Here is a 144,179-nt window from a genome sequence, read left to right as displayed (position 1 = left end):
CTGTGTTCAGTTCTTGCTCAATACCATTAATACCATTATATTTGAATTACGGCAAAATAAGTGTGATTGTTTTCTTTAATTACAGATAAAATCTTTCCATTGCAGTGTGTTGTTCAAGATTTTTATTACTGCAACTGTGTAGAGATCATTATGAATCGCATTGTTCATTTGGTTCAGTGATGCAGCACCAAGGTTACTGGGTTTGTTTAAGCTAATGATGAGACCATAACTCTAGAAAATGTGCATGGAAATCACAGGGTCACAGTGAGCATATTTTCATTGTCACAGATGTTATTCTTCCAAAATCACTTAGGGGCATCCAATATAGATAAACCACAACCATGCAGGTAGAAGACTGTTTAAACAGTTAAATCAAGGCTTGTAAGTAGAAAATCACCACTTATTATTGGCCATTGTTGGCTCTCCTTTCCTGCACAGCATTTCTAGCACTGTTTATCTAGCATCACTGGTGAGAACCTGTACATCACTAATGCTACAGAGATAACAGGAGCTCCTGTGAGCCTTCAGTTAGAAAGCAAGAAAGTGGGAGAAGTCAACAGACCAGCAGTCATTTAGCATTAGAGTTATTTGAGATTATAGCTATTTGGAGTAGCAAACAGTTCTAGAACGTGGCAGTGTAGCCAGGTTGCTACTTACCGCTAATACACCTCTTTGTGTTTCAGGCTGGGAATGCAGCTAGCAGCTCACTCTGCAATTGTCTTTCTAGTAACTTGGCCCTCCAGCCAGGTTACCATGTAGTCCACCCCTTTTGTGATTACAAAGCCCAACAGGACAACTGCCCAAGTGCTGTTGCCAGACAGCATTCAGCCCCTCAGGCTGTGTGTTACTATACCAGTGCCTGGCAGGGGAACCCAGGCCTACCTGCTACACCAGGCATCAGCCCAGGGACCCTACAGCCAGCAATCCAGGTCCTCAGTCCCCATCCCTGTTGCTATTTCCCTGGGCTCCTTCTTTCTATCCCTCCCTAGCTTCTCATTTCTGGCTCTAGGTTGACCATTGGAGCCTATGGTGCTCCCTGTGGCTACTTCACCTCTCCTAGTCTCTTGCCAGACTCCTTACTGCAGGGCAGGATCCCAGTGCTTACACTCCCCTGGGCTTGCTCCTGACAACCTCCCTTCTTCCAGGGACTCAGCATAGACTCCTTCCTCTATAGCCCTCTTCTACTGGAAGTTTCTTGGCTTTACAGTGCTGGCCCAGCTCTTCCCCAGATGGGCAGCACTCTACATTAACTCTAGCCCTTCTCTCAGGCGATGCTGGGTAACCTAATTGGCCTCTCAGGCCCTCATTACCCCTATCAGGGCTGGCCAGAGGGGTGCACAACCCATCACAGCTAAGCAAAGTATTGAACATATATTTAACACAGTATAGTAACTCCTCACTTAAAGTCATCCCAGTTAACATTGTTATGTTGCTGATCAATTAGAAAACATGCTTGTTTAAAGTTGCACAATCCTCCCTTATAACATTGTTTGGCAGCCACCTGCCTTGTCCACTGCTTGCAGAAAGAGCAGCTCCTTGGAGCTGGCTGGTGGGGGCTTGGAACCAAGGTGGACCGGCAGCCCCCCTATCAGTTCCCTGCTCCCCTAAGTTCCCTGAGCGGCAGCTGCCCAGCAGGCTATCAATTGCCTGCAGTTCAGCTGTCCCTCCCCTCACTGCCATGTGCTGCTCCTGCCCTCAGCCTTGGAGCTGCTCCAGGAAGCCTCCTGCTTGCTGTGCAAGGGGGTGGGGAAAGGGGTGCTAATGTCAGGGTGTCCCCCTCCCCCCTGCTCACCCCATATCTATAGAGCAGAGGGGGACACAGGAGGGAGCTTTCTGGCAGCAGCAGCTGTCTCAACTTGCTAATCTACTTAAAAAGGCAATGAACGTAGAGTGGGATCAGCATACTTAAAGGGGCAATGCGCATCTCTCTCTGTCACACAAGCTGTGTGTCTCTATCTGCCATGCTGTCTCCCCTCCCTCCATTTGTGCTGCCTTGTAGAGTGTGAGGCTACATTAACAACAATGTGTTAAGCCTTGAGGGCTCAGCCGAGTGCTAGTTCATCATTTAGCCTGCAAGGCATTCCCTGGGAAATCTCTCTCCCTCTTCCACCCTCTGACTTCACCACCTCAACCAAGCTTCACAATCATTGCCATGTACAGTATTAAATTATTTGTTTAAAACTTACAGGGTGTATATATGTCTTTTGTCTGGTGAAAAAATTTCCCTGGAACCTAACCCTCCCATTTACATTAATTCTTATGGGGAAATTGGATTAGCTTAAAGTTGCATTTTTCAGGAACATAACTACAACGTTAAGCAAGGAGTTATTGTACAGTGGTGATCTGTGCTGGCTGCTTTCTGATGAGCATAAATGCTCTAGTTTTGCAGTTACTTCAATAACAGATTAATATTTTTCATACATACTGCAAAGTTACACAGGCTGCTTGCTTTACAAACTCTATAATGAGAAAACAAATGCAGTTTTCTTGGAAGAGACATGCAAGAGGTCAAATTAGCATGGAGTCAATGTGAAATTTGCAATGTACTTTGCCCTACTAGTTAATGTATGCTGATCCAGGACATTTAACAGGATACTTCATCCTTCGTAACCCTGATGCATGTAAGGTGACTTGAGCGCCTGTATGTCACACACTTATAGGGTGACCAGACAGCAAGTGTGAAAAATCGGGACGGGGGTGGGGGTAATAGGAGCCTATATAAGAAAAAGACTCAAAAATTGGGACTGTCCCTATAAAATCAGGACATCTGGTCACCCTACACACTTATTACAATGACCATGGTACTACCACAGATTCCCACAGACCTGATTTCAGAGCATCATTCTTGCACCAACACTTCCTTTATGTGTGGCACAGCCACGTATGCCTAGCACAACACAATACAGTATGTAGGTCAGAATTGCTTTGAACAAGAGGGCAAAGCGAAGGGTGCCCATGCAAACTTAATTTTGGCATGTTTTGATTTTTGGGTTTTTAACTTTGCAACCTTAACATTTGCTTAATATAGTTTTTTTAACATCTATTCAGGGCTTTTGCTAGAGCCTTAAAACTTTTTTAAAGTGACCTTCGCTAGATAATTTGGCTAGGCAGCCCCGTGAAGTCAAAATTGGAACTGGCTTTACTTGCCATCACATTGAAAATATTATCTGTCTTATGCTTGAAACTGACAGCAGTGCCAGGTTCCCATTACTTCATGTGCAAAACTTTGTGAAGGAAGCAAGGGCTCCTCCTTTAGAGAGCGTGCACCTAACTACACAGTGCAAGAGATAAAGGCCTGGATTTGCAAAGGTACTTATGCACCTAAGTCCCAGTTTTAGGTGTCACTGTGATCTGCCAAACTCCCACTTGGCTGCCTCTTAAGATTGTAGGCACCTAAACTCACTCAGCACCTACATTTTTGCAGTAAAAGTTTCATTATCACCTTAGTTTCTTCCCCTGGGCACGTGCACTCTAGGTATCCAGGCACCTATTTTCTGCCTAAGGCCCAGAGCAATACACAAACCATGGGGAAGAGAGGTGTTCATCTGCATAACTCATGTGTGGGGCCCAACCCAGTAGGGGTTCTCAGAGGCCACCTAATTCCACACAAAATAGCCAGGGGGTGAAGCCCTCCCTTATAAACTTTAGTCAAGTGATTAGCACCCTCCCATAGGAGGTGGGAGACCCCTTAGTCCAATCCCTTATACTCACTAGGAGGGGTCTCCCACCCTTCAGGCAAGTGTCCTAATCACTTGGCTATGGAATGCTCTGATATGGAGTTCCCCCAATCTCTCCTATTGAGGTTGTTCCATTGTAATAAAATAATCAAATAATTAAATCATAATTGGACCAGACAAAGACTGAGAATGACTTTATAGTCCACTGGTTAGGGAGCTCACCTGAGAGGTAGCAGATTCCTGTTATAATCTCTTTTGATCATCAGGCAGAGGGGAGGCTTGAAATTGGGGTCTCCCACATTCTGGGTAAGTGCCCTGACTGATGAGATAAAGATTGTAATTAAATCCTTGTCCTCCTCCAGCTGTTTTGCATGGAGTTAGATGGTCTTTAAGCACACCTACTGGATTAGGCCTCGGGTCCTAGCACATGATATAGGTGACAGAATGCCTATTGTCTCCCAGTTTGTGGGTTGCTAGCTACAGGTGCCTCCCTGTAGCTTGGGCATAGGCACCTATATCTAGTGAGGGGGTGGAGCTTAGGACAAACCCCTCTCCTCCGCATCTCTCATTGGCTAGCGTGCTGGCTTAAGATGATGGTTTAAGACTATACATGGAGCCAAAGTGCCTTACTCAGACTTTGTGGTTTGCAGTGTTGTTCCTGTGGTTTTGCTAAGCACCTAAACATTAGGCACTGTAACACCTAAGCCCCTTTTGTGGATCTGGGCCAATGGCTACTGCAGAGCTCTTGCCTCATTCATAGAGAGTGCACTTATTGTGTATTTAAAAGTCCTGGAAATATGTAATGAGTAGTATGGAGCAATCAGTGATCAACATCTGCACAGTAAGCAAAAGTTGCACTTATCCAGATTTTTTTAATATGCAAAAAAAGATTTGACATGCTCACTGCAACACTCTTCTATTGGTATTGGCAGTTATTAAAAAGTGCTATTGTCTTTAATCTACTGCAGATGTGCCAGCTATGTTTTTCAAACCCTCCTAATTTGGCAAAGTCAAATGGGTTTTCATTACAAAATGAAAGGCATCTCTCTCCTTAAGGGTTATTATCTTCCACCTCATTTCAACCTTTCGTCCCCAACTGGTTCAAAGATAGAAGTATTAAAAAGGTTGCAAAATTAGTTTTTGAGTGAGAAGAGTGTGCTTTTTTTATTCTTGGTATGCTCCAAAAGAGCTGAACAGTTCTTCATCAAACTTGGAAAAAGTAAAATCATGCGACACCAAGGACCTTTTTTTCCACTACCAGTCTGGTAGTATTTTACACTCACTTTTCTCTCATCACTTTACACAGGTGTAATTGACCACACAAAGTTCAAGACAGTGGAGAAGCAGGCCCAAAACCTGGACAATTTCAGCACAATAGGTAAAGTTTCAGAAAATTATAAGCAACTGAAAAAGGAGTCTTAGAATGAAAATGCTTAGGCAACCTTAGCTAAAGCTGTTGCTCCAACTGTTATTTTTATCTATCTATTTATACATTACACACACACCAATAAATAAACAGGTCAATAAGAAAGAAGGGCATGTTCTATTGGAGAAGCATTTAAAACACAGCAGCTTAGGACTTCAATTTAAGAGCTAATTACAGAGACACAGTAAAACCTCTATATTATTTAAAAACTAATTATGCTGCATGAGTTTGCAGAAGTTCAGGGAGAATATGCAGGCAAATTAACATTAACTATACAGTAAAATATTATGGGCCAGATTTTGTGCTGGTATAAGCTGACAGATTCTTTGAAGTCAATGGTGTTTTCCCAATTTACAAAATCAGAGAATTTGACTCTATATATAGAGGCACTAGAAAACAATTCAGGTCACTATCAGCAGAGCTCACTCTCTCTACTGTCAGCAAGTTGTCTGACTTTCATTAGCTTCTTGTTAATAAAACCGTAGTCACTGTGATCCTAAACAGGATGAGACAAACTTCTTCTTTCAGGGGCTTCCATTATTCACCCTCTCAGAGCTGTTCTCTGAATTCTCTTTATACTCCATTCTGTTTTAGAGGAGTCTCTGACTCCTTTAGGGGAAAAGTAAAGCAACATGCACTTTTTGGAGCAGCAGGACACTCCAAAGCATTCTTGGGTAGCATCAGCTGTAACAAACCTTTCAGTTTCTGGCAACAGTATCATTCACTTAATAGTCTGGTTTGAAGCCTCACACTACGTGACAATTTCACCATACCTTCCACAGAATCTTCTGGAACCTTTTCTCCATATCCCTGTAACGTGACTGCCAATTTGCCTCTTGTACACAGTATGTGCCCTGTTGGAACCATTGTTTGAAATGAGAGAATAGAGGCTAAATAACCATGCTTTTTTGTGCATGCAGTTTGTAAATATTCAAGGTTGAATTTTCACATTCATAGTGAGGGTAGCTCAGAAATCAGAAGGTAGACCATAAAAATGATTTTTACTTCTTTTTAGAAGCTAATGCTTTTTAGGCTCATCTAATGATTGCCTGGGTTCTGACTCATGATTATTGAACTATTGGAGTTGGCAACACTCAAAAAAACAGTTCAAAAGTTTTTTGTGTTTATGAGGAGTGGAGAAAACATGAATTAAAAATCACACAGTGATCAATTAGTATTTTATAATTCTCTCTTTAGCAAGTTGAAACTAATGGCCTACCACACTTTTTAATCTTTTATGCAGGGATGTGGGGAAATGAAAAAGCATAGTACAAATAGTCCAGAGGGGGAAAAGTATAGTGCTGTTGGTTTGGTTTTGGGAGAAGCATGTCCAAAACAAAGCAATGTGATGGTGATATCCTGCCATCACACATGCATGTTTTGTAGTGATTTTATTTGAGGCCTGATCATTTTCAACCTATTGTCTCTTTACATTTCCATTCCACTGCTGTTATATATGGGAGAGTAGCACAGTGATGTTATTACTAACTAAAGGCCCTATAGAACACACCTTGGTAAAACTGACCAAAGAACCAAAAAAGATCAGAGAGACTAGAGGAATGCTGGCACCGTGGAATGCTTCTTTCAGGTGGAAAAGATCTGCTGTATCAGGAGTAAATTAAGGGGGTGGTCACCAATTCATGTATTTCCAGTCCTAGCCTGTCTCAAGCTGTAGGAACCACCAAATCCATGGACTAGTGGCAAAGAAGCTTTTGCAGGTTCAGAGGGAAGGGGAGGATTCTAGAGAGTCACTGCCCCTACAACACACATCCACTGGCTTCTGGTCACACTGGTAAAGAGGAATATAGACCTAAATCTGCAAAACTATGAAGCACACTGAGATGCGTAAGAATGACACACTGCGTTATAGGCACACTAACTCCTCTAACAACACACTCTACTTCATGTGCTTAGCCAACAGTGATAACAAACACAAGTACAAGCAAATGCCAAGTTATTCTTTCCTCAGGTTCCCATTGTCATCGTCTGCATGTTTTTCTTTTGGAATTAAGCTCTTTGGGGTATGTTTTGTCTTCATTTTGGCAAGTACGTGTTGGAGCTTAATAAGTAGAATCAAATAACAATAGTTGCATCACTTCATATCACACATTTTCTCTTCTCGTTTGCATTTGTTCTGTCAATGGCCCTTTGATGGCAAAGTTGCAAGGTGTCCATTATTTCCTTAAGTTATACTTGTTGTCTATTAACATAAAAACATAATATGGAGGGCTTGATTCACTGCTGCCCTGTACCTTCTGTAGTCATTTACCCTAATGCGGAGTGAGTGGAAAGTGGGTATAAAATGCTGCCAGATCAGAAGGGAAGCATTTTACACCTGTTTTGCATTGGTGGAAATGGCTATACAATGTGCAGGACAACTGTGAATCAGGCTTTGTTTAATTTTTTTAAATTGAAAACATCTAAAACTCTCACAAAACATAAACGCAACCCTTAATTATTTATTTGAATTGTCTTCTTGTTGCTGTGTTATGGGAAGTAAGTGAAGCTCTGTATGTAGCTTTCCCTCTTGGTGGATGAATACAGCAAATATTTTTCCATAAATAATCAGTGGAGTTTTTAAAAGAATTTGGTCAGTTCATGCTTGTGCCCCTTTTGCGTTTGTTTCCTGACAACACTAGTGTGATCAAGTTGTGCTGAAGTTCAGCGAAATCAAATTTCAAAGTTGCCCTCACAAGTATTCACAGCAATCAGCTATTAAATTTGCAAAGGCAAGTATTTGCGCCATACGTGCTTGTGGGGCTCCTTCAATAAGGAAGTAGAAACACATAACATGTGGCTCATCTGAGCAATCACAACTAACCCGGGCCCCGATCCTGCAAAGACTTACAAAGGTTATTAGTTTTACACACTCTGAATAGTTTCATTGACGTCAGTGGGACTACTCACACAGCACAGAGTTAAACATGTACATAACTCTTTGCAGGATCGGGGCCCTAGTCAGTTCAGATAGTGAATACTGAATACCTACACACAACTATTCACTACCAATCCACAGAGGTAAAGTATTTAGCAGAAAATTCACTGAATAGTTTTGAATAATGAATACACTGGAGAAAATCAATGAATATTCCTCAAAGAGAAAAATGGGTAAAAACATTGATTACAATCTAGTTTATTATTACGTTTATTATTCAGTTCTGCCTTTACAGTGTTGTTTCTCGAGCCTTTTTATGACTACATTCTTCAGTTTCTTTCACTAATACAGGATTCTGCCTCTTAAAATGTTAAGCATACCCAGACATCTTTATTCCCGTCTGATGGCTTAATACTCCCAATAGTACTTTTTGAAATATTTTATGCATTCTGTGCTCCAGCGCTGTTACAAAAATGTTGGGTTGCTGTAATACTAACAACAGTGAATAGATTTTTTTTTTCTGTATACAAAATGGGTGAGATTTGTACTTTGCTTGCACAAATGCAGTTCTGCCTTTCAGAAGACATATTTAGTAGTTACCTTTGCTTTGTGCAGTGTTTTTTCTGCAGTGACAGCAGGCAGCGGTTTAGTGGCAATTTTAGACTCTAGCATTACTGTACATTATGTACAGTACAATGAGGCTTTGCAGAGCCACATTTCTTAAAAAAAACAAAACAGGATGACATTCCTAGTTTGCTTACTTTGTATTGTAACAACTTTGCTCTTGCTGTCCATCTTTGGCAATTCTTCAACATTATAAACAAAGGCCGTTCAACATCTTTAAAAAAAAAAAAAAGGAAAGACTTCTTTTTAATATTCATGTAAAATGCCAAATTGAACATTACTTACATTAAAACAATTACTTTAAACTTTTCACTTGAGTTACTATGCCTATAAAATACTGCATTGTTATTGCCTTTCACTTACCCCTTCTGCAATATATATTATCCCCATCAAAACGCTGCAAGTACACAATATCATTTTTTAAAATTACATTTTAGTTTGCATATTTCCTCCCTAAGATGTCTTATTTTTACTAGTATCTGAGCAAAATGTTTTTAAGGTTTGACACTTTTAGAATGTCATTATTAAAGTTATCGTCCTGTTTTTATTTCTTTATCCATCATCCATTAAGAAAATAAAAGGTAAATCATAATCTATTTTTGTTAATGGAATTTAATATGAATCTAGAAAGACTAAAAGTAAAAACACCCACACAAATAGAATATAATCAGGCTGCTACAAAGTACATTTCAGAAAACAGTCAGAAGTGCAAAAAGTCCATAAAGTAGAGCACAGGGATAAGCCACGAGAAGCTGCTGTCCTTCCATGGCTAACGCGGAGATAAAAATTTTGGAAGCTGACAGACTGCACCATCCAATAATAATCAGAGCTAACAAAGTTCCAAGTATCCCCCTATAAAGCAAAAATAAAACAAAGAGAATCCACTGGTTAATATGTGCAGAATGAAGTCTTATCACAGTCTAGTTCATGTCTTCTAAGATCTTGTTGTTAATGAGGCAGTAGTCACTGGTAAAAACAAGGAATTACTTATGTAATGAAAGTCAAGGCTAAGCAGTGAATTAAAACAATAAAACATCAAGCAAAATTGATTGCTTGATTGCTCCATTTCAGATGGAAACAACAACTCCGTCAATGGTACTACTTGGAAGACTAGCAAGCTTCCAACTACTTTGTCCAGGGCTGTAAGCAAACCTGGGCTCTGAGCTTTTACATTTCAAAGTGAACAGAAGTCCCCTAGCAGCTAAAAACAACATGCACAATATGTTATGATTTAAATGGGGCTATGCAGATTTGCTCTTTTTACCAAGGCAGCCTGATGGTCTAGAGGCCATGTCTGGTAGGGAATATGAGCTTGAGAAAAGACAATGTCTTGTATCACTCACTTGTGATCACTCACACTGGCTCTTACATCATTCCTTCTCTGCCCCATTGGCATAGAGCACACACTAGAGGCATGTCAGGAGAATCATAGAATATCAGGGTTGGAAGGAACCTCAGGAGGTCATCTAGTCCAATCCCCTACTCAAAGCAGGACCAATCCCAACTAACTCATCCCAGCCAGGGCTTTGTCAAGCCTGACCTTAAAAACCTTTAAAGAAGGAGATTCCACCACCTCCCTAGGTAACCCATTCCAGTGCTTCACCACCCTCCAAGTGAAAAAGTTTTTCCTAATATCCAACCTAAACCTCCCCCACTGCAACTTGAGACCATTACTCCTTGTTCTGTCATCTGCTACCACTGAGAACAGTCTATTTGGAACCCTCTTTCAGGTAGTTGAAAGCAGCTATCAAATCCCCCCTCATTCTTCTCTTCTGCAGACTAAATAATCCCAGTTCCCTCAGCCTCTCCTCATAAATCGTGTGCTCCAGCCCCCTAATCATTTTTGTTGCCCTCCGCTGGACTCTTTCCAATTTTTTCACATCCTTCTTGTAGTGTGGGGCCCAAAACTGGACACAGTACTCCAGATGAGGCCTCACCAATGCTGAATAGAGGGGAATGATCACATCCCTTGATTTGCTGGCAATGCCCCTACTTATACAGCCCAAAATGCCGTTAGCCTTCTTGACAACAGGGGCACACTGTTGACTTATATCCAGCTTCTCGTCCACTGTAACCCCTAGGTCCTTTTCTATAGAACTGCTGCCTAGCCACTCAGTCCCTAGTCTGTAGCAATGCATGGGATTCTTCCATCCTAAGTGCAGGACTCTGCACTTGAACCTCATCATATTTCTTTTGGCCCAATCCTCTAATTTGTCTAGGTCCCTCTGAATCCTATCCCTACCCTCTAGTGTATCTACCACTCCTCCCAGTTTAGTGTCATCTGCAAACTTGCTGAGGGTGCAGTCCATGCCATCCTCCAGATCATTAATGAAGATATTGAACAAAACCGGAAAGGATGTAGCAGTGCATGCTGGGCAGAGGCAATTCCCATCTAGCATAATAGCACTTTGGAAGCATTGAGAAATTGGTGCAATTTAGAGTAGAACTGTGGCTGCTCTACTTTGCACTGAGGGCCAAACTGGCCACCCCAGGCTGGCTCCAGGATTGATAGTGATGGAAAGATGGCATAAAGTCACCTTTGCCCCAGTCAGCCAAGAGCTGCTTAGGTGCACTTAGAGATTCAGCTCTCAGTCTAACAGCATATTCCTGCTGGAATAAATAGTTTAGCACCAGTATGGCCCTGGTGCCTGTGGTGTCTATGAAGGCCAAATCCTCAGGCACCTTCCAGGAGCACAAAAGTCTCAAAAGGCAAGAAAAATGCTGTGCTTATGATGCATTGAAGGACTGGACAAGAGAGCCTATTCAGGCAGGCTGCATTTGTGTGCCATGGAGTCAAGCTCCAAGGTACAATTTGCACAGGAACATGGAAGGGGATTTGTGGGACAGCTAGGTTAGTACCAGGTTTTCAGCTTTGGATCTGCACACAGCATGGACCTATTGACCAGAGCACAAAGTTGGGGAATAACTGCTGACCACGTTGTCACATAGCCTGTAGATGTGCCCACATCTTTGCACCAGTTGCTGCAAACTGGGCCCGAGGATTCCATTCTTCAGCCCCATACTCACTTGCCTAAGCACACAGCCCAAGTAAATGGGATATTCACTCTGTTCAAGGATTTTGTCTAAAGAAGGGGTTGGGGGGGGGGGGGGGGGGAGATTAGCAAACTGCTTATTTAAATCTATTCTTATCAGACACTATTACCCCTAGAAAATGTAATCAGCTTGTGATTAGGCACAGTGCCATCTTAGATTGACATGAGTAGCCCTGTGAAAAATTGAATTTTGTTTCACACATTTTTGCTTGAAAATGTTGGCCATTTCTTTGGTGCCATTTTGCACCCTCCTTGTCCCAAATTTTGATTCATTCAACGTTAAAATGAAATTGCTAATTTTGCATTAAAAAATATGAAAAAAAATTCAATTTTCATGTTTATGACCTAACTGCTATCTTTGCTAAGAGAATGAGCTCAGTTTCAATTACAGAATTCTCTCTCTTTGTATCTTATCTGTCCATCATCTTAGGTAAATTTTCTGTGAAAAGAGACCAAACTAAAGCTATTTACAAAATTTAAAATAGGAAATTGACAAAATGCTTCATCAAAATTTCAAACTTTGACCAAAGAACTCTGCTGATTTTGATCAGTTCTATTTAAAAAACAAATAAATGTTTCCTTGAAAACTGCCAGTTGCCTTTAATAGCTTGCAGTTAGATGACCTCAGTATTTGTAGTATTTAAGGCATTTCCTATTGTAGGTAAGGACGCACAAGGGAACATTGCAGATACTGATGTAATCTTAGCTATTTCTGATAAAATTGTCAAGTTTTAAGAGCTACCACTGTAAATATTTTTGGATTTCTAAAGATAGACTTTTAGTAGGTTTACAGCATATTACAAATGTACTGTATGTACTTGGGGATTTTCTGAAGCAGACACCAGCACCCTGATCAACTGTAACAGCTGCTTTGGAGTTAGCCCCATCTGTCCTGTAAATACACATGTGCACCTTTTATAAATCCAGATTACTAAACAGGTTAATCAAGTAAATATGCATATTATTGAGACAACAGAGGGTTCCCTGACTGTCTATGTCAGGGAGAACAGAGAAACTCTTGAATATGTGGATTATGGCCAGGATAGACCATAACAGCTCCATGGAAATGTGAGGCAAGGGCACTGTCAGTGTGCTAAAAATGCTTATGTCAACAAAAGCATTTGCTGAAAAACAATATTTATACTTAATTGCTGCTTTTCTAAATAAAGTAACTGAGGGCAGCTTTACATTTTCTAGCTACAGATTACTAACTATGCAAGACACATTCCATACCTTTTGGTGTTAAAAACAAAATAAAAAACAAAATAGACTGGCTTTAAGTTTAATAAGCGGGGAGATATTATTTATTATATATACTGCTGTGGTGCCCAGAGGCTCCAATTAGGGCCCTGACCTCCTTCTTCTTGGCATTGTACAGAGGCAGACACAAACCCTGTCTCAAAGAGCTTACAGTCTAACAGGAAGACAGTCCGATATATACTATTTTTTTTAAAAAAAGACTTGCAATTACAGTTTAATTACAGTCACCTGCTCTATTGCACCTTAGGCTAGTCATTAAGGGTTGACTGATTTCTCATAGATGTGACAACCTATCCTGAAGGACGATCTCTCACTCTCACAGACCTTGGGAGACAGGCCAGTCTTTGTTTACAGACAGCCCCCCGACCTGAAGCAAACACTCACCAGCAACTACACACCACATAACAAAAACACCAATCCAGGAACCAAACCCTGCAACAAACCCCAGTGCCAACTCTGTCCACATATCTATTCAAGGGAAACCATCATAGGACCCAACTACATCAGCCACACCATCAGGGGCTCGTTCACCTGCATATCTACCAATGTGATACTGTATATGCCATCATGTGCCAGCAATGCCTCTCTGCCATGTACATTGGCCAAACCGGACAATCTCTACGCAAAAGAATAAATGGACAGTGTCTAAGGTGCCACAGGGACTCGTTGTTTTTGCTGATACAGACTAACAAGCTACCACTTTGAAATCTTACCATGGAGTCACAGACAGTCCCCTTGGGCATTCCAATCTATCTTGCCACCCAGGAAAGATGGACTTAGTGATAGATGGTTGCTCTACACCAAAGATCACAAAATATTCAGGTTATTCCCAGTCCCAAATGACCAGTCACTTACCCCAGGTCAGGTTGTACCTTAGATCTCACACCAAAGACAACATTTGTTGCCAATCCTATAGTAAACTATCTAAGGATTTATTAACTAAGAAAAGAAATGAGAAGATTATTACAAGGTTAAAGCAGGCAAGCATAAATACACAAATGAGTTACAGTCTTATGGTTTTAAAAGGTGACAGAGTTATAGTAATCGGTCAGCTCTGAATGACTTTTAGGGCTAAGACTGATGCTAGGGATCTCTGCTTCGGTTTTATAGCTCCATCCCTGTGAGAATCCAAACAGCAAAAAAAGATGAAAAAAATTCTTGTCAGCTATTTTTATTTCCTTCTTCCAGAATTCAAGCTGATGGGATGAGCCCTTTTGCATGTAACCTCTTCATGGGTATAAGGGGGCAATTAACAAAGTCTTTGTATTGTGATGGCCCATTTAGTTTTGATAGACCTCTTTGATGGGCAGGAGACAATCCCTCCTAACTGGGTTCACAGTTTCAGAGCAAACATTTTTTATAGTTACAAAGCAAAAACTTAAATATTACCTTATAGCAGGTGATAAAGAAGTTATAAGCGAGGTTAATGCATGCAGCAACTTAAAAGTATTAATAAAGTCTAAACACTAAACACATTGTTATAAGGCCAATAGCCATCTTAACCATACTAACACATGAATTTGTCAGTGCTTGGCTGAGGCCTATAGCCTTGGCAAGATTTGGCACCTGGTCTGCCAGCATCACAGAGGATAGTAGATTTATGCTACTGAAGGCAGCTGAAATTAGAGATGGGCCAGTACTAAAACCATTTATCCAAACCCACCCAAACACTGAGGGTTGGTACAAAAAAGTTGAAACCTGGATTTGAACTACTACTGCTGTGGTTTTACAAAACAAAAAACAGAGTAAAGCTGTCAAATCAAAGGCGACCTCAGTTTTGAGCACAACTTTATTTTAAATAAAGATACTGTAGTTCCAAACTGGAACTATTTATCCAAATTCACCAAACTTTGGGGCTTATATAGAGTGGGACAGATCTCTGAACCATTCTAGAACTAAAATTACACACAAACCCTCTCTCTCACACACACACGTTGTCCATTTTCACCTGAAAATACTAACATTCTTTTTAGTTCCTTCATGTACTGATATTTTCCTTCCAATTTTTGGCAATATAAAGTGTCCTCTAGTCTTAGCGTTAAAAATTTTGTATAACACTAATTACAGTAATCCTTATGGGTTCTGCCATAATACTCTGATACTTACTGTAGTGAGAAGAAGACTGCACAGCTGGACAGGACCACCATGGGTAGCAGGCAGTAGCCCAGTACACTGGCAACACAGCCATATGAGACACCTGCTATGCTCATCAGGTTCAGTAAAGCATGTATTCCTAGGCACCCAACAGCACTGATGCCATATACATAGCCAAAGTGAACTTTTCCTGCCTGAAATAAATATGAGTAAGTACAAAACAGCATACATGCACCATAAATCATGAAACACTGGGAGGAAACAGAATGAAAGCATGAGGTGTGATCCTCTTTCCGCTTATACAAGTTTTACACTGACTTCATTTATGCCATTTTATGTGTGATCAGAATCAAGGCCAGTATTTGGGGATTTTTTCTCCCCTCAAATAAAAATATCCCAAGATAAATGTTTCATTAATAATTTATATTTTAATTTGCATTGAATGGATAGAAATACAGGACCCAATTCTACATTTCCTTGTACTAATCAGGCTCCAAGGAAGGACAGGAACTGGTTAGGGAGACTCAGGAAGGTGTTTGGAGTCATAAGATAAAAATAAGGAAATTAAACTTTAGGTTAAATATCAGGAAAATCTTTTGGACTAGGAGATGTGAGGCTGTGGGTCTCCCAAGAAAAGTGGTGGGAGCCCCATCACTTGAGACATTTCATACTAGATTGGTTAGTGGGGATGCCATACTATTTTTTTGTAATTATGTATCATTGTTTTCTTAAAAATTACCAAGGCCACAATCTGTTTAGTAGATAGTAACACTTCTGTTTTCCTTTGTGCATTGGGGACATCTTGTACCCTTTCATTACAGCAGTTTGAATCTTTCATAACGAAACACCAAACACCAAACCTGGCAAGACTTGGATGGTTGCTACAAACCCAAAACTCTGACCAGGCTTGATAAAAGTTTGTGAACCTTTGGGGAATGTATGTTGAATTTCAGGGTGAATTTATCCCTTCCTTCCCTTGGCTACCATGGGGAAGTCACAGTTTGTTCCTGAACCCAAACCTAGCATGTATAGCACAAAGTATTATGACTCGCTGCTCCATGGTATATGTTCCCTGCCACATTAATCTTTCTAGTAACTATCAGCAAATCTTTTTTTCTGCTCCACTTAGTGAGTGATTCTCCAGCTCTTTTTCAGATTTTCTTTTTAGTGAATGTAATGCTTGTGAAGACTTGATTTTAACAAATAGGGAGGAACTCGTTGAGAATTTGAAAGTAGAAGGCAGCTTGGGTGAAAGTGATCATGAAATCATAGAGTTTGCAATTCTAAGGAAGGGTAGAAGGGAGAACAGCAAAATAGAGACAATGGATTTCAGGAAGGCAGATTTTGGTAAGCTCAGAGAGCTGATAGGTAAGGTCCCATGGGAATCAAGACTGAGGGGAAAAACAACTGAGGAGAGTTGGTAGTTTTTCAAAGGAACACTATTAAGGGCCCAAAAGCAAGCTATTCCGCTGGGCTTTAAACTAGGAACTTGGGGGAGAAGGTTGGGAGATGTCCAGTTAATCTCCACGCCAGATTCCAACACTGAAAATGAGGGAAAAGAGATAAGCACAGATATAGATAGGGGTAGGGAATTGGACATTAGAAGGAGGGGGCGGATAGACACTAGGGGGTCCGTACCAAAGTGCATAACTAATGGGAGAAAGGATAGACAGCATACGGTAAGATGTTTATACACCAATGCGAGAAGCCTAGGTAACAAAATGGAGGAACTGGAGCTCCTGGTCCAAGAAATGAAACCTGATATCGTAGGAATAACCGAAACATGGTGGAACGGTAGTCATGACTGGAGTACAGGTATGGAAGGGTATGTGCTGTTTAGGAATGACCGGAAAAAAGGTAAAGGTGGGGGTGTGGCACTGTATGTGAATAATGAACTAAAATGTAAAGAAATAATAAGTGATGGAATGGATAAGACAGAGACTGTCTGGGCAATGATTACACTGGGTAAAAGAACTACTAGAGCCTCCCCTGAGATACTGCTTGGGGTGTGTTATAGACCGCCGGGATCTAGCCTGGATGCGGACAGAGAACTATTTAATGTTTTTAAGGAAGTAAAAACTAATAAGAGCTGTGTGATCATGGGGGACTTTAACTTCCCGGACATAGATTGGGGAACAAATGCTAGTAACAATAATAGGGCTCAGATGTTCCTAGACGTGCTAGCAGATGAATTCCTTCAGCAAGTAGTAGCTGAACCGACGAGGGGGGATGCCATTTTAGATTTGGTGCTGGTGAGTAGTGAGGACCTAGTTGAGGAAATGATAGTAGGGGACAACCTTGGCTCGAGTGACCATGAGCTGATTCGGTTTAAACTAAATGGAAGGATTAACAGAAATAAAACTGTGACTAAGGTTTACGATTTCAAAAAGGCCAACTTTAATAAATTAAGGCAACTACTTAGGGAAATGGATTGGGCTAACATACTTAGAGAGCTAAAGGCAGATGAGGCCTGGGATTATTTCAAGCTGAAGTTGCACGAGCTGTCCGAGGCCTGGATCCCGAGAAAGGGGAAACGGTTAGTAGGCAGGAGAATTAGACCTAGCTGGATGAGCGGGCGTCTCAAAGGGGCGATTAAGAAAAAACAGAAAGCGTACAAAGAATGGAAGAGGGGGCAGATCGGCAAGGAAACCTACCTTATTGAGGTCAGAGCATGTAGGGATGCGGTGAGAAAGGCCAAAAGCCGTGTAGAGTTGGACTTCGCGAGGGGAATTAAATCCAATAGTAAGAGGTTTTATAGCCATATAAATAGGAAGAAAACAAAGAAAGAGGAAGTGGGACCGCTGAAGCATGTAAATGGAGTGGAGATTAAGGATAATCTAGGCATGGCACAATATCTAAATGAATATTTTGCGTCGGTGTTTAATAAGGCTAATGAAGGGTTTAGGAATAGAGGGAGCGGGACACAGGGGAATAAAGGAGGGGCGATTGACATTACAGTATCAGAGGTGGAAACCAAACTTGACCAGCTAAATGGGACTAAATCGGGCGGACCGGATGATCTCCATCCTAGAATATTGAAGGAGCTGGCGCGAGAAATTGCAAGCCCCTTGGCAATAATTTTTAATAAATCTGTAAACTCGGGGGTGGTACCGATGGACTGGAAAATAGCTAATGTGGTTCCTATTTTTAAGAAGGGGAAAAAAAGTGACCCGGGTAACTACAGACCTGTTAGTTTAACTTCTGTAGTATGCAAGGTCTTGGAAAAAATTTTGAAGGAAAAAGTAGTTAAGGACCTTGAGGTGAATGGCAATTGGGACAAATTACAACATGGGTTTACGAAAGGCAGATCGTGCCAAACCAACTTGATCTCCTTCTTTGAGAAAGTAACAGACCTTCTAGATAAAGGAAATGCGGTGGATCTAATTTACCTCGATTTTAGTAAAGCGTTTGATACTGTGCCGCACGAGGAATTATTGGTTAAATTGGAAAAGATGGGGATCGATATTAAATTCCAGAGGTGGATAAAAAACTGGTTAAAGGGGAGACTGCAGCGGGTAGTACTGAAAGGTGAACTGTCGGGTTGGACGGAGGTCACCAGTGGGGTTCCTCAAGGTTCGGTTTTGGGTCCGATTTTATTTAATCTATTCGTTACTGACCTCGGAACCGAATGTAGGAGTGGGCTGATAAAGTTTGCGGATGACACAAAGTTGGGAGGTATTGCCAATTCGGAGAAGGATCGGGATATTCTGCAGAGAGACTTGGATGACCTTGTAAATTGGAGTAAAAATAATAGGATGAGATTTAATAGTGAGAAGTGTAAGGTGATGCATTTAGGGATGACTAATAAGAATTTTAGTTATAAGTTAGGGACGCATAGGTTGGAAGTGACGGAGGAGGAGAAGGACCTCGGAGTCCTGGTTGATCGCAGGATGACTATGAGTCGGCAATGTGACGTGGCTGTGAAAAAAGCGAATGCGATTTTGGGATGCGTTAGGCGAGGTATTTCTAGTAGGGACAGGGAGGTGCTGCTTCCGTTATACAAGGCGCTGGTGAGACCTCATTTGGAATACTGTGTGCAGTTCTGGTCTCCTATGTTTAAAAAGGATGAACTCAAACTGGAACGGGTACAGAGAAGGGCCACTAGGATGATCCGAGGAATGGAAAACCTTTCCTATGAAAGGAGACTCGAGGAGCTCGGTTTGTTTAGCCTAACCAAAAGAAGGCTGAGGGGGGATATGATTGCTATCTTTAAATATATCAAAGGGATTAATACCAAGGAGGGAGAGGAATTATTTCAGCTCAGTAGTAATGTGGACACGAGAACGAATGGATATAAACTGGCCGTGGGGAAGTTTAGGCTTGAAATTAGAAGAAGGTTTCTAACCGTCAGAGGGGTGAAATTTTGGAACAGCCTTCCGAGGGAAACGGTGGGGGCGAAAGACCTTTCTGGCTTCAAGATTAGGCTTGATAAGTTTATGGAGGGAATGGTTTGAAGGGATAACATGATTACAGTCAATTAGGCATTAACGTGCAATCGCGGGTAAAATGAGGGTCCGGCTGTAGAATCTTGCCTGTATGCTCGGGGTACTGCTGATCGCCATATTTGGGGTCGGGAAGGAATTTTCCTCCAGGGTAGATTGGCAGAGGCCCTGGAGGTTTTTCGCCTTCCTCCGCAGCATAGGGCAGGGGTCGCAGGCTGGAAGATTCTGTTGTGGGTGGGTCAGCTTTTGTGGCCTGCATCATGCGGGAGGTCAGACTAGATGACCATATTGGTCCCTTCTGACCTTAAAGTCTATGAGTCTATGAGTCTATGAGTTAGGAAAGATAGAAAATGTGGCAAAAGACCACCTTGGCTTAACCACGAGATCTTGCATGATCTAAAAAATAAAAAGGAGTCATATAAAAAATGGAAACTAGGACAGATTACAAAGGATGAATATAGGCAAACAACACAGGAATGCAGGGGCAAGATTAGAAAGGCAAAGGCACAAAATGAGCTCAAACTAGCTACGGGAATAAAGGGAAACAAGAAGACTTTTTATCAATACATTAGAAGCAAGAGGAAGACCAAAGACAGGGTAGGCCCACTGCTTAGTGAAGAGGGAGAAACAGTAACAGGAAACTTGGAAATGGCAGAGATGCTTAATGACTTCTTTGTTTCGGTCTTCACTGAGAAGTCTGATGGAATGCCTAACATAGTGAATGCTAATGGGAAGGAGGTAGGTTTAGCAGATAAAATAAAAAAAGAACAAGTTAAAAATCACTTAGAAAAGTTAGATGCTTGCAAGTCACCAGGGCCTAATGAAATGCATCCTAGAATACTCAAGGAGCTAATAGAGGAGGTATCTGAGCCTCTAGCTATTAACTTTGGATAATCATGGGAGACGGGAGAGATTCCAGAAGACTGGAAAAGGGCAAATATAGTGCCCATCTATAAAAAGGGAAATAAAAACAACCCAGGAAACTACAGACCAGTTAGTTTAACTTCTGTGCCAGGGAAGATAATGGAGCAAGTAATTAAGGAAATCATCTGCAAACACTTGGAAGGTGGTAAGGTGATAGGGAACAGCCAGCATGGATTTGTAAAGAACAAATCATGTCAAACCAATCTGATAGCTTTCTTCGATAGGATAACGAGTCTTGTGGATAAGGGAGAAACTGTGGATGTGGTATACCTAGACTTTAGTAAGGCATTTGATACGGTCTCGCATGATATTCTTATCGATAAACTAGGCAAATACAATTTAGATGGGGCTACTATAAGGTGGGTGCATAACTGGCTGGATAACCATACTCAGAGAGTTGTTATTAATGGTTCCCAATCCTGCTGGAAAGGCATAACGAGTGGGGTTCCGCAGGGGTCTGTTTTGGGACCGGCTCTGTTCAATATCTTCATTAACGACTTAGATATTGGCATAGAAAGTACGCTTATTAAGTTTGCGGATGATACCAAACTGGGAGGGATTGCAACTGCTTTGGAGGACAGGGTCATAATTCAAAATGATCTGGACAAATTGGAGAAATGGTCTGAGTTAAACAGGATGAAGTTTAACAAAGACAAATGCAAAGTGCTCCACTTAGGAAGAAAAAATCAGTTTCACACATACAGAATGGGAAGAGACTGTCTAGGAAGGAGTACGGCAGAAAGGGATCTAGGGGTTATAGTGGACCACAAGCTAAATATGAGTCAACAGTGTGATGCTGTTGCAAAAAAAGCAAACATGATTCTGGGATGTATTAACAGGTGTGTTGTGAGCAAGACACGAGAAGTCATTCTTCCGCTCTACTCTGCTCTGGTTAGGCCTCAGCTGGAGTATTGTGTCCAGTTCTGGGCACCGCATTTCAAAAAAGATGTGGAGAAATTGGAAAGGGTCCAGAGAAGAGCAACAAGAATGATTAAAGGTCTTGAGAACATGACCTATGAAGGAAGGCTGAAAGAATTGGGTTTGTTTAGTTTGGAAAAGAGAAGACTGAGAGGGGACATGATAGCAGTTTTCAGGTATCTAAAAGGGTGTCATAAGGAGGAGGGAGAAAACTTGTTCACCTTAGCCTCTGAGGATAGAACAAGAAGCAATGGGCTTAAACTGCAGCAAGGGAGGTCTAGGTTGGACATTAGGAAAAAGTTCCTAACTGTCAGGGTGGTTAAACACTGGAATAAATTGCCTAGGGAGGTTGTGGAATCTCCATCTCTGGAGATATTTAAGAGTAGGTTAGATAAATGTCTATCAGGGATGGTCTAGACAGTATTTGGTCCTGCCATACGGGCAGGGGACTGGACTCGATGACCTCTCGAGATCCCTTCCAGTCCTAGAATCTATGAATCTATGAAAGGTACCCGGCCTGACAGCTCTGGAGACTTTTAACTTCTAATTTATCCACAAAGCAAGTACAATATAGGCAGCAGCCACAGCACAAATTTACTCACGCCGTTCCAACTCTAATTTAGATGAATCACCTCTAGATGTGAGAGAGTAGCTCAGTACCCATTCCCCATGAAATGTTTGGCCTCTCAGGCTGCTAACAAGTGGACTGAATGCTGACTGTTGGGGTAGTATTGAGATTTTGACAACTGTTTTTTTAGGAAATAATTAGAGTTCTGGGATGTAGCCTGAGGTCATCAACTTTGCGCCTCTGGTGCAATGGAACTTCTTACCATAAGGGTAAAGCTTGTCTATGCAGGAGACAGAACTTTCTCAGAGGCCGGCTCAAGATTGTAGAACTAACTCCTCAAGGAACTAAGGGCCATCACAAACCACACCACCTTCCACTTCAAGTGGAAGGCACATTTCTTTGACCTTGCTTTCTTTAACACAAACATACAGCAACATGAGTATACATTATATATAAAATACATCTGTATAGATAATTAAAAAAATCACAAACAAGACATTCTATTGCACACACAATTCTCTCCCTGGAGAGAGGATGAGAGAACAAACATATAAGAGATGTTAGTCATTTTGCTTAACACATTACTGGAATGTGCTCAGATACTATGGTGATGAGCATGGTATAAGTACCTATATGGATTAGACTAGAATAGAAATTGCACTGACCTCACCACCATCATTTCCAATAGGCCAATCTACAGTCTTTAGATTAGATAGCAACAAGCTGCAGGCACCACTGATCTGTGCCAGATTTGAAACAGTGACCAACAAGTAAAAGCTCTATATCTCATTACAGTTGGAGGTGACAGACAGCAGACTCAAACCCAGGGGCCTTGGGTTTCCACTGCTCTGCACCTTGCGTACTCACATTTGTGAAGAGTGGGTATAAAATGCCACCAAATCAAACTTCTACATTCACTTACACAAGTGGTAGCATTTTCTACCCACTTTACACAGGTCTGAGAACACAGGATGAAAGGCAGTGGAGAATCCAGGCTCAATATTTTAATTTTATTTTAATTTTGTTCCTTCTCCAAGACTGAGTGCAGTAAATTTAACACATCCCAGTTCAAATTCTGCCAAACTAGTAGGTCCTGGTTCTGATCTCATGTACACGGGGAGTATCCCCATTGAACTCAGGGGAGCTACACCAGTGCAAAAATGGTCTGAGAAGAAAATCAGGGCCATCATCTTCAGTTATATCCTCTTTTTTCCCTTCCTTTCTACTGCACCAGACATAAATTCTCTGTAAATCAAACAGTGCTCGAAGTGGAATTTTCACTTAGCTGCTAACCTCCCTTCTTTTGTCTCTGTCACAGTAATTTGTTAATCTTAGATTAAGCTTCTAAGTAGGGCTGTGTCAATTAAATACTCTGAAACAAACGATATAAAATATTAGTTGATTATTGTTGTTGCATCTGTCTGCAATACAGCGTCTATTAGTTGATCTATAGAAACTATTGCCCCAAACGATTGAAAAAGTTAAACCTATTAAAAACCTGCAATGACTCCAGTGGTAGTTGTTAGTAATCTGATGTAGCAATTAGAGTTTTAAAAATATGCATATATTTTAGGTTAATATTAAAAGGCTCTAATAGAGGTTTGAGAAGAGGGAAGGTGCCCTAACCAATATCAGTATGATATCTATTAGGATGGAGAAAGACACAGTATTCTACACTGGAGCCAGAGGTGTAATTTCCAGCTAGTGTAGATGTATGTGTGCTAATTCTGATCGAGCTATCGCACTAAAAATAGCAGTGTAGCCACAGTGGTGAGTTGGGCTAGATCTTGGATAGGCTCGTACTTTGGAAGGCTAGCTGTCTGTGACACTGCAGCTACACTTCTACTTTTAGTACAGTAGCTCGATGCGAGCTAGTATGGGTATGTCTAATTGATTTGGAAATAACAATAGTCACTATTTATATTGAAGTTTGCATGTTCAAGGCACTGCACAAATATTCCTAGGATCTGTAAGATTCTTCGGATTCAGCAGTTTATCATAGAGGAAACAGAGAATTAGAGCCCCCCCCTCCCGAATTAGAGTGCTCCATTGCTAGGGAAGCACTCCATTCCTCAAAATTGCATGTGTTTTCACTCCCTTTCAGATAAACAGTTGCCAACAACCAGTGCAATGCTTTAGTAGCAATGGGGAGCCCCAGTGTCTCTGATCAATAGTTGAACTAGGAGTCTTTGGTAGCTTCTGGTTCAGCTTTCCTGCTATCAAAAAGCTGTTAGTTAGTAGAGAGGGGTGAGGCAGGGGAAAGAAAGAAGGGAAGAAGTTTAAATACAGCCCATTTTTTATGCTTGCAAGGAAATCTGAAAAAAAAGTACTACCAACATTAATTGACAAGTATTGCAAGTTTTGAAAATGAAGATATTTTGAAGATTGTTCACATTTTCCTTTTGTACTGACTAGTTGCACAAGGAGAGATTTTGAATAATTATTTCCTTCCCCACAATAACATTGACAGAGGTCCATTTTTCAATAGCAACAAAACTGAGGGTGTGTGTCATGCTGGAACATCTTCCTATTCCCATTCCAGTTTCAATATTGCCAACCCCTACAGATCAAAAATCATGAGTCAGATTCTCAAAAATCATAAGACTGGCCCAAAAAGCATGCAATTTAAAAATAATAATCATAATCAAATCACATTTTTTCATCTGTCTTTTGACTTTAACTCTCCTCTATTCCTCTGCCAATGTGTGTGTGATAATTGCAGGTTGAAAAGCCAACCTTTAATGCACACAAAATTGCATGCCTCTCTGGCTGCTCAGATATAGACTTCACTTACCCTCTCCTCACCCCTAAGATAAGGGAACTGCCATCCATTTCCTATTGCTGTCTCCTGCTGCCCCATGACTTCTCTACCTGGGACCCAGCAGCACCACTTCTCTGACTTCACCCTTCCCCTGCCCCCTACTGCCTAAGAACTCTTTCTCTGCTATAAGCCCACATAGGAAGGCAGGACTCGGTGGCAGGACAGGTCTGTGTCCTTAGCTCCAAGTCTTTTACACACAACTCTGCCCAGCTCTGAAAATCATGGGATCAGAGGAGCTTCTCACGTCATCCCTCCAAAATCCTGTGACTCACGAACAATTTACAAGAGTTGGCAATGCTGCCTTCCCCTGGCTGCTCAGAGGGGACTTCTCGTACCCACCACTGCCCCGACGCTGAGGGAGCTACCATTCTATCCCCTCAGTCTCCCACTCCATCACTGTCCTCTGCACTCCCCCCAGCTCCCTCTTCCTCCCCAGTCCCTGCTTTACCCTATTCCCTTGCAACTCCTAAACCTGCTTCCTGCATTCCCCAGTGCTCTGCTCCCCCTCACTCTCCCCATCCAACTTTCACAGTGTCTCTGCTGCTCCTCACAGTCCCTGTGTCTTGTTTAGCCCCTTGAACCACAAAGTGGCAGCCATTTTGCTTGTGGGGATGGCCTCAATCTCACTAGAAACAGGGGGAGGTGGCAACCAACCTTGTTAGGAGAAGTCTCACTTCCACATGCAGGTAGACTGTAGGGAAATGGTGGCCATCTTGCTTTTTTGAGCCCCTTTGACAATAATAGGAGATTATGCCATTTTGAATAAGGGGGAAATTGTGACTTGGCACCTTTCATCATGTTTTCATCAGACAGGTAAAAACACCCCAATATGGCTAGAGTCACATTAAAATTGCTAGAGTTGGCAGTACTGTAACGTAGGTCTTGACCCTGCAAACTGCTCCATGCGGTGGACTCCTTGTGAGTGAGTGGAACCCCTTGACACATACATTGTATAAAATCTCTCTCTATATAGGCACATATGCCCAGAAAATATGCCCTGCTCTTATACTTTTATTGAAAGCATTTTACCTGTGTTACATGAAGGTGTAATTTTATATTTAAATACTGTATGTATAAGCTGTACAGCAAAGAGATGTTCTTATATCCACTCTCAATAGATGCTGAAGCAAACATTTCATTTTGTACCTGCTCAGCATCTTCCAAAACTGCACACAGTTGTTATTTACAGTTATGAACTTTACAATCTCATGACTTCTGCCTTACTGTACCAGTAGCAGTGTAGCTCCAAGGGCCAAACAGAAAACCATAGGCCCAGTCAGGTCTGTCTCATTCATAATGCTGCCATCCGCTGGTTTTATTGGGTTTAGAACTGTTAATGTTTTCTGCCATATGTGATCAAAATTAATCCCAAGTTCTGCAAAAGGAAAGTTCCATGATTATCCATGATTTTTAGAAGCCTTTATATACAAATCCACTAGATACCACAAGTCCAAAGTAACAAAATGAGCTGCTTTTTTTTTCCCCACAAGGAAATAAGAATGCAGTAGAATGTACAGTAGCTGCTCATACAGTGTCTTTAGGACTGAATTCTGACTTCAAGCTGGGATGATTAATTTATTAAATTGAATCTTATGTGATGGACCAAAAATACTGACAATACTGTCCACATAATGTTTGGTTTTCCTATTTTTACAATATATATGTTTCTAAAATCTTATTAATTGAGACCTCAAATAATATGCTGATCAGCAGTAACTGCAGAATTCAAGGCTTTTTAGAACATCGAGGACATCAGAGATACATGCTTTAATTGTGAAAATCTGACAAGAGAAGTGTCTGAATGCTGTACTGCTAGAGGCATTTAAAAACATGACACACTTCCCTTCGAGGAAAAGCAAAAATAACTTATGTAGGATTTTATGGGCTTTTTGCACTTGCACAATTATTCCTGTGGATCACTCAATATTGGATGAAATCCTTCTCCATTGAAGTTGATGGGAGTTTTGTCATTGACTTCAGTGGGGCCAGGATTTCATCCTTAATCTCTGCAGAAATATTCAAACTCTCAGGAGTAACTTTTTTCCTGTGATGCTCCAGTACGGGTTAGGGCAATATTGGAATTGGATAGCCAGCATTTGTGGGACCAACACCCAATTCAAAAAGCAGATGTCCATGTTTTGCACTCTGCCAGGCCATTTTTTTGAGAGAGAACATTGAAGCCAGATATTTTGCATGCACTGTCTATACTATAATTTTGTTAGTGTAAATATACATTTTAACTGGAAATTGGCCTGACCCACACCCCAGCTCTGAACATCTCTGGAACTTTGTGGATCAAAACAGCCTTGTTGTAGGGTGAACTGCGTGTGGTGCTTGCTGCTTGCAGGTTTGGGACTTCTACATTCTATTTACAATAGGCACAACAATATGGCTCTTATGGAAGTCAATGGTAAAAATCCCAGTGACCTCAATGGTGCAAGCTGAATGTGCCTACAATTTACTTTGCTTCATTATGTTGAATCAGTGACAAATAAGTCCAATTTTACCCTTATCTATTTGTTGTTTAAAAAGCAGCAATATTTTTGTAAATAGAAAGAAATCTTCACCTGTTTATTAGCTACAAGTATTAAGGCTTGAGCATACCTTGCTTATAATAAACAGTACCTTTTTTACAGTCTAATGGTCAACTAGCTGAAGGTATGCAGGGTGCACAAACTTTCTCCAGTTTTCCACTGAAATAAGCTGCCTTAAATCTTTTTAACTAGTAAATTTATTACTAGGTATGCAAACTTTATTATAATACATGTTTATTAATTATAGGTACCCTCACATGATGTCTTATTGTGCGATATAAATACAGAAGGAAAAATTGCTATGAAGCCTGAATACAAAATTTATTGTTATGCTGTCACCTAGTGGTAGTAAAGTATATGATCTATGTGCCATAAAAATGAATTAATACTTTTATTTTCTATGCAAATTGTGGCACTGCCCTTCCAATCATAAACATGCGCCTATGTTAGAAATACAAGATAACAAATCAACAGTAATTTTTTCTGATTTGACAGTCTAGGATTGATGATTATTTCTTAAAATGCACAAATAAGGATTTTGATTGTGTGTTGTCAACTAACCAAGAGTTACAGTTCTTATACAAAAGCTTACCAAGTGAATTTTTAAAAAGTCTGGTTTTGGGGCCTGGTCCACACTAACCCCCCACTTCGGACTAAGGTACGCAAATTCAGCTACATTAATAACGTAGCTGAATTCGAAGTACCTTAGTCCGAACTTATCGCGGGTCCAGACGCGGCAGGCAGGCTCCCCCGTCGATGCCGCGTACTCCTCTCGCCAAGCTGGAGTACTGGCGTCGACGGCGAGCACTTCTGGGATCGATCCCAGAAGATCAATTGCCTGCCGCCGAACCAGGAAGTAAGTGTAGACGTATGTCAAAGCAAATGTATCTGAGGTGAAGTTTGGTTGTTTGTATTTATTTTGAAGAGGCTAGGGGATTTAATATTACTTCCAGTTTAGGACAATACCTAATACCTGTTAATATGTGACTTGGATCTGGGCACTGGTACAAAGATCTGCCTGCATGTATGCAATGCAGGAACTTGGACACAGTCTCCTTTTTTTCTTCTCTAAACCTGATCCTGAAATCCCCACTAAAGGGTATTTGGAGTGTGCAAGAACTGCAGGATCCAGCTCCTGGCAGATATCCATCCTGGAGGATTCAGGGATCTTGGTTGAAGTGATGGAGAGGTACAGGCCAATATCAAGTCTAACTATTGGGGGCAGTGGCTCTACTGGATATTAATGTTTCTCTAGTGACTTTCATGAGTTAGCAAAAAGAACCATATATACAGCTGGTAACCACACAAAGTTAATATTTTAATTCTTTACCTTCTAGCAAAGGAGGTTCTTCATCAAAACTGTCAGCATAACTAGAGTGAGATAAAAACTCTGGATTGTATGTTGGCTGCAAAATCTGGCCTATGTAACTTTGAGAAGACGAAAGCATTTCTAGAGGAACAAAAGCACCAGGTTGAGGCAACTCCTGTGCCTGGCACCTACAACAATAAGTACAGTTAGACATCTGGGTAAGTAGTCAGTCAAACAGGCAACTTGTGACAATCAACCTCACAATAACCCAAAGCTGTCCACTGGTGTATTTCTTCTGTGATCAGACTACCAGCTCCCTCCCTACCTAAATACACTGCACTCCTTCCTCTTCCATTGTGTTCTTCACCCAGCACACTGAATAAGGAAGGGGTCCCCAGGATAAAATTATCTTTAATTTCATGATTACAAATGATCATAATACAGGCACACACTAGGCATTTAAGGTTGCAAGGTCAACCTGAGTTTTTTTTACTTTGCAGCCTCAATGACACCCTCAATTATTAATCTATTTTAATGGAATATATATAATTATATTTGAATGTATGTTTTTCTTAAACACCTGTAAAAAGTTCTAGCAATGTGTGATTAAAAAATCTGTATTAATAACATGAGGCCCAATTATTTCCTAATTATTATTATATAGTGTATTTGTATTCCTGTAATGCCTAGAGGCCCCAGCCAAGACTAAGCCCTCATTGGACTTAGCACTGCACATATATATATTAAAACAGCCTCAGAGACTTTATACTCTAGATAGTGAAGACAGACAAAAGATGGGGAAAAGCCATGTTGCTGATGTGGCACGAGGTACAGAAAGAATAAAGTGATTAGCTCAAGGTCACCCAAAGTTGGGAGCTGATCACAGATCCCCTGATCCCCGGTCTTAACCCACAAACCATTCTTATTCCCTGTGATTTTCAACATGGAGGGGGCCTGATCCTTGGATCACTTGTGCAGACTGGGAGAATTAATTGTTTCCCTGGCATCATTCCATTTAGCTGCAATGGTGTTGGGGATATGCAGCTGGGGAAATGATTGGCTGAAGGCAGCAGGGAAAGGGATTGTGGGGTGTGTGTCCCATAGGCAGTGGTGGCTAGGGGAATCCAAAGGAGTTGTGCTGTCAGGGAGCCCAAAGGGAATGGGGGAGAGTGATTAATCTGGCTTTTCGTAGATCACCTTGCCTCTACAAACTCTCTGATTAAGGGGGGGGGGCATGGGCAAAATCCCATCTGCTATGACAACATAGCCTCTGTCTTCACGAACAAGGTCAGCTCCCAGACTGCTGCACTGGGCAGCACAGCATGGGGAGGAGGTGACCAGCCCTCTGTGGAGAAAGAAGTGGTTCGGGACTATTTAGAAAAGCTGGATGAGCACAAATCCAAGGGGCCGGATGTGCTGCATCCGAGGGTGCTAAAGGAATTGGTGGATGTGATGTGATTGCAGAGCCATTGGCCATTATCTTTGAAAACTCATGGCGATCGGGGGAGGTCCCGGATGACTGGAAAAAGGCTAATGTAGTGCCCATCTTTAAAAAAGGGAAGAAGGAGGATCTGGGGAACTACAGGCCAGTCAGCCTCACCTCAGTCCCTGGAAAAATCATGGAGCAGGTCCTCAAGGAATCAATTCTGAAGCACTTAGAGGAGAGGAAAGTGATCAGGAACAGTCAGCATGGATTCACCAAGGGCAAGTCATACCTGACTAACCTAATTGCCTTCCATGAGGAGATAACTGGGTCTGTGGATGAGGGGAAAGCAGTGGATGTGTTATTCCTTGACTTTAGTAAAGCTTTTGATACTGTCTCCCACAGTTTTCTTGCTGGAAAGTTAAAGAAGTATGGGCTGGATGAATGGACTATAAGGTGGATAGAAAGCTGGCTAGATCATCGGACTCAATGGGTAGTGATCAATGTCTAGCTGGCAGCCGGTATCAAGCGGAGTGCCCCAAAGGTCGGTCCTGGGGCCGGTTTTGTTCAATATCTTCATTAATGATCTGGAGGATGGTGTGGACTGCACTCTCAGCAAGTTTGCAGATGACACTAAACTGGGAGGAGTGGTAGATACGCTGGAGGGTAGGGATAGGATACCGAGGGACCTAGACAAATTAGAGGATTGGGCCAAAAGAAATCTGATGAGGTTCAACAAGGACAAGTGCAGAGTCCTGCACTTAGGATGGAAGAATCCCATGCACTGCTACAGACTAGGGACCAAATGGCTAGGCAGCAGTTCTCCAGAAAAGGACCTAGGGGTTACAGTGGACGAGAAGCTGGATATGAGTCAACAGTGTGCCCCTGTTGCCAAGAAGGCTAATGGCATTTTGGGCTGTATAATTAGGGGCATTGCCAGCAGATCGAGGGACGTGATGATTTCCCTCTATTCGACATTGGTGAGGCCTCATCTGGAGTACTGTGTCCAGTTTTGGGCCCCACACTACAAGAAGGATGTGGAAAAATTGGAGAGAGTCCAGCAGAGGGCAACAAAAATGATTAGGGGGCTGGAACACATGATTTATGAGGAAAGGCTGAGGGAACTGGGATTCTTTAGTCTGCAGAAGAGAAGAATGAGGGGGGGGATTTGATAGCTGCTTTCAACTACCTGAAAGGGGGTTCCAAAGAGGATGGATCTAGACTGTTCTCAGTGGTAGCAGATGACAGAACAAGGAGTAATGGTCTCAAGTTGCAGTGGGGGAGGTTTAGGTTGGATATTAGCAAAAAACTTTTTCACTAGGAGGGTGGTGAAGCACTGGAATGGCTTACCTAGGGAGGTGGTGGAATCTCCTTCCTTAGCGGTTTTTAAGGTCAGGCTTGACAAAGCCCTGGCTGATATGATTTAGTTGGGAATTGGTCCTGCTTTGAGCAGGGGGTTGGACTAGATGACCTCCTGAGGTCCCTTCCAACCCTGATATTTTATAATTCTATGAACATCATTTTTGGAAAACTCGATAATGGGAACCTCCCGGAGTCTTCCTTCTATCAGAGCCTCTCTCTGTGTTTCTATTGCTACTGCATCCATTTGGCTAGTCACATAAAACCTTAAATGCCATTGAACATTTTGACATCATTTCTGGCAATTAGACATTGTACTTTGTTGCTGAATGAAAACCCCTTTTTTAAAAATAAATCAATATTTTCTTCTTACATGGGGTACTTACTTTTGGCTTCCATAAAGATTTTCATGGGCCCCTGAATCGCTATAACCTTGATCTTGAATATCAGTGGCATAGTTAGACTGGTAAAAGTCTGATTCAGATTGCTCAAAGTTTGACATTCTGGGGAAAAAAAGATTTATAATATTGATGAAATAATGTTCATTAAAGTAAATCTCTATTTTTTTTTAGAAGTACTAAATAGAAATAATGAATGGTAAACTCTAGTGCCTCAAACTTAGAGGTGTAGTTTCTCTGGGTGAACTAACATTAATTTGAAGTGACAGAAATAAATTGAATTTGAGCTCATTTTTGGTATCACCGCAGAAATAATTTCTTACCTGCCAGCTCTCATGTGTGCTAGTGTGTATTACTTTAAAAACATAAGGAGATGAAAAAAATTACTAACTCTGAAGAAATCTCACATGACTGCCTGCCTGGCAGTATTATCAAAAGTAACTCAGTAATTACTCATCTTCATAGGCAACATCTCAGGCAACATTGGTTTAGAAAGATTCATTTTCCTATTTTAAAACAAAATGATGGCCATGTCTGAGACTTAGTGAGATTCATAGATTCATAGATTCTAGGACTGGAAGGGACCTCGAGAGGTCATCGAGTCCAGTCCCCTGCCCGCATGGCAGGACCAAATACTGTCTAGACCATCCCTGACAGACATTTATCTAACCTAATCTTAAATATCTCCAGAGATGGAGATTCCACAACCTCCCTAGGCAATTTATTCCAGTGTTTAACCACCCTGATAGTTAGGAACTTTTTCCTAATGTCCAACCTAGACCTCCCTTGCTGCAGTTTAAGCCCATTGCTTCTTGTTCTATCCTCAGAGGCTAAGGTGAACAAGTTTTCTCCCTCCTCCTTATGACACCCTTTTAGATACCTGAAAACTGCTATCATGTCCCCTCTCAGTCTTCTCTTTTCCAAACTAAACAAACCCAATTCTTTCAGCCTTCCTTCATAGGTCATGTTCTCAAGACCTTTAATCATTCTTGTTGCTCTTCTCTGGACCCTTTCCAATTTCTCCACATCTTTTTTGAAATGCGGTGCCCAGAACTGGACACAATACTCCAGCTGAGGCCTAACCAGAGCAGAGTAGAGCGGAAGAATGACTTCTCGTGTCTTGCTCACAACACACCTGTTAATACATCCCAGAATCATGTTTGCTTTTTTTGCAACAGCATCACACTGTTGACTCATATTTAGCTTGTGGTCCACTATAACCCCTAGATCCCTTTCTGCCGTACTCCTTCCTAGACAGTCTCTTCCCATTCTGTATGTGTGAAACTGATTTTTTCTTCCTAAGTGGAGCACTTTGCATTTGTCTTTGTTAAACTTCATCCTGTTTAACTCAGACCATTTCTCCAATTTGTCCAGATCATTTTGAATTATGACCCTGTCCTCCAAAGCAGTTGCAATCCCTCCCAGTTTGGTATCATCCGCAAACTTAATAAGCGTACTTTCTATGCCAATATCTAAGTCATTAATGAAGATATTGAACAGAGCCGGTCCCAAAACAGACCCCTGCGGAACCCCACTCGTTATGCCTTTCCAGCAGGATTGGGAACCATTAATAACAACTCTCTGAGTACGGTTATCCAGCCAGTTATGCACCCACCTTATAGTAGCCCCATCTAAATTGTATTTGCCTAGTTTGTCGATAAGAATATCATGCGAGACCGTATCAAATGCCTTACTAAAGTCTAGGTATACCACATCCACAGCTTCTCCCTTATCCACAAGACTCGTTATCCTATCAAAGAAAGCTATCAGATTGGTTTGACATGATTTGTTCTTTACAAATCCATGCTGGCTGTTCCCTATCACCTTACCACCTTCCAAGTGTTTGCAGATGATTTCCTTAATTACTTGCTCCATTATCTTCCCTGGCACAGAAGTTAAACTAACTGGTCTGTAGTTTCCTGGGTTGTTTTTATTTCCCTTTTTATAGATGGGCACTATATTTGCCCTTTTCCAGTCTTCTGGAATCTCTCCCGTCTCCCATGATTTTCCAAAGATAATAGCTAGAGGCTCAGATATCTCCTCTATTAGCTCCTTGAGTATTCTGGGATGCATTTCATCAGGCCCTGGTGACTTGCAGGCATCTAACTTTTCTAAGTGATTTTTAACTTGTTCTTTTTTTATTTTATCTGCTAAACCTACCCCCTTCCCATTAGCATTCACTATGTTAGGCATTCCTTCAGACTTCTCGGTGAAGACCGAAACAAAGAAGTCATTAAGCATCTCTGCCATTTCCAAGTTTCCTGTTACTGTTTCTCCCTCTTCACTAAGCAGTGGGCCTACCCTGTCTTTGGTTTTCCTCTTGCTTCTAATGTATTGATAAAAAGTCTTCTTGTTCCCCTTTATTCCCGAAGCTAGTTTGAGCTCATTTTGTGCCTATTATCAGTGGCATAGTTAGACTGGTAAAAGTTTTTTAAAAACAAGTGGTTTGGGAATTGAAGACAATAACTCATTGACTTTAAGGCCAGAAGGGATCATCATGATAATCTAGTCTGACCTCTTGCATATCTCAGGCCATAGAACCTGACCCCCATACGCATTCCTGTAGTAGGCCCAGAACCTGTGGCTGAATTAGTGAAGTCCTCAAATCTTGATTTAAAGACCTCAAGTTACAGAGAATCCACCATTTACTCTAGTTCAAACCAGCAAGTGACCCACACCCCTTGCTGCTGAGGAAGGCGAAAACCCCCAGTGTCTTTTACAATCTGATCTGAGGGAGAATTCCTTCCTGTTCCCAAATATGGTGATCATTTAGACCCTGAGCATGTTTGGCAAGACAGCTGGGAAAGAATTCTCTGTAATAACTCAGAGCCCTCCCCATCTACTGTCACATCTCCAGCCATTGGAGATATTTGCTAATAGTTCATGGATGGGCCATATGCCATTATAGGCAATCTCATCATACCACCCCTTCCATAAACTTATCAAGCTCAGTCTTAAAACAAATTAGTTTTTTACCCCCACTGCTCCCTTTGGAAGGCCTTCGTCTAATTTCTAGCCTTAACTTATTGATGTTCAGTTTGTATAGTTATATATAACTATTTTCTAAGTATTGCTTGTTTTAATATACTGCATGAGTATCATAAAATAATGGTCTGCTTAAAACTAGGAAATGGAAATTTTACAGAACTTGGTTATATGATTTCTATATATCAATACTCCAATTGGAGTATTGAAATTGGAGGACATGTATTTATTTTAAGTGGTGATCTAAAAAGGGATGAAATATTGTATAATTTGGATAATAAACTAGATATACAAAACCAAGTCTCATTTACACTGGTTTTACACTAGTTCCCCTACCAGCCACTGCAGTTGTGGCACAGGCCAAGCAGAGGACAGCAGACTGCCTGGGATAGTTTGTCTGAGAAAGATTTTTTACATCACCCCAGGAAGGGGAATATGTAGGGTGACCCACCCGGAGGACCGAGTCATGGAGGAGGCTGAAGTTCCTGGAGTGAGAGGGGCAGCACAATGAGAGGATGATGAGAGAGACACTGCCAGAGGAGGATGCGTCAGCTGGAAGAGCTAATCCCAAGGATCGTCAGGAGGAGGCACAACTAGCAGTGAGTTGACCCCATGATAGGGGCCATGTTTTGTTTGTTCTGTAAAGTGTCATACATGTTTATGGCACTATAGAAATTAATAAAATATTCTACACACTGTATACATCTTGCATTAGTAAGTCAGTTGCACTCTCAAATTTGACTGAGGTGCCTCTCCCACTCTAATTACAAGTAACTATGGTCCAATATACTGGTTCCAAACCTGCACTCTTACTCACATATGTAATCCCGTTTTCTTTAATGGGCCCACCACAAGATTAAAGACTGAGTCTCTGATGTACAATTAGTACAAATATGCTGATATCCCATGACTGGCAAAGTTGTTGACCCTTGTGCAGCCTCCCAAAATCGTGCAGTTCCTGCTCAGAAGAACTGCATTAGTTCATGTGCATGCAGGAACTTAGGCAATGCAGAGCCAATGGGTGAGCAGAGTTTGCCCCAAATGTGTAAATGAATGTACTCATTTGGCAAGCAGTCTAGAAAATGCCAGCATTTAAAAGGTTAAACTCTTAAAAATATTTATAGAAGTTAAGCAGCCTGACTCATAACCATGACCATGTCCGATTTGTTTGACTTCTTACTGGATTTTAATATTTGATTTAGGATTTGTATTATTTCTGCGTTCCTCACCTTGCCCTGCTTTCTGCTATCATCCCACATTCCTGATTCAAAATATGCTTTTCACCTAGATTACTGTACAATTGCTGCCTAGCCTTTCTATGTATCAAGCACATCCTGCTCACAGAAAAGCTCTTTGCCTAAACAACTTATTAAAGTAAAAGTTAAAAATATCAGTAATTCCTTGGGGTGCATGTGAACTGTGTATTCAAAAATTTCATATTACATCCCATAATCAGACTAATCTGCTAGAACCTGATCCCTTCACTTATCAGAAACATTTAAAGTAACAATCACATCATATATCAGTGTTTTCTTAACAATAAACAAATCATATAGGTTTCCCTAATTTAGGAAAAACTGATTTATGTTTGCTAAATTGAGTAACACATGTTTTTTTATTAGAAATCTCACACTAGTTCTGAGTTATGTACAATAAAAATTAGGAACTCAAGTGTAATAAATCTTAGAACACAATCTAAATCTTTTTAAATTTAATTTCTAGCACATCTTATGCAGAGATGCTTTTCACATTGCTCTAATGTACGAAATAACTTCACAAGTCATTATTTTTCAAAGTATACTAAAATCCATGTATTACAGAAGGTGTAAACTCAATTTCTTAAACAGTTTGGAACTAAATGTAGGTAACATACCTCTCAATATATTAAGTAAAAAATCCTCCTGTACATTGAACTTACATGTTGGAAAAACAACTATGATATCCTGTTGCATTAACAGAGATGATCTTGTGCTATTTATAATGTTCTAAATTTGTCCTTTGAACAGATGCAAATGATTGAAAAGAACCTGTCAGTATCATGGACAACATTTAATACCATATGCAAGAGTTCACTAACAACAATACTAAGCAATCATTGGGGAAAAAAAAAGTTCTAGGATTTTAAAACCCAATTTTAACTTAGATTGTAAAATCTTTAGGGGTGAAGTCTCTGTTTTTTTACTACATGCTTATATAAAACGCAGTAAAATGAAGTCCTCAACTAAGCCTCTAGGTGCTACTATAATAGTAATAATATATAGCATGCATATAACTTTCATAAATGCTGCATAAATTAATATACATATGGATGTGTGTTCTATAATCTGGGTTGTTACAAAACTTCTAGTATGGTAAGGTTTTACAAATAGGGTACTTTAGCAATCCCCAAAGATAACTCTCGATTGGCATGCATTTTAGCACCAGATATTTAGCCAATCATAACAATCTCTGCCTTTCTTGAACCATTTACCTGATTGTGTCTTGATGAGCACTCGGGCTGTTTAAGGAACAGGACATTAAATGGGATGTATTACTGGGTCATTAATCTATGCCTCAGGTGCATTTTAAACTATTCAAGGTTAAAGGCCAGATTACTTCAATTTCACAAGAGGTGTATTAATGGTCCATTAATACATGCCCTACAGTGCTTTAAAACTAGCATAATATAGGTGCCATTTCATTTTTAAAAAAAAAGAAAAGAAAAATACTGACATATTACACTTTCACTGCATATATGCCTCCCGAAAAATAGTTGAGAGGTGAAGGATAGGAGAAAGTAGAAGAAAAATATGTCAGTTTCAGCTAATTAAAAGGGTTTTCAAAAGTAATTTAAACTGTAATATTTATTAGGGCTGCTATTCAGGGCTTGTCTACATTGCCCCACAGTTCTGATCATGGGAGTGTGGATAGCAGTGCGCACCAAAGTCCAGTGCTGTAACTCCATTGTGTGGATGCTGCAGGTGTGATCTAAAAGGTTCCTAGTTTGCATTTTGTAATCTCTTCAAACAGAATTACTGTGAGTGAACTCGGAACCTTTTAGTTTGTGCCTCCACCATCCACGCGGGGGAGTTACAGCACACTGCTATTCAACTCTTTGTTTAAATAAGAGTTTGTGTATCCGAACAGTTTCTTTCTCCTTTTTTTACTGGTATGCCGAGACTTTTTTACCTCTGTACCTTAAAATGATGTTGAGACTTGTACTAGAGAAATCCCAAATTTTACGCTATCTTATGGAATCCCACAATAAGCTTGCCAAAGTTCTACAATTATGTGGTTAAAGTTAATCTCACGATGACAGTATTTTGTCAAACTAGTATGAGGAAATCTTCCATGTTCTGGGAAGCCAAATAGAATTTCACATTGGACATCATCAACAGAAACTTCATTATTACATGACTAAATAGGCACACAAGCACTGTACTAATTCATGGGAATGGTGCTTGCTTGGTTAACTTTGTCAGTTTGAGGTTGAAAAAGATGACAAATTCCAGAATGGCATCAGCAGATTAGAGCAGGGCTCTTATGCACTTACACCAAATCGCCCGATGTTGACACTCTAGAAGTCAGTTTATGCTGAAAAGTTAAAAAAATAATTTGTGTCAATCATAGGGTGACCAGACAGCAAATGTGAAAAACTGGGATGGGGGTGGGGAATAATAGGAGCCTATATAAGAAAAAGACCCAAAATTGGGACTGTCTCTATAAAATCGGGACATCTGGTCACCCTAGTCAATCAAAATGGGACATTCCCCCCTCCCCACCCCCCCACCTCCCCCCCAAAAAACCCCAACTTTCCAGCTAGGAGTAAGGATTGATTTTAATATAGTGCTGAGAGACTTTGCCACATTGAGAAGTAACTTACGACCTAATACTGAGAAGTTCTGAGCACCCATAACTTCCATTAAAATCCATTGGAGAGGCAGGTGCTCGGCACCACTCAGGATCTCTAACTGTGAGAACTGGGCCTCAGCTATGGAGGATTAAAGGGAGTGGTAAATAATGAAGGGGACAGGATGCAATCAAACTATGCATTTTAACACACTCACCTCTGAAATCAAACTTCTAGGAACAAACAATGCAGGCCATATTTACAGAATGAGAAACTCTATCCTGGGAAACAGTGACTCTGAAAAAAAATTAGGGGTCATGCTGGATGATCAGCTGAACATGAGCTCCCAGTGAGACACTGCAGATAAAGAGGCTAAAGCAATCCTTGGATATATAAACAATATCAATTAGGAATAGGGAGGTTATACTTGTTATTTGGCACCAGTGCGCTCACCAATAGAATACTGTATCCAATTCTGGTGCCCGCTCTTTGAGAAGGATGTTGAAAAATTGGAGAGGGTTCAGCGTAGAGCAATGAGGATGATTAAAGGATTAAAACCATGCCTTAAAGTGATAAACTAAATACATTGAGCTCCTTGAGTCTATCAAAGGCTACGTCTACACTATGGAGGGGGGATCGATTTCAGATATGCAAATTCAGCTACAGGAATAGCGTAGCTGAATTTGATGTATCTGATCTAACTTACCCCGCTGTGAGGACGGCGGCAAATCGACCGCCACGGCTCTCCCATCGACGGCGCTTACTCCTACCTGGGCTGGTAGAGTACGTGCATCGATTCGGGGATCGATTATCGCGTCCCGATGAGACACGATAAATCGATCCCCAAGAGATTGATTTCTACCTGCCGATCTGGGAGGGTAGTGAAGGCAAGCCCAAAGAGAAGGTTAAGAGGTGACTTGGTCACAGTCTATACATATGTAGATGGGCAACAGAAATTTGGTAATAGAGGGCTCTTCAGTCTAGCAGAGAAAGGTATGACACGATCTTGACTAGAAATAAAGTGCAAATTTTTAACAGTGAAGGCAATTAATCATGGGAACAATTTACCAAGGCTTATGGTGGATTCTCCATCGCTAGACATTATAAATCAAGATATGCTCTACAACCACGGCTACTGGATATGAAGCAGGAATTAAATCAGGGAAATCCTATGGCCTGTGTTATGCAGGAGGTCAGATTAGATGATCCCAATGGTCCCTTCTGGCTTTAAAATCTAAGAAAAAGAAATTAAAATACTCAAAGAGAGGTTAGAAGATATGGAGAACCATCCTTGAAAGAATAATCTTAGACTAAGACGGGATCAGAGAGAAGTATTAAACAGAAGATGGAAGGGAGTCTGAGGTAAAATGAACACAATATGTTATCTTGTTAAAAATAGCTCCAAGGCAATGAGTCTGAGTGATGGGACTACTGTACCCAGCAGTTATACAAATATTAGTTGAATCACCACTGACTTGCCACAACAAAGGAGGCCATGATACACCTGGATGTATTTTTAAACAGAAGTAATTACCTGTGTAGGCCTCATCACATAATACCTATCTAATCTAGAGACTTCTTCTATGTATGGAAAATGTTAATAACTTGGGAACAGACTGTCATATATAAGGATGAACATTTTATTGTCTGTTCCAAGGGAAGGTGAAAACTGGAGCCACTAGAAAATGATAAGCATGTTTTGTGAGGGGGAAAAAATGAGATTTTTTTCTAAGAGAAAATAAAATGGTATTGGTTTTCAAAATCAAAATTTGTTTGTGTTTTCTACCATCTCTCTTCCCCCCAATCCTTTCTTCAGTGACAAAATTAAAAAGAGAAAGGGGAACAAAGTATTTCAGTTTTCAAAAACAGACATTTTAAATTTTCATTTTTTTCAGTGAGCAAAGGGCAAAACAGGGAAATTTTCAAAATGAAAATGTTTGGTAAAAAAATCTGTTTTTGAAAAATTGTAATTAAACATTTCTATTCGCTCTTGTGAGAACAAGAGAGAGTGATGACTGAAATGGATTGTTTGGGTTATAAAGCTGCTATCTTATACTATATTCAATATTATAAGTTTCTTTGTTAGCACGGAGAATCAGTTATGATTATCAGATCAGTTATTCGATAGGTTTTTCAAACGATTCAATTAATCACATTAAGGAATAATTCAATAGTGAAAAGTAAGGTTAATTACTTACATTTACAGGCAATAAATATATTATATTTATAAATGGAACATTATTAAAATTTGCCACTAAAGAACATAGAGTAATTTAATTATTTAATAGTTATGTAGTTTAATACTGCTATTAAATAATTATTTTCTGAATTATTTATTTACCATTTAAAAGTGCATACTAAATTATTATTATTTATTCCCAGGATATGCCTGCTAACTGAGTATATGCTACGGGTCAAAAAATTATTGCAGAAATACCCAGACTAGTAACTTCACACTTATGAATATCTACAGAGCACAAACAGTTTGATAGACTTTGAATACACAGGTAGAAGATATGGGTTCCTGCTCTAAAGATCTTATAAAGCAAGGCAGACGTATACACAAAGGATACAGGAAATTAGATGATTGACTAGTGATGCTTAGCAAGCCTCTTAAGGTACGTCTACACTGTGATAAAAGGCCCACCGCATGGCTGCAGTTGGCATTTCTCAGCTGTCTCGGGCTGGCGGGGCTTGGGCTGGGGGGCTAAAAATTGCAGAGGAACCACCTGTTGTGAGTGCTGCTGTGTGCCTGTGCATTGCTCCTCTGCTGTTCATGGTGCTCCTGCGTTAGCTGCACCAGCATAGCTTGCAGCTTGTTGATTCAGCAGACCTTGATGTTACTCCTAGAGAAAGACCTCAGGCTCAGTTCGGTGGCAAAGGTGCTCGACCAGGTTTATTGTCAACAAAGCATTGTCCTAGCGCACCATAGAAGCTACAGGTACGCTAACACATATATGCCCATGACAATCAACATAACATGTTGTTGTCCCCTAGGCCAATACAAAAATGACTTTTTATACATTGATACGAACAAGTTACATATTACACTCCAGATGTTGTTACCATCTTGTACCTCATAGTTCGCAAAAAATAGCCTCATCCCTTATCCCATCATCCTGTCCTTATCTTTGCGAGGGGTTGTGTGTTCTTGTACCATCCTCTCCTATCAGGAATGTGCTTACTTGGTTAGCTGATACCTAGATGTTACTATTCTGACAAGGCCTATTTTGGTTCACTCAGGGAATGCAGAGGAATAAAAATTTGGCCACTTTTGGAGGGGCACTTCCTGTGTCCTTGAAGCGGAGAAGCTGGCTTCTCCCCACCCCTTCCCCAGCAGCCAGAGGAGCTGGTTCTCACCTCACGGCCCCATGGTCAGAGGAGCTGTCAGCTCCTGCTTTGGTCTGGGGCCAGAGGAGTCCGCTCTTCCTGCCCCGTCCCCAGAGGAGTTCTGTGCCCCCTCTGATTGGGGGGCCTGTGCCCCTGCTTGCCCCCCCCCCCCAGTGTACACCTCTGGTTCACTACCTTTGGTTCAGAGTGTTAACCATGCCTAGGAGAGGATAGGGGAGGGCTCCAGCAAGGCCTACTCAACCATTAATAACTTCAATTAAATTGGTGATGAAGACTTTTCTGCTGGATCCTTTCCTTTGTGCTGCCCCCTTAGAGTCTATCCCTTTTGGCTCCCTGAGAATGTATTTAGACTCATAGACTCATAGACTTTAAGGTCAGAAGGGACCAATATGGTCATCTAGTCTGACCTCCCGCATGATGCAGGCCACAAAAGCTGACCCTCCCACAACAGAATCTTCCAGCCTGCGACCCCTGCCCTATGCTGCGGAGGAAGGCGAAAAACCTCCAGGGTCTCTGCCAATCTACCCTGGAGGAAAATTCCTTCCCGACCCCAAATATGGCGATCAGCAGTACCCCGAGCATACAGGCAAGATTCTACAGCCGGACCCTCATTTAACCCGCGATGGCCCGTTAATGCCTAATTGACTAGAATCATGTTATCCCTTCAAACCATTCCCTCCATAAACTTATCAAGCCTAATCTTGAAGCCAGAAAGGTCCTTCGCCCCCACCGTTTCCCTCGGAAGGCTGTTCCAAAATTTCACCCCTCTGACGGTTAGAAACCTTCTTCTAATTTCAAGCCTAAACTTCCCCACGGCCAGTTTATATCCATTCGTTCTCGTGTCCACATTCCTACTGAGCTGAAATAATTCCTCTCCCTCCTTGGTATTAATCCCTTTGATATATTTAAAGAGAGCAATCATATCCCCCCTCAGCCTTCTTTTGGTTAGGCTAAACAAACCGAGCTCCTCGAGTCTCCTTTCATAGGAAAGGTTTTCCATTCCTCGGATCATCCTAGTGGCCCTTCTCTGTACCCGTTCCAGTTTGAGTTCATCCTTTTTAAACATAGGAGACCAGAACTGCACACAGTACTCCAAATGAGGTCTCACCAGCGCCTTGTATAACGGAAGCAGCACCTCCCTGTCCCTACTAGAAATACCTCGCCTAACGCATCCCAAAATCGCATTAGCTTTTTTCACAGCCACGTCACATTGCCGACTCATAGTCATCCTGCGATCAACCAGGACTCCGAGGTCCTTCTCCTCCTCCGTCACTTCCAACCTATGCGTCCCTAACTTATAACTAAAATTCTTATTAGTCATCCCTAAATGCATCACCTTACACTTCTCACTATTAAATCTCATCCTATTATTGTTACTCCAATTTACAAGGTCATCCAAGTCTCCCTGCAGAATATCCCGATCCTTCTCTGAATTGGCAATACCTCCCAACTTTGTGTCATCCGCAAACTTTATCAGCCCACTCCTACATTCGGTTCCGAGGTCAGTAACGAATAGATTGAATAAAATCGGACCCAAAACCGAACCCTGAGGAACCCCACTGGTGACCTCCGTCCAACCCGACAGTTCACCTTTCAGTACTACTCGCTGCAGTCTCCCCTTTAACCAGTTTTTTATCCACCTCTGAAATTTCATATTTGTTTCTGTGTTTTGCAGATGTGTGATCTATACCAACCTCTACATTTGAGGAAATTAAATGACAAAATGACCACATACATCAGTTTATAAGCATATAAAGGAGAAAGTGAATATAAACCCCAGAAGAACTTTAATGTTTCAAGACTTCAGCCGGCCACCTGCAGGAGTTGGGAGGAGATTCTCCCCCTCCTACAAAAATTTATTCTGTTTTGGGGTTTTTTTGGTGGGGGGCAGGGAGCTTGGTCTCTTTCCTATGAAGCACCAGGGATGGCCACAGCTGGAGATGGGACACTGGGTGGGGTAGACCAGGTTCTGAGGTGGCACTGAGCATTCTCTGTCTCAGGTGATTACCTGGCTGGCTCCTGCTCACATGTTCAGGGTCTAACTGATCGCCTTATGAGGGGTTGGGAGTGACAGAGACGTTGTGTGTGTGTGGGGGGGGGGCTTGCTCTCTAATGTGTGGGCGCGGGTTGCTGGCCCGTATTATCTGGCTATATCTCACTTTATCATTTCCCTGCCATTGCAGAGGCCTCAAGCATTGGTGCACCTCAGTCCCTCCTATTCTTTGCCTGTGGCACATAATAGTTTCATCTCCTATGTGCTGTAATACTTTGGTCTACTTTTGGTTGTTGGGTTTAGTGTGCAGGTGCTGGGTGCTGTTGGTGGCCTGTAATACACAGGAGATCAGAGTAGATGATCCCTTCTGGCCCTAAGCTCTATGACACTCTATGAATGTAAAACAGAGATTTATATTTAGGGAAGAAAAGAACAGCATGGTTAATATTTGAAGTGTATTTGTTTCCATTGTAATTGTTTTCTCTTTATGTTATATTTACATGTATATTAAAGTAATCAGTAATAAAAGTAATATTTCAAATAGATTCATAATAGAAGTAATAAGTGCTTTTCATCCATAGATCTCAAAGTGCTTTACAAAGGAAGGAAGTATCTTCTTTGTTTTACAGATGGGGGAACTGAGGCACAGCGAGGTGAAATGAATTGCCCAAGGTCACTCACCAAGCTAGTGGAAGAGTGGGAACAGAACCCATGTCTTTTGAGTCCCAGTGCAGTGCTCTATCCACTATTAATAGAGGTATGGTGTTTTACCAAATAATCTGTGACTGTTTCTAGAAGAAACCTTGAACAAACTCCTGGGACTGTTTGCAGGAAAAGCTGTGACATTATTTTGAAAAACCCTATTAAGATACTCACGTTAATGTTTGAAAAATAGGCTGCATAGTATTTTTGCTTTTCACAACATTCTTAGTGGATCCACAACTGCTCGAATAACCCGTCCTACATAATCATAATGATCCCACTGAAGTTGTATTGGGATCAAGAGACTTGGTAGCATTTTAATGGAAGTTTCTTATACCCTTCCACTGAGGTTATGAGACTTCTAAGGCAGCACTGTAATGATTTCTTTACAATAGCATGCGCAAACACTACATTAGCTAGAAAAGAGCAGCCAGAGGGTTCTGTGTTAATAATCAATGGATTAAGAGTTGCCAAAAGGGAGTGTAAACTACAGAAGGTTTGTTCTAATTTATGGAAAAAATACATACACAGGCCTCATACTCCTAAGGGGAGGCACAGCAGCATGGGAATTTTGGAGTAAAATCTCAGCTTCCTACCTGAACTTAAGTAGGGCAGATGAGCATAGTTGGGCTCAGAGCCTTATAAAGGAGCTGGACTGCTTTCAAGGGGAAAAATAACTTGGTTGTTTGTAAACGAGGACAGGGAACTCTGGAGACATAAAATGCTTTGTATATATTGCTTTGTGTTTATATTGCTTGCTTAGAATTTAAACAATGTTACACTTTGTGAACCAAATATGGCTAGAGACTGTTGGTTAGTGTTATTTTGGTTCCACCTGGTGGGGGGAGTGGGGAACCCAAACCTTGTGAATAAACCTAAAACACCAGAGACAGTTTTCACTGATTAATCTGGGACTCCTGGTGAATTTCTGTTTAGTTGAGTGGATCCTGACCTTGTCAAAAACTGGAACGCACAGATACAATGCAGGTTACAGTAGAAGGAAAACAGTCAGTCAAAACTGAATCACTGGTAGGAGAAATATGAACCAAGGATGGCCCATGAGCTGCACATATGTAGTTCATGACTACTTTGTCAGGTAGTCACTAGAAAGAATATGTCAGGTGGGGTGAAAGCTTCAAGCAAACAAAGACATATGCTGTGTTCCCCCCTTCAAACCAGAGGAGTAAGAGAGGGTTAATAGCACTGTGTAAGGAGTTACATGGACAAGCAATATGGACATGAAAAGAAATGGAACAACATACCAATCAAGAACCAAGTCTTTAACCATTATTGCACAGTAGGGTTCCAAAACAGACACCAGAGAGAGCAGGAATCTGACCCTCCAGGATCATGATGCAAAGGGCACAGCCTTATCAGAAGTGACATAGATCACAGAGTGTATACTGTGACAGACCCAGAGCAGTGGGGTACAGGAGTCTGGTAGAGGGCAAATATACTGGTCACTGGATGAGTAGTTTTCTGTTCCCTGAGTGACCAGAGCAGGGGCTGCACTAGAGTATCAGGAACCTGCTAGAACCAGTTAAGGCAGGCAGGCTAATTAGGACACCTGGAGCCAATTAAGAAGAAGCTGCTAGAATCAATTAAGGCAGGGCACCTGGGTTTTAAAAGGAGCTCACTTCAGTTTGTGGTGTGAGTGTGAGGAGCTGGGAGCAAGGAGATGAGAGTGTGCTGCTGGAGGACTGAGGAGTACAAGTGTTATCAGACACCAGGAGGAAGATTCTGTGGTGAGAATAAGGAAGGTGTTTGGAGGAGGCCATGGGGAAGTAGTCCAGGGAGTTGTAGCTGTCATGCAGCTGTTACAGGAGGCACTATAGCCAGCTGCAGTCCACAGGGCCCTGGGCTGGAACCCAGAGTAGAGGGTGGGCCTGGGTTCCCCCCCAAACCTCCCAATTGACCTGGACTGTGGGTTCTTCTGGAGGGGAAGGTCTCTGGGCTGTTCCCCAACCCACATGGTGAATCTCTGAGGCAAGAAAATCTGCCAATAAGTGCAGGACCCTTATTGATAGGAGGAACTTTGTCACAATACTCAATCATATTCCAAATAACCGATTGGCATTGCAGTAGGACACACTGTCAGCAAAGGCATAAATTGGTAGCACCATCTATAGTTAAGGTTGACCAACACTCTCCATTATAAGAGCTGGTTTTCTGTTACTTTAAACTTTGCCAAATCTTAAATGCTCAGGCTGAAAATGTCCATACCAGGTGTCTGCCTCAAGCTGAATTTTTTTTTTTAAGCTTCAGCAAGAATAGTTCACCCATTACTGAGAATGAGTTTAGGGGAAAATATGTTGTGGAAAAAATGGTATGTGATCTTGCAATTACAGACTATATTATAATGCGTACTCACAATTATTATTTATTACTTGTATTTGTTCAAATTAAGGTTTCATGGACAAACTTAATTGACATTTCCTAACTTTTGAATGCTTAACACACAATCTTAACATTTTTAATGTAGTTTTTGTGTGTATTTATATTACAGTAGCACATCTAATTTGTTAGATGATATCCATACCATTAGGATCACACCAGCTGGCCAAAAGTCAATAGCAAAAGTTTGACAGACAATTGTCAGAGCACACATAGAGCAGACAAAGTTATTTGCAGCAAAGGACAAATAACATGCTGGTTGTGTGAATATCCAGAGGCAAAACTGGCAGTGGGGAAAAATGCACTTAGGAGTGTTTATTAAAATGATCATTGTTCAATCTAAACTTTGCTAGAGTTGTGTTGGGATCAAGGAGACGCGGAGTCAAGAGGTTTGTCAAGCAGGCGTTCTGAGCTCTCTTGAGCTGGGGTTTTTATTAGTAATTAGATCAAAAGGCATGAGATCATAGTTACTTGTAACATATTGATTGGTTTACCCATAGCCATCTCCCCTTGTACAATAAATCATGATTGGTGAAGGGGCTACGTGAACTATTCAAGGGGACTACGTGAGCTATTGCCTAGTCTATGCTTAATCAATAACCTGAGCATAGTTTTACCTTGCATTGCTTACCTTGAGAATAAGCCAGGAGTAAATGTAATAAACACGTGTGTGGTTTGCCAGCACAGCATGTTTCACTACACCTCCCCCTTTTTGTTTTTAAGCAATTTGCAGGCATAATGAATGCTCTGTTTAGTATTAAGTCGTTGCCAAGGGCAGCCTTGGACAAATAGGCTAATAAGGGAAGGAATACACTGTAATATACAACAACAAACTATTAATCCTATAACTATAACAATAACATATGCAAACATTTGCTTTAGCCAGTATAGGTCTGGCAGCCACCCAGTAAGCCAGTCCCAGAATCCTGAAAAACCAACATCCATTGTAACTTCTTTTGTTAAAGTATGTAGTTTTACAATTTGGTCGTCCACTGCTTTTTCATTATTGCTTAGGTTAAAGCAACACATACCATCCAATTTTTCACACCCATAATGATGTTGCATTAAAAGATAATCTATGGCCGCTCTGTTTTGCAAAAGTCCATGTCTTAATTCGCTCTGTTCCTCATTTAACAAGGCTAGAGCTCTAGAAGTTGTATTTAAGGCTTTTACTGCTGAGCAGGCTAAGGCGTTAATGTTTTTACTGTTTCGTGCCGCCAGACCGGGCACCCCAACCAGGGATACGGCCAGTGCGACGTATTCGGCCTTACTAATTAGGGCCGCGTGACTATTACAGCTTTCATCAAGGAATACACTTCGTTTTGTCTTAGTGAGTGATGTACCCTTAGCTTCCTTTTGAGGCAAAACCAAAGACAGCCTACTAAGACAGCATGGAGTTTCATGACTGATGTTGGCTGGAATGTAGTTAAAGGTATATCCGGGGCAGGACCAGAACCAGCCCCTTGGCAATTGTAGGTACTCATACATATATGATATATTAACCATACTTGAGCAATTGAAGTTCCCTTTTGGGAATTGAATACAAGTCTTTTTGGTACAATTAACCATTCTAGCACAACTAACATTAAAACTAGCAACATGCGGTGTTAACAGGGTAACAGCAGAACGCGGCTTGTGTGTTAGTCGATCTCCCCAATTATGGTACCCAGGGTACCCTAAGGCCCTAAGGGTAGAATTTTGTTCTAGAGAATTATAAAACCATGTATCATTGTTGATGTCTGTGGGATTATGGCACACTGGTATTAGGCAAGATCCTAGCACCTCCCCCACCGCCCTCTGCTCCGTTAAGCAGAAGGTACTTAGGTTTAAAGTCTTTGCAAATACCTCCCATATATTAAGACGAACCCCCCCAGTCACTACCGGCCCCCCTTCTGTAGGGACAATAGTTAAACTGAAAATAATGATTGTTAACAAAAGTACAGAATTGGCATTTAAGGAGGCTATTAATGCCATCATATAGTTCTCTGCCGTTTTCTCTTGGTTTGTTTTTTCCAACAGTTGTTCAGCCTGATTAGCTAGGTTCTTCACTTGGCCCCATGTGGCAGGTGCATTTCGTTGGCCCCCTCGTTTTCGGCCCGTTGTCACTTTTCCTTGTTCATCATATAAGTGTATGTTGAAGTCAGGGATGGGGTTGCTCAGTCCCTGATGCCACGCCATCCTTGTATGGTCGAACGTATCGTGCAGGTACCCAGAGCGGGCCGCTTGGTGTTGATACAGCTGCGTAACCGCGCCCCCAGGTGATTAGTGGCACAGGTTCGCTCCACTCCGGGCCAGGTAGCTGACGATAGGTTACCTTTGGAGCAGGAAGAACTTCGGTCGTCCGATAATGCCGTTGTGCCCTGGTGAAAAATTGAGAATTGAAAGGTAATAGATTTAAATGATTGAGTGTAAACAGTACTTGAGCCAGCCATTCTTCCTTTTCTGTCAGGCTGCCGGGGACAATTCCCCCTTTTTGTTTTTGCCGCAGGAGAGCATTTTTTAATGTGCGATTAGCTCGTTCTACAATGGCTTGTCCTTGGGAATTGTATGGGATGCCAAAGGTATGCTTGATTTCCCATCGCGTGCAGAACGCTGCCATTGCTGAAGAGCAATAGGCTGGGCCGTTGTCAGTTTTTAAAGCTGATGGCTTTCCCATCACTGCAAAGGAACGAATGAGGTGATTACAGACGTGTTTTGCCTTTTCCCCTTTTTGTGGCGTTGCCCATATATATCCAGAATAAGTGTTTATGACTACATGCAAATAGGACCAGGGAGCTAATGGTGGGAACCGAGTGACGTCCATTTGCCACAATTGGTTTGCACCTAGCCCCCGAGGATTTACCCCGATAGCGGGTCCTGCGAGGTTTCCAGTACACTCAGGGCACTGCTGAATAACAGCTTTTGCATCAGATAGTGGTATGGAAAATTGCTTGGCCAACGCCCTAGCATTTTGGTGATGTAAGGAGTGACTTTCCATAGGAGAGCAGGGGAAAGCCTTTAAGGCGTTATCAGCATAGGCATTGCCTTGCGAGATTTCTCCGGGGAAAGGCTGATGACTTCTAACATGTGCGATAAAAAATAGATGTCGTCGGTGACGTAATATCAGTTGTAGGGAAAGAAATAAACCAAGCAAATTATTATCCAAAGATGCAGTAACACAACTAGAAGCAATATTACTAACAACATTTGCAGCATACAAACTGTCTGTTATGAGGTTAACTGGTTGATCAGAAAATGTGTTAAAGGCAAGAATTAACGCAGCTAGCTCCGCACGCTGAGGAGAGCGTTGCGGTAAGGTAAACTGGGATTGCCACTGGTCATTTTTTTTTCCAAGCGACCACCCCTCTGGAGGGGCCACCATCGGTGAAAATGGTAAGAGCTTCTTTTATGGGAACGGGAGATACCAAGTAGAATACTTTCAGTGGAATATGTTGAGCAACTTGGAGACGAGGATCCTTTGGAGTATGGTAAGTTACGCACCCAACATATTTGGCTAGTGCTATTTGCACCTCCTCCGAGTGCATGCATGCAACTTCCCAGGTGGCGATGGGGATGGGTATAATAATGTTTACTAAATCCATGGCAAACAAGTTTAATGCTCGATTGCGTCCTTTAGTGATTAATTGAGCAATCATTCCAGACAATGGGACGAGTGTGTTTTTGTGTGTGTGTGGTAAATACATCCACTCGAGGATAAATTTTCTTTCATTTGTATGTTGAAGTAATGCCCCCATGAATTGCTTAATGTCCCCAAGAATGATTAAGGACAGGGGCACATTAGGTACTGCTCTATCTACCCACCTTTCTGCCATGGCTTCGTTGACCTTATGCACTACCTCCTGTTGTTCGTTTGTCAGTGATATTATGTCTCCCGGTTGCTTTCCTAATTTTAGGGCATTAAACAGTGGAGTCAGCATAGATGTGGGAATCTTGTAATACGGTCTTATCCAATTTATGGATCCCAGAATTTGCTGTAGCACTACATATGTTAATTTTTTTTGGCAAGGTAAGTTTTGGAAGTATGGGCATGGAGTATGCTGCAAGCATTTTATGACCTAAATATTGAAAAGGTTCGGCTTCCTGTATTTTTTCCGGGGCTACTACCAGACCCGATTGACTTAAGATATCCGTTAACTCACTTTTCCATGTGGTGGGTAGGGGCCTACCGGCTATTAAGATATCATCCATATAATGGTATACAAGTAGCTTTTTGAACTTATTTTTGAAAGGTTGAAGAGCAGTGTTTACAAAATACTGACACATGGTAGGGCTATTTAACATGCCCTGGGGTAACACTTTCCAATGATAACGTGTTGTGGGTTGGGCATTGTTTAGGACTGGCACTGTGAATGCAAAATATTTTTTATCCTTTTCCTGTAATGGTATTGTAAAGAAACAATCCTTTAAATCAATTATTGCTACCTGGTAGTCATATGGGATTAAATTTGGATTGGGGAGGCCACACTGCAGGGGGCCCATTGGTTCTAGTATTTTATTAATTTCACGCAAATCATGAAGGAGCCTCCATTTTCCTGATTTTTTCTTAATTACAAAAACAGGAGTATTGTACGGGCTTGTAGTATGCTCAATGTGTTCATCTTTTAATTGTTGCTCAACTAATTGCTGCAAAGCTTCTAATTTCTCTTTAGGTAATGGCCATTGTTCTACCCAGACTGGCTTATCAGTTTTCCACTGTAACGGAAGAGCCTGAGGCTTACTCATCTTCCAAAACCAGTTTTGCCCCTATCTGTTCTAACAAATCTCTTCCCCAAATGTTAAACTGTAAAGGCAATATGCAGGGTTGAATATATGCTATTATGGGGCCTTGTTCCTGGGATTTTACAGGTAACCATTGAGAGCTCTTTTGAGATGCTTGGCTTCCTCCTACCCCGAATACCGCAGGGGCTAGCTCAGAAGGCCATGTAGGCTCCCAATCCTTTTCAGCTATGACAGAAACATCTGCCCCTGTGTCCAACAAACCGGTCAGCCACTTACCTTGGAGTATATACTTACGTTGAGGTTTTTGCAGGGATATTCGGTGTACCAATGCTGCCACCTGTGGGTGAAAGGAAGAATCGCTGTCGCCTTCAGTACGGGTGGATCCGAATCCTCCTGTGCGTGTTACCTGTGATTTTTCTCCAGGGAGTTCATATGGCAACAGTATCATCTGTGCCCAGGAGTCCCCTTGTCTTAAAGTAAAAGGCAGGTGACTCCAATACTGAACATATATTTTTCCCTGATAATCAGCATTAATCACTCCTGGAACTACCATAATTCCTTGTTTACTTGCTGATGACCGAGGGAGTATAATGCCCACCGTCCCTTCAGGAAGGGGCCCTTTCAGTTGAGTAGGCATTAAAAGAACTTCCCCCGGTAAGAATGAGGATTTTTCTTCTTGATTATACAAGTCTATTCCAGCACTGCCGGTCGTTGCCGGTTGTGCCCTAGTCAATTCTTCCGCCCCCGTTGTTTTTCCGGGGCCCGGGGAGGGCCCGATTACTGGTTTCCCTGCCCTAGTCCTGATTGACATTGATTTGCCCAATGATACCCCTTGTTGCATTTAGGACATTTTTTGGAGGGCCTACCCCCTTCCTGGGGTCTTCCTTTATGTGCTCCTCCCCCGGGTGCCCTACACTGGCTTTTAAAGTGTCCCGGTTTTTTGCAATTAAAACAATTTCCTGCTGGTTTATTACCTTGTCTTATAGCCCCCGCCAAAAGAGCCATAGCATGGGTTTGACTACCGACATCAGCGCAAGCCTGAATCATGTCCGCTAAAGTGTACGAGGGGCGATGTATAATAGATTGCAGTACCTTTTTGCAATCAGCATTAGCCTGCTCATAAGCCAGTCCCCGTAAAAGCTCTGTCTGTGCCTCCTCGTTATCGATCTGCCGCTGTACTGCTTCCTTGAGCCTATCTATGAACTGCGGATACGGCTCTGTAGGCTGCTGCCGGGTGGCTGTGAAAGACCTAGTCGGTTTCCCACTTACAGGAACCCTTCTGAAAGCTCTCATAACACTAAGTTTAGTACGAATATATGTGTCTGGGTCTAACTCCAACTGGCTCTCTATAGTGCTAAATTGGCCTGCTCCATAAATCTGGTCAGGTATGGCAGCTGGGGTTGAGTAACCTACAGCAGCTAACCTGAACTCACTATCCCACACCATATACTGGGCGGGGGTCAGCACCATACGAAATAAGTCTTTCCAATCTTGTGGAGCCATTGTGTAGCCATTTCCAATTCCTTCTAAGATGCCTGTCACGAAATTAGACCTGATGCCTGTCTCCGTGATAGCTTTTCTCACCTCCCTCAGTACTGTATACGGTAGCGCCGTCCACTGTCTGACGGCATTGCCCTGTGCATCGACTTCTGCCGTTATAGGCATTAGCATGGGCAACTCCCCCTCCCACTGATGTTCTTCCTCCAAACTCAATTCCCCTGTCTCACGCGCCAACGCAACCGCCACCCGGACGCAGCCCCCACGATTCCCCCGGAAACAAGGCTGATCAGTTCCTTTATCAATGGGGGGATCCGAGGGCCGCTGCCCCGTATCCGACACCGCAGGCGCTGGTGGTAGCACCCGCGGGTACGGAGGCGGTGTCGTCAGCGTGAGAAGCGGGGCGGCAGTGAGAGACGCCTGTAGCCCCAGTTTTCCCACTGCCTCAGTACAGCGCTGCCACATGAGCAGGTGCTGCACTGCTGCTCTCGGTTTCTCAAAGAGCTGTGTTCCTATTTTTTGCCAATCTTCTTGCTGCAGGGACCCCTCTTCGGGGTACCAGGGGCATTGACATTCTATTTCCTTAACAAAATCCTCTACATGCCGCAGCGTAACCGCTGGGCAACCGCTCCCCTCAATGAGCTTAAATAATTCCTTAGCATGAGCCTTTTGTGGCACTGATAAATCACCCCCCATACTCACGAGTGGCTGTTTCCAGCGGGTGCACCTAGACTATTCCAGTCGGATGAGCAGGGGTCCTCGGGATCCGGTGAATCACGTCGGGGTCACCAGATGTTGGGATCAAGGAGACGCGGAGTCAAGAGGTTTGTCAAGCAGGCGTCCTGAGCTCTCTTGAGCTGGGGTTTTTATTAGTAATTAGATCAAAAGGCATGAGATCATAGTTACTTGTAACATATTGATTGGTTTACCCATAGCCATCTCCCCTTGTACAATAAATCATGATTGGTGAAGGGGCTACGTGAACTATTCAAGGGGACTACGTGAGCTATTGCCTAGTCTATGCTTAATCAATAACCTGAGCATAGTTTTACCTTGCATTGCTTACCTTGAGAATAAGCCAGGAGTAAATGTAATAAACACGTGTGTGGTTTGCCAGCACAGCATGTTTCACTACAGAGTTGGTTCCAAATGAGAGATAAATCAGTCTGAGTTTAAACTTTGCCTGGCAATTAAAAGAAGAGGAAGAGGTAAGAGAGCTCAATTTATGGTCCAGTTTGTATCAATTTACCACTTTCAAAACAGGTTTATCTGATAAAACTCAGTTATTTTAAGAGAACATGTCATGATCTATTATGTTAAACAGTTCCTGATTATTATCATTTAGGGCTGCAGCAATGCCCCAAAAATGTGCTGTTTCCCAAAACAGTGGCAGACAGAGTACCTGCCCTGAAGATCATGCAATCTAACCAAAATAGATATTGTCTGCTTGTAGGAAAGTCACTGATCATAGGCCAACCATCATAAGCTTAAAAGAGATTGAGTGAGGGGAAATCTTTGCTTAAACTTTCTTTGGAAACAACAACATTGTGTTGCAATAATCATCCACAAAATGGTTTGATTCTTAAAATCCTACCACTCTGGACAGACATGGTCCTTCAAAGCCATCCCTTTGGGATAGCTTTAATATTTATATCTCTTAGAAACAATCCTCCCTCTTCAGAATGTTCAAAAGCATTTGGTTTACTTGCAACTCATATCTGGGATTACCAGCAATATGAGACTATAATTGACTGCCTCTGTCCATTGGATAAATCTAGCTGTGTAACACAGACAATTTACTTTGAGAGAAAAGCAATTAAAATAGGGATTAATGACCTTGACCTGATCTGTGTCTGGAGGGAATTAAATGGAAATAGCAGGGAACATGGATTTTATTCCTTCAGACATGGATCATATGCACTCATAGACTACTGATTTGATCCTCCCAAATGCCCCCACATAATGTGACCTCATGTACAAGCAACAAAATGAAAACCTCTGACCATGTCATAATTTGTCATTTATGTTTCCATTTCAGGCATGGAAGCCCTAAAAGAAAAGGTGTGACAATACTTTCCTCTTCCAATAACTTTGGTTGGTGAATTACTTTAAAGATCTATTTAATCAATAGAAGCATAGTGACTGTAATATAGGAACCAAACTGTTATACCATGGTTGGGGGACTGTTGCACTGAAGGACATTCTCCCAGTATGGTAAACTTTCCTATGTAGATGGGCCCTTGGGCACTGTAATTAAATCCCAAGGCCATGGTTTTTCATGCTTGAATATTTAAATTTCATTGCCTAAATCCATATTTAGGTACCCAAATAATTAGCCTGCTTTTTCAGAGACACTGGAGCTCCCACTGATTTCAATATGTCCTGACACTAATGCATGTTATGTTCATGGTTGTAACATTTATTTTGCTGTTTCTTGACAAGCCCTCCTCAAAATAAACTACCCCTTGCTTAAATGGTTACATAAAAGCCTGTTGAAGTGTATACTTGGAAGAGGGTAGAGGAGAAGGCTGGATTCCTTTGTGGGCTTGCAACTTGCATCTGTACTGCACAAAATCAACATCTACATTCTGTATGGTCCACCATAATGCCAAGTGTCATGCACAGGCGTGGGAATGTGGTTGACTTCTGCACTCTCCTCATTCAAATACTTCTCATAGACCCACTTCCTCTGTGAGGCACATATATATATATGCATACACACACACAGATTATATGAAACCTTGTGGCCCTTCAGTGCATTTTTTCTTTGTCTCAGATAGTGGTATCTTTTGGGCTGCAAACTGGGACACAACTTCTGTACAAGATTCAAAGCCCTTGAGTCTCAGTGGTGTCATAAAACATGGCATGCTTGCTGTGTATGTGCCAAAGGGTCAATGTACCACATCAGGAACACTGATCAAAGGACCACTCTCTACTGCCACCAAAATATTCTGTGCAAAGTGACAGAAAATCAGAACATTACCAAGACCACAAGCTTTGCAGAATGACAGGTGTGCGCTACATCACTGCTGTGGGACTGCGTGCTTTTATTCATACCTTACATTACACAAGCCATCAGTTGTCATGATAGTCAGACACTGATTAGTTAGTTTATGTTGTTTTTCCAATACAGACATAGGAGGGTCTCTCTTACACACACAGGCACAATATAGTTTGGGGAGAAATGCTCCTGGGACCAACAAGCAAAAAATGCTGTTAACAATTTTCTGCACCACAGGTGTAGAGTAGGTAGGGTGCTGATAATTGTATGAGTATGCAGTCACCAAGCATGGCTATCTCTGAACTAACTACCATCAACCAACCCAGCAATCCTAGACTTCCATGTCAAAAAGGTCTGGCCTCTTGCCATTGGCTACTCCATATGAACATCTCAGTTCCTTTGTCCTTTCCCTTCACTGCTACCAACTAAATTAAGGTAGCTATTCCCAGTGGATCAGGAGCAATTGCTGCCATAGGCCGCCACCTGTGGCATGTATGGCTTTGTAATGGTTCCCAGTCCCCTTCTTTATGGCATCATTTATGTTGTATCTCACTGACTAATAGAAGTCCTTCCTGTAGCATTCACAGCGAGCAAGCCAGCTCTCCCAGTGGCTATCTTCACATATTGTGAGACACTGCTCAAACCTGTGCAGAAGAGAGTACTCGTTTTGTTTATCACCTTCCCCATGAAGATGTTACACTCCTGACTAAAATCGAGGTTTCTACACTTCTTCTCTGCATCCTCTCCAGTTTGCTGGAACACAACTGGTAGAGAACCATTCCAGATTGTGTTTGGAATTTTTACACTCCCAACAATGGATTATTTGAGAGGCCAAGTGCCTGTAGAGCCATGGATGCCTGTTCCATAGGCTCTTCCACTTACTATGGCCTGACACAACGAGGTGATGCAAAACTGTGGGATATAAACAGAGTTTGCAACAGCAGCAAGTAATGATTTTATATCTTTCACTAGGCAATTGCATCATTTTCTCTCAGATAAGGACCTAGACATTGTCATACAAACTTTCGTGTACATCTTAGACCAGTGGCTCTCAACCTTTCCAGACTACTGTATCTCTTTCAGGAGTCTGGTTTGTCTTGCATACCCCAAGTTTCACCTCACTTAAACTACTTGCTTACAAAATCAGACATAAAAATACAAAAGTGTCACAGGTCACTATTACTGAAAAATTGCTTACTTTCTCATTTTTACCATATAATTATAGAATAAATCAATTTGAATATAAATATTGCACTTACATTTCAGTGTATAGTATATAAAGCAGCACAAACAAGCCATTGTCTGTATGAAATTTTAGTTTGTACTGACTTCGGTAGTGCTTTTTATGTAGCCTGTTGTAAAACTAGGCAAATATCTAAATGAGTACCCCCTGGAAAACCTCTGCATACCCCCAGGGACATGTATCCCTGGTTGAAAACCACTGGCTTAGACTACTGCAATTATCTCTACCTGATGTTGAACAACACCGCCCCCCAAAAAGCTGAAGTTGGAACAGCATATAGTAGCATACTTCATATGAAACAAAGGCAGGTGCCAACACATTACACTTGTGCTTCACAAACTCCGATGGTTCTCCTTTCTCTTCAGAGCAGATTTCGAAGTCCTGGCCTTAATTAATAAAGATCTTAAATGGATTATGATTGACTACCTCTGGGCCCTTCTCACCCTGCAAGACAAAAATAGTTCACAAGGACAATTCAGATTGAAAGTCCAAGCTCAGACTATCGGGATCTGTGGGCATGGTCGGATAATGCACATTATGGGGTGTGATTTCTAAAGCACACTAACACGTGCACTAATTGGTCTGTGTAGAACCTGCTGGTGTGCATTAAAGGCTCCCTAATGTACTTTAATGTAGTTCTATTTCAAACAGCACTATGTTAAAAGGTACCAGCAGGTATGTTAAAGTATTTGGGCTCTTTAGAGATCACACCCTGTAGAGCTCATTATTCCATGTAGACAAGCCCTAAGGGGCAGGACAATGACTATGGAACTTCTTGCCAGTAGATGTCAAGTTGATCTCAAGTCTGACTGTGTGTATGTCTACACCTTTTAAAGAAAGAATAGCACCTGTAATAGTGCCCAAAGAATAGCGCCTATACACAACGTTGCCAAAAAAACCCACCACCAACAAAATAATATAAAACCTTACAATTTAAAATCACACACTCCTGTTCATGGGAAAGGGGGAGAGAACATCGTTTTCTCTATAGACTGACACTTCTTAATCTTGGATATTGGGATTATGGTGACAGGCATTTTAGAAATACCTAAAGTAGATAGATCTGTAGATTAAATTAAAACAGGATGCATCACTGAGCAGACCTCTAGCATCTTCATGCTACAGCTCCAGGCCTTGCATACTGGTGATAGCAATGATGCTCAAAAGAACAATAGCCCATCAGAAATGTTTGTTGTAATTACCTGTCCTTCAGCAAAAGCAATCAGTATGTACACTGACAGAGGCATCACTTCTAAGGTTTAATACTAAATGGAAATCTGAAATAGCAACATCCATATTGCACAGTGAAATGAGACTCAGAATGTAGAAGAGGTTTTCATTTTGTTGGTGCAGATTCTGTGCAGCAAACCAGAGATCTCCTTACTAAAATATTTTTAACTGGTTGGCCCTCAATCTCTTCAGCTGCTGGGCAGTCTATGGTGCTACCATTTCATTAATTAATGCACTCTGCAGCTGGATGTGGTAGAATTGTTAACTTTAAAAAAATTATTTATTGAGATTCCCTCTAGCCACACTTGTAGGACTGATCTTTTATTCCATTCCTCCTTTGCCCCTTTCTATTAACTTCTGGAACATCTGCTTTCCAATTGTACAATCGGTAACTGGGATGACATAGATGTACAATAACATTAGTTACATCTGATCTGGAAAACATGCTTTTAAAAATCAAAGAGACTATTTTTTTTTCTTCAGAGACATAATTCCCATTGACATCACTGGAGACTGTTTACCTGTATGTAAAGGTAGAATTTGGTTCTATAGCTTAGATTAATGCTAGCCAGTTTAAAAATGATATCATCAACACTTTGTTGTACATCTTTTTCTTATCCTATTGCTTGAGAGGATAAGGAAAGGTAAGTGCAGTGCCAAGGTTTTGTGTAATAAGGCCCCAAATAGTTTAAAAGTTTGACATGTATTTATTAAGTGACTAAAAGAATTGGGATGTGATAGAGATAGTTTTGTGGTCTAGAAGCCAGGAACACTAGCATTCTAATTCAGGCTCTGAAAATGAATTTCCTATAGCGCTGAGCAAATAAATTGACTTGTCTACCTCAGTTTCCCCATATGTAATAACAGTACTTCCCACAGCCTTCTTACTGTAATGCTAACACACAACTGGTAATCACCAAACTGTTACGAGGGCAGCACCTCACTTAAAGCAGACAAGTTTTAACAAAGGAAAGGATAAAGGAAAAGCAAAAATGATTTCTATTTTAATTAAATTGCAATATAGTTTTCGGTGTCTAAGTTCATACTGAAATAGAAGTAAAATGTTAACAAGTAGCATTCCACTCCTTAAATGCTCAAATGCCTGGTTAAGGAGCTCCAACCCCCCATAATACATCAGTTACAAAATATCTGTAAGTTTAGAACCTTCCTGAAAGATTAATCCGATAACACAAGGGTGAAAACCCACTTTAAAATGTCACATTACTATGCAAAAGAGGATTCATTAGCAATAAAACTTTTCTAATCAATAATGTTTACTGGTCAAATATTCTCTTCAATATGCAGTTTGTTAAAATGATGCAGCCTATAAATTTGTTTGAACTATTTTGAAATCACAAATCCAAAAGAATATGCCAACGCTCTTCAGGCACACCCAAGGAATTCTAACCAATTCTAAGCCAAACTGGTTAGCTCATGTAAAGCCACTAATTACACTTTACATCCTAAGAACTTAATTTGGGATGTGGGGAAGAAATAGCCTTCCGTATGGCTGACTAGGATGTGCTGGAATTATGAATGCTAGAAAGTAAATTAAAAAATAACTCTGATGTTCCACCATATGGACTGTAGAGGATGAATGCCACATATGAGAGACCTTCCTGACTTCCCCTTTGCTTATCAAATATCTGATTTTCTTAATTTTCTCTGGTGCAGCTAAGAGGAATTTTGATGCCTAAAGGGTAAAGCTTCTGCATTTAGGGAGATTACAGTATCTATTGATGGTCTCCCATGTGGGAACTTGGTAAGGTCTTGTATTTTATAAGTACTAAGTGACAATCTCATTTTGGTACCCAAAACGTTGTGCCACTCTTCCCTTTTCACATATGTTCACTATTCCCATAGACTTTCTTTAATTCAAGGGGGCATATTCATGCTGATCACCAAGATAAAAGACATCATAGCCTTGTCTTGCAAATTTCCACTCATTTACCTTTCACACTGACAACAGGGTTCTAACAATTAGGGCAGCATTAAGGTACTCTGGTGTCTTAGCACACCATGACATGGCTTCCCATGGCTCTGTCCTTGTGATCCTATCCTCCCTCTTAGAGTGGCAAAGGGGCCCCCTCCTAGAGAGGCAGGGGGAGAGGTGCAGGCCCCTACTCCTTCTGAGAATGGCAGCAGCCCTCCCCCCTCCCCTCCCACTTGAGTAGGTGAGGAAGAAACATTGGTTTTTTCTTCCCTACTCTGGAGAGCAAAGAGAAGGAACAAGAGATCCCCCTCCTTAGAACTTACCCAACAGCCAAGGTGTTTCTGATGGGGTAGGTGGGTCAGGCACATTGCATTCTTCTCCTGACACACAGTGCTCTGTTGGGATGGCATTGGCATCTGCCTCCAACCCTTTTTGGGTGTGGTTAATGTTCTATTAGGATGCTCGGGGCAGTTCACATTTCCCAGAGTGATTGTTTCAGGCTGGCTACACTCACGTTTTCAAGCATTTCTTCACAACCACAAGGGCTAGAGAATTTACCTGGTTTTAAAAAAAATGAAAGCTAAGATTCTTGACATCATCACGACTCCAGAAGCTGGGGCCCTCGGCACAGGCCTATATTATCTATGACTTATTCTGGGCCTGCTGAGAAATGCAACTTTTATATTGATCAAGAGGCATCCCTCCCTTCATCCGTAACCTAAAATGTGACAAGAAAGCGATCCTGCATGCACTCAGTGTGGTGAGCCTTAAATTTTAACTGGAAAGAACAGGAATATTTAGACTTACTGATTGGCATTTAGTGTGTTTTGGAGCAGCACAAAATTGGAAAGCAGCTTCCAAACCATTGATTTCCCAATGGATTAACGGAGCTCTTCTTCAAGCATGCTTTATTGAAAGGGTCCTTTGTTCCCTATTAGTCAAAGCCCATCAGACCAGGGGTCTTGATCCAAAGGGGCCTGCCTCTGTAAAAGATTTGCAAAGTGGTCTCTGAGCAAAAAAGTTAGAGCCGGCCCTGTTCAGTAGTCTTTTCTTTCTCTCTTTCAAGAGTCAAAAGGTATATGTTCCCCTCCTTAATCCAGCTCCTTGGCAAAGCTGGTTAAAGCTTATGAATATGGATTTTGGAGCTATCCCCAGCTGAAAATGGTATTTTCCATTTAAGTGTTATATCACTTCTCTGTGAGATTAGTTCAAGTTATCCTTATGCCTGCCCAGTTGTTATTCTGAACATCTGACATTTGATGTCAATTCATTCTGTGACTGTTAGTTGTAGAGAAGTGACTCTCTTGTGTGTGATGCTCAACAGAATCCATTATTCTCACAGAAACCTGGCATCCTGGAGACTATTTCTATTTTCACCTTTTCATCTCCATAGTCTCACAGTACTACTGCAGATTGCTCCCAAATGCTTGTATCTGATTGAATTGAAAGTGGCATGTTTTATACTATGCTTAATAGATACTATCAATTACTGATCTGTTTGTTGTTGTGTATGCACCTATATCATGCTCAGCAATTTTGGCTGCATTTAATAAGCTTGTATATTTCCATCAGAGGAAAAACGTGTTTACTTTTTATGTTATGTATCACATTACTGTATGCTATTTTATCTCATATACTCTTTGACTAGTTGCACTTATGAGCATTTTGTTGATGAATAAGATTACTGGTTTGTATAAATGCTTACTCTTGCAATTTGGCCAACTTATAGAAAAACAAAACATAACACTTCCTGTCAAACCTGAGGTAATTCAGGGTATGACAGCATTTCAATTAGGAGCCATATTTGCTTCTATTGCTTTGGATTGCCAATACCTCATGGTCTACATGTCTACCTGGTCTTCACTGGGGGCAGAGATTGATCTAAGTTATGCAACTCCAGCTACATTATTCACATAGCTGAAGTCGCCGTACTTAGATCTACTCACTGCAGTGAGTCGACTGCTGCCACTCCCCCGTTGACTCTGCCTGCGCCTCTCACGGCGGTGGAGTACAGGAGCCGACAGTAGAGCGCTAGACACGATAAATCGACCCCCCTGGATCGATCGCTGCCTGCTGATCCGGCGGGTAGTATAGACATACACTTGAGAATGAAATTGCACTGATGAGCACAAAATCAAATACTAATTGATTTTAAACCCTGTGATAACATTTTATTAACCCTTTGATTCCAATAATTATTGACAGTCCTTTCAACATTTCATCAGTGTGTAGCTACATGAAACATTTACCTTGCGAATTACCCAGGAAATTAAATCAATATATATTTGCATTACACGGTATGGACCTAGCTAATTTATCCTAAATATTGTGGGTTTTACATTTTAAATCCTGAATATCAATAAGTACCAGAATTTTTCATAACATGTAGCTGATTTCATGTTATGCAACATAACTAAAACAATTTACATAGACAACTTTTATTTACAGTACCTTCATATCCCCAATAACGGCTAGAGCGGTACAGAATATGCTAATTGAAGTGGTATTCACATCAAACATAACAGGATCATAAAGACCCAAAATTCCAGCCATGTACCACTCGTAAATTTATATGTAGGGAAACATCTTGCTCTCTAACACTTTAGCATGTGTTTTGTTTTGTTTTTTTGAATGGGACATATTTTTATGACCTTACTCATGGATTGTTTGATTGTGTATTGCTCTGTATTGTGATTGTGTATTAACTGCCTAACAATCTCAGCATTGCCTACATACTGTATATTTATGTGCCCTAGCAATAGTAGGTGAAGATGGATGACATGACAATGACTTTCTACCATCTTACCATGCTTCTGCCTGACTCAGTGATTTGCTACTCACTTACCATGCTTACGTGTTTAAAATACTGCACCTTGTAATATGATTATTTTGTGCAGATTGTTGTGTAGCCATACAATGCTGTATACTGTATCATCTCCTCACAGACCTCCTTCCATGATCCTTGATATACATCTTGTAGTGTTTACTTGCACATGTAATGACTGTGTGTTAGTCTGCTGAATGCAATATTTAGCTTCATCTGTGGGAGCTGTTTTTCTGGGCTCCTCTCAGATCTCATATACATGCTATGTTGTGTACACAGCGATGTGGTGCTTCACCCCATTGGCCTACGTAAATGCATGAACACATCCCTTTAACACACTCAGAAACACTGTGTCTGGTGATTTTGTACCTTCTTCTGCTTGAACAGTCTTATGATGTATCAAGACAATATCCATTGTATGTACTTTGGGAACAGATACTGCTGTATACTAAGTGAGTTCTCAGTTGAATGGAAGGTGGGTGGTTGTTCTCATGTTACATTTGGTGTAGGGTACCAGCTATTACTGGATGGCTCTTGCAGTGAAAGTGTGTATATATGTTCTGCATCACTACACTCAGTTAAACCAACATTTGCAAGTCATCTAACTTATCCACGTGCTGCAGAAAAATGACTGATATACTCCTCATTTGTACCCTACGGATCATGCTTTTCTGGATTCATGGCCCTTGTCATACCCATTCTCCATTTCCAGAACACCTTTCTCTTCCCCTATATCATCTCATGGATCCGTGGGGGTCTGCTTATCCAATTACTAGCGGAGTTTGGTGTGATCTGCACACTGTACTGAGCTACACTAGTGAAAGCTCTGAGCAACTGCATGCCCCCTGTGCTACTATGCAAAGCAGAAGTGCACCCTCTGCACTAGCACTCAGCAAGCCACAAAATCCAGGCAATACTGTCTGTTTACAATATTTTGTATTATTCAAGTAATAAATATCATGCAATAAAAACAGGAATTTCTTATACAGCTTTGCAGATATCTGCTTTATAGTTATTTGGGAAAAGATTATGGGAATGAGATGAGTCATGCTGTAGGGCCTGAAGATGGTGACAGTAGGATTTAAAGGGAAGGTATTCTATAGCCCTATACCTACTTCTGGCTACCCTGAGTTTATGCTTGGGCTCAGTATCATGGAAACTTCAAATATCCCATCAATGGTTTTCCAGAAGGAAACACAGCTAGCAAATTTTAGTAGTAATTAACAAGGGTAAACATACGGGGCAGGCAGAACTGTTAAAAACAAACATCTCAAGAGTCCTTACTTTGTGATAGATATTAAAGGCAACAGTGAGGCTTTTGCTTCTATTTATCATATAGTTTTATACTATTATGATCTTTGTTAGGCCAAATAACTAAGTTAAAATGAAAGTCTACCACAATTTTATTTTGAAATCATTATCTTCCTCCTATTAAGTTGTCTCTAAAATGGCATTACTCTCAAAACATACTGTATGTCTTGCTTTATTTGGCATGTCTTTAGACAAAGAATCTGATACAAATCTTTGCAATTGTCTTAGTTGAGTGGCATGCTGGTATTACCTAAACATTTTATGCAATTACAGCTGAAATCCTGATTAGACTGGACAAGTGAGAATAGAAAATCAAATATATCTAAACTGAGAAATTAGGCTCATAGATGTTCACCCCTCTCTGGGAAACATTTATACAATATTTCCATATAAGAAAAAAACATGGACACTAAAAATATATGATAAGGGTTAAACTGGGGGAGGGGAGGATTTGAAGGGTTCTTATAAGATTCAAGGTTAAACCAATCATCAAATTATACTAAAATGATATGAGACAGAGAGAAAGATCACCACAAGCTAGTCTGAAATATGTGAAAGATTTCATAAGATCAATTTGCAATAATTAACATAAGGAAAAACAGATAGGAGTGACAGTTTTCTTTAAGCACTCTTCTTGTAAAAAAATTATTATTAAAGCAGAATGGACAAGCTTAAATAGCTATGCCTTAGGTTAGGGGTAGACAGATAACACATCAGATAAAAATATAAAAAATATTAAATGCTTTCAAGGTAACAAACTATTATTTATACTGTAGTAGCATTTAGGGGTTTTAATCAGGAATCAAGGTTCTATTGTGCAACGCACTTTAAAAAAATACAAACAAGGCAGTCCCTGTCCTGAAGAGCTTACAAGTACAAGATGAAAGACAACAGGTGGATGCAACAAACAGATGGGGGGAAAACAAGACAATAGTGAGACAATTATGAACAGTATGTAACTATCTGATAACACAAGAGATTTGGCAAATAGTGAGATGAAAACACTCCATCAGCATTTCCTGTCTCACAGAAGGAATTTCAGTGAAAGTCTATTACCAAGTAATTTCAAACTATACATAACATAGTATAGTATAAAACCAGTGTAAAGTTCTCAAAAACACTGAAGGAAATGTAATCAGAAATGATCACAAGAACATATCTGTGGACAGCTCCAGAAGCTAAGAGAATCCTGGTAATAAAGAAAAGTATATTACTTTACTACATAGGAGCAGAGAAAGTGCTTTCCTAGTTTTTTTATACTAGGAATTTTTATTTTTTGAAATTGAAAACAAAAACTATTTAGAATGTTGACTCACATTTCCTTTACACTGCCTATATTTTCTTTGTGGTTAACAGATAAAAGAAATTTTAAAATTTAATTAAATGTAATACTTCAAATGGATTTCTACCAAAAAAAAAAAAGACGGTCCATTATGTGTACCTTGTTTTGGAAGAATATGATGTCAGAGTAAGGAATTAACAGTTGGGCCAAGTTATCTTATTTCTCCATTCATATGTAGGAAAGTTTTCTATAGCAGAGACTTTCTTGTATATAATTCTTATATATTATTAATAAACCTTATTTCTTCATTACCTTTCATCTGAAATGCTTTATAAAAATAGGCCCAAATCCTGAAAGGGGATCCACTTAATGGATCCTTATTCATGTATGTACCATTTGTGGATTAAGGCCAAAATAAGCTCTTTCTTGTATAGAAGAATTTCATTCTCACTGCTGCACTAAAAATGTTACTGATGAATTTATAATTTAAAGTATGATTTAACAGAAGTCAAGGCATACAGTAACATTACAACTAAAGATAGCCTTTAAACAAATTTTGCTTCTTCTATACCAATTTATTTAATCAGTTATTTAGATTAACATACATTTATTCAGATTCTTCATTTTTATATTATTATTATTTTAGTAATGGTGAAGGATGCATTTACTTAATAGGTGATTAATTTTGTACTTGTGATTTGTGTCAAGCTGCATTTGGATGGAAATTGGGATTCAATTAAAAATGCACAAAAATTGCATTTTTAAATTGTTTTTCATTAGTTAAACAAAACCACCTTAAGTATGCTAAATACAAAGAAAACAAGTATATTTATCAAAACATGTTTTGCATTTAAAAATAACAGATTTATTAAAAAAGGAATAATGATCTCTAGTCAGGGAACTGGGTGGGATCCACAAATGGACTGAGGTGCCTAACTCTCATTTTTAGGCACCACTACAGTCCACAAAACTCCCACTCAGCTGCCACCTAACCCTGTAGGGGCCTATGATTTTGCCTCTGGACAGGTACAGGGTAGCCTCACTCTTGCGGACCATCTTAGCATGCACACTACTGCCTCATGATAGGTATCTGGATGCTTATCTCCCTCCTAAGACCCAGACTGGTTCCCAAACTGGGAAAGATAGGTGTTCGGCTACCTAAATTGCATGTGGGGGCCCAATCCAATGGGAAGCTTTGCCTCCCTTTGAGGGACCTGCTGTGTCACCCAGATGGGAGGGGCAGTAGGGACTAGCAAACAGGACTATGATGTGCACAGCTCCATGAGGAAGGGGTGCACGCGCAGCGCAGTTATCACTCAGCTGTGGTCTGTAAGTTAGCTTATGTTGACCTATATCAGTGAACACACTACAGCCTTGGTCCTGCCAAGGTAAGTGCCCTACTTACACTGACATAACTCCACCTCCATGAGAGTTTGTGCTTATGTCAGTGCACTCAGGGCGATGCAGCGTCCATGTAGACACTGTGTTACTTACACCGCTGTCGGCTGTTATTCTTTCCTGTCCAATTCCATGGAGCCCTAAAATTGACAAGACAGTCCCTGCTCTCAGCCCGGCTACTGACGGGGCTTCCCATTTGGAAGTGGGCTGCTCCCGAGCGCTGGGGGGTGCCAGGATCCCAGCAGGGAATGGGGGGGGGGGGACAACCAGCGTGGAGCCAGGAGCCCCGGGAGCAGCCAGGCTCTGAGGGGGTGGGGGAGAAGCTGCTATGGACTTGCGAGCCCAGGCTCTCAGCCCCCCACACTGTGCCGCTTAGGTCAGTGAAAACAACCCTGCTGAGGACACGCACCCCCCCCCCCCCCCCGAGGCGGCTACCGCAGGCATGAGCTGTAAGTTGCCTTAACGAGGGTTGCCTGAAGGCCGCAGGGTAGAGGTGCCCCGAGGAACAGGACCAGGAGAAAAAGCTGTTGCTTGCATCGCCAACCGCCCTTAAATCCGACTTCGCGCATGCGCAGTGCTACAGAGGCCGCAGTCCCTCCTGCCACCAGTCCCGCCCTTCTGCTTCCGGGTCAGGCGCGCGCAGGGGTCGGCTTGGGACTAGAGCGTTGGCCCTGGGCAGCGACTGGCTCGTGCAGCTTGGTGGTGAGAGCCGCTCGGCCCCCCGTGGCTTCCGGTCCTGCGGGCGCAGCCCCAGTCGGAGCTCTGCGGACCGCGCCGCTGCCGTGTGGGGTTAGCAGGGAGCGGCCGCGCCGGCCGGGCCCCCGGGGCAGGACGGGGGGTAACGCGCTAACAAGCCGGTGCGGCTGGCCCGGGAGCGGACTTGCTCTCCGTGGCCCGAGTCTCTCCCGCCGCTGTCCGTGGGCGGGGCAGGTCCCGCTGAAGTTTCCCTGGATGGATCCCGAAGCTCCCCTGGTCCGGAGGCGACTCTGCGGAGCCCGCGGCTGAGCCCCGCGTGGCCGCTGCCTCAGTGCGGGCTGCGTGTGATTCCTGCCTTTAGGACAGCATGTTGTCGCTTGTGACCAGGGCAGCGGGGGTCTGGGTCAGGCTGCGGCGCGCCTGTAGCACTGCTGCTTTGTTATGCTGTCAGCCGTGCATGGAAAAATGCCCTGCGGATCATGTTGTGTTCTCCAGACCCTATAGTTCCCAAAAGAAGGTGATGAACTTTTTTGTTTGAAATAAATACAATATTTGAAAACTAATACTACTGTCGGGAAGGGGATGGAAATCCCTTTAACCCAAGTGGATGTCTCTTGGCCCTTTAACTTTTATTTCTACGCTTAGTAAGAAGGCTTAACTCACCCTGTTTGAGAGGATTAACCCCTGTATGCATTTAAACAGGGTGAGTTAGGCCGTCTTGTTAAGCAAGTATTACTTGTTTTCAAGTATTTCTATGTTGTGACCCCTTTTCCTATTTAGCAGTATGGGATAGGAAGGATGGTTGCGACTTGCTGACCTGTTCTTGACACACGCCTCCCCTAGCATGAGAAGACCAGTCATAAAATAGTTACAGGGACAGCTGATCTAGGTCACTTAACGGTACTCACTGACAATAGCAGGGATCTCTGTGCATATTCAGTGGCCAGCATCTGCTTTCTTTTCTCCTCCCTGACCCCTCGTTCTGTATAAGGCCTGGCCTACATCAAAACTTAGGTTGACCTAGCTATGTTGTCCAGGGCTATAAAAATTTTAAGTCCTGTGAAATATAGTTAGGTCAGCCCCCACTGTGGACACAGTTAGTCAATGATCTAGCTGCTGCTTCTGAGAGAAGTATATTAGCTATATTGACAGAAAAAAACAAACAACCTTTTACATGGACCTATGAAGCGTCTATAGCAGCACAGCTGCAGCATAGTAGCTGCAGTGTAGATACAGAATGTTTTAGTGAGGAGTTATTTGTGGTTCCTGGTTCAATTTCCAGTGTCCTTTTTAAAAAAAAGTTTGTCTTTAGTAAGAGAACAAGCAGGAACATCAAAGAAATTTGAGTCTTTTCCATACATGGAAGCTGGGATGGTTCACGCTCCCTCTCTTCTCCTCCAGCTCAGAAAAAATAAAACAAAAAAACCCCCACACAACTCAAGCTTTTACTTTCATGAGTAAGAGAATGGGGAGTCTTCATGGTTGGACTGGCACTGCTATGTATAGCTGTGTTCTGTATTTTCACCCTTACCTTAAATTACATCAGTTCTAGTAAAAGGTGGTTTATGCTACGCTCTTAAAACTGTCTCAGCTCTCTCAACTGATCTTGCAATACTTCCATAAACTGCCACAAGTACTCCTTGTTCTTTTTGCTGATACAGACTAACACGGCTACCACTCTGCATCCTGAATAGTTGATTATCTTGACAACGATGATAGGTAATTGTATTTGAAGAAATTTAAATAAACGTAAATTGTACAAAATATGTAATTGTCTCCCCACAGGAAAAGTATCAAGTTTTGTATTTTTCATAAAATTACAGTATGTCCAACATTTACAGCAAGCTTAATGACTGATCTAGCACCTTTTAAACATTAAGAAGGCTTACAAGAATGTAACAAACAAACCTAATTTGATTGGAATACAGAACAGTATTGAGCTGGCATGTTTGTAAGCATAACTATGGTCAGTTCACTGCTTCCAAAGATAATATATCCATATCAGTCATTTCCCAAAAATGTTGTTTTGGTGCTTGCCTATTTTCAGTCACTTGGATTTTAATATTGTTTGCTCTGGTTTGAAATAAAGTTTGAAACTCAACTATGTCTAATGGTCTGAGCTCAAATTGGGAGCCTAGGTACTTGAGTCCTAATTGTGGCTCTGCCACTCACTTGCTAGGTGGGCAGGTCAGTGTAACCTCATCTATGTTTCCCCATCTGTAAGATGGGAAGTCTTACTGAACTTGTGGGTATTTGAGGTGTGATTAGTCAATATTTGCATACTTTTAAAACAAAGCAGAGTGCTAGTATTACCATAGCTTAAAAGACTCCAAAATGTTTGGCAATAGACATGGAAGGGTAGCTTATCTATTTACTGTTCTGAGGTTTTTTTATGCACTTTTTCCCTTGTAAAGAAGAAACAAAAACAGGTCCCATTGTTTCTGCTGAACATAATGTGATCGCATATTCCAGCAGCAATATTGCTTTTTGCTTCTAATGGTACTCTAATTCAGTGCAGTTGGAGACTAAGCAGCCCCTAAACCAGGGATTGGCAACCTTTGGCCCGCGGCCTGCCAGGGTAAGCCCCCTGGCGGGCCGGGCCGGTTTGTTTACCTGCCACGTCCGCATGTTCAGCCGATCGCGGCTCCCACTGGTTGCGGTTCACCGCTCCAGGCCAATGGGGGCGGCGGGAAGCGGTGGCCAGCACATCCCTGGGCCCGCGCCGCTTCCCTCCGCCCCCATTGGCCTGAAGCAGCGAACCACGGCCAGTGGGAACCGTGATTGGCCAAACCTGCGGATGTGGCAGGTAAACAAACCTGCCTGGCCCGCCAGGGGACATACCCTGGCGGGCCGCGGGCCAAAGGTTGCCGATCCCTGCCCTAAACAGTGCATGGTTTGGGGTTTTTTTTGGGGGGGGGGGGGAATGAGTTACAGCATGCATAATATAGTGCCTGTTACATGGCCCACAAAATGCCATATATAGGAGACTTTGGGTCTGATCCTGCAGTCCTTATACAGATAGCACCCATGGATGTCAGTGGAAGACTTTTTTGCCTAAAAATTTACATAATTTGGTTCTGAGACACAGTTGCACAATCTTTGTAGCTAAGGAAGGCTAAAAGTCAGCCACAGAGCAAGGTTTGCTTCAGAAATTTATAACATCCCACCAAAAAGGACTTGATTGATCACTTGATGTACTTACATTGCCTGCTGACATAGTCATATTCTGCAGAATTTAAACTTTTATTAAGGTTAAAATAAATTTCTTGTTGTCATAGTTGTAAATGTATTTTCTAAATGTAAACATTTATACATTGTTGTTTTTCCTGAGTCTGCAGACAATTCGAAATAGTAGCTGTTAGGTGTTAACACCCCACAACTTCAATTAAACTTATTGGGATGTTAATACCAAAGACTGTCACTTTATAAGGCAGCATTATTTTATTTTGCATGTATTAGCAGATAGGATGGGGAAAGGGTTGGGTGGGGGTAAATTGCTGCAGGAAAAGAGATATAGATGGGAGAAAGAAGCAGAGAAGGTAGTGAACCAAAGGAGTATGAGGAAGGAAGAGACAGAAATAGGAGGGATCATGAAGCTGAGCATATTTTCTTGCTGAATGGGTCAATAAAATATTGAATAATTAACTAAAATCTTAATACGTAGAGGCAGAGTCTTCCCTGAGTCTTTGCACACTACCTGCTGATATCAGTGGGCGTTCCACTTCGGATTGTTCATAGTATGCTGGCCTCAATTTATACCCTGGTTCTCACTACAGCTAAAAATGGAATTCAGTCTGCTCCAGAATAAGTTTGACACTCCTTGACTAATGTGTACAGAGGGTCATAAGCAAGGACCATGTCCAGATTTATTTTATTTTGGTTTAGGTGGCTTGGTCCTCTTCCATCTGTCCCCTCTTTCTAACTTTCTCCCTCCAGTGCCTGAACTGGCAAGTTGGTGACCAATCTGTCTTTGAAAAGTATTTGTGTGTCTTTTCTTTGCCCTCTAACCCTCCTTCCTCTTGGTAGTTTCGAATAGAATTGATACTTAGTAATTATTGGGGGAACAGTTCCCAAAAGACTAATTGTGTAGAGGAATTAATTTCTCAGGTTACAGGTCTGTCTCATCTTACGCGGGGGTTCCGTTCCGCGGTTAGCGCGTAAAGTGAAAACCGCATATAGCCAAAATTCCATTGAGTTCAATGGCGGGCGAAATCGCCCGCACTACAGGTATAGTATTAAAATTGTTATTTTTCTCTTTTTTTGTTTTTGCCGACCACGTAAAGTTGAAATCGCGCATGTTAAATGCGTGTAAGATGCGACAGACCTGTACACTTTTGCAGCTGGAAATGAAACTTGACAGAATGAATAGGTGAGCCATAGCCTAATCTCAGCTACCTCGTGTCTGAAACACTTGCACTAGTTACCCTTTTCCCTAGCTTGTCCTCAGAATTATTTTAGAATGCTAAAACACTTGCAAAGCTGCTTCAAAATACTCTAATGAATGTTCTGTCAGGGGACAAAAATTTAAATAGATTTAATGGTAGCTGTTCATGTACTAATTTCACAAATGTTTGTACAAGTTACGGAAATGGACTTCAGTGGCAATGCAAACCCTGAGGGGGAAACAAAGAGGAAGAGGAGATGGGGGAGAAATAAGGATGAAACTATTTTTCAAGTTCCAAAAAAAACCAAAGAAATGAGGAGTTACTAGTTTTGTGTATACAAGCATCATTCTACATCCTGATTTGTGAAATTACACCCTAATCTCTTTGTGAATAGGAATCTCTACATTTTATGTTTTTCAGGAAAAACTGGATATGTCTATATTTCCTGTTGAAAATATTAGAAATTTCAGTATCATAGCTCATGTAGACCATGGCAAAAGCACTCTAGCAGACAGGCTATTGGAAATTACAGGTAAGCATTGTGATTTTAGATGTGTTTTTAGTTACCTTTGCTTCTCATGTGGGCAGGCATTGTGCAGACTTCCTAGTACAGTTCTACCACAGCATCTCTAATATCCATGCTGTTCTAGTCCTGGGCTTCTCATGCACATACACCATCAGTTGTACAGCAATATAGATTTTGGTGTATTGCAAACAAATCTCAACTAGACAAACAAAACGAAAGAGGAGGGTGGGAAAAGAACCAGGGAGGGGATGTGTTGGGGAGTGGGATGAATCCATTATATTTAGAAATATAGTGTTCTCTGTGCAACTCCTGACAAACGATAAGTAGGTCAGTACCTACAATATTTATTGTACTTATAGTCAGTTTGAAGGGCATAGAAAATTTTGGGCAGTCAGAAGGGGACTGTTGAAACCTGGAAACTTAAGACAATGGTTTTGGGGGGTAAAACTTAACACAGGTACTTCATGGTTATCCCTCCCATTTTGATGATGAGAGATAGAGCTGACTGACTTTGGAGCAAAAAAATCTTTTTTATGTTCTTGTGAAAATGGAGTGGTCAGGGGAATGTATGCGTCATACACTTTATAGTTTGGTGTACTGGGTTGGGATGTGGGAGATCCAGGTTCATCTTTCTGCTCTGTCTGATTTAGAGCAGAGTTCTTCTCTATGTGCCCCAGGCTCAAAAACCTTCCTGGAAAAAAATTGTGGAAATGCTACATCTCTACAAAACGTTTAGGCGTTAACAATACAGCACATTACACAGAAATTTCATTTAGATTAAAATGTTTCAACCTGCTCTAGTTCACATCACTCTTACGAGCAAATAGTGGACCTTGTTTCATGACTATGGAGGTGTAGCTTGTAGTGAAATCAGTATGGTTATATTATATTCTGGGTGAGTCTATGCTGGGAATGCACCCCCATTTGTTGACCCGGCTCTGCAGTGTGCACATTAAGAATTCAGTGCAGATCCTGTGGAGTCTCTGTTGTTATGCAGATCTGCTGACTGTTTCACGCCCCAAGTAGAAAGAGTGCAAGTGGCAGAGATGCTGCTTCATTTGTGAGGTTGGATTTCTAGTAGACATGGAGGAACTGTGCTGCTATTGAGTGACCCAAGGGGGAAGGATTCCTTCAACCCCAAAGGAACTCCCAGGCTATGGTCTGGAGTATGATTTATAGGTCTTAAGCCTCCCTCAGGGTGTCTGTAGATTCAGAAAGAATCATTTCACATTACAAGAAGTTATTTTTGTAATCACAAGATCGTGAAACAATTTTATTTTAATTGAAAGCTTAGATTCTGCATAAACTGATAGATCAGCCCCACTCATGAAGGAAAGTGTCCTGTGTGCCTTTGGAAAGTGGATTTGTCAAGCTTTGCTCTTATGTAAAAAGTCACCATTTAGATCTATATTTAAATTTTGGGGGAAGGAATCCTTTCCCCTTGGATCACTCAATAGTTTGCAATGGTCTTTATTAGAAACTAAACAGAAGCTACCATACTCCTTTCGGACCGTGCAAAATTATACTTGTGTAAAATTCAATTTTTAAAACATGTGTTTTTAGGAACAATTGCTAAAACTGACCGAAATAAACAAGTGCTGGATAAACTGCAAGTGGAACGGGAAAGAGGGATCACAGTTAAGGCACAGACTGCATCTCTCTTTTACAGTTATGAAGGAATGAACTACCTCTTAAATCTCATTGACACACCAGTAAGTTAAGTATAAATATTGCTAAAAATCACAGGAACCTAAATGTCCTTACTTTAAAATACTCTTACTTTTTTGAAATGTTAGGTTTGCCCATTATTCTGTGGTATTAAATTTGTAAATTAATCCTGAATATTTTTCCTCCACAGAGGCTTGAGCTGATGTGTTACTATCATACAGATGAAATCAACCAGAGACTTACTGCAAATGACTCTAGTTAAAGTTGTACTTGGAGTTCTAAATATCAATTTTTCTTCACAGGGTCATGTAGATTTTAGCTATGAAGTATCACGGTCACTGTCTGCCTGTCAAGGTGTCATTCTTGTAGTGGATGCAAATGAGGTAGAGTTCCAAATTCTCCTGTTCTACATAGTAAAAAGTATTGCCTTATGAGGTTTCCTAAGTTGCTTAAACTTCCACTTTTGTTACCCTTTTACCCTTTGGAAAAAGTGCTATTGCCACCCCAGACAAAGAATGAGAAAGCGACTTAGGAAGTACCAATTAGCTATGTGCCTGTGGATACGCTCGTCCTATGAAATGAACATGTAATAAGCTTAACCAGTAATATTGCAAGATTAGTGCCCTGCTTCCTACAAAGTGCTGAACTCATCCTCTGGGCTGATGAGTGCCTTCAACTCCAGTAAAGTCTGTGGAGTTGAAGGCACTCAGCTTCTTCCAGGAAGTGCTCAGCAGCTCACAGGATAAAGCCCCCGAGCCAAGTTGATTCTGGAATTCTAATGCAGTAACAATGCAAATCAGACCAGCGAAAGACGAGTATACTCATTTTGTTTAGTTTTGTGATACAGTCAGCAGCAGCACTTCAAACTGTTAGAGATTTTGAATTTAAAATTTTGCTTTGGGGAGACATTCCTAACTCTAGCTATACTATAGTATTGCTAAAAACATAACTTTGATGACATTTGTGCTTGTGCCTCTTTAGAGGGCCAGAATAGATATCTAGTAAACAGTTATTTACAGGAAAATTCATCTTGTTAAAGCAACAGGATATCAGAGAACATTAGATCTTGCTATATTTCTGAAAGCGCACCTAAGTCAGTAGTTGTAGGCAGGTAAATAGTGTTAAACTGTTTTTAATTAAACTTTAATTTCAAATAGGATGTGCAGTTGAAATCTGAAGTGCTTCCCAATAATGGAGCTATAGAACATTGAAATGAGATTGATTTGTACAATTATCTGTCACACTTTATATTAAGGTTTCATTTATAAATAGTTTATAAAGGGTTAATAAATGATTATTAGCTGTTATAACCATGTTTCAAACACTAATATCATCTGCAAACTTTAAGTGTATTCTCTATGCCATGATCCAAATCATTTATGAATATATTGAGTACATATTGATAGAAAATATCATAATTCACTGCCTTATTATCTATCCCTTTTCTAATGGTTCCTACCATTCGGTTAGCTTTTTTGACTGCAACTGCACATTGAGCGGATGTTTTCAGAGAACTATCCATGATGATTCCAAGATCTTTCTTGAGTGGTTACAGATAATTTAGACTGCATCACTTTGTACGTATAATTGGGATTATTTTTTCCCATGCGCATTAATTTATACTTACCACTGAATTTCATCTGCCATTTTGTTGCCCAGTCACCTAGCTTAGTGAGATCTCTTTTTAAGTCTTTGCAGTCAGATTTGGTCTTAACTATTTTGAGTAATTTTGTATTGTTTGATAACTTTGCCACCTCACCGTTCACCCCGTTTTCCAGATCATTTTTCAATATGTTGACCAACACAGGTCCCAGTACAGATCCTTGGAGGACCCAGTTACTTACCTCCCTTCATTGTGAAAGCTGACCATTTATTCCTATTCTTTATTTCCTATCTTTTAGGCAGTTGCTGATCGATGAAAGGACCTTATCCCATAACTGCTTACTTTCCTTAAGAGCCTTTGGTGAGGGACCTTGTCAAAAGCTTTCTGAAAGTCCAAGTATGCTATATCTGCTGGATCACTTTTAGCCACGTTTGTTGATCCCCCTCAAAGAATTATACTAGATTGGTGAGGCATGATTTCCCTTTATAAAAGCCATGTAGACCCTTTCCCAACATACACCTCTACCTCGATATAACGCTGTCCTCGGGAGCCAAAAAAATCTTACCACATTATAGGTGAAACCGCGTTATATTGAACTTGCTTTGATCCACCGGAGTGCGCAGCCCGGCCCCCCTGGAGCACTGCTTTACTGTGTTATATCGGGTCGCGTTATATCGAGGTAGCAGTGTATGTTCATCTAAGTGTCTGATAATTCTGTTTTTTACTATAGTTACAACCAATTTGCCTGATGCTGAAGTTAAGCTTACCAGCCTGTAATTGCCAGGATGCCCTCTGGAGCTTTTTAAAAAAATCAGTGTGACTTAGCTACTGGGTCACTCACCACACTGGCACCTCCTGCTGGGCATCTCAGGAATAAGCTCAGTCCCAGTTGGTGCACCCTCAGGTGGTGGTGGTGGCTCTCCCATCCTCGCCTCCGCACCCGTTACAGCTCCTTTCTCTCGTCATCTGCTTCATGGCACAGCCCTCCAGCCATGTCAACATCTGGTCCCCCCGGGGGGACTCCTCCAACAAGAGCCCAGCCACTTCTCACAGCAGCTTGGCAGTCCACAGCTGAGCTGCTCCTTCCCTGCTAGCACCTGCCCATCCCCCAGTACTGTAGCCCTCTAGGATGCCAGTCTTCTCCTTAGGGCTCCCTGTAGTAGACTAACTCACTCTGATGAGTTATATTGGCCGGCTGGGCCCTGACTGGATGGTCCAGCCACCACCTTAATTGTCTGCAGCCACTGCCCTAATTGTCTGTTTTGCCTGCAGCCACTCCTTTGGCTGGCAGCTGCTCAGTCTGGGTATCTGGCTGGTCACAGAAGCTGATTTAAGCGATAGACTATGTAACACAGTTAGTAGTTCTGCAATATCCTATTAGCATTCCTTCAGAGCTCTTAGGTGAATATCATCTGGTGCTGATGACTTATTATTGTTTAAGTTATCAATTTGTTCCCACACCTCCTGTATTGACACCTCAATCTGTGACTGTTCCTCAGATTTGTCACCCAAGACATCAAATGGCTCGGCTGTGGGGATCTCCCCCACATCCTCTCAGTGAAGACCGATGCAAAGAAATCATTTAGCTTCTTTGCAATGACCTTGTCTTCCTTGAGTGCTCCTTTAGCACCTCCATCATTTGGTGACCCCACTGATTTTTGGGCAGGCTTCCTGCTTCTGGTGTACTTAAAAAAATTCTGCTCTTCATTTTTCTGTCCTTAGCCAGTTGCCTCTTCAAATTCTTTCTTGGCCTGTTACCTTATACTTTTACGCTTGACTTGCCTGAGTTTATGCGCCTTTCTATTTTCCTGAGTAAAATTTGATTTCCAATTTTGAAATAATGCTTTTTTGCCTCAGACTGCCTCTTTTACTTTGCTGTTCAACCATGGTGGCCTTTTTTTGGTTATCTTATTGTTTTTTTGTTTGGGGTATACATTTAGTTTGAGCCTCTCTTACAGTGTTTTTAAATAGTCTCCGTGCAGTTTGCTGGCATTTCACCCTTATGACTTTTCCTTTTAATTTCTGTCTATGTAGCTTCCTCATTTTTGTGTAATCCCCTTTTTTGAAGTTAAATGCTACTGTGGTGAGGGTTTTTCATTCCCTTCCTCCCCCCAAGGATGTTTAAATTTAATTACATTATAGATGCTATTACTGAGCGGTTCAGCTATATTCACCTTTTGGAGCAGATTCTCTGCTCCATTTAGGATTAAATCAAGAATTGCTCCTCCTGTTGTGGGTTGCAGGACAAGCTGCTCCAGGAAGCAGTCATTTATGGTGTCAGCATCCCTTCCTTAGGTGACATGTACATAGTCGATATGAAGATAGTTGAAATCCGTTACTTTGGGGTTTTCTGTTTTTGTAGCCCCTCTAATCTCCCTGAGCATTTTAAGTCAGTCATCATCCTGGTCAGGTGGTAGGTAATATATTCCTATTGCTATACTGTTAGTGTTCAAGCATGGAATTTCTATCCTTAGAGATGCTATGGAACAGTTTGAGTCATTTAAGATTTTTAGTTTGACTCTGTGCTTTCTTTCACATACAGTGCCACTCCTCCCCCACTCTGTCATTCGTGTATATTTGGTATCTTGGGATTACCGTGTACCACTGATTATCTTCATTCCACCAAGTGTCTGGGATTCCTATTACATCAATATTTTCATTTAATGCTAGGCACTCCAATTCACCCATCTTAGTACTTAGACTTCTAGCATTTGTATATAGGCACTTATACATTTTGTCAATATTCAATTGCTTGCCTTCATGTGTGATGTTTAAATGGAACTGTGTTTCATTTGACTGTTCCACACTAGCTCCTATCTGTACTTTATTAACATCTTTCCTATCCTCTTTACTTAGATATAGAGTTCCCCCTTTCATAAATTCATTCTTAAAGGATGTCTTTGCCCAAATAGTGTGTACCTCTGCACCTGTTGGCTTTCCCCTTGCCCTTACTTTAAAAAATCCTCTACAATCTTTTAATTTTACATGCCAGCAGTTTTGTTCCTCTTTGGTTTAGGTGGAGTACATCCTTCCTGCATAGGCTCCTCTTTTCACAAAAGGTTCCCCAGTTACTAATAAACCTAAAACCCTCCTCCCTATACTATCATCTCATTCATTTGTTGAAACCTTGCAGTTCTGGTTCTGTGTATGTGTAACTGGAAGCATTTTGGAGAATTGTACCATGGAGGTCCTGGACTTAATCTCTTACCTAGCAGCCTAAATTAAATTTAACAGTGCCCAAAACCAAAATTTTTTGTTGCAGGTTGGATTGGATGTTTTGTTTGACCTGAAATTTTTTCCAAATTTTCAATTCACCGGAAATTCTAAAAAAAAATGCAGTTTTGGTTCACCAGAAATGACTTTTTTTACAGAACTGCCAACCATCTAACAAATCAGTTATTTGTACAGCTCTAGTTATAAGTACATCAGTAGAAGGTGTTATAGGTGATTATTAGCAACCTATTGACCTACTGGATTCTATAACAATTGCTTTATTAAAATATCTATTACTTTTTAACCTTTTATAAACAGAACCTTAATATTAAGTGTCATCCAATTATCTTTTAAACAGGACTAGGTTCATACAGTATTGTAGAAGGGAATTATTTTTCAGCTTTAATACATTTACTATTACATTATTTCCATGTTTTTTATATTACCATTATCTAAAAGTGTATTATTGAAAACCAATTAAAGAAAATAATACCTCTCCAAAAGAAGGGATGTGTGTAATAGGAAAATAGGCTGCTTATCTGTTAATACCCTAAACACAGAACATAGTAGTATTGGGTAATAAAATGTTGTTTATGAATACTTTCCAGGGTATTCAAGCACAAACGATGGCAAACTTCTATCTTGCTTTTGAAGCACAACTGGCAATAATTCCTGTTATAAACAAGGTAATAATCTTTTAGACTTGTATATAAAATAGCAATTTTTACATAACCATGACAAAATTATGAAATACAAGAAATGTATCACCAAATTGAAGGATGCAACAAAAGATGGAGTGAAGTTTACTTGTGTTTTAAGCTGCCAATCTTTAATAAATATGGTATATTAGTATTTTAAGCTATTTGCAGTGAATTTTAGTTGCTGTGAAAGGTGTCATTTTACACAGTATGATAGGTAGAAACTTTACTTGGGTGACAGCAATGAAAGATTCCCCACACAGTGGGCATTAAGTTTATACAGCTAGATATAAACTATCTGTATGCTAGATTTTTAGGACACGTCAGAGTTCTAGCTAATGTGTTTTAACAACACACCTTAAATCCTAGTCAAGGCAAAACCAAACTGGAGGGTGTAAGTTAAACTGTCCCCTCACCTCGTTTACTGTGCATCTTTAGCCCATTGGGGTGTAAGTTATGTTAACGTAGGGTACTTAGAAACATGTAACTTGCATCACTTCTGAGCTTGACTCACTCTGAATGTTAATCTGGAGAAACAAAAAAACAGCATTGTGGGTGAGATGGTGTTCCCTTACTCTATTCAGTTCTTTACCTCTGCTGAAACTATGAAGAAAGGTAAAATTAATGTTAAATGTGATGGTACTTTTTCTTGATAGATTTGCTTAATAACATTGCAGCCCATCGTGATGAAAATGCACTCATTTAAAACACTGTACGTCAGTCTGTTACAAAATTCTCTATCTTTATTTTAATTTCTGGCAAATCACACAGCCAGCTTTCTACAAAGATCACTTAACTTCCTCCATGGTGTTCATTGTATTCCAGCATGCTTTTTCAGTCCCCCCCCCCCTTCTGTTTTCAAAAGTGATACATGCGTGAGAGTATTTGGCTTATCACCTAATCAATATTCAAGAAATATACTTTAATGAGCTTTTACAAAAAACACTCCACAAATGACAAGATCTACCTGTAGGGTTGTGTGGGTGGAAAAGCAGGAGATAGGTTATTGATTATCTAGTTAAGTGAAATGAAATGTGTAGATGTAAAATTTTCTCAATATCTGCGCTGGAAATAAGGCTGAGTAGTGTTTTAGACGCAGACTTGCAACATCACATGAATTTTTCCAACTGAGGTACAAAATCTACTTGCCTTCTTTTTATTAATCATTTTTTGTTATAGTAAAGCATCCCCTTCAAAGGCACCAAAGGGGAAAAAAAAAAGTCTTGCCAGAGGTGAATAAGCAAATAGAACTTTACAGTGCTGGGCTATAGCATAGTTTATAAAGCGATTTTGAAACTTGTGCCCTGTCTATACCTTACTAGCAATCTTGTTAGCACTATTCTACAAGAATTGTTGTTATATGCAGGTCTCTAAAAGATGGGAGGACTATTTTAAGACTCATTTTAGGGTGTGCTTTAATATGGATCCTTCTGATAAAGACAGCCGTTTATTTACTTGCAGTATTCATGATCCTCCCCCCCCCCCCCTTTTTTTAAATTTTATTTTGGTGAACTAGAATTCTGACATGCAAGAAGTGTGTGTGTGTGTGTGTGTGTGAGAGAGAGAGTGAGAGAGAGAGAGACTTGTATTTCAAATGTGTAACAAGAATATTGTTTTGTAGATTGACTTGAAGAATGCAGACCCTGAAAGGGTTGAGAAACAAATTGAAAAGCTATTTGATATCTCTAAGGATGAATGTATTAGGGTAAGATCTTTTAAATTTTTTTTAAAAATCTGGATGTTTAGCAACTGGTTGATTATTAGACTTCTTAAAATCCTGTTTAGAGCTCAAATGAAAAATGTGCACTCTTTAAAAAAGTAACAGACTAACACAGCTACCCCTCTGATATTTAAAAAAGTAAATCAATTCCTGAATTGTTTTTTTTGGGGGGGGGGGGGGAGGGGGGGGTTTGACATGCACTGTATATTTCTTCTTACTGTGTTAAGGAGAGGGAAAAGGTCCTTTTTGAGATTAACGTCCATCTAGAAAACAGAAGAGTAATGAAAACACTTTGAAATAAAGTATCAGATTTTTGGGACTAATGGATAGAGGCTTCAACGAAAATTTTGAAATTATTTCCTGTACTGTGTGTATGCCAGATTCTATCATGTTCTCTTTCCCTGACATCTTTCCTTCTGCATGAGATGTATCTGTTTCTCTACTATGGAATGTTTGTGACATATCAGGTTCCTTTAATAGAGTTTAAGGCTTGAGTTAACATGCGCAGAAGCTTGCCCGTTGAGTCTGTAGCTAAGCATCATACTTTTAACATGTCAAAATTAAGATGGCATTCATTTTCAATTTAATTGATAATGTATATCAGCAGACTTATTCCCAATACAACTTTTTTTCTGAACTTGTTCTAGATTTCTGCTAAACTAGGAACGAATGTGGAAAAGGTTCTTCAGGAAGTTATTGAAACGGTTCCACCGTAAGTTTTGGTGTTTTATGAGTTTTATGGAGCCAGTGATAGACTTTGCTTATTTATGATGGTAACTAGCTTTTGGTAACTAGACAGATTTTTGAGCTGCTCTTTTAAATTCCTTATACCAAATCTGTTCTGCATGAAATTTCTCACTTGTGGTTTGCTGTTACTGGATTGGGAGGGCGGGATTCCTGTTTTTGAGGTGACTAGGACAAGATTTCATTTCATTTTGAGAAATGAAATTTGGAGAAAAGAGATTTTTTCATTGCTTGGTAAATCCTTTCAACCGTGTGTGTATTTCCCCTCCACCCCCGTATATATGGGAATTATTAAAGATGAATATAACACAAAAACCATTAACATAGGTGACATTATATGAAGTGGAGAGAGAGAGAGAAAATCCATTACATTCTAACACTACTGGTGTAAGCCCACAAACAAGGGAGCAGAGAGAAAGCAAGACCATTTTTGTGATTGGTTATTTAAATTTCCTTTTTAGAAATGATGTACTTTCCCCAGATATTATTTTGTAAGTAACTGGAGATCAATCCAGGGAAGCACAGATTTCTGAAATATTTATATTTAATCAGATGTTTTAGATTTTCACTCTCTTCTGAGCATTACATTGTTTAGTTACATTACATTACATTACATAATTGTTCCAGGGCCCTGAGTTACCAATACGCATTTTCAGTTTTTACAGCCTGAACTGCAGTTTAATCGAGACTTTTATTTGGGAATTTGACCATTGTCAGCATGACAAGAAAGGCTGCTAAATCCCAGTTCAACTTTAAATCAGCATTTTGCTTTTAATTCTATTTGTTTCTTATTAGGTAATATCTACAGTGATAAATGCCAAACAGAACCTAAACGATAATGAAGTCAGTGGGGGATGGAAGAACTGTATCAGTGTGATATTCTTGATGATCAGAACTTTAGTGGGGAAAAAACACTTTAATGGTTTAAAATTAGTTTCTGCCATCATGAAATAAAGCTCAGCGACAAGAACAAAATATACACTTAATTTGGAACATTAATATTATTAAGAGATCAGTCTGCTGGCATAGGTTTATGATCAGAAATGGAAGTGTGGAATGGCTTAAAAATCTTCTCATAATATTCTATATGCCATAAATAGCAAATCTCCTATTTCACACAGCTTCAAGATTTTTGTTTTCTGCACTTAGATTAGCATCTATTTTTGTATGAACATTTTGTTTGAATGTTTTGAAACAGATGAATTTACATTTGACTTTCAATGAAAAATAGTCTACAGTTCATGTTCTTATTTAATACATATTAAATGTATTTTTTACATTTTTCTTAATAGACCCAGTGTTAACATTAGAGACCCACTGAAAGCCTTGGTATTTGACTCCACCTTCGACCACTACAGGGGTGTCATAGCTAACATTGCGCTTTTTGGTGGAGAGGTTCAGAAAGGACATAAGATTGTGTCTGCTCACACAAGGAAGACCTATGAAGTTAACGAAGTAGGAATTCTGACGCCAAATGAACAGCCAACTCATAAATTGTAAGTAAGAAGTTCTTTGGGGGGAAAAAACCATAATAAATGAGTATTAGAATAATCTGATATAATGTCTTGAATCTCTAGATCAGGGGTCGGCAACGTTCGGCACGCGGCTCACCGGGGTAAGCACCCTGGTGGGCCAGGCCAGTTTTATTTACCTGCTGACGTGGCAGGTTCGGCTGATTGCGGCCCCCACTGGCCGCGGTTCGCCGTCCTGGGCCAATGGGGGCGGCGAGAAGCGGCGCGGGCGAGCGATGTGCTGGCCGCGGCTTCTCACCGTCCCCATTGGCCCGGGACGGCGAACCGCGGCCAGTGGGGGCCGCAATCGGCCGAACCTGCCGCGTCAGCAGGTAAATAAAACTGGCCCGGCCCGCTAGGGTGCTTACCCTGGCGAGCCGCGTGCCGAACGTTGCCGACCCCTGCTCTAGATCATCTGTTCAGTTTTAGCCTTGGATGGTTGAGACGGGGTTGGGGTGGATTTTTGAAAGCACTCAGCATTGTTTCTCACTGTTCCATTTAAATTTAGGCCAATGCTGAGCATTTTGAAAATCCCACTCTGAAATTCTTTGTCTAGGAGCTTCATGGCTTGAGTTGCTATTCTCAGTCAATTCTAGTAAGCAAGTGTCCACAACTCATACATGCAAACCACCAACTTCACTGTTGGGACCCTTCTTTGCAGTGTGAGCAGAGAGAAATCAAGTACTGAATGGATTTGGTGACAGAACTACCCTTTCATCTATAGAGCTACCAATACGACTTAGGCACAAGTTTAGGTTAGGAGATTACTGCATAGCTGTTGCTCATTGTATATCGGTTCTTCAACTAAAAAGATGATTTAAAAATGCCTAAGTGACTTAGGAGTGAAAAACTTCATTGACTTTCAATGGGACTTATGATCAGAAGTCACTTAGGCACTTTTGGAAAAACACCTTCAGCCTCCTGAGTTATCAATCCTGCATCTTTAATGATCAGTCAATTCTCACATATGTTTAGTGTGTAATAGATGATAAAAGTTTTACTTTCAAGGACACACTATGCCTCCCATTTGACAACACAATGCATTGCCATCAAACCAACACGTTTGACAATGTGATATCACATTAATGTAATAAAACTGGAAGAACAAAATGAAATGAGCCACCCTCTAAAAATCCTGAAGTCTGATTTATATTTTAAAATCATAAATATAGTTTTAAAAGGTTTTCAGAATGCATAACTACTCCTGTGGCGGTGAATCACAACCCCTTGAGATAAAATAATAATAAGAGAATAAAGGCCATTTGGTCTGGGAGCCTCCTGCTAGCTTCTTTAACAATCATGGGCATCTACTTGGTGTTAGACTCTATCTACTAGGGGAAGAGAGAGTAAGGGGAATGTGCATTTTAGGTGTAAAAATAGGTAGAGGTTTTATTTATTTAAAGTAGGGAAACATGATTTCTTTTTAAAGGTTGTCTACAGCTAAATGGGCAGCCTAAGTGCTGATGGTATTTTAATTATTGTGAAAGCACTCATAACTCTGGTGCTCACACTTGTTATGGAGCAAAAGTAAATTGTGTACTGGGTTTTTTAGGGTTTTTCTATTTTCCAGTCCTTTCCCACCTAAATTTCCTGGGGGCACTGATCTGATATCTCGGACACAAAAGCCATCAGAGCAGTGCTTGAATAGCACTGAACATGTAGTCTGAGCCTCCAATTCATCCATAGAGGCTATCTTGGGTAAGAGTGGAAGGTGGGGGCATCATCTTATAGTTGCTGCTGGGACACCCGTTGAAGTTCTGTGCATAACTGCAATGCAGAACAGCATGGAGAGTGGTCTGTGATTGATGGTCAAAGCAAGTGAGGCAGGAAGCTGTTTATCTACCCAAACAGGGAAGGCCTTTAGTGTAAGTCTCCAGGTGCAACTGCTGTTGAAAACTAGTTCATCTCCCCTGCAGTGTGAGGGAAAGCAGGTAGCCGTAGTCAAAGAGTGGAGGTAAGTTCTGACAAAATTTGCAGCTGAATGCTGATTAAAGGCCCTTCTCGGAGGTTTTCAGTGAAGCTGGGGAAGGCTGAACTACCTGCTTTGCTGACTGCACAGCTCTACATTTAACCATCTACCTTGGATTCCCATACCACCAGCAGCATACGATGGTGATCCACCTGCTTCCACAACCCAGGTAGTTACTGGGGTTTGAGGGCAAACAGAGGGGTGACATTGCTTCTTGCCCAAGCAGTCCTTTCCTTGTATCTGAAACTGACTTTGTAGTGTGTGGATACTACTTTGGCTTCTGTGTCCTACATGTCAGAAAAGTACCTCCCAGCCCCTGCCTTGAAACAGCGTAAATCCAAAAACTCAGCCTCAAATAAACATTTAACCTCGAATAGTAACTAGGTCCTAGATCCATCTGTAAAGAGAGTCTCTAGGGGTATGTAAACAAGGGAGGAACAATTTGGGTTGAGTATGTGCACTTTGGGGGAGAACATGTGCTTATATTCCTGAGGGGGCTAACTGCAGAGGGAGAAACTTGAAATATTGTTAAACAAGATAAATATTTCCACATAATGCCAATTTTATTTAGATATGCTGGACAGGTGGGCTATCTGATTGCTGGGATGAAAGAGGTTACGGAAGCCCAAATAGGAGACACACTGTATTTACATAAGCAGCCAGTGGAGCCTTTGCCTGGCTTTAAATCAGCGAAACCAATGGTCTTTGCAGGTGAGGAGTATATTGATTCAAAAACTGTAAGCAGTTTTATGTTACATACAAGAGTAGGAGAGCTACTCAGGCAACTGAAATTTAAGAACATGCATCCACATTAAGGGGATTTGAAGAAAGCACACTAGCAGAGTTACTCTAGAGTGGTATGTGATGCCTATATAACCTTGTAAAACTTTCCTGTGTTTGACTTAGACAAGACTAAGAAAGCTTGCAGATTGCTTTTAAATAAGAGGCTAACACTTATTTTCACTATGGAAGGATCATCTTAGCTCACATAGGCCTGTCATGGCTGAAAATAAACTTGTACATCTTCAAGAATCGTGTCACTAATTTGGACTTGTTCCTCCTGATAAGCAATTTCTGCTTTCTATTGTGAACCATTTTCTATGGGAAAAGCCTTATTTTATCATTAGCAGCCCTTGTTTCACACCTTTTAAAAAAAAAAAAAAAAAAAAAAAGGTGATGTGTGACCAAAACTGGTTGTCAAAATGATCCTGCAAAACATTTAAGTGTGTGCTTAACTTCAAGCATGTTAGTAGTGACATTGACTTTCTGTCACTGCTTGCTCTAGTAGGTTCACAGGAGGCAATATTTCTGTCTATAGAAGATGGGGAAATAATTGTAAGGAAAAGCAGCAGAAGAAAAGAGCCGCATTAATTATCTTCTGAACCTGTGTTGAGAGAATGGAAAAAGTTCACTTACTTTCTCAGATGCATGATCATACTGGAGGCTATAAAAGACGATAATTATCTTGGGCTAATTTGCAGTGTGCTTCTGCAGTCCAGTTCTTGTTTGCCAAGATATGAAGCTAAAATATCTTTATGAAATGACTGTGGATCTAATGTAAAAGTAATAAAACCAAAAACAAACAAAAAACAAAACCCAGAATTTCCGGGATAGGGAGTTCACATACAAGTCTTCCTTTCTTTAAAATCTTCAGATCAATCTTACCTTTGTGACAGTTGCTTTCCTTTGAAGTTGGAAAAAATCTGAGTGTCTTCTATTCTCCTCACAGGCCCTTAGGCTTTTGCTAGGCTGCTGCTTGACCATTTGCATCTTTAACTATGTTTGAGGGGAAGGAGTGGCTTACCCATCTGAAAAGCAAAGGAATGGAGCAGGAACTCATTGATACATATTTAGTTGCTTTATAACAACAATTTGCCTGGCACCATGGAACCGCTGCTGTTTTGTTGAGCATTCTGCTCCTTCAAATCATGAGCTATGCTGAACTCCACTACAATCTGGTTCTGTGTGCTCTTGATATGTGGGTCATGTTAAACACAAACATTAAAACAGTTAATTCTGGCATGTCTTAAACTTTTGAGGGTTTAACTTTGAAACCTTAATAATGTCCTTCTAACATTTTTTAATGGAATAATGTATAGAGTCATAGTTTAATGCCAAAAGGGATCACTAGATCATCTAGTCCAGGGGTTCTCAAACTTCATTGCACCGTGACCCCCTTCTGACAACAAAAATTACTTCACGCCCCCAGGAGGGGGGACCGAAGCCTGAGCCTGCCCGAGCCCTACTGCCCTGGGTGGGGGGGCCAAAGCCCGAGCCTCATCGCTTTGGGCAGGGGGGGCCAAAGCTGAATCAAGGGCTTCAGCCCCAGGCAGGGGGCCAGCAACCTGAGCCACACCACACAGGGCTGAAGCTCTCTGGCTTTGGCTTCGGCCCTGGGCAGTGGGGCTCAGGCTTCAGCCCTGGGCCCCAGCAAGTCTAAGCCAGCCCTGGCGACCCCATTTGGGGTCTTGACCCACAGTTTGAGAATTGCTGATCTAGTCTGATCTCCTGCATATCATAGACCATCACCACCACCCAGGACCCACACACTAAATCTAACAGTGGAAATAACAGAGGCAAGAGAATAGGACAGACCGAGGTGCACCAGTGCATGAGGCCCCTGCAGTGGCAGGGAAACGATTAAATGAGATATACCCAAATAATCCTGGTAAGGGATCCACACCCACATGTTTCCGAGGAAGGCAAAAAAACCCCAAAGTCGCTGCCAGTCTGACCTGGGGAGGGGGATTCCTTCCCCACCCCACTTATGGTGATCAGTTAGACTGAGTATATGAGCAAGAACCAGCCAGCCAAGCACCTGAGAGAGAGAGCGAGAGAGAATGCTTGGTGCCACCTCAGAGCCCTGGCCCACCCTGCCAAGTATCCTGTCTCCAGCTGTGGCCATCCCTGATGCTTCAGAGGAAGAAGATTAAAAAGCCTCCCAGAATATATGGGCACATAGGGGTGGGGGGAGAGGTGTCACTTCCTGACCCCTGCAAGTGGCCGGCTGAACCCTGAAGCATGAGCTTTCGGAACATAAACTGGAAGTGAGCCCCAGGGCTGCTGCTGTTCTCTGTCCCCCACCATCACAGGCAAACCTGTCATACAATTGCACTCCTAAATGTGTCCTGCTCTCTCAAAACTAAGGTGTTTGCCCCCACAGCTACTACTGGGAGGCTGTTCCAGAATCTCACCCTTCTGGTGGTTAGAAACCTTCTAATTTCCAGTCTGAATTTGTTCATGGCCATTTTATATCATTTGTTCTTGTGCCAACATTCTCCTTTAGCTTAAATAGCTCTTCATTGTCCATGGTACTTACCCCCTTAATGTATTTATAGAGAACAATCATATAGACTCTCAGCCTTCTTTTTGTGATACTGAACAAGCCAAGCTCGTTTAGTCCCATCTCATAAAATAGGCCTTCCATTTCTCTGTTCATCCTAGTAACTCGTCTACACCTGTTTCAGTTTGAATTAATCTTTCTTGAGCATGGTTGACCAGAATTGTACACAGTATTCCAGATGAGGTCTGACCAATGCCTTATAGAAAAGTATTAATGCCATTGTACCTCTACTGGAAACGTCTCACCTAATATGTCCTAGGATTGCATTTACCTTTTTCACTGATGCATCATGTTTGTTGCTCATCCTCTGATCGACCTACACACCCAGGTCTCTCTCCTCTGTCATTTCCAACTGATGAGCCACCAGGTTGTAGCATAAATTCTGATTATTAGACCTCAAGTGCATGACCTTGCACTTTGTACTAGTGAATTCCATCCCATTTCTGTCACTCCAGTCTTCAAGGTCATTCAGATAATCTTGTGTAATAATCTGATCCTCCTCTTTATGACGATGCCTCCAAACTTGTATCAACAGCAAATTTTATTAGCACACACCTACTTTTTGTGCCAAGGTTATTAATAAAAATATTGAATAAGATTGGTCCCTAGACTGATCCTTGAGGAACTCCACTAGTATCCTCTCTCCAGTCCAATAATTCACCTTTCAGCACAACCCAGTGCTGTTTCCCCTTTGGCCAATTTCTTATTCGCCTTACAATGCTTGTACCGATCCCCATCTTCCCTAATTTAACTAATAATTTTATGTGTGGTCAAATGCTTTACTGAAGTCCAATTGTATTCAATCTTTTAGATAAGCAAAGTGCAGTAAACCTTATTTTCTCAAAAGATGAAATTGGGTTAGTCCAGCATGATCTACCATTGGTAAACCCTTTACCATTTACCTGTATGAATTTAATTATTCTTTCCTTCAAGATTTGTTCTAAAACCTTGCATACCACTGAGGTCAGTCTAGCAGGTTTGTAATTGCTGGATCACTTTTTTCCCCCCTTTCTTAAAAATAAGTACAACATTAGCTGTTCTCAAGTCATATGGTTCTACCCCTGAGTAGATAGATTTATTTCCTTAAATCCTTGCTACTGGACTCGCAATCTCACGTGCCAGTTCTTTCAGTATTCTGGGAGGGAAGTTATCTGTTTTTCCCCACTCCCCTTTCATCCAACTGGAACGCATCAAGCTCTAAAGTTTTTCTTCCACCTCAATTGTGGTAATTTCCATTTCTGGATATTCATTTTCATCAGTCATGGTGCCTTCATGCACATGTTCCATATGATCATAATAATTGAAAACTGAGGCAAAGTATTCATTTAGTTTTTGGGCCATACCTAGATTATCTTTAGTCTCCTTCCTATCTACACTGCATAGCTGCCAACATCCTCCTTCCTTTTTCTCTTTTTTATTTATATAACTAAAAACCCTCTTATTTTAATTTCTTTGGCAAGAGCTAATTCAGCTTGATTTTTAGAAATTCTCACTTTATTCCTGCATTTTCTAACCTCCATGATGTATCTTTCTTTGCTGGTAATCCCTTTTCCCATCCCCTTACTCTTAATAACCTTTTTGAGGTGGTTATTCATCCAGCTGGACCTGGAGCCTTTCCCTACAAGTTTTTCCCCCTTCCTTGGGATGCAGATTTCTCAGATAGTTTTTGTATAGTTCATTTGAAGAAATTCCAAGCCTCCACATTTAAGTCATTGAGCTCTTCAGTCCAGTTGACTTCTTTGGGAAATTAAGGTTATTAGTTAAAATCTGCCCTTTTAAAATAAAAAACTGTAGTTGACAACCTGGTTTTGATTATCCTTCTATTTAATATATTAATTTGTGATCACTTGATCCAAAGCTATTTCCTACAACCAGCTCTTCTACTTACTAAAACTAAGTCTAAAATTGCATCACCTCTTGTTGGTCCAGTGACAATTTGAAGAAGAAAACTGTAATCTATCACATCCAGGAATAACTGGGCCCTAAGAGTGTTAGTAATATTTATTCTCCAATCTATATCAGGGAAGTTAGTCTCCCATTATGATATAATTTCCAAAACTATTTATCACTGATATTAAAGAGATTGCTAGCCATATCCAAGTCTGACCCTGGGGGGAGAAGAGACTATAACAGACCCATAACACTATCCCAACACACCTCTTTTACAATCCTTCCTCAAAGTGATTGTGACCCAAATAAATTCTGTTTTTTCCATACTATCACTTGTATTTCTTTACAGTTTATAGCTTCATTGATGTACAGTTCACACCATGTTTACCTTTCTTTCTTTCTCTTCTTAACAGCACATACTCTTCAATACCTATATTCCAGTCATGAGTGCTATTCCACCATGTGTCTGTAATCCCTATAATTTCTGGTTTGACCTCCTGCAACAGTAGTTCCAGTTCCTCCATTTTATTCCCCAAACTCCTTGCATTCTTGAACAAGCATTTCAGTTGTTTCCCTTGGACCTCACCCAGTTTTCTAGCTTGTGGTGTTCCATTATCCCTTACTGTGTCTTCATTTAGCTGATTTTCCTGCTTCTATGTATTGATGCCAGGCATGGAGATTTTATGAGTCTCTCCCAACCTTCTTCCCACATCTAATTTAAACCCAGGTACTCAAGTGGAGTCCATTAGTTGAGAAGAGTCTTGTTTCCCTAAATGCCTCCCAATAGTAGATCATCCCAAAACATTCCTTGTTGCACCAATCCTTGAGCTATTTGTTGATCTTAATTGTCTTGTCATGCCTTCTCCCTCCTTCTCTAGGGACCAGAAGTATTCCACTGAAAATCACCCGAGCTTTCACTTCTTTTAGCATCTTACTCAGCTGAGCATAGTCATACTTGATCTATTTCGATGAGAATCTAGCAGTGTCCTTCATCTTGACTTGCAGAACAACTAGTGGATTTTTGCCCACTTCTATCAGGATCCTCTTCAGCTCACATCCACATATTGTATCCTGGCTCCTGGGACATAGCACACTTTTCTGTTCTCTGGATCTGTTCTGGTTATAGGCCTGTCAATTCTTCTGAGTATAGGGACCCTGATCACATAGACCTGTCTGTTCCTGGTATTAGTATGAATAGTTGCATGTTATCCTCCATTTTCCTTAGGCTCGGGTCCATCATCTCTTCCTCTTTTCTGCAGGAACTGGTTTCCTTTCTTTTCTTTCTTGCCACCACATCTTCTGCCTGTTTTTAATTCTCATTCTTCAGTGCAGCAAAACTGTTACTCAACTCAATTTCACCACCGCTAGGTGGTCTCTTCCTCTGCTTTGTCTTTATGGTTACATTTTCCCATGGATTTGGCAGTCCTCCCTTTAGCTCCTTTTGTTTGGCAGGTGTCCACAGATCTTTAGTTGCTGTACCACCTTCTCTGTCCTCTTCTGCATTATACCTTCAACTCCCCTTTTAAATTCCATCATCATCTCCAGCTTCATCTCTAATCCTTGGATCCGCTCTGCCAAGTGACGTTTCATGCATAAGTAGCTTCCACCAGATACTCCCTCAAGGATGATGTACGTCCCCCAGCTTCTGCATCTAACCATCTTCTTTCCTCTCCTCTCCTCAGTAGGAGCCTCAGTAGCAATCATTGTTTTCACTTCCTAGATACTGTTCACTGCTCCAATGTTTGTTAGTAACTGGCTTTTAAATCTGGCCAGAGTAAATCAGCTCCACCCCCTCATTAAGGAATATTAGCAAGCACATTTAACATAAACATTCTTTAGAAGACGTGATTGTGCTTTATGAAATCTGATTATGAATACTTCCTATAAAGCTCTTATTGGAAAATACAGTAAACACTTATGGCCCAGTTTGTGCCTAGCCCTTACATGCGCATGTGCAGGTAAATGGAGAAGTAGTACAGTGGTACTTCTGCCATGTTCAGTGTGCACCAGAGAGGGCGGGCCATGTTGTTTTCACTCCTCTGCACTGTCCTTCAGACTTGTACCAGCACCAATACCATTGAGGAGGATAGCAGTGCTAAGATACCCCCTACATTGAGGGAACTCCAGGAGGTACCCTGTGTCCAGAAGGGGAGCTTCTTGGTGCAGAGTAATCTACACTGGTCCCAAGACATGGCTGTGCCATAGAGGCACAACAGATCCTGTAACTAGCACTGTTTGTCACTCTGACAGTTTCACTATTTAAATGTTTTCACTTTTAATGATTTGATGTGGCACGTTACTTCCTTGCCTTTTGCTGCACATGTATTTGGCAGGAGCGTTTCATCGAAAGGCATTAATTCTGTTTGTGTGGTATGAATTATATGTGTAGGGCAGGTTACAGCAGGAGTTATGTAAAATTACAGATGTTGTTTTATTGCTTGGGAAGCATTTGAGTATTAATCCCTTACAATTGATAGATGCCCTCCAGTAATGCTGCAAATATGTTACACCCACACATTTTTGGCCTATTATCTTTCAGAGCCATTCAGTTTCCCATAGAGTTAATCTTATTTGTCGGGTTTGAACTGTAACAATTTTTCATGATATTTCTATCTTGGGTTCTCAAACTGGGGTCGGGACCCCTCAGGGAGTCGCGAGATTATTACATGGGGGGTTGCGAGCGGTCAGCCTCCACCCCAAACACCACTTTGCCTCCAGCATTTATAATGGTGTTAAATATATTAAAATGTGTTTTAATTTATAAGGGGGGGTTGCACTCAGAGGTTTGCTATGTGAAAGGGGTCACCAGTACAAAAGTTTGAGAACCACTGTTCTATCTGAAGTAATTCTAAAATTTTAAAGTTGCAGTTGAAATGTATTCACCTCGTCCTGGTGAATTTCTAAAAATATGAACATGTCTGGGCATTCAGTTCTTTTGAACTCTTTCATATGAGATGCATATTTCTGTAGGACAGGTGAATTGGAATGGAAGAAAGGTATTCCCTATTCATTACATTACTTATATTTAGGGATTTAAATGAAAGATAAATTCTGTCAAGATGTAGCTAAATGGCTCAAAAGGGTTAACTGGTTCAGCTAGATCAGGTTCTTTATCATGTCAAGTTTGATTGAATGTGAACAGCGTAATGTGTTTCTACAGGAATGTACCCAGTAGACCAGTCGGAATATAACAACCTGAAAAGTGCTATAGAAAAACTGACACTAAATGATTCCAGTGTAACTATTCATCGGGATAGCAGCCTTGCCTTAGGAGCTGGATGGAGGTGAGACTACAATTACTACACTTTAATTTTAGGAAGTGTCTTATAATATACATGGGGACTTGTTGATGGTATAGGTCTTTTACTTCTGGGGATTTTAACTCTAATTAATATTAGGCCTAAAGTGGGTACTTGATCTTAATTCTAGTCCATATTCGTATACAGCACACAATTTGTCTTGATTGGCAGTCTTTCTTCAAGAGAAGCCCTGGAGTAGAGCTGGAAGAAATTTCTCAGATGAATAGTGGATTTACGAAAAAGTTCAGTTTTTGGGGTGTGTGTTTTTGTCTGTCTCAATAACCACTGGGCTAAGGGTTATAACACAATTGGGCATAGAGGAGATTTGAATCCACATCTCTGACCTACCTTAGCTACCACCCAGGTGAGTGCCGTAATCGCCAGGCTACAGAGCCGTTTTCACTCTCTGGCACGATGAGTATTTATACAAAATGGAACAGGAGAAATTGAGAGCAACCCATTCTAGAATTGCCTATAGCCTGGTGGTTAGCATACTCATCAGGGTGGGTGGAGATGCCCTGCTCCAGAGTGGGGATTGAAACCTGTCTCTCCCACATCTCAGGCAAGTGCCCTAACCACTGGGTTAAAGGTTATAAGGGACAACATTCATTTTCTCTCTCACTCTCACATGCTGTTCTGAAGCTGCCTGGAATGAAACTCTTTTTTGATTTGCTGACAAATTCTAGACGCAAACAAAATTTTGGGGGTTTTTGGTCCCCTCTTCTCTCTCTTCCCCCCCCCCTTTTGCTGGCCAAACCACACCCCCCCAAAAAAAAAAAAAAAACCCCAAACCAAAAAAAAAATTATTTGCTCAGCTCTATCCCGGAGTCAAAGGGCACAGATGTCATTAGTCAGGATTAAGGATTGCCTTTACTGTGCTTGACATTGCCAAATCATTTAGTCTCCTAGTACTGTATTAATAATGTAAAATTATACCATAGGAATACAGTGCACATTTTGAATAACAAGGTTTTTTTTTTTTTTTTTTTTAGGTTGGGGTTTCTTGGTCTTCTACATCTGGAAGTTTTTAATCAGCGCTTGGAGCAAGAATACAATGCATCTGTCATTTTGACTGCACCCACTGTTCCATATAAGGCTGTTCTTTCCTCAGCAAAATTGATAAAGGTATTTTAATTTATTTACAGGAGCTTGAAATGAACATCAGCCTAAAACATTTTCTAAGCCAGTAAAATAAATTGTAGATCAGTATCTTCTTATAGGTGAAGCAGCAGCATCGTCTCCCTTGTTTAGGTTCCTTAGCACTATACGTTAGAAAAAATCTTCAGGCTGTGGGTTCTTTCTTTCTCCTCCTCCCCTCCCTCCCCCCCCTCCAAAAGAGCTCTAGTGTCTCTGTAGCTTGCAGCACAGCATTGACATTGGGCAGGGGATAGTCCTGGGAACCAGGAGGCTCTTTTTGCTGGCTCCATGTGCACATGTACGAAATTTGCTGAGTTACGAGCTCTTGAAAATTGCCATTTATGCCCTGCGTTTGTCTTGCTGTGAAAAACCCTGCATGCTCTATATGTGCCTGGTAGGGCTGTCAAGCTATTAAAAAGATTAATAGCAATTAATCGTGATGTTAAACAATAATAGAATATCATTTATTTAAATACTCTTGAATGTTTTCTACATTTTCAACTATATTGATTTCAATTACAACACAGAATACAAAGTGTACAGTGCTCAACTTTATATTTTCATTACAGATATTTGCACTGTAAAAAAACAAAAGAAATAGTATTTTTCAATTCATCTAATACAAGTACTGTAGTGCAATCTCTTTACCATGACAGTTGAACTTACATGTAAAACTTTAGCGCCTAGAAGTCCACTCAGTCCTACTTCTTGTTCAGCCAATCGCACAGACAAACAAGTTTATTTACATTTGAAGGAGATAATGCTTCTTGTTTACAATGTCACCTGTTTTGGATTGTTACAAGCAGGACCCGTCATCAGCATGGACGCATGTCCTCTGGAATGGTGGTTGAAGCATGAAGGGACATACGAATTTTTAGTGCATCTGGCACGTAAATACTTTGCAATGCTGGCTACAAACATGCCATGCGAACGCCTGTTCTCACTTTCAGGTGACATTGTAAATAAGAAGCGGGCAGCAGTATCTCCCGTAAATGTAAACAAACTTGTTTGTCTTAGCGATTGGCTGAACAAGAAGTAGGACTGGGTGGACTTGTAGGCGCTAAAGTTTTACATTGTTTTTGAATCCAGTTACGTAACAAAAAAAATCTATATTTGTAAGTTACAGTTTCATGATAAAGAGATTGGCACTACAGTACTTGCATGAGGTGAATTGAAAAATACTATTTCTTTTGTTTATCATTCTTACAGTACAAATATTTGTAATAAAAAATAATAATGTAAAGTGACCACTGTACACTTTGTATTCTGTGTTGTAATTGAAATCAGCATATCTGAAAATGTAGAAAAACACATGAGTTAACTGCAATTAATCGACAGCCCTAGTGCCTCGTCATAACTCCATAATCATGCATTATCCGTGGGGATGGATACATGCAAACCTGATTGATGAGGAAAAACCTTCTCCACATGGAGACATGCTGTTCTGTTAGATTTTGTACTGCAACAGAGAAGCATTCATGTGGAGCTGCTGACAGATAAAGGATTCTCTCCCCTGCACTTTTGCCCCCCCATGTCTGCCTCCTCATCCAGTGTCAACTTCCAACTGAGCTTAACAAAACAAGGCAGGTAATATACAGACTTTGTTTGGAAGCAGTTAGGGTTGCTACACACCTAACATGCCTAGTGTACAAACCCATAGAAGCAAGGAAACAAAAAGTTAAGCCGCCTAACAGTACGTATCATCTATCCTTGCGCCCACAGGTACATTATCATAATTACAATTACAGACCACACATCACAACTGTAACTGTTCATCTACAGATGCCAACCTTCCAGACTCCCTTTATCCACCCTTCAGCATACACCGCTCCTTGCTAAACTACCCTCTAAAGCATACCCAAACATCCACAACTGCTAGTGTTGGAGAAAACATCTGGAAAAGGGATGTGTGCAGAAGGGGGCAGACGGGGCAGAATTAAGGCTGCAATGTGTGGCATGTGGTATTACACTAGTTGTGGTAATGGTAAGTTGTGTGCCTGTGGGTGGAGGGGCAAGCTGTTCATATTAGGTCAAAAGTAAAGGTGTTTGAGCTATTTCTCCTAGTCTGGGGCTTTACTTAGCATTTTCTTGCTTTTGTGGGTTTGTCTGGCATTTTTGTGGGTAACAACCTTAACTCCTTCACAGACAAAAAAAAAAATGTATATTAATTCTGTGGGCATGGCTCATGTGCCACACACAGAACACTACTGGGACACTGATAATATAGATTCTGCACCAAAGAGACGTGAGCTCAAGTCTCACTTGTTCTACTGACTTGTGCCCTTCAAAATCCTTATTATTGAACAAGGCCTCCTATCCATTGAGAGTTTATACAAACTGGGGTTAGAATCTAGGTCTCTGATATGGCAGGACCCTAGTGTCAGGCTGGCCATTCAGTCACACTGTCTATAAAATTTTTCCAAATCTATCTACTCAGCTAAGATGTCTGTAAAATGGGACTACTGCATATTTAACCATCTGTTTGGAAAACATAACTTGTGGTCATGTAACTCAAGACCCATATCATAATGCATCTGCACAAGAGGGCAGAATTAATGTTGCACAGGCAGGCAACTTTAATTCTGGCACTTCCTAACTTCAGGCTATGAAATCCAGCACTCAAAATAATATTATTTTATTTTTATGTAATTAAGTTTACATTGTGCTGCCTGTGAGAGATCCTGTCTCTAAGTGACTTCGGATCTTAGTGCTGAGTGACTGATATTATACGGACAGCAGTTCCTCTCAGTGACAATATTTTCCACATTTTTCTCTCCCCAAAAGCTGTAGCAAGATTTGAATTGAACTATGAAAAGACTCTTGTGATTCATCTGTATAATTTTTGTTTTGGCAGGAGACACAGAGTGGAATTATTTTAATTGGAATACAGTCAAGAATAAAATGGCAAATTTTTCAGTTGTTCATGAGTTTAGTGCTATCTTATGTAAAGTGAAGGACTTCTGCGCTCAAGAACTCATAAATTTCCCATTGACTTTAATTTAAAATTAGTGTGTACCTGTTCCATGGGAGCGATTTACTTTTCAGTACACCTCATCATGGGTTCCACAAATAATGGTTCTAGCAATACAATTATGCAAAATATAGAAATTGCATTTTCTTCTGAGCTGTAGCCTTTCAGTTACAGTTCAGCACAAACATAGCGTGCAATGGGATTCCATCTCTTCTCACTTTCCTGAAGGTGACTAAAATTGGCATTCACTGGAGTTCAAAGATGAGGGAGGAAATACAGTCATGCCATGAAGCAATTTCTTATCATAGTCCATGTGGTTCTGTGCATCCCTTTAGATAACACATAACCCCTCTATTAAAGGGTGACTGTTTCAGAAAAGTGTGGGTCATAATGATTAAAAGTTGTGTTGGCCTGAAGTCCACAACTTGTAAGACCAATGATAAAATAACACTCCTGGAGTGATGGGACTATTGACTGATGTCAGGTCCATTGTCTTGCAAACCATTAGGGCGATAAAAATGAATGCTATACAGTGCTGGATAGCTTGAAAATGTACCATTAATTTCTTAGCTTACTAGGTCAAGATATCTAACTTCAAAATAGCATGTTCTGAGTATCATCTTGCCTTATCCCTCCTATAGGGGGGAGGGATAGCTCAGTGGTTTGAGCATTGGCCTGCTAAACCCAGGGTTGTGAGTTCAATCCTTGAGGGGGCCACTTGGGGATCTGGGGCAAAATCAGTACTTGGTCCTGCTAGTGAAGGCAGGGGGCTGGACTCGATGACCTTTCAAGGTCCCTTCCAGTTCTAGGAGATGGGATATCTCCATTAATTTCTAATTTCATTTCTATTTCTTTTCCCAGCAACTTCAATTTTGAACTGATTTTGGTGGCTGCTATCTCAAATTGTTTAAAACCAGAACCAATTCTTTATACCATCTAAAAGTCTGGAATCCCATCAGTCAAATGGTGTAAAGCATTAATCTGTAACTCAGCGTTTGAGACTCTTACCTTCAACTTGTTGCAGAATTTAGTCAATATGTAGTGAATAATGAAAGTGCCCTTTTTCAGTGTGGGGATTGGATGTTATGCAGTGAAGACAAAGGGACCTCATATTGAACAATGAGGATAAAAAATAAATATTGAGCAAATGCTTTATTCACTGATCACCTTTCAGCCTTAATGATCTTTTAATGTAGTTTTTGTGTGAAATTCTTCTTCATTGGTATTCATAATAATCTTTCTACATTATGCCTGGACGGTGCATGAATTTTCATAGTGAAAACAAGAAAGGCTTTTAAAACTATCTTTTGCAGAGGTACAGTGCTTACATTTCAGCTGCTCCTTTAATCTAACGTTCATATTATGATAACCATTGATGGTAGACAAGACTGTATGGTATTTAGGAGATTTTAATTACATTTTATTTTATTCCTATATTTCTGAATTGATGATAAATCAGTTTTTCAGTTCAGTATCTAAACATACTAATTTAGATGGCTGACATTTAAAAATATGCCGTTCAAGTACTTTTGTGTCTTTGACTGAAATGCGTTGTCTGGTAGTGCTTTAAAATCATATTTGCCATGAATTTGGGATAATCACATTACCCACAAGTGTTTCCTCAAACAATTGCAATAAAATTTATATTTTATTTGGAATGGAATTTTGTGATGCTTTCCCCCCTTTTTCATGTATTTTAAATGGGAAAAATCTTATAGAAATACTGCCATTGACACATAGGGTGGGAGCTAGTGACATTCGTAAGCGCAGTATAAAAAGTCATTTATATATATATGGAGTTCAGAGTAGATGATAATGATAGTCTCTTCTGATCTTAAAGTCTATGAGTCTATATGTTTTTTGTGACAATTTTTCATCCATTGTAACACCCCTGTAGATTTTTTACAATTAAAACTAACTCAATTTAATAAATTGAAAAATTGAGCACTGATTATCCTTCCCCTTTACTTTCAGTGCATTTTAAATTAACCAGAATGAACAAAAATGATACATTAGTCTATTGTAAGCCACCATAACATTCTGAAGAGAGGTTATAGATGCTCTGCAGCAATGCTTTATTGATTCAAAATAAACATTGATTTAACTTTCTGTTGACAAAGGGCTTGATTCTGGGAGTTTTGTGTGAGAAATGCTTGCAGAATTTGGATCACAGTCATGATGCCTATTTTTTTAAAAGTAAACACTCTATTTTGGTCCACTGCATTTGGCACAATAGTAAGGTAGAGGTAAAATTTTGTGTTTTTAATCTACTTGATATTGGATATAGTTACCTGCCTTACTGTACCAGACAATCATTAATACCTGAGGCTTCAAAGGTAGCTTAACATTCTAATGTTGCTGCTTCCGTATACTTAATGAACATCGAAAACTTATGAAACAAGGAATAATAATGTAAATGTTCTTATTTTCATAAATAAATTTCCAGAAATGTCTTTCCTCTAATCAGTGGTCAGAGAATAAAGTTCACTAGAAGTACTTGTAAAGGGACTCTTGTGAAAGCAAGTTCTTGATTCGGTTGATGTCCTTCCTTTTGTAGGAGCACGGAAAAGAGGAGATTACTGTTATCAACCCTGCTGAGTTTCCTGATAAATCTTCAGTATCGGAATATTTGGAACCAACCGTTTTGGGGACTATCATAACACCCGATGAATATATTGGAAAAATCATAACTCTGTGTCAGGTTTGTATAGAATTTTAGTTTTGTGATTGCACTGTTAAATCACATGTGGTATCTAGATACCACAGTGATGGGCACCATAGGAATGTTTAGTAATAATACTCTCAATAAAATCAAGATTTAAAATGGTCAGGTATGAATGACATCACTTTTCTGAATTATAAGGTCATCTAGAGAGGTAATATCTTTTATTGGACCAATTTCTGAAGAAGAGCTCTGTGTAGCTCGAAACTTTGTCTCTCTCACCATCAGAAGTTGGTGCAAAAAAGATACTACCTCACCCACTTTGCCTCTCTAATGTCCTGTGACCAACACGGCTACAACACTGCATACAAGATCATCCAGTGAAAGATAGCTGCTCAAGCTCAACCCCGGAGAGTCTTTTTAAACAATTGCTCCAGCTCCCAATAAAAGAGAGGGGTTTTTGCTAGTTTGTTTCACTACTAACGAGGGGAATCACCAATGGGAGATGCTGGTGGTATTAAGTACAGCATATGTAGGAGTAATTTAATGAAACATAATCTCTATCCATGGACCTGAAAAACAGTAGTTTCTCTTGCTTAACTTAGGGAGTTTTGCAGTTTCTTGTCTCTCTAACAAGTGTTGTAGATATGGTATGCTTTACCTGACTCTGCCATGTACAGATGTGGAACAAAGCAGGATGATATAAAGTCTAGTCATTGATTCAAATAATCCCATTCTGGTAGAAAACAGATTGTTTTAATTGATTACATCTGCAGTACACATTTTAAAAGCTTAATTCTTTACCCAAACACCTCCCCCTGTGCATTTGCAATATTTTACTTGATTTTTTTAAAAAATATGGGTACATTAAAAATAAATAAATGCAGTATTTTATATGGTTTTGTATATACAAACTTTGTCACAAAATGCTCTGTAGTATACAAAATTACAGTATACATAATTCAGGACAATATACTACTATGTTTGCTACATTAGTGCCCAAAGTATATATGGGATGAAGACATTGTATAGTAAAATAAATACATAAAAATAAAAGACTATTGAAAGGAGTTGGGCCCTGATCCTACAAGCCCCCCTGCATGGGTAGCTCTCCTGTGTCTAAGAACCTAGACTTTATTGGGGCTGCCTGTAGGTGTAAAGCCCACCCACGAAGAACTGCTTGCAAGATTAGGACATGAGGGAGCAGCAGCAGAAGCTCTTAAGATTTTCAGTGATGAGGCAAGAGGCATTAGGAAATATATGCATGGGAAGGATCTCTAGACCATTAGTCCAAAAATGGCCACTTCTTGAATTATGATGCTGTAATTCTCAATTCTGAGAATCTAAACAAAACTAATTTTTTTTAAAAAAAGTACTCGAACTGTCTGATGGCTTGTTGCCAGAACCTCTCTGTGTAATAATAGCCCCATATTTGCCTGTTTGTTCTGTATTTGTGTTGTGAGATTTTTCTACTGAGGAGAGTTCATTCTTTTAAAGTGTCATATTTATTAGACTCGCAGGGCTGTTCAGAAGGACATGATGTACATTGATGAGCACAGGGTTATGCTGAAATATATCTTCCCACTGAATGAAATTGTGGTGGATTTTTATGATGCTCTGAAATCACTCTCTTCTGGATATGCTAGGTAATTTTTTTCTTTTTCAAAATACAGTTTAAGAATTTTGGGTGAGATATTCAAAGGCACAAATGGGAAGTAAGTGTTCAACTCTCATTATCTTTAAACGCTGTATTCAGGGAAGCATATCCATGTGTAATAGCATTTCCTCAAGGAGTTTACAATGTAGATTAAACATAACAGAGAAAGGGATGACAGATGGTGGGGATGGGGATATGGCAAGGACAAGGGATGCAACAGTGAAGGATTGGATAAACTTACTGTTATGTTCATGTTTGATTAAAACAAATACATCTTTGCTCAGACTGCTACCAGAAAGCTTAAAAAGGGGGGGGGAAGAAGGTTACCAGTAGATGTTGAATGTTTCACCAAAAATAAGATTTTGTGAAATGTAAGAGATCTTGACTTGTCTGTCTGTTTATAATATTATATATGTGTGTGTGTGCTATGAATATTTTGCATACTTAGTGAGGGCAATGTATAACGTTAGAAATAAAATTATTAAAATCTAATGTTAATAAAATTCTACTAAAACAGCTTCTTTCATAGAAGCTGTAGAACATTCCTGTGGAATAGGAAGATATTAAATCCATTTTGCAGATGAGCAAACTGAGGCATAGAGGCAAGGCCATACTGAACATCACTGTCAGAAATGGGAATAGAACAGAAGAAACCTGACTTGTAGACTCCTGACATTCACTTTTCTTATATACCAGTTCTGAAATAGCAATGACTAAACGACACACACATTGTAGAGAGAAACCTTGTATAAGGTGGAAGTGCAGTAGCTTGCACCCATTTTGGGTACTGTGATCATTATTGGGAATGGAATTTCCTATTATCAGTTCTTCATTAAGTTAGACTCAGACCTGCAGGCAGGGATTTGAAAATCCCAGCCTAATAAATAAGGTTATGTTATGAAAATCAGTGGCAGTCAGCTTAGAAATCAGTTAACAAAATTTACTGTGATATATAACTATCCTCTTGCCAGCTGTACATTGTGCAAGTGTCCAGTGTACTGTAATGTGAGAACTAGCATTATCTACTTGTCAAAGGGACCCTTGACAATGTACTTTTATTCATTAGTTCTTCTTTCCAGTGTGAGAAGGAAACCTTTCCAAATGTTAATTCGTTAATACAAGTCTGAAACCCAGATGAAGGGGTATATTCTCAACTTTGTTCTGGGAATTAAGCAAATAATTTTCTGCACATTGAGATGAAATTTTGTTCCTTCAGGCAAAATGATCTTTACAGCTGGTAGCTATAAAAATATGCAGATACTCACCAGCAACCTTTGGGAGTTTAGCTGAAAGGAATATGTTGCTAGATAGATGGGATTTAAGCCAACAAACAGTGTGCCTCTTTTTATTGAAATATGATCTCAGGAGATTTGGTAGTAAGATGCATTATAATAATATATGGAGATATACTTATCTCATAGAACTGGGAGGGACCCTGAAAGGTTATCAAGTCCAGCCCCATGCCTTCACTAGCAGGACCAAGTACTGATTTTTGCCACAGATCCCTAAGTGGCCCCCTCAAGGATTGAACTCACAACCCTGGGTTTAGCAGGCCAATGCTCAAACCACTGAGCTATCCCTCCTTGCCAAAACTGTGGAAGGAACAGGTGGCTTTGATACTGGTCTCATGATTTACTTTTTAATATCCACAATTGTGTTAAACACTTTACTGGCATAAGAATAACAGTTCCCCGCCTAAAAAGATTGCAGTTTAATCAAAGTTCATATAATTCAATGGGTAGCAAGAGAGAACTCTTTGATTTACAGTGACAGGATTGCAAGATTGGTGGTTCTGCATGTTGTTGTGAGGTTTTTGGTTTTGTTCTTAAATATGTTTTATGAATATAGGATTATGACTGGGTGTTGGGTTTTTGTGTGTGTGTGTTGTGTGGCTGAACTGGTAGGGAGAAAGAAAACAGGGAATGAGAGAGGGTGGATAGAAAGAAAAATGAAGGGGAAGGAGAGCCAGAGGAGGATGGAGGGAGGTGATTAAAAAGGGGTGTGGTGGTGGGGGTGGAAGTGAAGGCGAGAGATGGGGAGAAGCATGATGGCTGTGGGGGGAGATAGAGGGAAAGAGAGAGGGAGGTCTGGCAGCAAATTGAGCATTGGAACCAGACAGGAGTAGGAGGAGAGCAACCGATTAGTCAAATGGAGTACATATAAAAACCAGTTCAGAGTTTGTTTTGAGATTTAGGATTCTCATGACATCAGAATGTATAAAGACTCTGCTGCAGCGACTTGGAGGGGAAGCTTCAAGAGCTGAGGCTTTAAGGTTGGTCTAAAGAAGCTCCTCACACTGCTGCCCTCATGTTGGCTTGGTGGGAAAGAATCTGGTATCCCTGAGTGGCTCTTAGAGAATCCAGTGGGGATGGTGGGTCCTGACTAACCCCTGCTGAGTAGCTAGAAGAAAGGGTGCTGTCTGCCTGTGTTTTAGAGCAAGCTTTTGCCCACAGTGTACTTATAATTCAGTTTTGGAGAGAGAACGGATTTACTAAAATACATTTAAAAATGGCAGTACCCCTCCTGTAATGAAAATCCAAGTGTTTTATTAAAATGTGTATACAAAACAAATGCTAAAAGCCTAAAAGATTCCTGGAGTAGAGAATATAGTATCAATTACAAGGTTGAAGTTGACTTTTATTTTTTTCCCCCTTTAGTTTTGATTATGAAGATGCAGGATACCAGGCAGCAGACCTTGTCAAAATGGATATTCTTTTAAATGGAAACTCTGTTGAAGAATTGGGAACTGTTGTACACAAGTAAGTAGATTAACTGGAGAATCCCAATCAGTGAATGAAAAGGTTTCTTCTTTATATTTTCAGCATATATTGGTGAAAGAGCAATGAGGATTTCATCATGCAACCATCTTCAGGAATGATCTGCAAAGGAAGAGAGATGTTTTATAATTAGGAGAGAATTAAGAATCACATATTTGTGATTTTAGAAAGAGATTCAAATTGTTAACTAGAAAAACAGGAAGCAGAAGATGTTAAAAGGAGGACAGGGTGATTGCCTATAAGCAAAAGGTTCACATTAAGGAAAAAAGTGTTAACCATTTGAAGAGAGCTTAAAATAGGGCAAAGACTAAAAAGGGTGGGACAGATCTTGTGGAGAGGATTGTTGAAAATAAGGGAATCAAACTTACGAAAGGTACACAATTGAAAGTTGTCAGTTGTTTCATGCTCCAGATTATGTCAATGCCATATACATTTAATATTATCTCAGTTTAATTCTGTAATGAGACATTAGATGCAACATTTTGAAGTTGCAGAGGAATGTATACATTGTAAAGTCAGGCATCGTGTTGCAACTTCCTGCAGTACATGATGTTTTGGTTGTGTTCCTCATGTTGAGTCTCTGTCCTGTTTTTAAGATAGTCTCTCTCACATTTGACCTTTTGTTGGTCTTGAGCTGTGAGGGGAGTAAATTGACCAATGAGACTTGGAAAATGAATAAGTTTGAAGGCCTCAAAGGTGAGAAGAGAGGTCACAGAATATTGGGAAAATAGGAGGTCACATATAGGGTAAACATTTAGAAAATGGAGGCCAAAACATCCCCATTATCTCAGAAAATAACATTTACTGTACTAAGTTCTATATTAATGAGCCAGGTTTCTTAAATGTAGTTATGACAAGTTTCCAGATTTCTGCATTCCTCGGTGGAATCCTACCTTTCTATTTGCTGCTTTCATTTCTGATGGAGTCTTTATAACTTTCCACTTGTTCTTCCAACTACCATCTTTAGTAGTGTCCTTAATTTTCCTCTTCTTTTTTTCCCCCTCTTCCTTCCAGGATGTCTGAACTTTAATCTGCAGTTGCTGAAATTCATATTTACACTTTAGTTATTTTCTGTTATGACAAACTACAATCTTTCCTAAATTCTTTGATTTCTTAACTTCAGAGGGTCAGAATAACAAAGCCAAACTGTCTTGCTCCAGGAAGGTTGTTTCATTCATCCTTGCAATCAACTCTGATTTAATCTTCTGGCTTTCAGAATTTTCCATGGGTTCCCCTAGTCTCTCACATTAAACATATTCCTATTCATTTTCCCACTTGTTCACAATGTTCCTAAAAAATTGGCATTTTATCTCTCGTCTGCAACTCTTTATAGTTGATTATTGCTTTTAAACACGCACTTCTCTGTTTATTTGGGAACTCACTCCTAAACTACTTCCTTTCATCAGAACTAACCTTGAAATCATTGTTTCTGTTAGCCTAAAATTGACACTTAAATCCCACTCAGTATCATTTCCCCTTATCGCTGCATCTTTTCAGTCTCTCTCCGCACGCTGTAACTAGATTGCATATATTATAATGGAAATGTTAGGTAACCTAAATACGGGGATTGCTACCAGCATCTCCTATCATAAATATACTCACCCATCCACATCTTAAATATATATATTTATAGCGTTAAACTGCAGCTATTTATTTTACTGCATCTATCTATTGTACAGATAAAGGGAAGCCCAAATGTTGCTATTTACAGTATCAAACTCTAAAGCATATATTTTCAGCTACTGCTTGCTATAAAATGTTTTGATACAGGATAATATAAAATTATTTTTCTTTGTTTTCAGACCATCACAAAACTGTCAACACGTACCTTTGTTTTCTAGCCTTTTGGGAGCTTTTCAGTGTAAATTTGCTATCTCTGTCATTTCATGCCTTCAAAATCTGAAATATGTGCTAATGCAGAATGCCTTTAGATAATGTCTACTAATAAGTTAAGAGAAACATTTAAAAATGTTTCTGAATGTAACTGTTTTGTGAGTAAATGTTTGAGAGAACTGTACTGACCTATTCAACCTCTAATAGATAAAAATCCCCCTCCCCTTATAAAAATCTAAGAAATAACTGCTGAAATTATAATATTCTTATAGCTATGTCTGGATTATGCCTCAATCCATAGAGGCAGCCCTTTTATTTCAGTTTATTAAGCTCCTAGCCAAAGTTTGAGCTATACATTTTAAAAAAAGATGTACAAGCATGCCAATTGAAGTTTTTCACCTTGCCCAAAAAATGCGTTCCCCTTCAACACACTATCACCCACACTTCTTATCTTCCACAAATAAAATCCTCCCATCTCAAACCACTGAGACAAGTTAAATTTCTTCCAAACATACCCCGAGGCTAGCCAGACATATTCTCTTTGCTATAATGGCATTATTAACTTTTAATATCGAGTCCAGGGATTTGAGGAAGTCAAAAAAGGACCAGAATTCTCAATTTGTATACCTTACATCACAATGCTCTGAACTATACTAAACTTATTTGGATTAAGTATTCAGTATAATACATGTTTTATAACAGTCTGCACATTTAATTACTGAAGATTATTTGAAAAGCGCTTTGTTAATGTAATCAAATTATCAGTTATCTTGTATGAACTGGTAGATTGCAGGTGCAATAGTCTTTCTCCTCACCTTGGATAGAGTATTATGCTATGATCAGAATATCTTTGATTTTAATAGGGAAATAGACCCTTTTTAGAAACAATACTTACTGTCTAGAAAACTGTTAATGATAATTCTCTTAAGTTTTTTCTCTCAGGCTGCATTATTCTCTCAGAAAACAATAGTAAATTTCCCTTTCAGAGACAAAGCATATGCTGTTGGCAAAGCCATGTGTGAACGTTTAAAAGATGCTATTCCTAGACAGTTGTTTGAAATAGCCATCCAGGCAGCTCTTGGCAGCAAAGTCATTGCAAGAGAAACGTAAGTTACATCTTTTTTTCCTGGCTTTAGCTATCTTTTTAAGATATTATGATGAGGAAATGTTTCTTATTTACCTAAATATTTTTAAAATTTGTCCCCGCAGCCATAAACAAACAGATTTTGTTGTAAAATCTAGCCCATTTAGGGGGAAACAGCAGGAGGTACTGCCCCTCATTTGCAGCCAGTGGGAAAATTACTTGTGGAGGCCTACATTTTTCTCTCATTTATATAGTACTAGTCTCCCAAAATAAAACAAATATTTGATCTTCAAATTTCAATCTAATATTCTTTTGATGTCAATAAAGTTGAAGAAATAATTGACATATTGTAATTTTATTCTGTATAAAACCAGATAAGAAAATGTTTCTTAATGGATCAAGCACAGTAAATCACAAGAGTGTGATTTCTGGGACAGGTAGAATAGTCTCCCACCAACAAAATCAGGTCACCGTGCTGAGTACGTGGTGAACACTAGGACCCCGGGGACTGAGCCAAGGCAGTTGTTTCCACATACTCACTCCAAAGGAAGTCTAATGCAGGCTCTGCAAGCTAGCTGTTCCCTGCCAGCACCTACAGTACTCCCACTCCAAACCAACCATGGTTTCTTGGCGTGACCCCAGTGCAGTCAGCTTTTGTTGCTGCAAAGGACTGTGGGATTTGGGTAGTAGTAAGTAACCCTGGGTGGCTTTTGGGTCCCAAGTGGAAATAGATTGAGAACCACTACTGTAATATATGCTAAAATGTATGAATAGTAAGAATCATAGCACATACTTAATAAGCTAATCATACAGATGGTAGGGCATTGTCATCCATTCATTTGCAATAACACTGTGCCACTGGCTCCATTAGGTTCTATTTTTTGCTTAGTTACAGTATTGTAAACTTTTGAGTGTTAAAGTCAATTTGAAGTAAGTCACAGGTAAGATCATTAACTAGAAAAGGGATTGTACTGTGCTAGCCTTTAATGGATGCTTCCAGAATTCAAAAATATCAGTTTGAGGCTTAGCCTCCTAGCTGACTTGGATTGGAGGATTTTAAAAGAAACACTCGTGATCTGTATAACAATACCCAAGCATCCTAGAAAAATTACCTCAAAACATTTTTCCACCCATAGATTTGGGTTAGTACCGGCTACTACTTGGAATATATTAGGGCTCGTGTGTTGGAAATGTACTGACATATTGATGTATACAGATAGTATATGGTATCTTCTCTCTTACAGAGTGAAAGCTTACAGAAAGAATGTTCTGGCAAAATGTGTAGGTATTTTTCAATTTGGGGAGGGGGAGATTTCTGATATTTGAATATAAACACTTTCAGTGGCCCAGCTAGGGGGGTATGGTCCCTCTCCTTACTCTCCCATGTCCCTCTCCGTACCAGTTTCATTTTTGTACTTTGCTCTTCTCTGGCTCACTTGTCTCTCTCACGTTCAAGTTCCTGTTACAAGGTCCTCTTATTTATACAATTATGTTATTTAGATTTTCATTCTAAAATACAATTTTCCCTTTGTATTCTATTGTGTCTGCTTGCACTATATTTACACTGTGGTTTAGAAAAACTGACAGCTTTTTCAAAGCTGCACATCTACTATATACCTAAGAGTCTCAGATTCACTATCCCCCAGTCTTTCCCAAATGACTTGGGTGAGTGAGTTTCTCTGTAGAGACTGGTTGTGACTAGGCTTGACTTTGGCTTTTTCATTGCTCAACCAAGATAATACAGATTAAAGAATGTAGTGCTTAACTGTTCACAGAACTAGAGAGAATTACAGAAAAAATTGATTATGCTTGTCAGAGGTCTAAGGACACGATGAGTTACAGAAGAGCCCTTTACTTTCATTAGTCATGGTAGATATCAAACCAATATAGCCTCTCTTGACAGGCTCATGTGACAAATGAGATAATGGAAGAAACCAGCTCCTGCCTGTGTAAATGCCTAAATTACAGGTTGTTCACTGGCTCCTCTTCTCCCTCTTAAATATTGGTAATTTAGGATGAGTGGTGGGAGTTAGATTGACCTTAGGTTACATCTAATATAATTAGTCTTTTCAAAAACTGATGGCTAAATAGCTACTGATACAGGAACTCCTCAATTAACGTTGTAGTTATGTTCCTGAAAAATGCGACTTTAAGCGAAACGATGCTAAGCAAATCCAATTTCCCCATAAGAATTAATGTAAATGGCGGGGGGGGGGGGGAGGGTTAGGTTCCAGGGAATTTTTTTCACCAGACAAAAGACTATATTATATATTATATAATCACACACACACACATACAGTATACGTTTTAAACAAACAATTTAATACTGGTACACAGTGATGATGATTGTGAAGCTTGGTTGAGGTGGAGGAGTTAGAGGGTGGGATGAATGGGGTGCTAAATGAACTAGTAATTGACTGAGTCCTCAAGGGTTAACTCTCACACTCTAGGAGGCAGCAGGAAAGGAGGGAGGGCAGACAGAGAGACACACCCTGTGTGTGAGAGAAAAAATGCGCATTTCCCCTTTAAGTAGCTGACCCCAGGCTTAAGTACACTGCCCTGTTAATTAAATCAGCTGGCTGAGACCTCCTGACACCTCAGCTACTGGAAGCTCCCTCTGTAGTGTGTTCCCCCCACCCCGCTCTATGGAAGATTGGGTAAGCGGGGTGCAGGAGCAGGGGGGAGGGAGGGATACCCTGACACTAGCCCTCCTCTTCCCCCCGAACAGCAAGCAGGAGTCTCTGGGAGCAGCTCCAAGGCAGAGGGCAGGAGCAGCACATGGCAGTGGGGGGAGGGACACAGCTGAAATCCAGGCAGCTGCTGCGTGGGGAGCTGATAGGGAGGGCTGCTTGTCCACCCTGGTTCCAACCACCCACCAGCTAGCTGCAAAAAGTTGCTCTTTCTGCAAGCAGTGGACAAAACAGGTGTCTGCCAAAGGACATTAGAAGGGAGCATTTCACAACTTTAAACGAGCATGTTCCCTAATTGATCAGCAATTTAACATCGAAACAATGTTAACCGGGATGACTTTAAGTGAGGAGTTACTGTACTGTATAGCATAGCTCTTAATGTTTTTTACACTGTACTAGCTATACAATATACCAAGTTAACACATCTTTCCTTTTTAATAGTATGGTGGAGATATTACACGGAAAATGAAGCTTTTGAAGAGGCAAGCAGAAGGAAAGAAAAAGATGAGGAAAATTGGCAACGTGGAAGTGCCCAAAGATGCCTTTATAAGTGTTCTAAAGAGACAATCTGAAAAGTAATTGGAGACCAAAACTCTGCAACTCTGATGCTTCTATCTAACTTTTGCTGGGCAAATGGCAGGATGAGGTTAATGTATAACTTCTTGCTGGGGGTATGTTTGTGTGACTTGTCATATTTAATTTTGTACAGCTGGCTACAGCTATGAAGAATGAATTTTAATTGGAAGAATGTACTTGAAGTCTACATTTCAGATTGTATTACCATACACTATTTTGTAATGTGTACAATTAAATTCAACTAGAATGATTGTGGGTGACATAAAATCCAATCCCAGAAGGAGCGTGCTTCAAGGCACTGCAGGCATGGCCAACCCCCAACTTACTTTTCTAACTCTCCACACAAGAAATAATAGATGGTGCACGTTGGATCTCAAATTCCTGGAAGTACATTCTTTGAAGTTCAGGGCAATATAATTGATTATGTAAGTACAAGGAAAAGGGCACACCAGCTCCATATTAGTGAAACAGAAGCTAGACTGTTACTCCATCCGCAAGTGTAAAATACAGTTATTTAGGAACTGACAATTAGGAGAGAAATCATATACCCCAACACAGCTCCTCTCTCTGAAACAGATAGTTGGCCCAATATTAGGAGACCTCAAGGCTTCTGAAAACAGCACCGCAGAAGACTAGGTTCTGGGCATTACTGATCCCATTTAACTCCCTTTCCTATCACCTACTTCATGGATACAAGTAAGTGGTAGCTCACAGAGCATACCCCTTGTCTAGGTCAGAGTGAAGACAGTCACATTCTTGCCATAAATTAGGTGTAAGACAAGTATGAGATGCTTCTGAAGTAGCTGATGTCCGTTTCAAAAAATGTATGTGGGGCAGGGAGTTGTTGCATAATTAGTCTTTAGTTTGTTTCTAGTCCAGTCTGTAGAGGGAGCTCACTTACATTCAGCAAATGGTATGACATGCCTCATCTTAGTAACATAAGGTTAAGAACAACTTCTAAAACAGAGTTTAGAAAACTGTCATGCTTATAGGAATGAATTCCTTAATTCCAGCTTGTTGAAGGGGGCAGACTTGCTTTGTAGAAGTGTTATAGCACATCACTTGAGCAAAGAGGTGGTTTTTTTTTTTTTTTTTTTTTTTTTACAGGTGAGAAGCTAACTACTCTGTACTAGTATCAGAGGGGTAGCCGTGTTAGTCTGGATCTGTAAAAAGCAACAGAGAGTCCTGTGGCTCCTTAAAGACTAACAGATGTATTGGAGCATAAGCTTTCGTAGGTGAATACCCACTTTGTCAGATGTACTAGGCTCCAGCTAAACTTGTTGCAGTCCAGACAAATTGAAGGACAAGTGTCCTTTGAAAAGATTCTAGGCAAACTCATTCAATTAGAAAACTTGCTTCATGCAGTGTTTTAAAGTGAACAGATTAGGAGGTTCCACATGACCACCTGCTTTAATCCAAACAATACCAAAGGAGGTATAGTGTCAATGTTTAATTATAGCTATAAAACAATTGTGTTACTATTACTGTGAGAAAGTATTCTCAGCTGGAGGATTGAAATTAATCCTTTTCACAACCTTATACAACTTGTCTTTACTGGCTGCTATTTTAGAAAAACTGTATGCATAAACCAGCAGCTGTTTGGCCAGTTTTAGTAGATCAGTGGTTCTCAAACTTTTGTACCGGTGATTCTCTTCCCCCCCCCCCCCCCCCTAAATTAAAAACACTTTATATTTAACACTATTATAAATGGAGGTGAAACAGAGTTTGGGGATGGAGACTGACAGCTCTTGATACCCTCCTCCCCCCATGTAATAACCTGGTAAGCCCCTTAAGGAGTCATGACCCCCACATTTGAGAACCCTTGTAGTAGATGAATGCTGCAATAGCAAAAAAACACAATCTAAAGCATGTAAAATCCTCAGCTCTCTCACACACAGGTCAGTGTAGGGTGGATCACACTTAAGTCTTTCTGGAAGTGTTAAAGTAGGATTCTTCAGCCAGTCCAGCAAAAGGGAGGTTATTTTTGCATTTATTTTCTAGATAACTATAGTTAACAAGAGGCTGGTAGACTTGATCTGTGTTTTTGATACTTTAATAGCAAACTTTTACTCAAGTATGTGTTTTAAAGGAGAAAGGCAGAAAAAAGCAGCTTACTGCTCAGAGCCTATTCAACTATAAATCCACATTTATGGCTAAGGAATGGAGTTCAGTTTTTCCACTGTAGAAAATTACTATTTTGAAAGCTAAGACTTCTATTTAAATATTACAATAGATGAAGAGGAAAATACCATCATATCCAGCCCATCGCTTTCAGTGGATATTTTAAAAGGGAATTTACTGCTGGTATAAAGGAGCTGGTCTGGCACCATAAGTTAGCTTTGTCCATATCTAGAGAAAGGCACACTACTACCCTGTCACTAAACCTGTTTTTGAAACCTGAAATGTTTATTCTCAGACCACAGTTCACATCAAAAACAAAACAAACATGGTAAGGTTTTTGTGAATTTAAGCTTTACTTGGAGTAATAGTAGAAAAGAGTGGCATTCTTAGTAACAGTTCATTTATAGCAATCTCCAATGCAAAGTAATTATTGTACTGTAAAGTGGTTCTGTTTACAGTCAGACTTGTTTCAATACTAGCCATTTGGATTTTTAGCCATTCTTACTGCAATTAACCTCCCTTCACAATTACTGGATCACAACATCATTAATGTAACTAGGCTATTCATCTCCAAAAAGGAACATATTGAATGTATTCATTATCCATAGAGTTCATAATTACCAAAATATAAAATTCCTAAATAAACTTGAAACATGTAACAAAAGTGCTCTGGCAGAAGTATAATATGCACATAATTGAAGAATAAGTTATTGTTACTGTTTGAAAGGGTCCTCTACATTTTTAGGTAGTTTTCATACTTTTATTTGCCTGAGTATTGTACAGTAGGACTTAAACGCCCAGAAGCTATTGGCATAAGATTAATTTAAGGCAGCCAAAGTGCAAAAGTTCAATGTGTATTAGATATAAACAGAGCATTTCATAACCAAAGTTGTGCATCTGTTCAAGTCCATAATGTTTGACATGTGAAAGCCCCAAAGCATTTTGCCTATATTGAGAGACAAAAAAATGAGAAGTGTATTTTGCACTGGTGGAGCCACGGAATTTTGCTTAAGCTAAAGTATAATTTTCTCATACACAGTCAAACAGTACATTGCTGTGCTAAGAATACTATGAGAAATAACAAACAAGTGTATGTAACTGCCATTTACATTTGCTCTGTTCTTGTTTACTTACTGTGGCAGCCAATGAAGTCACATCTACAAAATATTAAAACAAAATGCACAATACAACAATGTATAGAGATGGAATGTAAATGTATAGATACTGGATTTTTTAAAAAATACAGTACTTAAGATTTCCCATTTTAACCAGTTTCAGCATATTGCATAGCAGTAACTTTGTCTGCTACCTAAAAGTGTTGCTGTTTACCCACATGGAGTTCCTCAATTCCTCCTTCAGTTTTCTTCTTTCATACTGTACAGCGGGTCCACAAGTTTATTGTGAACATGCATTAAACCTTGGGGGGGAAAAAGCAACAGTGCCAGTTTTACATTAGTTATCAGCACACATTTTCTATCTACATTGTGTATTTGCTGTTTTTAACTTCACATAGGTATATACATTAACATTATGCATTGAAGTAGAGAAAAGCAGAATGGGCACTCAAAAATTGTTCCTGTGTTATTCATGGACATTATACCAGTACTACATATGAATGAACTGAATAGGGACATGAATGGGGAATGTAACAGTTCTGTAATCAATTATCAGTTATGCATGCAGGACCATTATTTAAGACTTGTTTCAATTTAATTTCAAGTACACACGGATAAAGACTAACAAAAGCAGCTATGTATTTGTGACCAAGTTAGAGAGTGCACAATATTGTTGCATGAGTCTCTTAATTTCTGGTGATGAAAAGCTATGGATTAAGATTATACAATACTTTGATATGCTCATAACATTGTTTTAACATTATTGGCTGAAGAAGTTTATTACTACACCTTATGGTATCAAACTCTCAGAACAAAGACCAATTATCTGAAAGATCAAGAATACACAAATAGAACATACTACATGCATATGAAGTGGTCAATTAACTGTTGCTACAGAAACAGTAATATGTATTTCCTTTAATGTCCAAGTATGCAACCTTATATCATGGATTACTTTGAAAAGGAACCATATCAAAGAACTTACTTATGCACCATCTGCTCATTTAATGTCATTCAGGGTCATCAATTCATTTAATGTCAAAGCGCAATTTTTACTAATAATTTTCACTCGTGTTAACACTTTGGCACGGACACAATTAGAAAATCAAGCTAAAGATACAGTTCCATTTTGTGCCTGATCAAGAGAATTGTTTACTAAACTTCAGTCAGTTCTTTCTGTGCAAACCTAATGAAGGCAATATATGATTGTACACATTCTCCTAAACACATTATCTGAGGACAGTGAACTTGCTCAGGTTTAGCTAAGCATATTACTTATTCTGAAGAACTTTTATTACTAGTGCTGATGTGAGAGGTGGAAAAAGCAAAGCCCAGAGCCGAGGCTGTATTTGTAGGGCTAGCAGTTTAAAAAAAATGTAAGTAGGAATATGTTACTAAATATGTTTGAGACAAATGATGAGAAATCCACAGTGACACTTACAGCCACTCTTAGAACATAAGAACAGCCACACTGAGTCAGACTAATGGTCTATCTAGACCCATATCCTGTCTTCCCACAGTGACCAATGCCAGGTGTTTCAGAGGGAATGAACAGAACAGGCAATCATTGAGTGATCCATCCCCTGTCATCCACTCCCAGCTTCTGGCAAAGAGGCTAGGGACACTCATAGCATGGCATTGCATCCTTTACCATCCTGGCTAATAGTTATTGATGGACCTATCCTCCATGAACTTATCTAATTCTTTGAATGTGGTTATAAGTTTTATCCTTCACAATATCTCCTGGCAACAAGTTTCCTATGTGTTCTTCAGAGTGGAGCCATATTTTAAAGATGCATCTACACTTTTTGCATTTGATTTCCTGGTTTTCTGTTTGAAAAAAGGAGGAAAGCGGAGGAGGGGGATCATATGCCCCAATTTGTGTTTCCTGAAGGCACAAATAGTATTTTTTGAAAAGGACTGCACTGCTGCTTTTATGAAGCATATTTAATTTTCCCATTAGTAGATGTGCATTTCAGGAAGAGCACATTTAGAGGCACAAGTCTGATATTCACAAGCCCCACCTATTAGATGAGAGCAGAGTGAAGATCTATTCTCCACAGAGGCAGCAGAGTTTAGCATCAGGATCACCCTCCCAAGAGGTATCAGCTGGGGACCCACTTCCTGGTTACAGACTTCAGGTTTCCTAATTTTACAAGACCCAGTTCATTCTGGGCACAAAGCCCAAGGTACATGAAACAGATGCTCCAAATGATTATGCATTTAAAACATTACCTGGAGGAGGAGAAGAGGCTTAAGAAACTGGATGGGTTGGATAAGGGCCAAGTGAACAGAGAGCAGCTGGACTGTCTACTTTCCTGTTAACCTCTTATAGAAAGTATGTACTTCCTGAGTTGTTCAGGCAACCACAGTCCCTCTTTCCTAAAGTGTATCCTACAGATTCAGAAGTTTTCTGTGTTTATACATGGTACACATTTTAAATGTGCTCTTAAAAGTTTAAGAACTTAAAGCATTCACACTCCACTCCTATGAGGATTATTTATATGCCAGTGTTCACAGTTCAACTGTTTTTGCTGTAACCGGATTAAGAGTCCAGTAATTTATTTTGGGCATACATAATTTTTTTTGCATTCTACAACAGAGGCAGATGAAAAGTTCCCTTTCCCCCCACCCATGTACTTTCAAAAAAAAACATTATTAGACATCCAGTATGGAAGATTGCAGCCCAAAAGGTGAGGTTTTTGGAAAGTTATGAATGAGTGAAAAGAGGATGAGGGGCTACCATTAGAACTAGCTGCTCCAGTTGTAAACAATAATGCAGATGTTACTGTGCTATAGTTTGATGTATAGTACCAAATTTTACAAAAATGACTCAAAGTGTTGGAGATGGTGAAAGAATGGTAGGTAAGTGAAACAAATAGGATAGTCATTTTTTAAACATATCTATTGAGGCCCCGAAAAGAGTTAATAATCAGAAGACCAGGATTCAGGAACTCCTATTGACTAATCCTGGAAGACATTGCCTTTCCTCTGTGGCCTGAAGTGAGAAAACCACTTCTGTCTCCCCATGTATAAGTTGAGGTTGTAAGTTTAACACGATTAAGAATATTTCAAAAAATTACATACACTATAATTTACTGCTTCTTTGTGTAACTGATCAGAGTAATTAAGAAAAAGTATGAACACATTCATATACACAATGTTTATATGTTTGTAAGTGACAAGATTATTAATCAAGAGCTATGCTAACTAGTGCATTGAGTGAAAGGAAGCAGTTTTAGTATTCAGTATGTTCAGGCAATCTTGACTAGAATTCTAGATTACAAAGACTAATGATAAAAACTACATTCAAAGAAGTTCAATGCTGATATGCACTAAATTTACTTTTTCAACAAATAGCCAAAATATACACACAACGGAGCAGTGAGATACTCATAATTTAAGTCAAGAAGTGAACTACCAATGATATTGTGGTAAAAAGAAAACCCAGTGACTTTTGGAAATCCCAAAGTGTGGCCTTTCTTAAGTTGACAATGTCCATGGAATTGTGTGTTTGGAAGAAAAAACACTTTCAATTAAAGTTAAAAAGCCAGCAGCCCAGAGCTCATGGACACCTCAAAATAGTAAGTGTTCATGCCCTGGAGAGAAAGAGGTTCAAAAAATAAACAAACTTCAATTTCTATCTACCATAACATTAACACTGGGGAAATGACTACAGTAATTTCTTATCCTCAACATCCATAGCCTAATCAGTAAGAGAACAATACAACAAACCTGATTGCTGTGAAACAACCTTTGTTATAAGCAGCAATTTACATCATAAGTATAATTTTAAAAAGGCACTCATTGAAAGTGCATTAAAGGATCAAACATAAACAAGGTAGTTCAATTAATGCTAAGAAAACAGCTTTAAACTAAATATACTCGATCTAATTATTGACACACAAAACCAACATAGGAATCTCACTAGATTACATAGTGCAGATTCAGTTATGGAAAACACATAGTAAGCAAAATGTCTTCACAAATGATTTCAAAGGCTTGAATAATACATTTGGGCCTTAGCAACTTCAAAATTCTGGTTTACTGAACAATGCATGAAAAATAAGTCAAATGGAAAAATACAGCAAACCATAGCAGAAGCAGCAGCTTGAAATGATTTGGAATTAACCATCAAATTTTCTATAACCTGAATTTCATTTTCCAGTGTTTCTGAAATCAATGAGTTACAACAACAAGCTATGTCCTGTAAAGCAGGGCTGGCTCCAGCTTTTCTGCTGCCCCAAGCAGCAAAGCGGGAAAAAAAAAAAAAAGATAAAGCGATCGGTGGCAGCTCAATCGTTAGCGGTAATTTGGCAGCGGGTCCTTCGTTCCCTCTCTTCCACTTCGGCGGCAGCTCTAAGAGGAAGAGAGTGACTGAAGGACCCGCCGCCGAATTGCCGCAGAAGACCCGGACGTGCCGCCCTTTTCCATTGGCCGCTCCAAACACCTGCTTCCTTCGCTGGTGCCTGGAGCTGGCCCTGCTGTAAAGTCACGATTCCAAGATGCTGCTGTTGAAGAACACATGGCTAATAGATTACATGCAAAGAAAGTTTACACGAGAGACATACTAATGAAGGATTCTGTACTTTGCTTCTTGCATGAAAGGAACGCAGCTAAGCCTCTTAGTCACTGTATTATATTATATTCAAATACAGAGTTCAGCATTTCATATTTGAATATGGCAACTATTTTCAATTGTACATGGTGTACTTGGAGACTAGGATTTAACCCCCAGTCATTTTTAACCTATTCTGTTTCTATTCAGTGCTCACCTTTGAAGTATTTCACAGTTTTAACTCTTAGTTCTAAAGTAGCATCTTCATCACATACAAAGATAGTGCGGGGGTGCTGCTGGAAAGCAGAAACTGTCCACATATGATTGACCCCTTCTTCAATTGCCTTGTACAAAGCAAAAGCTTTATGGGCACCTGTTATGAGAATCATAACCTGGAAGATGAACCAAAAAAAACAACACACACACAAAAGAGTGAGTTTTCCATTTACCTTAAATTCCCAAATCAGTTTTTAATTACTAGTTAGATAATGGAAGCCTACAATATTTAAACATCTTAAGATGAACAGTTCTTTAACTTACACTCTACCGAAAACCTACAACTTTTCAGAGAAAAATATGCCAGCATATTTTAACGTGCCCATCATCATATCTAATATCCAAGAACTAACATGTTCCCACTTGACTCCACATTATGAGATGTCAGCCGAAAAAGGCAATACCTAATAGTCAAGAACTGCCAGAAGTTCCGCATTCAAGATGACACATCTACACACATAGATATCATACAATGTAACATTGAATTACCTAGAGTATTCATTATTATTATTACTGTAGTGCTTAGTGAAAGTCAGAAAGTATGCCAGAAAACTCCTTTGGTTTATACTTTCATGCAATAGCCCCTAACTATACAGTTACTAAAGGTGACCTGTAAAAGCTAAAATATCAAGTTCTAGTAACTTTACCAGTAATGTACCTATTGTCTCAGTAAGCCAGTCCAAGAAGACATTCAGAACATAACCTGGCAACACTTATTTCACAGTTCCATACATGGCTGTACAAATCTTCCTTATAATAAAAATCTTACAGTATTTTTATATAAAATAAAACCAGATGGGGCTTTTAAAAAAAATACAGAAGCTATACACGGGATCAGTTTAGTCATCACTGAAATAGTCACCTCTGGGAAGAAACAGTAACAGCAGCACAGGAAACCTAAGCAACAGTTTCAGAGTGGTTAATTCTGTAACTCCCTATTAAAATTACAGGGTGAATTTAGGTGGACAATATGAATAAGAATATGGCCAAGACACTTCGATTTTTTTTAAATGAAGAATTCTACAGGTTCTATAGTCACTATAAGTGATCAGGATCTCTCTTTTAAATCTCATCTGAAAGAGGTCTCCAAAAGTACACTGGTCTGTACAGGTAAATTTGACGAGTTATACAGATTAAAGTTATACCAGTATAACTGTCATGTTGACACACTTATTCTGCTGTAAGTGTGGTACTTTTTGTGTAGTACAAGCCTCTTCTAAAGCAACATAAGCTAAACTGAAAAAATCCCAGAATACCATAATGTGTCACGGGGTGATGCCAATATAATTATATTGGTTTAAATTCACCCTGAGATAACACAGAAAACACTTTCCCCATGTATGCAAATCAATGCTGGGGAACTGGTTCAGAAATGGTTTGGAAGAGCAGATTTGGTATTAACATTTTAAAAGTCTGAAAAATCAGGCACTATTAAAACAGATCCTTTACTCCCTATGGGCCTTCTCAATGGACCATCTAAATTCTTAGACTGATATTTTTGCCATGTTTACACAGTAAGGAATGAACACTACATGTCACCATTAAGAAATGTATCCATTCGTAGCATTCTAAAGAAGCCACAAAAACTTGTAATAATTGCTTACTACCAGATGCCCAGTTTAAGTAAACCTCTAATTAATTTAAAAAAAAAAAAAAAAAAGTATTGAAATCTAGTTGCAGATTCAGTAATATACTGTTAACTGGTGATTTATTCATTTCAAGATCCTTCACATTAGCTCTATGAAAATCAAATGACAAAAAGTAACATTGCGTGTAATTATACTGATGAAGCTTTGCCGTAGCATCCTGAATATAGACACATGCAAATTAAATTAACAATGAGTTCTTACTTCTCTAGCATCCATCACTGTTCCGACACCAACAGTTAGTGCCATAGTTGGCACTTTAGATAAGTCTCCATCAAAATATTTAGCATTTGCCAAAATGGTATCCATTGCTAAAGTCTTTAACCTTGTTCTTGAAGCCAAACTTGATCCTGGTTCATTGAAAGCAATGTGGCCATCTGGACCAATGCCTTAACAAGACAAAAAAAAAAAAAAGAGTCAATTTGATAAGGCTACAAATATTGTAAGAAAAGATTCATGGTAGAGTTTCCTTACTTATTAATGAAAAAAATAAGGCAAGAGTGGGAACTAGTATACTATTAAATTAGTTATTAAAATTTGGACACTAACAATTCTATAATTTCAGGTTCAAACTGATTCTCTATGTTAGTAGTAGGAACCTCCCTTTCTTAAACTGTCTGCTTCAAAATGAAATACATTTTTAGATGTTTTGGATGTGCTGACATAAAGGGATTCAATACATGTATTAACACCATGACAAGCGATCATTGCTAGAGTGTTTTCTCATACCTCCGACAAACAGATCAATTCCCCCAGCTTCTTCAATTTTTTTTTCAAATGCATCACACTCTGCCTGTAGGTCTAGAGCATTCCCATCAAGGATGTGAGCATTATTAGGATCTATGTCAATATGCTTAAAGAAATTATTCCACATATAAGAATGGTAACTCTCTGGATGATTTCTTGGAAGCCCTGGAAACAACATTTAAAGCGAAATGTAAATGGATTTTACTAAAGTTAAACTTCCAGATTGACATGAAAACATATGGTGGACAAGAAATATGCAGTGAATTTCTTAAATTCTGTCTCACCGGATCAAATAAACCGAAGCATTTTATAGACTGAATATGATTCTCCATTTCCATGCACCTTATGTATACAACAGTGCAAAGTGGATAGTGTTTTACACTCACTTTGCACAGGCATACATGATGATACAAAATATAAGACGGGAAAATTTGGCCCAATAATCGTTCCTAAGTACCTTTCATAAGAAAGTTTCAAAACACTTCACAAACATTGAATTTAGCCTCAACATCCACTTAAATTGGGTAAGTATTATTCTGATTTTGCAGATGAAGACCTTGAAGCAGGGAGGTTAAAGAGACTTGTCTAGCGTTACACAAAACTTGCAGCAGAGGTGTGAATGTCATAACGCTCAGTCCTGTGCTTTATTCAAAAACAAGACGCTGATTTATAGTTTTAATGCAGAAAAAAATGGAAACAGGTCATATTTCTTAAAATTTGAGACATAACTTACCTACATATTCATCCATATTGAAAGTCTTTACATATTTAAAAGAAAGATCTCCATTCTTGTGATATTCTATCAGTTTTTTGTAGCATCCCAAAGGTGTGCTCCCTGTATAAAATAAGCTTATTATTCTGTTTTGTATGCCAGTAAGACATTTTTAGATGCATTTGCAAAGCTATAAAGCATAAAAACTCTTCATAAGTCAAATTACACTACCATGTTAGTTTGTAAACTCAGTGTCAATTACATATTTAAAGTTGTGTTAAACCTCATCCTTCTCCCTCGGGGGGGGGGAGAAACTGAGTTTTTTTCACTTTTCTAAACTATGGCACACAAATATTTACAAGAACATAACATTTAAAGTTTGACTTAGGCATGTCTGAACTTTTATGCAGTTATGTACCTATCTAATTTCTAAGACACCTATCGCTGTGGTTAACTAGGCACCAAACATTTCTGTAGTTACTGAATTACATGAGTTTACAACACAAAACTTATTACCTGTTGGTAAGCCAAGCGTAAAATATCTTCCCTGACTTGGTTTGAATTGGATAATACGATTACAAATGTACTTTGCTGCCCATTCACTTGCCAAATCATAGTCATCAAGAATTACCAGTCTCATTGTGATGGTGAACAGCTTACAGGAAAAAAATGAGGTTAAACCTGTGAAAAACATTGAAACAGTTTTATTAGTCTCATAACATGAAAAGTAGAACAAAAATTTAGGTAGGGTTAGTTTACCCTTAGATGTTACTTTAAAAGACTGTGCAGATCTAAAAATCCAGCTTCACATTTCTAGAATATAATGCATGTTTTTATGTATTTATGCATTCAGTCAATGACTTTAGCGGGGATTTCAAGTCATCGGTCTTCCCTCAGGTTCCAGTTGGACAACAAATTGCAACATTTTGGGTCACTGAAAAGGCTACAGAAGACCAGGAAACAAAACTTGATCAGTAAACATAACCTATTGGTCCATTAATTAAAAAAAACCTACTCCAAAGGGCAAAATTGCGAAAGAGTAAGAGAATGAGAGGATAGACACTTTCCTTTTGAAACATAGTACTCTAGATCCCAACGTTTTAAAGACTTACACCTTGATCTTGCAAACACTTACAGTTTTATGAATTAATACTTCCAATGAGTTCAAGCGGACAACTCACACATAAATGCTTGCAGGATTAGAGACTTAATCTGTCCCCCAGTGGAAAATAGGGGCATGGCCAGTAGCTTCTTTTAGGATTATCTGAGAAAGCAAAAAACTCAAGAGTTGCATAGCGTTGTCAGTACAAGGTGAGCTACCTTACCTTTAAGTAATTTTTACGAAGAATTTTTTTTGAGAACTTCTTGTTCTTCCATAACTGGTTGAACTTGAGTGCCTGAAGTTAACTAAGAAGTGATATCAATGACAGGAAGTGGAAACAAAAGACTGGCAGGTTTAATCATAATTATATCATTAAGGTATATAGTTCAGGACTATTTAGAAAAGCTGGACGAGCACAAGTCCATGGGGCTGGATGCGCTGCATCCGAGGGTGCTAAAGGAGCTGGCGGATGTGATTCCAGAGCCATTAGCCATTATCTTTGAAAACTCATGGTGATCGGGGGAGGTCCCGGATGACTGGAAAAAGGCTAATGTAGTGCCCATCTTTTAAAAAAAAGGGAAGGAGGAGGATCCGGGGAACTACAGGCCAGTCAGTCTCACCTCAGTCCCTGAAAAAGCAGGTCCTCAAGGAATCAATTCTGAAGCACTTAGAGGAGAGGAAAGTGATCAGGAACAGTCAGCATGGATTCACCAAGGGCAAGACTATCCTAATTGCCTTCTATGACAAGATAACTGGCTCTGTGGATGAGAGGAAAGCAGTGGATGTGTTATTCCTTGACTTTAGCAAAGCTTTTGATACGGTCTCCCACAGTATTCTTGCCGGCAAGTTAAAGAAGTATGGGTTGGATGAATGGACTATAAGGTGGATAGAAAGCTGGCTAAATCATTGGGCTCAACAGGTAGTGATCAATGGCTCCATGTCTAGTTGGCAGCCGGTATCAAGCGGAGTGCCCCAAAGGTTGGTCCTGGGGCTGGTTTTGTTCAATATCTTCATTAATGATCTGGAGGATGGCATGGACTGCACCCTCAGCAAGTTTGCAGATGACACTAAACTGGGAGGAGTGTTAGATACGTTGGAGGGTAGGGATAGGATACAGAGGGACCTAGACAAATTAGAGGATTGGGCCAAAAGAAGTCTGATGAGGTTCAACAAGGACAAGTGCAGAGTCCTGCACTTAGGATGGAAGAATCCCATGCACTGCTACAGACTAGGGACCAAATGGCTAGGCAGCAGTTCTGCAGAAAAGGACCTAGGGATTACAGTGGATGAGAAGCTGGATATGAGTCAACCCTTGTTTCCAAGAAGGCTAACGGCACTTTGGGCTGTATAAGTAGGGGCATTGCCAGCAGATTGAGGGACGTGATCATTCCCTTCTATTCGACATTGGTGAGGCCTCATCTGGAGTACTGTGTCCAGTTTTGGGCCCCACACTACAAGAAGGATGTGGAAAAATTGGAAAGAGTCCAGCGGAGGGCAACAAAAATGATTAGGGGGCTGGAGCACATGACTTATGAGGAGAGGCTGAGGGAACTGGGATTGTTTAGTCTGCAGAAGAGAAGAATGAGGGGGGATTTGATAGCTGCTTTCAATTACCTGAAAGGGGGTTCCAAAGAGGATGGATCTAGAGTGTTCTCAGTGGTAACAGATGACAGAACAAGGAGTAATGGTCTCAAGTTGCAGTGGGGGAGGTTTAGGTTGGATATTAGGAAAAACTTTTTCACTAGGAGGGTGGTGAAGCACTGGAATGCCTTACCTAGGAAGGTGGTAGAACCTTCCTTAGAGGTTTTTAAGGTCAGGCTTGACAAAGCCCTGGTTGGGATGATTTAGTGGGGGATTGGTCCTGCTTTGAGCAGGGGGTTGGACTAGGTGACCTCCTGAAGTCCCTTCCAACCTTAATATTCTATGAAGGTCCAATAGCACATGATCTGCTAAAGCGAGAAAATCTTTATCCCACTGGAAAGATAAGAAGTGAAGGTGTGTCACAAGATACTAGACTTCAAAAGTATATCACCTTTTTCTCTGTAGCAGTGTTTTCTGGCATTGGTCCAGGACTGAATATAGTAAGTCCTGGATTTCGAACAAATGTAAGTTTTAATCCATAGCTAACATACACAGGTATTCTTGTCTGATTTGAGGAAGAGGTCATGCTTGGAAGAAGACAACATGATGTAATTACACCTCTAACACTTCTGAGTAAGCGACTGTTCCTTATATCAGGTAAGGACAAATGCCCTACCAGGCATAGTGGCTGAGTGGTTATGCTGCTGAAAGTTGTGGGTTTGAGTCTTGCTCACCCTCACACTGAAAGGCCACCTCCAGCTCACCATACTGTAAAATGGGTACCTGACCCCAGATGGTCAGACATGACGCTAGTCTCATCACTCCCCATGTACAGTTGTCTACGAAACTGATGTGCCTTAATTGTGTCAGGCTACTGAGCCATGTACTCCGGGGAATTCTGATTACCACCAAACCCACTAACTATAGACTACTTGCATTCACTTAACAGTCAGGCTCTGAGATGTCAGAGGTAGTACAGAAGAACTTGTACATTAATTTCTCCTAAAAAAAAAATCATATGGAAGAGCTTCTACAGATGCACTACCTAGAAGTTCTATATAGCTTTAGCAAACCATTCTGGTCACCCAAATTCAAGACAGATTAATTCAAACTGACACAGGTGCAGAGAAGGGCTACTAAGGAAGATCAGGGGAATGGAGAACCTATCTTCTGAAGATGACCAAAAGAGCTTGGGCTTTTTAGCAAAAAACGAAGGCTGAGAGGGGGTATGATTATGGTCTATAAACACATCAGTGAGGGAGAAGAGATATTTAACAGCAATGTTGGCACAAGAACAAATACATATGAACTGTGAGGTTCTGGAAAAGCACTCTAATGAAGGGGGCACAAACAACTTAGCTAGTAGTAAAATGGAGCTTGATATATTTATGAATGGGATTATATAACAGGGTTGCCTATGAGAGCAAGAGACTGGACTCAAAGACCCAAGAGGCCCCTTCCAATCACATATCCCTAAACCAGGAACTACCTATATTGATCTCTGTATCTGTATCACACTAGAAATGGTGAACAGAAAATGAGGTTGTTCAAGTAACGTAGGTAGGTAGTGATGTAGAATTTTCTATGCGTGCAACAATATAGGTCACCTACAGAAAATACCAAAATGTTTACTATTTCTTTTTAAGTTTTATAATATCAATGAATACCACAGATAGATTAGTGACCAGGTAGGAAGAAATGTTTATGCTCACACCATCAATTCCCGCCAGCCATTCATTAGTACTCATGAAAATATACATAGCTTGTGACAATGAGGTACCAAAACTTCTTAGTAAATTCACTTAGTCAATTAGTCAGTCCTGTTTGTACCAAACCAAGAGATGGCTGAAGTAACACATACACAGAAAGTTAACCCCTCCTTCAATATAAAACTCAAGAAAGTTCAAGACCTTTGTGGAGCAGGAACCACGGTTGGCAAACCACAGAGTAATACGGAAACACACCTGGCAGACTGCAATCCTTCAGGGTGGATTGATTTAAATCAGCACTTTAAATCAAGCAGAAAGCCTCCATTTAAAAAAAAAAATCTTTTCTATTTGTATGTCAATTATTTTCTAATGAAAGGTGCATTCGCACTGGTTGATATAATTATGTTCAATATAATCAAAATATGTTGATTTAAAACTAAATAAAACCTTTATACTAATTTCATATATCTTTTTGTTACCTCAGAGGATATACTATAACTATGTACATTTAAGCAATTATATAGCTTAATATTTTCAGATTCTTAACTGTACATTTTTAGTGTTAGAAAATGGTGAATGATATATTGCTTTTTTACTTGATAATTAACTTTATGCTCGTAATGTGTGTCAAGCTGCATTAGGATGGTAACCAGAACGTAATTAAACCCACATCATATAAAATTTATTTTTATTAAACAAAACCAACTTATATTTTGGATACATAAACTTCTCTTATCAAAACACATTTAACAACTAAATAATTTATTAAAGGAACAGAGGGATTAACTATTGACATGACTGGCTTTAGGGAAAATGGCACGTAGGCAAACTTGTATTTTGGTACCTATGGCACTTGCATTCACTTAACAGTCAGGCTGTGAGCTGTCAGAGATAGTACAGCATGTACCCATCAGCCCTGCTGCTTCACCGGGCTTCCCCCCCTGGTTCCCAAGCCCCGCCGCCTCCCCCAACGTTGCCCCGAGCTCCATTCCGCAGCCTCGAACCCCATGCACTCCCGCTCTTTGTCTCTTGACCACGGCACCTGGGCAGTCGCTCACCCGCAAGGCCAGTCCTGGCTGTAGACTGTATATTATACTGATTTCACATCAGCCCAGGAAAATTTTCAAATATGCCTAAGTCAGTGATTTTCAACCTTTTTTCATTTGCAAACCCCTAAGAATTTTTGAATGGATTTGGAAATCTTAGACATAGTCTGCAGACCCCAGGGTGCCCACGGACCACAGTTTGAAAACCACTGTCCTAATTGAAAGTTACTTGAGCTTAAGTTCCTAGATGCCTAAGTCTCTTGAAAATGAAACAGTATCCTAAATTACTTAGGCTGTCCTTCAAACTTTTAAAACTAATAGTTCTCGTCCCCTCCCTCCTTGTTTTTATTCATAAACTGGAAGAGAAAGACATGTCTCCCGGCTTAGAATATTTTCTTCATTTGGACTAATTAATTCATTCTGTGCCTGGAGAAGAGGCTACTTCTGTCAAAAGCTGGTTTAGCACTTCCACAAATTCTGCTTTTGCACTGCAATATTTTATTTGTTTAGAGACAGAGAGAGCTGGTTGAGAAATTAGTGAATTTCTGTTTGTATCGCTGTGTATGTATGCAAGGAGACAGAGGAAGGCCATTTACTTGAATGCCCAGAACCACCCAAAAGCAAGGGCTGGCAGTTACCGGGAAAAATCAGTGTTTTTCCATGAGCTGGAAAGTTTCCACAATGGGTGGAATATTCATAACTTGATAATTGAGTCAATCAGAGCTCAGGTAGTGAGAAGCTATAAAATGGGAGCATGAAACCGCCAAGGTGAGTTCAGTGAATGACCCTGATGAGCTACAAGATGGTCTCTGGAGTCACAGACCAGGTTCCAATGTCTGTGATGCCTTTGCAGGTCTCTTGCACCCAGTAGGACAGTTCCTGGGTCCCCTACAGGATGAAGCCCTTTATACAGTACATGGCCTACTGTGCCATATTTATGAAGTTTGACCTCAGAATAAATGTTTTCCTCCCTCACTCTTCTTTTATACAGACAGGAAGCCTTTAACTTTAAGTTTTTGATAGAAACCCATGGATTCAGCATAGTTTTTTTATTTATTTATTTAAGTGTTTTAAGAGATCATGAGAAGTTTAGGCCTTAACATAATTTTACATTAAATTCAGATTTCATTGTAAGCCAATTTTTAACAAGAAAAACTTAGTTATTTAAATAAAAAACCTGATTTAAATTTTAAAAGTCTATTCCCTCCCCACAAAAAATCAGTGTTTACCCAAACTGGAATCTTTAGCACTGTAAGCTGGGTACCTAGGCCTGTACTCCAATGGCACCACAGCCTCACACCCCAACTACAGCCCTCCTCCCCCGACCAATACCCCCCCCCCCCATTACCCAACTACATCCACTTCCCTCGGTCCCAGACCAACACCCCCATGTCTCCTACGACCCACCATAGCCCCCTCCGACCAAAGTTACCGCCCTTACCCACCACGCCCCCCCCAAAGAACTCCTTCCGTTACCCACCCCAGCACCGCTCGATCTTAGACTGATCCTTCCTCCTTCTCTGCCCCCACAGCCCCAGCCCCCTACTGCTTCCCCTCTGACCCCATCACCCCTCCCAGCGCCGGCCCGGCCCACGGCCCAGCCGCGGGGGCAGCACTCACGAAGAACAGGAACCCGCCACTAGGCTGACAAGAAGGGGCCCCCGGCGGGCGAACATAGCCCCCAGAGACAGAACTAACCGAGCTGAGAGTGAAACCGAACCGATTTCAATTCAAGCTGAAGCGGGCGTGTGACCCGGAAACATATGGGAAGGACCGGAAGTGACTGAGAGAGCAGCGACGCGCATGCGCTGAAGTGACTATATCAAGGGGAGCTCCGCGCCTGCGCAGGCATCTCGGTTTAGTAGAGCAGGGAGAGAAGTTGCTGCAGAGTGTGTGCGGGCGGGCTGATGTCGGCTGGGTTCTTGTAGCCGCAGTGCAGGGGGCGAGGGCCCCGAACTGAATACTCCCTGCGAGCTCTGGAGCGGACCGGCCGGCTGCCTCGGGGCGCGGCTGGCAGAGGGGAGGAGGCTGGGTCCTTATATCCGAGATCGGGACGGACAGCGGCCGTGTTCTGGGGGAAGGCCTAAGCCGTTGGGAAAAAGCTTCCCAAATAAGCCACTGCTAGAGGTCCGCGCGCGGCCTGGGAGAGCAGTGGGCTGAGGAAACCAGCCTCTGTGTGTGTGTGTGTGTGTGTGTGTGTCAGTCACTGGTCACAGCTAGCCGTTCTGTAGGACGCTGGGCAGGGAAACAGACAGGTTTAGATATCTGCAGTATTGTGGTAGGCCAATTGGCCACAGGATATTAGACAAAGTGTGTAAGGTAATATATTATATTGGACCACTTCATGTTGGTGAGTAAAACGAGCTTTTGAGGCACGTAGAACTCTTCAGTCAATCACTGATAAAAGACACAAGCACCATATCCCCCTTCGGTAAAGCGTTTTCACAGAATGATCATTCTATGTCTGATTATTCTGTCCTCATCCTCGAAACCTGCACAGCACCGTCAAAAGCTGATCTTGGGAGCATAAATTCACAATTAAACAATAAAAATCATGAACTTTAATAAAGAGAATGTTGTTATGAGCCATAAACTCAATCTGAAACACACTAACCTTCCTTTGCCTTTTGACTGCAGATGTGTTAACTGCCCACTTCACCTTGCATGATCTTTTAAAACCGGTTAATGCCTTATGCCAAACAGTCTTTTCCACCTTGCCTTTAGGGGTGAGGGTCTGAATATCTTTCCCAGATCTGAAGAGCTCTGTGTTAGCTCAAAAGCGTGTCTCTTTCACCACAAGTTGGTCCAATATAAGCTATTGCCTCTCCCACCTTACTTCATTCATTTAGAAGATACATGTCAAACTTTTTTTTGAAAATATAAAATGTAATTCATAATACTCTACAATATGAGTATAATTTTGCAGTTCTGATCTCAAAAAGGATAGCAAAATACTTCTACATATTAAACCAGACTGGGGATATCAGCAAGCAATTTGTTACCTTTGGTTAGAATTTTAGATACATTACCAGCACAACTGACAAGTATAGTTTCATATCTGTGTATGCAATTTGTTGTGCACTCCTGACTTCTGCAACGAACTTCTGCAATGTACTTCCTGCTAGGTGCACATTAACAGGATGCAGCTTTGTGCCATCCATACACCTGCAGGGTGTCTGCAGGGGCCAATAGATCTTTCTTCTGTCTGGGGAGTTTAAAAATTTTCTCTATTGGGGAGGTTCCAGAAAGTGTGTTTCTCCCTCTGAGGATGGCAGCATGAGCTAAGAGGTGGAGATTCAGAGCTGTCAAAAGAAGTTGAATTTGCTGGTGCAGCTCAGTGGAAGAGAAGAAAATAGTTGATGGGTGGCACCAGTTTGCACAATGGCTATTGTGGATCTGGAGACTTCATTTGGGCTGTATACATGGAAAATCCCCATGTTGCTGAACATATCAGATGGTTGGTTTATAATGTGCCAGATACCCCAAAACACTATCATCATGTCTCTTTTTTTAAGAGATGGCTGTTGGGGTGTCAGGAGATGTTTAGACACTTTGTGACCCTAGAACCTCTGGATGTCAATTCTCAGAAGGAACTGGAATATATAAGGGTACAGGACTCTCCTGGTTTCACCAAAAGAATATCATACAAGATCTCATGAAAGCGTGTGTCATACGGGTCCACCCTCTTAATCTCTACAAGATGTATGGATGATATTTAAGGAGTTATGTATCTGTACATAAATTATGTTTTTAAAGCATGTAAAGTGACATGCCTCAGAATGGTTTCACTAAACAGGAAGTACATGTGAATGAAGTATTCTAAGATTTACAATGGAGGCACATTTAAATACTGAATTAAATGCTAATAGAAGGATATGAAATCAACTTGAAGGAAGCACACAAGCAGAAACAAGCTGCTGGAGGTTTATCCTGTTTCCAAACTAAAACAAGGATTTGGGGATTATTAGTAGGGGGTGCAGATTGAACTCCCAATTATTTCTTTGATCTGTGAGGATATGCTTCTGGCAGACTTGTAATTATGAAAGGGGTATCAACCAAACTAGGACTGTTGATTAATGGCAGTTAACTCACGCGATTAACTCAAAAAAATTAATTGTGATTAATCACAGTTTTAATTGCACTGTTAACAGAATACCAATTGAAATTTATTAAATATTTTGGATGTTTTTCTACGTTTTCATATATATTGTATTTTATGTTGTATTTGTATATATATATTTTTGATTATAAATATTTGCACTGAAAAAATGATAAAATAAATAGCATTTTTCAATTCACCTCATGCAAGTACTGTAGTGCAATCTCTTTGTCATGAAAGTGCAACATACAAATGTAGATTTTTTTTTTGGTTACATAACTGCACTCAAAAACAAAACCATGTAAAACTTCAGAGCCTACAAGTCCACTTAGTCCTACTTCTTGTTCAGCCAATCGCTAAGACAAATAAGTTTGTTTACATTTACAGGAGATAATGCTGCCCTCTTCTTATTTACGATGTCACCAGAAAGTGAGAACATGGCACTTTTGTAGCCAGCATTGCAAGGTATTTACATGCCAGATATGCTAAACATTCGTATGCCCCTTCATGCTTCGGCTACCATTCCAGAGTACATGCTCCATGCTGATGACACTTGTTAAAAAAATAATGCGTTAATTACATTTGTGACTGAACTCCTTGGGGGAGAACTGTATGTCCCCTGCTCTGTTTTACCCGCATTCTGCCATATATTTAATGTTATAGAAGTCTCGGGTGATGACCCAGCACACGTTGGTCATTTTAAGAACACTTTCACTGCAGATTTAATAAAATGCAAAGAAAGTACTGATGTGAGATTTCTAAAGAGAGTTACAGCACTTGACCCAAGGTTTAAGACTCTGAAGTGCCTTCCAAAATCTGAGAGGGATGAGGTGTGAAGTATGTTTTCAGAAGTTTTAAAAGAGCAACAGTCCGATGCGGAAACTACAGAATCCGAACCACCAAAAAAGGAAATCAACCTTCTGCTGGTGGCATCTGACTCAGATAATGAAAATGAACATGCGTCAGTCCGCACTGCTTTGGATGGTTATCGAGCAGAACCCATCATCAGCTTGGACATATGTCCCCTGTAATGGTGGATGAAGCATGAAGGGACATAGGATTCTTTAGCACATCTGGCATGTAAATATCTTGCAAAGTTGGCTACAACAGTGCCATGTGAACACCTGTTTTCACTTTCAGGTGACATTGTAAACAAGAAGCAGACAGCATTATCTCCTGCAAATGTAAACAAACTTGTTTGTCTGAGCAATTGGCTGAACAAGATGTAGGACTGAGTGAACTTGCAGGCTCTAAAATTTTACATTGTTTTATTTTTGAATGCAGTTTTTTTGTACATAATTCTACATTTGTAAGTTCAAATTTCATGATAAAGATATTGCATTACAGTACTTGTATTAGGTGAATTGATTACTTTTGTTTTTTACAGTGCAAATATTTGTAATCAAAAATAAAGTGAGCACTGTACACTTTGTATGCTGTGTTGTAATTGAAATCAATATTTGAAAATGTAGAAAACATCCACAAATATTTAAATAAATGGTATTCTATTATTGTTTAATAGCGCGATTAATTTTTTTAATTGCTTGGCAGCCCTAAACCAGACTGTTTTAAAATGCAGAGGAAAGAACTTGGGGTAAGCTATCTTGTAGGAGATGGGGAATGCCAAGTTAGTTAACATTAGTCTAGAGAAAGTGTGTTATTGTTTTATATGTAACCATTTGATTCCAATATTCGCTATCCCTTGAATTTCTGTTCTTTGATAATAAGTTTATTTTCAGTGTATCTTTATATAGTATTGATAGATATCTGTGTGTTAAGTAAACTAGTGATTTTGAATTGAATCTTACAAGCCGTGTGTACTATTCTTTTTAGAATAGTGGATCTAAGAGCTGAGCACTCCAGAGGGACACCCAGAGGACTCGGGGCTTGATGTGTGCCTGCCAGTAACCTATACACAGAAAGTGATGCTTGCAGAAACCTAGAAGGCAGTTTGTGTTGCCAGAGGCTGGTAGTTTCAGGGAGCTGATCTGTAGAAGGCACAGGCAAGAGTTCCTCACATTAAGAGCAGGTATTGGTGAGGTGCTTCACAACCCTGGGTACCTAGGGAAGGAAGTGCCACACTTGCCAAAGTCTGTCCTTTTCACAGTGCAGTTGGCACTGAAATCTCCTGTTGTGGAAATCACATATGCTTCCATCATCTCTCTGAAGTCAATGGGAGCAGGGTTGAATCTCAAGCTGTTTTTATACTACAGATGGATATATTTTATAACAATTTCTTCTGGTCTCAGTAAAAGGAACCATAGAAACCGAATCTTCTGAAGGCCATTGCAGAAACAATTTTTAAAAGATTTATTGTGAAAGCATTTGACAAATGAGAAACAGGAGTATTAAAATACAGTGACAATGTATTTCCTGTCATTGAAAGTGAACAGGCCTGTTCCAACCTTTTCCCAGGGTTGGGTTGGGATTTTATAAGGCTGTAGAGTCTCCTGTTGATCACAATACCCTTTGCACACAAAAGAAGCTCTCCCTTGGTGCTACCTCAAAATTCAGACCTAAGGCATCCCACAATGGCCTTTCTACTCTAATGACCCAATTGGGAGGACATGGATTCAGTCTTCCTCTCAAAGGTTTAACACTCAGGCAGTAATTTCTTCAAAAACAAAATAACCTTTATTTAACACAATATTCCCTAATACAATAAGTCTAATGCATATACTGAAAGAATAAACTAAACATAACAGCATGAATTAGAATACCAACAAACTCTATCAACATATACATATTCAAATATTCAATATAATATTCAAATACCCAATACTATGATACTATACAATTAACAAAGTTTTGATTGGTTACATTCTGCATGCAATGGACAGTCACATGCAGAATGCTGATAGCAAGGTATTAAACATATACACACGGACATCTAGCTTTATTAAATCAGGCATATGCATACAAATACATGCTTCAATTGAAGGCTAAAAATCATTAGGCTTACTTCTTCTGATGTCTTGACTCCCTCTGAAAGGGTCTTTCTATCTGTCAAAACCTGGTGTTGCTACTACTTCTGCCTTCTTCCTTCTCTGATTTTTAGCTCTTTTAGTGTCTTTTCTTCTTCTGATCTGTTTCTTCTTTTCACTCCAGTGCACCTTCCTCTCATTCCAATGAGTGGTTGCCAAGTCTCACAAGATAATAAAAGCTGTATTGCCTTTCAGAACAAGCCCAAAACAAGCCAATCCCTGTACCAACAAACAATATTGGACATTGTTACAGTAGATAGAAATAAAAGTATTTTTTCAGTACTACAACCCCCCTGTACCAGACCAACCAACCATCCTGTACCTACTAGTCCAGGTGGCCAAGGCAGCCAGCCACATGGAGTAGTCAGGGGGGCATGCAGCACGCAGTGAGTAGCAAGCAAGCACACGCAACTGCTATCCATACCCCCCCGTACCCAAACAAATCACAAACAGGGCCGGCTCTGGCTTTTTGGCCGCCCCAAGCAAAAAAAAAAAAAAAAAACCTGGGCGGCCAGAACGGCAAAGCAAAAAAAAAAAAACCTGCAGCGCAGCTGGAGCGCGGGTTCAGGGGGACCGGCTGGGGGGCGGGGAAGGGGGAGGGAGCGGGCGGGAGAGAGAGAAGGGGGCGGCCAGGGCTACAGCAGGGGCGCTGCTACGCGGCCCCTCCCGCTGCGCCGCCTCCTGCCGCGAGGGCTCCACTCCGGTCGGTGGGGAGGGAAGGAAGAGGGCTGCCCTGGTTCTCCGCGCCGCCGCCCCCTACAGGGCGGCCGGAGCGGAACAAGAACAAAAAACAAAACAAACAAACAAACAAAAAGCGGCCATGCCGCCCTAGGATTGGGCGGAATGCCGTCTCCAACAATCTGCCGCCCCAAGCACCAGCTTGCTCAGCTGGTGCCTGGAGCCGGCCCTGATCACAAACCCCCCTGTACCAAACCAGCCAACCCCCCTTTACATAGTAGTCGAGGCAGGAGGTCAGTGGAGAGAGAGTAGGCACTGCAGGGTATGCAAGAAGCAAGCACATGCAGCAACCCGACACTCAGGAGGAACAAGTTCCAAACTGCCCGAAAGCGAAAGGAAAAAAAACCCAGAAGCACGCAGCTCTTAAAGCGTTTTTTTTTTAAGCAGATTGTAACCTGGATAATCACCATTAAAGCTTTCTTTCTTTCTTTCTTTCTTTTTTTAAGCTAATGGGCCGGGAGTCAATCACGCTCTACTGCAGGAAATTAAAAAAAAAAAAAAAAAAAAAAAGCAGCAGCCACCTCCTGTAAAATCCCCCAAACAAGCAACAAGCTACTTAAAGAAATGATAAGCCAATTACTTCCAGAAACAAGCCAATTTCCGCTTGCTTTAGGCTGACTTAGAAAGCTGTCAGCACTCTGGCTTATATACAGTTGACCCACTAATCAGCACTGAGCCCTTTAGAATGTGGACCTGATTGAAAACCTGCACCTTTAGAGCTGGACCTGTTTGAAGACTTGTGTTCTACCTGACTGATCTCTGTTTCACCCCAGTCTGCCTGCCTGTCATTGGCTGAACATTCTAAGGTCACTATTTTGGTTTTCACCACTCTGATTCCTTGTGGTTACCATATTGTTTCACCCACTGACCAGAAAAAAGAGGCGAGGAGGAGGAGGAGGCGGCGATTGCAGCGCAGCGACCAGCGTGATGAGGACATGGACACGGACACAGAATTCTCTGAGACCGCGGGCCCCGGTGCTTTGGAGATTATGATGTTAATGGGCCAGGTTATAGGCTTTGAACGCCGATTCTGGGCCCGGGAAACAAGCACAGACTGGTGGGACCGCATAGTGTTGCAGGTGTGGGACGATTCCCAGTGGCTGAGAAACTTTCGCATGCGTAAGGGCACTTTCATGGAACTTTGTGACTTGCTTTCCCCTGCCCTGAAGCGCCAGAATACCAAGATGAGAGCAGCCCTCACAGTTGAGAAGCGAGTGGCGATAGCCCTGTGGAAGCTTGCAACGCCAGACAGCTACCGGTCAGTCGGGAATCAATTTGGAGTGGGCAAATCTACTGTGGGGGCTGCTGTGATGCAAGTAGCCAAAGCAATCACGGAGGTGCTGCTACGAAAGGTAGTGACTCTGGGAAATGTGCAGGTCATAGTGGATGGCTTTGCTGCAATGGGATTCCCTAACTGTGGTGGGGCAATAGATGGAACCCATATTCCTATCTTGGCACCGGAGCACCAGGGTACCCAGTACATAAACCGCAAGGGGTACTTCTCAATGGTGCTGCAAGCACTTGTGGATCACAAGGGACGTTTCACCAACATCCATGTGGGCTGGCCGGGAAGGGTTCATGACGCTCGCGTCTTCAGGAACACCAATCTGTTTAAACGGCTGCAGCAAGGGACTTACTTTCCGGACCAGAAAATAACCGTGGGGGATGTTGAAATGCCAATTGTTATTCTTGGGGACCCAGCCTACCCCTTAATGCCATGGCTCATGAAGCCATACACAGGCAGCCTGGACAGGAGTCAGGAGTTGTTCAACTACAGGCTGAGCAAGTGCAGAATGGTGGTAGAATGTGCATTTGGCCGTTTAAAAGGTCGCTGGCGATCCTTATTGACTCGCTCAGACCTCAGCCAAACCAATATCCCCATTGTTATTACTGCTTGCTGTGTGCTTCACAATCTCTGTGAGAGCAAGGGGGAGACCTTTATGGCAGGGTGGGAGGCTGAGGCAAATCGCCTGGCTGCTGATTACTCGCAGCCAGACACCAGGGCGATTAGAAGAGCACACGATGAAGCGCTGCGCATTAGGGAAGCTTTGAAAACCAGTTTCATGACTGGCCAGGCTACAGTGTGAAATTTATGTTTGTTTATCCTTCCTGAAAACCCGCCCCCTTTATTGACTCATTCTCTGTAAGGAACCCACCCTCCCCCTTCCCCCAGCTTGCTTTCAAAGGAAATAAAGTCACCATTGTTTAAAAATCATTTATTCTTTATGAATTGATTATAAAAAGAGGGAGAGAACCTGAGTGGGGTTTGGGAGGAGGATCAGCGGGAAGGAAAAGCCCAGTAAAAAAAGGTTAAGAAAATGGCAGCCTTTTGCTTGGGCTGTCCACTGGGGTGGAATGGGAGGGTGTACGGAGCCTCCCCCCCCGTGTTCTTACACATCTGGGTGGGGAGGCTATGGAAAATGGTGAGGAGGTAGGGGGGTTATACAGGGGCTGTAGCGGCACAGAACCTGAGTGGGGTTTGGGAGGAGGATCAGCGGGAAGGAAAAGCCCAGTAAAAAAAGGTTAAGAAAATGGCAGCCTTTTGCTTGGGCTGTCCACTGGGGTGGAATGGGAGGGTGTACGGAGCCTCCCCCCCGTGTTCTTACACATCTGGGTGGGGAGGCTATGGAAAATGGTGAGGAGGTAGGGGGGTTATACAGGGGCTGTAGCGGCACAGAACCTGAGTGGGGTTTGGGAGGAGGATCAGCGGGAAGGAAAAGCCCAGTAAAAAAAGGTTAAAAAAATGGCAGCCTTTTGCTTGGGCTGTCCACTGGGGTGGAATGGGAGGGTGTATGGAGCCTCCCCCCCCGTGTTCTTACACGTCTGGGTGTGGAGGCTATGGAACATGGTGAGGAGGTAGGGGGGTTATACAGGGGCTGTAGCGGCACTCGGTTCTCCAGCAGCCGTTCCTGAAGCTCCACCAGACGCCGGAGCATGTCTGTTTGCTCACGCAGCAGCCCCAGCGTTGCTTCCCGACTCCTCTGATCTTCCTGCCGCCACCTCTCATCTCGAGCGTCTCTCCTCTCCTCACGTTGGTCCCTTCTGTCCTCACGTTGGTCCCTCATGTCCTCACGTTGGTCCCTCCTGTCCTCACGGTCACTGGCTTCTTTCCTATACTTGCAAACCGTCTCCTTCCACTCATTCAGATGAGCTCTTTCATTCCTGGTGGATTGCATGATTTCGGAAAACATCTCTTCTCTCGTTTTTTTTTTACGACGCCTTATCTGGGATAGCCTTCGGGAAGGAGGAGGGAGGCTTGAAACATTTGCACCTGCTGGAGGGAGTGAAAAAAGGAGAGAATTTTTTTAAAAGATACATTTTTCAGAACAATGCTTATACTCTTTCACGGTGTATACTATTCACATTACATAGCACATGTGATTTCTGTGCAAGGTCGCATTTTGCCTCTTAATATTGAGTGCCTGTGGCTTTGCTGCTAGAGATCACAGACGCAGGTCGGGGCAACAGAATTCACCTTGCATGCTGCCATGGTAAGCCACTGTCTTTAGGCTTCTGCGCCCTGCTTTCCCACATACCAAGCAAAGCCCGTTGTGCTGCAGTTTTCCTGTTAGCTTGTTTTCTGCTGCTGAAGGTTAACACCCCCCCCCCCCCCATCCAATTCTCTGGGATGAGTGCTTTATCCCTCCCCCCACCGCCTGGCTGGTATCAGGGAAGATCCCAGCAGGAACCAAACTAACACCCCCCCCCCACCCGCCATGAATTCTCTGGGATGAGTGCTTTATCCCTCCCCCCACCGCGTGGCTGGTATCAGGGAAGATCCCTGCAGGAACCAAACTAACACCCCCCCCCCACCCGCCATGAATTCTCTGGGATGAGTGCTTTATCCCTCCCCCCACCGCGTGGCTGGTATCAGGGAAGATCCCAGCAGGAACCAAACTAACACCCCCCCCCACCCGCCATGAATTCTCTGGGATGAGTGCTTTCTCCCTCCCCCCACCGCGTGGCTGGTATCAGGGAAGATCCCTGCAGGAACCAAACTAACACCCCCCCCCACCCGCCATGAATTCTCTGGGATGAGTGCTTTATCCCTCCCCCCACCGCCTGGCTGGTATCAGGGAAGATCCCTGCTAGCAAAACGCGAAAAGCTCTGGGCCAATCCTCCCCCCCCCCCCTTGCACTTGGCTAAATGCAGGGAAGGATTTCTTTTCAGCCACAGGCAAACAGCCCAGTAGGAACGGCCACCTCAGTCCCCTTAATTAAATTCCCTTATTTCAACCAGGTTACCCTAAGCGATATCACTCTCCTGAGGATTACACAGCAAGATAAAGAACGGATGTTGCTTGAATGCCAGCAAACACCGGGACCATACGCTGCCAGGCTCTGTCAGGCAATGATACCAGATTACTTGCTACTAGCATGGCGTGGTCAAGTGTCCTACCATGGAGGACGGAATAAGGCTGCACTGCCCAGAAACCTTGTGGCAAGGCTTTTGGAGTACCTCCAGGAGAGCTTCATGGAGATGTCCCTGGAGGATTTCCGCTCCATCCCCAGACATGTTAACAGACTTTTCCAGTAGCTGTACTGGCTGCGAATGCATCCCAAGTGCTCAGGGCAAATTAATCATTAAAAATGCTTGCTTTTAAACCATGTTTTATATTTTAAAAGGTAAACTCACCTGAGGTCCCTTCCATGGGGTCATGGTCTTGGGTGCTGGCTTGGGAGGCTTGGGAGGGTACTTCAGTCAGGGTGAGAAACAGTTCCTGGCTGTTGGGGAGAACGGAGAGCTGGGTGCTCTCTGCCAGCTCGTCCTCCTCCTCCTCCTCTTCCCCTTCCGCGGAATCATCAGGTGTCCCTGATGAGATTATCCCCAGCTCGGAATCCACAGTCAGAGGTGGGGTAGTGGTGGCGGCCCCCCCTAGAAATGCATTTAGCTCAGCGTAGAAGCGGCATGTCCGCGGCTCTGACCCGGAGCGACCGTTTGCCTCCTTTGCTTTTTGATAGGCTTGTCTGAGCTCCTTGACTTTCACGCGGCACTGATCTGTGTCCCTATTGTGGCCTCTCTCCATCATGCCCTTGGAAATTTTTTCATAAGTTTTGGCATTTCGTCTTTTCGAACGCAGTTCAGCTAGCACTGAATCCTCTCCCCATATAGAGATCAAATCCAGTACCTCCTGTACGGTCCATGCTGGTGCTCTTTTTCGATTATCAGCCTGCATGGTTACCTGTGCTGATGAGCTCTCTGTGGTCACCTGTGCTCTCCACGCTGTGCAAACAGGAAATGAAATTCAAATGTTCCCGGGGCTTTTCCTGTCCACCTGGCCAGTGCATGCGAGTTCAGATTGCTGGCCAGAGCGGTCACAATGGTGCACTGTGGGATAGCTCCTGGAGGCCAATAACATCGAATTGCGGCCACACTAACGCTAATTCGAATTGACAAATTCGATTTTGGCGCTACTCCGCTCGTCGGGGTGGAGTACAGAAATCGAATTAAAGGGCTCTTTAATTCGAATTAAATGGCTTCGTTGTGTGGACGGTTCCAGAGTTAATTCGAATTAAAGCCACTAAATCCGAATTAAAGGTGTAGTGTAGACCAGGCCACAGGGACATTTAATTGCTCCTTCCATTTAGCCTGGTTAAAGAGTGCTCAGTACACCCATCAGCTTTAATAGGTCTGTGATTGATGACAGCCATTAATACCTTCCAACATCATAATACACTTACTGGCTCATCTCAGGCCTGGTGTGAAGTGTGTATCTGTCTCATGTTGGGTCTTAAATCTGATGGGATTGTTACCCTTTAAACAAAATTCTGTATTGCACCCACAATTTGTATCTTGCCTGATAGTATAGGGTAACTTCCTGTGGCACTTGCTCTTTGTGTTATGGCCAACCCTGGAGTTTGTCATTTTGCTGCCTGTAGCACTTCATCCTGCTTGGTCCTTTGTTGGATTGCCTGGAGCCTCCCATCAAAGATGTGAAGGTATGGTAGCATGTTGATAGACTCTTGTCTCCTGTTTCACAGAGCTATCTGTGTTATACTCTGGCAGGTTATCTGCCACCAGTTCTTTATCCTCCAATCATAGTGCTAGAGTCTCAATAACATGCATTGCAGTCAGTTGGCTGTACTCAGCAGTATCTTCTTTATGATGATGTCTCAGAGTTTGATCAGACTGCACCCAAGATGCCCAAAGATGAACTGATAGAATCAGTCTGCTGCAAAGAGCCCAGCGAGTAAGTGGCTTCTTTTCTTTATGAGCATATCTACTTTGTGTTTGTCAGGGCTCTGTTTCCAAAGGCTGTGGGCTACAGGCTTTGCATCAGTGCTGCTCCTATTCTTCCTCCTGAGGCATCACACTGTAGCTCTAGCTGCTCTGCAGAGTTATAGTACTTTAGGACCGGTGCCTCATTAATGATTTTCTTTACTCTTTCAAATGCCTATTCTTGGGTCTCTGGCCATTCCCATGCTGCATCATTGTATATTAAAAGTCTCAAAGGTTCACAGGTTTCTGATATATGTGAGCAGAATCTGGAAAGATAGCCATCCCTACAAATTGCTGGACTTACTTCACATCCTTTGCTTTGCCTAGTGGCTCTGTTTTTCAGGATCAAACTGGAATCCCTTGGAGGTCAACAGATGTATGATTTAGGAGACCTCAGTTCTCTTCAGCTTATCTGCATTCATCCTAATATCCCGCTTCTGGCACCTGTGCTCGTAGTGGAATGGGGATCCAGAGGCAACGTTATTTCAGAATAGGGAGAAGAAGCATTTCATACCATCAGCCAGTCCCCACGATCATCATGCTAGCAATGAAGTGCCTGGACAACAAGGCTGGATATTGACTAGGTGTAGGAGACATGATATAATCCTGGGCACCTGGCCACCATGTCTGTGATTATCAGAAATACATTGCAGACAGCCATCATGTTCAATGAATAGATCCGCTTCTATTCATGTAGGCATATGCATCTTCTCTTGAATTCCTGTGTTAACACACATCATCAACTGATCCCAGGACTGATGAGATGTTGGCTATTTCATAGAATTCTCTCATGCTCGTTTCTGGGTGTGTGTTTCAGTGTTTGTGTAAATCAACATATGTCTCATGAGGACCCTTAGAAATTGGAATGGTATATATTTTCACTTCTGAGGTTTTCACTAAGCAGCAATTTGTTCTTCTATGTGCTTTCTGATTGTACCAGCACCTTCATTTTTTTCCCCCTTACAGAAAATGGAACTGGATGCAATGTGTAGCAGGCAATCCCTTACTCATTATTTTTGCAATCTGATTTTTAAATTCAGGATCTGATAACCACCAATCTTGAAAGGAAATTCTTGTTTTGATTTCTTCTTAACAGTTGATGTCTCTTATGCATCCTCTTCAAACCCTGTCACCTGAACACCAATTCAATTTGACTGACTGCTCTGGAATAATGATTTTCTAATGTGTGCAGCATTTTGGAAGAGAGTGGGAGTTTGAGATACTTAAATGCACATGAAATGCAAGTTTCTGTCCTAGTTCCCTCTTACTTTCTTCTCCATTTTCTTCTTCCTTTAACTTTACTGTTACTGGAAGCTTTAGATCCAATTATATTAAGCCCATGATGCTACCTAAAAATAATGCTTTTAATTTAAAACCTTAATTTACAATTTATCCAACACGGTAACTAAGGTAGTGGTCCACCCTAAAGGAATTTCCAGGATATTACCAGGGTGCTTGTCTCTGTTATACAGAAGG

At 40.8% G+C, this 144,179-nt stretch overlaps 3 protein-coding genes and 1 long non-coding RNA gene across 5 annotated transcripts; 1 reads left to right on the top strand and 3 right to left on the bottom strand.

Moving 5' to 3' along the window:
• Positions 1-9,291: 9,291 nt before the first annotated feature.
• YIPF7 (Yip1 domain family member 7) lies at positions 9,292-31,809 on the bottom strand. 2 transcript variants are annotated; one of them, XM_065405432.1, is made up of 6 exons: positions 31,723-31,809; positions 30,581-30,607; positions 28,547-28,706; positions 25,912-26,057; positions 15,022-15,203; positions 9,292-9,454 (listed from the first exon to the last, which is right to left on the bottom strand). In XM_065405432.1, the coding sequence occupies exons 1-6, from the start codon at positions 31,807-31,809 to the stop codon at positions 9,292-9,294; spliced, it is 765 nt and encodes a 254-aa protein (XP_065261504.1). The 2 variants fall into 2 exon arrangements, with proteins under 2 accessions (XP_065261504.1, XP_065261503.1); XM_065405431.1 differs by lacking the exon at positions 30,581-30,607 and having other exon boundaries at positions 28,547-28,713; positions 31,694-31,809.
• A 17,146-nt stretch (positions 31,810-48,955) lies between these two features.
• LOC135879533 (uncharacterized) lies at positions 48,956-54,006 on the bottom strand. Its single transcript, XR_010561458.1, has 3 exons — positions 53,878-54,006; positions 51,973-52,015; positions 48,956-49,319 (listed from the first exon to the last, which is right to left on the bottom strand). It is a non-coding gene; the product is annotated as an uncharacterized LOC135879533 (long non-coding RNA).
• A 14,454-nt stretch (positions 54,007-68,460) lies between these two features.
• On the top strand, positions 68,461-112,052 carry GUF1 (GTP binding elongation factor GUF1). Its single transcript, XM_065405472.1, has 17 exons — positions 68,461-68,610; positions 72,899-73,010; positions 74,568-74,716; positions 74,975-75,055; positions 80,097-80,174; positions 81,808-81,891; positions 82,554-82,618; positions 83,943-84,146; positions 86,702-86,841; positions 94,524-94,647; positions 95,655-95,787; positions 101,328-101,471; positions 102,945-103,078; positions 105,747-105,848; positions 108,686-108,805; positions 110,028-110,064; positions 111,915-112,052. Exons 1-17 carry the CDS (start codon positions 68,461-68,463, stop codon positions 112,050-112,052), a joined length of 1,995 nt encoding a protein of 664 aa, XP_065261544.1.
• Positions 112,053-114,510: 2,458 nt separating this feature from the next.
• On the bottom strand, positions 114,511-130,411 carry GNPDA2 (glucosamine-6-phosphate deaminase 2). The gene is made up of 7 exons (XM_065405136.1): positions 130,361-130,411; positions 123,741-123,905; positions 123,246-123,347; positions 122,495-122,677; positions 121,970-122,154; positions 120,061-120,235; positions 114,511-115,587 (listed from the first exon to the last, which is right to left on the bottom strand). Exons 2-7 carry the CDS (start codon positions 123,862-123,864, stop codon positions 115,526-115,528), a joined length of 831 nt encoding a protein of 276 aa, XP_065261208.1. The 5' UTR covers positions 123,865-123,905; positions 130,361-130,411; the 3' UTR covers positions 114,511-115,525.
• Between the last annotated feature and the right edge of the window lie 13,768 nt (positions 130,412-144,179).

Source organism: Emys orbicularis, chromosome 5, assembly GCF_028017835.1.
Source record: "Emys orbicularis isolate rEmyOrb1 chromosome 5, rEmyOrb1.hap1, whole genome shotgun sequence".
NCBI lineage: Eukaryota > Metazoa > Chordata > Testudines > Emydidae > Emys > Emys orbicularis.
The sequence above is the reverse complement of the archived record's forward strand: the minus strand, read 5'-3'. Positions and strand labels throughout refer to the sequence as shown.

What these genes read in the sequence shown, in the direction of transcription:
- YIPF7 (XM_065405431.1), bottom strand. Translation starts at nt 31,809, where the DNA reads ATGTCAAACTTTGAGCAATCTGAATCAGACTTTTACCAGTCTAACTAT. An exon ending in AGAACCTCCTTTGCTAGAAG is followed by an intron (nt 26,058 to 28,546) that starts GTAAAGAATTAA and finishes TTCCTTTTGCAG; the next exon opens with AACTTGGGATTAATTTTGAT. An exon ending in TTGGAGCTACACTGCTACTG is followed by an intron (nt 15,204 to 25,911) that starts GTACAGTAAGGC and finishes TATTTATTTCAG; the next exon opens with GCAGGAAAAGTTCACTTTGG.
- GUF1 (XM_065405472.1), top strand. Translation starts at nt 68,461, where the DNA reads ATGTTGTCGCTTGTGACCAGGGCAGCGGGGGTCTGGGTCAGGCTGCGG. An exon ending in TAAATCTCATTGACACACCA is followed by an intron (nt 74,717 to 74,974) that starts GTAAGTTAAGTA and finishes TTTTCTTCACAG; the next exon opens with GGTCATGTAGATTTTAGCTA. An exon ending in CCTCAGCAAAATTGATAAAG is followed by an intron (nt 95,788 to 101,327) that starts GTATTTTAATTT and finishes TTCCTTTTGTAG; the next exon opens with GAGCACGGAAAAGAGGAGAT.
- GNPDA2 (XM_065405136.1), bottom strand. Translation starts at nt 123,864, where the DNA reads ATGAGACTGGTAATTCTTGATGACTATGATTTGGCAAGTGAATGGGCA. An exon ending in CAATATGGATGAATATGTAG is followed by an intron (nt 122,678 to 123,245) that starts GTAAGTTATGTC and finishes TGTTGTTTCCAG; the next exon opens with GGCTTCCAAGAAATCATCCA. An exon ending in AATTGATCTGTTTGTCGGAG is followed by an intron (nt 122,155 to 122,494) that starts GTATGAGAAAAC and finishes TGTCTTGTTAAG; the next exon opens with GCATTGGTCCAGATGGCCAC.